Raw genomic sequence first — 143,516 nt, forward strand, 5'->3', positions numbered from 1 at the left:
ACCTGTGGGACACAGAACTCTTCTCAGCAAGAAGGCCATTGCTCGATACAGTCCCCTGGGCTACCGGAACCAGGAGGCGAAATGACCCTCTGCTCTTTCTGTAGCATTGCATCATTAGCAGAGAAAATGGGAAACAGCCCCATCCTGATCCCTTAGCAGAGGTGGCAGTCAGGGAAGCTAATGGACCACACTGGGACTTCAAGCTCCTGCCCTGTGGACTGCTCTTTGCTTCCCTCCTTTCCTAGCCAGAGAGCCAGAATGGGCAAAGAAGATCCACAGCTGGGCTTTGCAGTCCATGGTTAAAAGGGCTCTCCATGGACCACCCTTGAGTGCCATGTCAGGAAAAGCCTGTTTGGAACTGCAGAAGGATCATATATAAAGATGGGTATTTTCCCAAGAGCCCTGCCACAGCAGCCAGGAGAGTAGGGGGCAGAGGACCACACACATCTCCAGAGCTGTGGGGTGGGTATGGTGGGTCTCAGTTCACACAAGGATACCGTCTCCTGTAAGCCTTGATGGTGCCGGAATGTGCTGATGATCATAGCCAGATGCCCCAGCTCCTGTCCTGGACTTCCAGAAACACGCCACACACTTATTTGTTTGCAAACTTTAGTTGTTTACTAAAACACTGAAACCGAGAACAAACCTGGGGGCTAACAGACAAGAGCTTAGGTGGTATACCCAGCAACAGCCGTCTTCTCAGGACTGTATATGGGGGACAGAAGGACAGACACCAGGCTGTGTCAAGGCTGGGGCGAGCTCCAGAAAGTGGGGAAAAAAGCCCTGAGCGGAGAGGAGCCTCAGAGGGGTAGAGCTCGGGGTAGTGGCTCCAGACTCCAGGGGTTAGCTCACACGATGGCTTGGTGAGGCAGTCCGTACAGAACCAAGCCCAGAGCAGTGGGGTGCGACTCCAGGTGCTGAGGCTGCAGCTCAGAGAATATCTCTTCCTTGGAGGTATGGGGAGGCTCATCTGTGGAGCATAAGACATAAGCTGCCCCAGAGCTCTCTGGCAGCAGCCTGAGTCCTGCCAGGATACCCAACCTCTCACCAAGGGCATGGTACCATGGAGAGGGGAGCATCAGGGAGCAGGTTGGTGCTTCTGGCTGCAGGGGGCCATGAGTTCTCCCTGCAGCCTGACCACAGAAGCCCGGCCACCTCCTGCTCCTCAATGCTGCCGAGTTTTTAAGCTATGGCGGTCTGGCTATGGGTTGTTAATGACAGCACCAGAATGTGATCGGGCCTGACCCCAAACTTCCTGTCCATCTCCCCTGGAACACCTTAAACCTGGAGACTGGCCTCATAACTTCCTCCGTGATGCCCGAGGCACCCCTACCCTAGACAGGACGACTCACAGGTATAAGCATCAGTTGGTCCCTTCCTTCCAAACACATGCTACCTGCTTCAGGTTGGGCCCTCTGTGATGACAGGAAGGAGGGGACCAACGCTGACAGCGGTGGTCATGAGGCCTGCACAGTCTGCCCTTTCCCCATTTACGGCAAAGCGACATGCTGGCCACTCTGTAGCGCAGACGGAGTGGGCAGAGTCATGCCCAGTCCTGTTTCTGGTTTGTTAGGAAGAAGTGGCAGATTTCACCACCCTTGCCCGCCTCTCTGCTCTCTCTAACTTTACTTGACTGCTCAGGATTTACTTGTTCTCACTTATTCTCACAAATTCATTCTTTCAATCACTAACTGACAACTTCATTCATTCATTCCTCACTCACTCATTTACTCGCTCACTTATTCACCCACTTAATTCACCCCTCAACTTACTAGTGTACTCACTAATACACGCCCAAGTTCACACATTCACTCCTCATTCATTTGTTCATTTGCTCGCCCACTTATTCACTCCTCATTCATTCACCCACTCAAATACATTTACACATCCATCTCCCCTCTTTTCCCTGGCAACTACATCCCAGGCACTGGGGAGTGCAAGATTTTTCAAAAGTTAATCTCCTGCTGAGTTGTATTGAATGTATTTCAGATTTCTCAATTTTACACTCTCCCGGGATAAATCTTCGTGAGTTATGGTACATTTTCACTTTAGTGTATTGCTAAATGCAATTAGCTAGAGTTTTATCTGTTCTTTTTTTTTTTACTCTAGTATCCACATGTGAAATTTATCTGCAGATTCTTTCACTGCAGCTGGCACATCTTGGCACGAGGTTTGTTTGAAGGATGGGTGGGTGGAGTTTGTCTCATCTAAAACAGCAACATCTTGCAGCCCTCCCTGAAGCTTTACTCCCTAGGTTAGAGGCTGTTGGAGGTTTTCCTGGGTCAGGAGATGCCAGTAGGGTGATCCTCCTGGCTCTAGCAAGCCACGCCCCTAATCCGGGCCACACCCCCAGTCCGGGCCACACCCCCAGTCCGGGCCACACCCCTAGTCCGGGAGTTCCTCTTCCTGGGTATTTCCTTGGCTTGGCTTAGGAAGACCAGGTGGTTGCTTGGGGCCCACGGACAGGATAGTCTAGGTGGTCGAATCCCCAAAGTCCTCTCTCTGGGCAGAGGGAAAGTGCAGGGACCACCCAGATCTCCCCATCTTTTCATAGAGAGTACAGCTGAGCTCTTTTGCTTACTCTCCCATCCGCCCCCTCCCCCGCCCTCTCTTTCTCTATATGGTGGGCTAGAGGCTGGGCTCCTCCATGCCCCTGTTCAGCTCCAGCTCACCCGGAGGCCGAGCAGACTAGGTTGGCTTCTCCACAAGGGCAATGTGTATTGACTCAGGCACTCCCCCTCCCCCTTCTTCCCTCTCCCTTTTCTTTTCTCTCTTGAAGTGGGGAACATCTTGTCCCTGAGGGCAACGGGGTGCAATGTAACCTAGGGCGACTTACACAGACAAGCAAATGGTTGGGCAATCTCTACCTTACCTGGATTAACTGTTTCGTTGCCTATCCTCTGAATCAGACGAACAGTTTTCCCAAGTGGCTTGCCAAATGCTAACAGGTCTAAGGGGGGGAAAAAGTCCCTTCAGGTGAGCTGTGGACATCCTTGGCAGGCTTCTTGCAAAAGCCCAAGGAGACTTTGGGATAGCCAGTGTGCCCACTCACTCTCCCACAGGATGGTGGCCCTCAGCGCGTTGTCCTGCAGCAGCGTGGGCCACTGGTTAGCCACGATGCTCTCAACCCCCACCAGGCTGAGAAGGATGGCAGTCTTGATGGGCTTCTCCAAGGACCGCTGTGATGCACTGTGGGGACACATGGACTGGCACCAAGGGGCTGGTGGCCCTCCCTCTGTCCTTCCCTACACCAGCTGTCAGAACACATGTGTGGACCAGGGCTTTTATAGTTCTGAATCTTACCCACAAGAGTTACATGTCATTGAACAGAAAATAGCATTTCTGAGTATTGTCAAATCCATCTGGTGGCAGCTCCCAGCCCTAGCAAGGAGCCTGCCAGTAGAGGGAGTTGGTACCACGAGGTGGAAGGTGCTGGCCAGCCAGCTCTGGTAGCCCATCCAGGGTGAGCCATACCAACACTTCCTCATTACACCCCCTTCCCCACCCCCCATTGATGACACAAGGACACTAGGTACCTCTTGTTCTCTGTGGACTCTACCTTCCGCTTCCTGCTCTCAGGGGATCTTGTCAAGTCCAGCAGGACCATCATCTGGCATTCTGCAGGACACAGTGAGGCTCCTCAGTGGTCATCCACACCATTACCAGATCCCCATGGGAGCTGCGCTCTGACTAATCAGCCTGAGGTTTGGACTTTCAACAGGTTCTTTTCAGGTACCCAGTGTATACACTGGAAATGGGGAATAAGCCTACTCAGGGCCACCTCTAATTCTTCCTAGCATGGGTGGCTCTGCTCCCTCATCACTTATGGAAGCTTCTGACATTCCATACTGGTGCTGGAAGAGAGAGAGAGAGACAGAGACAGAGACAGAGACACAGAGAACTTTGGTGCTAACCTGGGGTGTGGTGTGGTATGAGAAGCTGGCCCCAAAGAGGGGCTGGCAAAGGTACCATGTGCACTATTAGAGGGCTCTGGGTGCTGACCAAGCTTACTACCCCTCAGTTTGTGAGGATTTCTGGGATGTGAGATGGTCATGAGTACTTGGGTGTGAGTGGGCCACCCTAGACAGGCATGCTCATTGCAACAGATGGCAGAGTGTGGCCTTGGTATGACTATCTACAGGACCAACATGGACCAGAGGTGAAGGTTGTTCTTGTCCCTGAGACCTGAGATGGGCTTTGGCAACTGCTCTCACAGGGAAAATGTCCATCTGTGAGGGGACATGGCCTCCTGGGGACAGTGGACACCAGGAAGGATGGCCACTTTTGCACATGACTCATGTGTCTCCTACTTTATGTGACATGTCACTGAGAATTAGTTCTTCTAAGAGGGCATTTTCCATCACTGGGACAAGGAACGTTCTCTGGGTGTTTCTGATGATGCAAGTTCTGCTCACTCCACTCATGTAAGACTAGTGCATGCCCAAGGCTACCAAGAGTTGGAAGTAGACCTGGTCTGCATGTGGCCATGGTGGACACGGGTGCCCTGGTGTGGAAGGAGCATCCAGGCAGTTGCTATATAACCCTGGAAGGGGCCATATGCCTCACGAGGGAGGTAGGGCCATCTCTGAGGTCCTGAAAAGGCTTACCCATTGGCTGTTCATGATGGCTGGCCCTGAGCAGCCCAACAAAAGCAGCCTCCTATGAGTGGGAAAAAGACCCTGGAGCATCTGGAAGGAATGCGGATGCACCAGAAGGGTCTATGGACATGTTGCTGAGATGGCTGTGGACCACAAAGACCGGCTCATTGCCACACATCCTCCCTATCTATGTCTGAGCATCGAGCTGCAGTCCGGCAGTGCTGTGTGTTGTCAGGGCCATGTTAGCACGAACCTCCCGGCAAGGAGCCTGTAAGCACGCTGTACTCGGCACAGTCCTGGTACTGCGTCCTCTACCTGGCCTCTGGACCCCTGCAGTTCCTGGATGTCTGGGTACAGCACTTCCCAGACTCACTGGCCTCCTGGGCCTGTTGTTAACAGACACACAGAGAGAACAAGGCCCCCAAAACACCCATGTTCAGACTGGAAGGGTTCTGGGATCTCTCAGCCCGGCCATAGGAGGTGACACTGGACAGCTGCCTCTCGTTTGTGGGGATCTGGAGATCTGGACAGGGGCCCTCTGCATGTAAGGAGGTGCTGAGGGCAAGCAAGAGGGTTAGTGGCCCTGTGGCTGCCAGACCATTGTTGTTAAGAGACAGTTTTCAGGTAGGTAGAGGACAGACTAGGGCAGGGTTCTATGCCTTCCTGAAGCATCACAAGCCTCGGACTCTGGATCAAGCAACAGCAGCCAAGCTCCTCTCCCTGTGGCTTCACCTGTGTCTACAGGCCCTGGCTGAGGCTGTTGACAGGGGAGGGGCCTTACCTTGTAGATCCATGGCTACCAGTCTTTCCACTACCAGGTGGGACAGGAAGCCCTCCATCCCGTAGAAGAAAAAGCCTCTGCAGCTGTCCAGTATCTGCTCCCAGTCAGTCTGGCTGCACGGGGTGAAAACCTCGGTGGGTGGGCTCACACACCCGGGCTAGGCACGTGCATCTGCGACCCCCTCCTCCAGATCTGTTTGTCCAGTCGGGAATGCCCTCCGCCACCCACACAAGACCCTTTATAATGCCGTGGGTCCCAAATTATTTTTGTTTTTCTAGTGTATAGCTGGCCTCAGATGGACTTCTCCACACAGAGTGGTATTCTAGGGACAAGCACACATCTCAAGCCAGTAGGGCTGGCCCTGGGAAGCATATAGTACCTCTAATATGGGAGAACGGAACTAGGTAGGGCGTTCGTCACCCTCCATGTCCTACCTCCACCAGCTCTGCTGTCTGTGCTCCACCCTAGCCCTGCACAGGCTTTCTCCTGTACCCCTATGCCAACTAGCCTGGCTCCCGCTGCCCCACTGGTATACACATTCAGGGACAGGCATGACAGAATGCCTGCCCGCCGGGGGCCAGTGACATGGAACTATGCTAGTAGCATACCTTCTTTGGGTGGTCTGGCCTGAAGGGTACCTGAGGTCACCTGGGGTAGATCATGTGTGGGCGAGTGACCCTGGGGTTATAACAGCTTCCCTTGCCTAGTGCTGTGCCTGGAGGCTCTACAGGACATACAGATCCACCCAGCAGGGGAGGTGCCACACGAGGGCACCAGCCTCTTTAGCCAGCATTTGGAGACCCAGGTCCCAACCTTGGAAAGTGGTAGCTTCCCAGATGCCCCATCCAACGCGCAGTGTATGAGTCTCGGAACTTATCCAAGATCTCCTGGGTTATGGAGACAGGAGTCAACATCTCTGCAGGAAGAATAGAGAAGGGACGGGCTGCGGCTTCCTTGTGGGAGCGTGAGGGGTGGGGCCCTGTGACACTGGGATGGGACAGAGGCTGGGGAGGAGTGAGGTTTAAGCACAGGTGGGAATTCTAGTGTCTTTCCTTTCCTCTTTAGGTGGAGGAATTGGCCGAGGAGGATAAGCATTAGGAAGAGAATGCAGGGGGAGGGAAGAGGAGGAGGAGGAGGAAGAGGAGGAGGAGGAGGAAGAGGAGGAGGAGGAGGAGGAGGAGGGAGGCAGCCCCAAAGTATTGAGAATGGCAAGGTGGTCAGCTTGTGTTCAGACCCAAGACTCCAAGGCTACTTGAGGCAATTTCCACATACCCATGAGAGCAGCTGGCACAAGGTCTGGGTGGCCTTGGCCTCTCTGCCAAGAGCCCATGTGATGTTCTCACCTTTGCTCTCGGCCTCCTCGTAAGGGTCCACGACAACTGGGTCTGAGTCAAGGGCAAACAAGAACCAAAGCAGAGTCCTGGGGGCCGTGAGCACCCACCCCTCAAAGGATACACTTGATAGTGTCCGAGTCGATGAGGATGCATTCGGGTGGGACGACCCTGATCACGGTGCTCTGCAACACAGACAGAGGTGTCAACACCTGGGGCCACCAGCTGGGCCTCGGCAGACCTGGTGAGCCTTCCCGAGCTCAAGCCGAGGGAGCAAGGGGCCCCTGGGCTCCACCCACCTACCTTCGGGCCTTTCTTTCCTGGGCCTTTCTTCTTGATATCCTTGCTTTTGACCTCTTTCTTCATACTGCCTTCTGTGGGGGACAATGACAGGTGTGACAAGTGTGACAGGTGTGACGCATCGGCGGGCACACAGCACCGTGAAGGTGCTGGGTGCTACTCCGGTCAATTTTGAGTTTTGTGAATCTGCTAGTGGTGAGAACAATGGGATTTTAAATTTTTGCCATGTCGAAACACAAAGCTTCATAGGCCCAAGAAAATCTCCAGGAATGACCAGTGCCCCAGGCTTCGAGGCACCCAGCAGAATGCCTGTAGTGTTTGGGCCCCTGATGGTCCCAGGGTCTCTGCATATAGACTTATAGCCTGTGTCTTTTCTGTGTTAGCTCTCCCCAGTGAGCAGGTCTTTTCTGGAGGGTTCGTGTGGCTGGCTCCGTACCCCACGGTGACCATCTTCTCCCTCTGCCACCCTGTTCCTGACACTCTTTTCTCTGCCTTCCAGGGTGGGACTTCCATAGGGAGTGGGGTTGAGGCATAGACATGGCTCTCTGCCACCCTCATTTTGCCAAGGATGCTTCTCAGGGACATACTAAGAGGGTACTTGGAGCTGATGGATCTTCTATCAGAGTCAGACCTGGCCTTCGCACAGGCCCTCAGATACATCTCAGTCTTGTATTTCCTGGGGCCTTTATTCTTACCAAGTAGCTACTTATTTGCTTTCTGAGTGGAAACGAATTGGCACTTTCCAGAATTTTCCAGAAATGAAGGTATCTGCTGTGTGCCCTCTTTTGAATCTTTCCCTGGGCACAATCTCCTCACTGATATGTTCCCACGTGCCATCCATCCAAGTGGGTGTTCAAATGACCGTCAAGTGGCTGCTCAGTTGTGGGGAGCAGAGGAAGACCTTAACGAATGTGTGCTGTTGACATGGGCATGGCCATGGGAAAATGGCAAATGCCCCATAACCCAAGGTAAGGCTCAGAAGGAAATGACTAATCCTTCCTCTGGTCCCATTGTGGATGTTGGTAGTGTGTTAAGAAAATGTCCACCATGGCTTTCTCCCCTCCAGGAATTCACAGTCTGAGGACTGCTCCCCTCCTCCTCCTCCTCCCGAGATTAGCTAATTTGTTTAACTCTATATAATAATTTTGCCTCCTTGTTTATCTGTAATAACCACACCTCCTCGTCCAGCTGTATGCAATTCCCCTGCTGAGCTTCCGGTATGCTCCTGTGGCTTCTCCATCAGGGAGGCCAGCCCACCCAATCTCAGCTTCTCTCTCTCTCTCTCTCTCTCTCTCTCTCTCTCTTTCTCTGCCCTCCCCCTGTGTGTGTGTGTGTGTGTGTGTGTGTGTGTGTGTGTGTGTGTGTGTGTGTGTGTGTGTGTGGTCATATCATCATTCCCTCACCGGTCCCAGCCAAATGAAATCCTTAAAACTGCAAGGACACAACACTGAGTGTTTTAGTTCAGGGGCTTCCAGGTTTGGGCTGTCACAGGGAGTTGTACAACCTAAATGTTTTTATGTCTAAGCATGCCTTCTCATCTCTTGTATAAAGACCTAGGAGAGGGTGCATGGGTCACCTGTGGGCCAGTGTGTAACCTTTTATGACCCCCGCCCTTGACCCTTTCCCAGGGTGGTTCTCCTGTGTGCCATCCCCACCAACAGCAGCATTCCCATCAATGGTGGGCAAGCATGCTCCTCTACATCTTCCCTACTATTTGGAATGGTGGATCTTTTAATTTAATTACTTATTTAAAACATTTAATTGAACCGTTCATCTTTTACTTGAATTCGCAAACACACTTGGCACTTGGCAGGCTACTCTGAAGCATGCACACGCTGTGGACCTAGCGGAGCCGCACCTGCCAAACAGTCACCACACGCTCCCATTGCTGCTGCTTGGCAAAACCACCTAAACTTCGCCACTTTCAAAAAGAAAAAAGAAAAACAAGGCCTTGCGCTGGCCACCGTCACCACGTCACTCAACCGAGCTCTCAAGCTTTTTCCTCCCACTGGGGTTCTGTGCCCTTGGCCAGCAGCAGCCCCCTGCTGCCAGCCCCTGCCTACCCTTTTCTCTCTGCTTTGGAGTTGAACCTTATAAGCTCCCGGGTGTGAGTGACACAGTGTTCAGCTTGTTGCCTGTGCCTGGCACAATGTCCTCCAGGCTTCTTCATGTTGGCTTAAAGCAAGATCTCCTTCTTTTCCGTGGCTGAATAGTGCTCTCTTGTGTAGATATGGTCCATCCTCTGTAACCATCCACCCAGTGATGGGCACTTGGGCTGCTGTGAATGGGGCTGCCACAAACATGGGAGAACAGGTGTTCCTTCACCCGGCTGATTCCATTTCCTCTGAGGGACACCCACTGCGTATAGCCATCAGCCCAAAATTGCTCATCCGTTGATCCGTGGAGGCCTCTAGTCCTCACCCATCCACACCAACCTGTTCAACGGCAGCCATGCTCCTAGCCGTAGATGGGTGTGGAGTTTCGGTGTATGCCTCCCCCAGTCAGCTTCATCTCCCCACCCTCCACCAACGCCCATCTAGAGTAAACTCTGGGGTTTGGGTTGTTCTTAGTGCTTGCTTGAGGGCTTACTTCGCATTTTATCACAGTCTCCCTCTAAGCAACACTACCCTGCATCAGCTATGGCACAGGGCCCTTGCACAGCCCGCATCATCCCCGCCCCCCCAACTCTTGCTCTGGTCTTTGTCATACATGTTACAAAATCCCACATGTATTGCTATTTTTTTTCACTTATGTGTTTGCTAAAAAATATTTTAAATAGATTTTTTGAATTAAAAAAAAGTTATCACCCCCTTGCTCCACGGCTGCTTGTTTCTTTCCCTGATCGCTGGGTTCACCATTGCTGGCCTCGCTTCTGCTGGCCTCCATGGGGTCCTCTGTAGGCCTTTTTAAGCAGTTGTTACTTCTTGCTATGTTGTCTCCAAGTTTCTCAGCTTTCCCTCCAGGCTCTAAGCTCCATGTCTTGAGTCCAGGAGCCTCCTGGGCTGTTCTTGACCGTGTTTGAGCCACAAGACTCTAAGAAGCGCCTGGGTCATGTGTAGTGGTTTGGAAGAAAATAGCCCCCAAAGGGAGTGGCACTATTAGGAGGTGTGGCCTTGTTGGAATAGGTGTGGTCTTGTTGGAGGAAGTGTGTCACTGTGGAGGGGGGCTTTGAGGTCTTATACATGCTCAAGATACCACCCAATGTCTCAGACCACTTCCTGTTGCCTACTGGTTAAGATGTAGGAATCTAAGCTTCTTCTCTAGCACCATGTCTGCCTGCACATTACCATTTTGTACCATAATAATAATGGATTAAACCTCTGGAAATGTAAGTCACCCCCATTAAATTTTTTTTCCTTTATAAGAGTTGCCATGGTCATGGTGTCTCTTCACAGCAATAGAAACCTTAACTAAGACACCATGTATCTCCCCTCTCTTGGGGGGGGGGCGTGTCCTGGGTTGACTGGTACCTTGCTTCCTCTTTTCCGGTTTCTTGTCATCTTGAATGGAAGAATATGGCTCATATTATTTTATCTGGAGTAGCAGCAGAAGTCTAATTGATTTTTAACTTAATTTGGTGTTTATCGATCACTGAATGCTTTTCTCTTTTTGCAGTCCTGGGTTTATAACCAAGGGCCTTGTTCAGGCTGGGTGAACGCTCTGTCATTGAGCTGTATTTTCAACTTCACATGGTGTGTGGATGCCCAACATGTACTACAAAGTGGCAGTGTGCCCTAAGAACAGTTTGGAGGACTTTCACAGACTAGAGTATCTTGCAATGTCACAGGCGATGGTCCCCAAATCCTTGTTTTCTGTCTTGCCCAGGCCTGACTGAGGGTCTGCCTTCCCTCCCTGCCCCTCAACATCTAGCCAAATGATTCTGGCTACCAGGTTTTTCAATCAGCAGGGTTCTTCTTTGCTGTGGTGTCAACACTCATGAAACACAGATTCAAGTATCTATTCTGGAAATGGTTTTGAATGAATAAGGGCCAAGGAAAATGTTAAAACAGTTGGTAGTTGTTTTCAGTGCTGGTTATGGAACTCAGGGCCATGGAACAAGGGTACATGCTAGCCAAGCACTGCACACTGGGCCGCATCCCTAGTGCCTTGCTCCTCACCCTTTGACAGGAGTTAACAATGTTTTCTCTGAAACATAATTTTAAAATTACCATTTTATTTATTTATTTAATTATTTATTTATTTTGGTTTTTCAAGACAGGGTTTCTCTGTGTCATTTTAGTGCCTGTCCTGGATCTCGCTCTGTAGACCAGGCTGGCCTCGAACTCACACACAGAGATCCTTCTGGCTCTGCCTCCCGAGTGCTGGGATTAAAGGCATGTGCCACAGTTGCTCGGCCTAAAAATTCCTATTTTAAAATTGAGCATTACTGTGGCTAAGGTACTACTCACCTAGCTCCTCCTTATGGAGACGATTCCACAGCATCTGGAGGGAAAACTCTCTTGACAGGGAGGTGACCTGGTCGAATGCGGAGAGCCCCTCCAGGGGCAGCTCTAGTAGCAGCCTGTCTGCGATCAGGATCATGTACTCAGGGTCAGGCTGCGCTGTGGAATGGGAATGGCAGCGGCTCAGACACAAGGAGAGACCAGCTCTGGGGACAGGACAAACCCTGGAGCCTGGGCTTTATCACTCCAAGCCCTGAGTCTGTGGCTAGGTGACTGGCCTGGGGGCAGCTGTCCCTGGCATGGAGGTAGAAGGGGAAAGTGAGGCCCCCCGCTCAGCTTGCAGAGACATCGCTACACTAATGACGTGGTAGAGTCCCCGAGGAAGATACTGGTTTTGATGGTGAGATCACACTCATGACGTGGACCTGGACAGAGACCTGGACCAATACTTACTGGTACACCTTACAGGATGCTACATCTCAAGACACCTGGCTCCCAAGGCAGGCTGTGTACTATCCAGGCTGATGAAAATGAAAACTCCCCCCCCCCAAACCAGTGGGTCCTTCAGAGAGCCCTGGGAGGAAGGCTCGCTCTCACGCCCCGACTGGTAGCCTCTCTCTGTCCATAGATGTTGGCCACTGACTGATGAGGTACTGCCATTCTGCCTGCCTGTACTGCCTGGTTGGTACCCAGAGACGAGGCTGCAGACACTGCGACTGTGTTTTCTTAATTTTCAAAACCGGAACAGGCCTGCCTGAAACCCAGCAGTGACTCTTCTTTTCTATTTTTAATCCTGAGAGTTTAACGCAGGGCGGGGACTCAGCTCAGGAGAGAGGTCTCTCTCGGGGGGGGGGGGGGGGCAGGGGGCGGGGGAGTTGGTGAGCAGCCTGACCACAGAGTGTCAGACCTGCACTCACTTCCCTAGTCTCTGCAGTAATTCTGAACAGCCTCCTCTCCCCCCAGTTTAGGCTTGACCTATCTGCAATTTGCAAGTCTTATGGTGCTGGTTATGTCTGGGTCATGGCAATATGGCCAGCTTGACTTGGGAGAAGGTTTGTGGGGTTTCGGAGGGGGGGGGGCACACAGGAAGCAGCGATCCCCTTGGCCATCTGTCAATAATTCCGTATGGGGACAGAAAAGCGGACAACACTTAAGACAAGAAATTGCATTTTAAAGGAGAGGTTAGCAAAATCAAAGAAGCAGCCAAGAGGGCACCCACCTGACCTCCCTGCCAGGAGTCATGCATCAAGAGCATCCTCCCATCCATGCCAATGGGAATAAAAGCTGCAGGCTGGTGCTAAAAGTACCCATGTACAATGCCACTAGCAGAGACCACACACGGGTACCACGTGGATGCAACGGAGTCCCTTCCTGTGGCTCCCTCTGGTGAGCTCCCTAAGGCAGGGCGACAATTGCCCATCTTGCCTAGAAACATCAGCAGACTGTCACCAGGGCCGCCTCCTCCCACCTGGCCAGGACAGTGAGAGCTGAGTACAGCACCACTGCTCTTGCTTATGGGCACTGTGTGTGTCAAGAATTGACACTTTGCCCAGAAAGGGCAGGATGGCTCTGCTGTTTGATCACGCCTTTCAGTGAGCTGTCAGTCAGTGCCCAGAACCTTCTAGGCAGGTGGTCTCAACCTGTGACTCGAAAGCCCTTTGGGCACCAAAGGATTCTTTCACAGGGGTCGCTTAAGACCACCGGAAAACACAGATATTTACATCATAATTCGTAACAGTAGCAAAATTATAGTTATGAAGTAGCAATGAAAGCAATTTTATGGTTGGGGGTCACCACAACATGAGGTCACAGCGCCAGGAAAGTTGAGATCTAGGGCCTTTCATCTAGCCTGGCGTGATTGTGTCCTGGGGACCTCAAGGGATCCTGTGCAGCACTCAGGTGTGGGACTTGTTTGGAGATGGAACCCACGAGTCCTGACCCAGGTTTTTCCCGGTGGGAGGGTGAGTCCTCGCGCAAGCTCCGGAGGTACCAGCAGTGCCCTGCGGGTCCCTTCCTGCCACTCACCTAGAGGCAGAGATGGCTTCCTTTCCTTCTCTTTGCCTTTGTGTTTCCCGGGATCAGCCACAGCCACCGGCATCTGTGTTCTGAAATCCAGAGTGAATGGTTTCAGACTGGAGGAAGCATAGGAAGACACTCGAAGACGACGAGAAGCACCACTCAGCCTGTCCCTCGGCCAATGATCGCTGCTTGGTTTTGTTTTTTAAAGACATAGTCTCATGATGTAGCTCTCGCTGGCCCACAACTCTCTATGTAAATCAGGCTGGCCTCAAACTCACAGAGATCCTCCTGCCTCTGACTCCTGAGTGCTGGGGTTAAAGACGTGTTACACCACACCCAGCAATCATTGAGGGCCATCTCTGTACCAGGGGAATTTCACAGAGTGTCAACAGATAGGGCCCTCGGGATGGCCTCATGCTGCTGGAGAAGAATGCCACCTCCACCTTCCATCTGCCCTTCTTTTCTTCCAAAACGAAAGCCAGCGGCTGAGTCCTGGGGACTTGCTAGTTCTCCCACACCACACTCAGACCGGGAGAGGGGTGTGTGTTACTGGGGCAGGGACAGCAGCAGCAGCTGCAGCAGCTGGATTCCTGACTACAAAACACACAAAATAGCCAGGCTCTTATGTTTGTCTTTAGTAGGAACAGGACACTCAGAGACCAATTTCCACGTGGAGGGAGATCAGAGAAACCAGCTCTGGCTTTCTACCCATCACAACTGGCTACCCAGCTCACATCGGTACTTATGCAGTCCAGATCTGGGCTTGGAGCTGGCCTTCAGCTACACCCAGCCGACCTTTCCTGTAGACTTCGGGAAGATTCTGGTTACTGTGGGACTTGTAGCCCATGCACAACAGTCTCTAGCTCCTTCTGCTTCAGCTAGAGACAACTGCCTGTCACCTGGCATCAGGAAGCTGGCTGCCCCTGGGGACTTTCAGAGGAAATGACCTGATGATACCTGGCTTCTGGGAAGGTGAACAGGGGGGTGATGGGCTTCATATACTCTTCCAAGTGCTCCAGGATGCTGTTGAGCCTCTGCATGCACAGGTCTCGCTCCTCATCATGCAAGGTGTCCGATTTCTGTCCCAACCCAAACCACAGCCTGTTGTCCAGGGGTGTCTAGACATGACCTCCACCCAATCAAGACTTCCCACCAAATTGAGAAGACTCCCAGGGAAAGAACTGAGTGCCAAGCCTTCCACATAGAGCATTGGCATGCTCTGGTTCTTCCCAGCACAATGTGCCCAGTGGTTTTCTGGAGGCCATTCTGACATCTCAGCCCTGTCCCTGTCCTCTGCTGACACTATGGGGTATCTTGCTGGTAGGGATAGGCCAGGACAGCTAACCCTTTGCTCTGTAGAGAAGAGGTAACCGGATACCTTTGCTGGGGCTCGACTCAACTCAAGGACTCAGGAGAGCTCCCCACCTTTCCCAGGGCTTCACCTCATCCTCTTGAGATCTGGGCCCAGAACCTGGCCCAACCCAACCTTGGAGCCCTGGCTTTCCCTGAGATAGACTGCAGTATGCAACATGGCTTGGAGCCTTAGGCCTCAAGTGCTTGGGTTCAGGGTCATATCTTGGCTGTGTACCTGGGTCTGGGTCTGCTTCCGGAACCAATGGACCCTGGTCAACAGGTCTGAGAAGGCAGTTGGACTCATAGTCACCCGCATGACCTTGCAGTGACCTGTAGAGACACACCCATGGCCTTTAGAGGGCTCAGAGCAGAGTTACTAGGAGTGTGTGACCAGGTGGTAATGTGGACATATTCATCTTTGATGTCTCAGAGGTGAGGCATGTGATGGGAAGGTCTTCACATGGAGTCCCCCATTCCTCTCTGGGCAGAACAGGGCTGGTACCCAGAAAGTTCAGGCAGAGGCAAAGCACAGCGGTGACTGACAGGGGGGCTCTTGGGAGGCATGGATCCTTTAGATCCCTTAGAAACATGGTGATAATTCTATTTTCTCTTCTAACCTGGGCTCAGCCTCCCCTCACCCTCGCATCTGGAAGTGAGAGGTCCTGCGGTATGGGTGGGATTTCTTACACCCACCGCAACCCATCTAGAGTCAATGAGAGGAACCCTGCTCATGCCCAAGCTTACCGCCCACTGGTATCATTTTCCCCTTGGGTGCGGGCATGGACTTTGGTTTCTCAAAGGCAGCGCCATACAGATAGGACCTGCAGGTAGAGTGAAGGTCACAAGCCCATTCTCAGAGGAGGTAAAACAGCAAGGCACATGGGTCTCGGGAGCCTACTGAGACTATCTGCAGCTGGCACCCAATAGGTACCTTTCCTCGTTTACTTTGCCAGGCAGAGGCCCAGGAATCAGTCTATACAACCCAAGTAAGACTTGAAATTACAAAAGACCCAGCAGTGTAGGCCTGCACAGACCTAACAGAAAGACCCTGTGTGGGTGCAGATCACAGAGTGCCTCCATCCCTATATAGTCCCCACCATCATGGAAATTCCTCCTGGCCTTTTCCAGACTTCCCACGTCTCCGGATTGAACAAGTGCCCATGCCTGTCAGTGGGCTAACTGAGTCTGTCTAGCATGCTTTCTAGATGGCCCAGTCTGCCTCAGGATAGGAGGCGAGGTGTGGTAAGCTGGCTATGCCCATGCCTTCTTGCTGGGCTTCTCCACAGGGCAGAGATTAACAAGGATGGGAGGGGGAGACCTCACCTGTCTCTCGAGTGCTGCAGAAAGAGGATCCGGAACATGGGTGGAATCTCATTCAGGAAGTTGAAATGCTGCTCTGTGACACAGAGGCTCTGCCATGCCTGTGTGTGACAGGCGGAGAAATCACTCAGGACGCAGGGCCACTGCTCTCCCTGAGGTTGTTTGGGCTGTGGGATGCATTACTACCACAAGAGGGCAGCAGAGGCACGAGACATTCACGGGCTCTTCTAAAATACCCAACTCTGCCCACTTGCTGAGACAGTTTTCAGAAACCTTAAATAGTATCTCTTCAATAAGGTCTTTACTGTAGGGTGGTACACCTTTAATCCCAGCACTGGGGATGCAGAGGCAGGGGAATCTTTGCAAGTTTGAGGCCAGCCTGGTCTACAGAGCTAGTTTCAGGACAGCCAGAGCTACACCAAGAAGCCCTGTCTCGAAAAAACGAAACAAAACAAAAATAAGGTTCTTACTGCTTCTTGCAGCCTAGCTGAGGGCTTCTGCTTAGTGCTGAGTCTTCAGGCTGCTGACCTAGGTGGGGTCTGTTTACTCCAGAACCCCAGTTCTGCCTCCTGTGAGTATTGCACACAGATAATCTGAGTAATCCTAGACACTGCACTCTTCAGGGTCTCCACTGCCCATGGCAGGCAGCCAGCATGGGCCCTGGGGAGTATCCTGGGATCTCCTGTGTGAGCTGCTAATGCTCATGGCTTCAAGATAGAACTTTGGGTTTGCAAAACTACAATCATTTCTTAGAAAACTTTTGTCAAAGATTAAGCAACAGGGAACCACGTAAACCCCACACGAGGCACCTGGGGGATTCTTCACAGCGCCTGTACCCACACAGCAGGTGAAGAGGTAGGCAGAGCTGTTACCCTGGCTTCTCCACACAGAGGCGGTGGAGAGACTTCTGTTGCTGGTGGTGTGCTTTTCTGCCTGGCTGTTGACCACCTCAGGAATGTGGGTAGCCCCATGTGGTAGCAAGCTCTCCTTGCCGCAGGGTGTTCTGCTGTGTGAGTACCCATCCACTTACAGTGCTTTGAGTAAGATTGGCCCCCACAGGCTTATGTATTTGAATGCTTGGCCCCAGTAGGTATGATTAGGAGGTGTGCCCTTGTTGGAGGAGGTCGTGTCACTGGGTGTAGGCTTTGAGGTTTCGACAGTACCCAACCTTCCCAGTGAGCTCCCAGCTACTCTTCTGTCGTATCTGCTCGCCACCACGCTCCTGCCGTGATGGTCGTGGAGTCTAACCCTCTGGAGCCGTGATCCTCAAATGCAATGCTTTCCTCTATGAGTCGCTTTGGTCATGGTGCTCTTGTCATGGCAATAGGAAAAAGTAGCTGAGACAGGCTGCTGGTGTCCGGGACCTGCTTGGCTTTCGTTACACTGACACACTTGGGCAGAACATGAAGGATGACACTCATGGAGTGGTACATCTGGATGTCAGCGGGGACGGGGCCCTCCAGGTTGTTTGTGTAGAGCTGGCTTGTATCACACTTGCTGTGTGGATGATGGAGAGAGTGCCTACCATTTCCCTTCAAGAACGATAGTTTGGCCTGCTGCCCCTTTTGTGTCTGTTGAGGGTGTGTGTGTCACTGGGCAGACAGTGACCTCTTGCTAAGCTGTCCCCTGTGCCATTATGAGGTATCCGTCCATCTCTAGTGACACCGTGTACCATGTCTGCTCATCTGACCTTTGACTTTTAACCTCTCTGTCCTCGTGTGTGAAGTGCTTCCTCTAAGTAGTTGCATCGGGAGTCTGTGGTCCTTTTTTATCTAGTCTGATTCTTAGTCTCTGGCATCGTGTCATTCAACATGCACTAACTATCATTACCAATATAGTGGATGTGTAGCTACGGCTGTACTGCTTTTTACATACAGAACCATCGGTTTTTACAGTCCACTTGCTTTCTTTTGAATTGATTTCTGCTCTTTACTGTTATGATGATACATATTGTTTTAGTGGCTCTGCTTAGGGACTATGGCAGTCACCATAGACTTGTGAATCACACCACTTCTCTGGTGGCCACAGGACCTTGGAATCTTAAATTTTCCTCCTTCCTCCTGCTCATTGCATTTCCTTTAGCACCATGATTTGACTCAAGCCAAACAGGATGGATGTAGGGTTCTGGCCTCACCTCGGCATTAGTTTTGGGTGCTATGAGATGACTTGAGATGAGACAACAAGCCATGAGTCACGGGGCAACACACAGATGAATAGAAATGGGTTAATTTAACTTATAAGAGCTAATTAGAAACAAGCCTAAGCTATCGGCCGAGCTTTCGTAATCACTAATAAGTCTCTGTGTCATTATTTGTGAGCTGGTGGTCCTGATGAAAAAAGTCTGACTACACCTTGGCTCCCCAGGGCAAGTGAGGGGAAGGAACTATAATTCTCTTAGCTTTCTTGTCTTTGTTACCTACAGCAAATGGGGCTCAGAGAGGCTGAGTGGTCTCCAGACCCACACAGCTAAAAGGGTTAAGGCATGCGTCACTTGGAAGCTGTTCTCTTAGCGGTTAATGAGTGGGCATAGAGGCCTACGGACCCCAGGAGCAGGTATGAAGGCCCCTTGGCCCATTACCCTGGAAGTGGTGGCCAGCCTCTGCTCCACACTGGCGAACAGGCTGGTGGAGGTCAAGTCCTGCTGCCTCAGTCGCTGGTGGAGCTGCAGCAGGGCTGCCAGCTGTGAGCTGCTGGTATTGGTCGTGGCGGTGAGCAAAACGTTCCGCATCATCTCTGAGGTTGAACAGCTCTGGAACAGAGCAGAGGAGGGTGGTGTGTGCAGTGTGAAAGGGCAGAGGGTGACAGAGCCTTGAGTAGGCCATCTGGGAGTCTGTGTGGGCCACCCTCTGCGGGACCTCTGTCCACCATGGAGACTTGGGGTACGGGGTGAGCACAGCATGTGTTCAGTGAGCTACAAGAACAGGTACTTGGCTGGCCTCCGTAACTTGAGGACTAGCATGACCTAAGGCTCAGAGAATGGGGGTGTGTGTGGGAGGGGAGGATCTCTTCTTTCAGCCACAGGGTCACCCTGGTCCTGTCTAATGGAGAGCAGTGTGGCCGCCTGGGACTTAGAGACAAGGTGACAGACAAGGGCCCTTTTGGAGATGGGCAGAGGAGGTCCGTACCTGCGACAGTGACAGGAACTGGCATGTGGTTGTGGGATCCAGGATGCCAATACACTCCACCATCTCCAAGCTGGCAGTGGCTGCGATGTCCAGAAGGTTGATGCTCAGGGCAGCCTGCAGACACTGCAGCAGTACCTCTGATGTCTGCGCCAGGAACCTCTGGGCCAGCACCGCCCTCTTCTGCAGACAGAGCCAAGTTCAAGCCAAGGGGGGCTCCTCAGGCAGAGGCCACCAGGAGACAGACAGGGAGTGCTGCGTACCTTCAGACCCTCTCCCTTCCGGTTTTGTTCCTTGGGGGCTTCCTTCAAGGTTGTCGAGTCCCTGGAAGAGGTCTCCACACTCTTGTCCTCTGTATCGGTCTCCAGTTCCAGCGATCTCAGGCTGCTCTGCTTAGTGCCTACCTACAGTGTACACCGTGTGGTGGGAGGGGTTTGTGGATGCCTGCTTGGTTGGCAGGGAAAACTCAGAGGCCAGGGAAGGGGAAGATGGTAGGGATCAGTAAGATGGTAGGGATCAGTAGGCCCTGGAAGTGATCAGGAGCCATGGGTTTGTGGGGTCAAAGGTGTTATCAATTTGGAGGGAAAGGGAGAGGTAATCTCTCAATGGCCCACACACAAAGTGGAAGAAGAGCCAGGCCCTGGCCCAGCTGGCGTCTGTGGGCGCCACCTCTCATACTTTACCCAAGTTGTGTCAATGCTGCCCAAATCCACCAGGCCCTGGCCACCAGCAGCCTTAACAGACCCCCAAGGACAGAGATCATCAGTGACATCAGGCTAGCAATCAGGTATAGATGCCTGTGATAGGACAGCAACCTCAAACTGAGACAAGCTACTTAGAGCCATCAAGCCGATCAAGGAAGACACCACAGTGGCATTTGGGAAACAAACTCAGAGAATGAAAGCTCTACACATCAAATTTAGGAGGAGGCTTCATGGAAACACGTTTAGAGGAAAGATCCCGCCTGGAAAACAAGAAGGAAGACTGGGAGAAGGAAGGTGGGCTTTGGTGTCAGGAAACTGGTCAGCGACAACAAGCCATACCTGAGGAGGAGGACAAGGAACAAACGCACCGAGGTGGCGCGAACTCCAGGGCCTGGGAGGAAGCAGCTGTGTTTCCCGGAGCCTTCTGAACTCCACACAGCGGCCATGGCACATTTAGAGACAGTGTTCCCCACTGTCTTACAGATGAAGACCCTGACTCAGGATAGACAGGCATGGGGCTTGGGCTTCTGCATCTCAAGGCCCTGACTTTGTGACCTGGGCAGGAGCTGTAAACACAGGCTCACCCAGCCTGGGTCTTACTGGTCTCATGCTCTCTACACCGTGAAGACTCAGGACAAGCAACCCCGGGTACTAAGTCAAGGGCTTCAGAGCTAGCTGGCTGGGAGCTTCTCTGTGTGTTGAGTCCTGGGGCACCACTTGCTACACTGGGTTGTGAGGGCTGCTACAGGAACTTGTCTGCTAAGCATTCTGTCTTGTCCATCGAGGCTGGTGCCATCTTGGGGGAGAAGTGCCTCTGTGCAGGCTCTTAGGAAGGGGACCAGGGACAGGCAGGCTTGCAAGAGCTGTTACCAGGGTTCTGAATTGGGTTCTGTCAGAGAACCTAGCCCTAAAAGAGGGTGGGCCCTGGGAGGAGCTGAGGAACAGGTGGCATCTGCCCTTCTCAGAGATTCTCAGGCTTTGTGGTATATAGAGGGTCATAGAGGCAGACCACCATCCATCCTGGTGGGTCTCAGCATGGAGGTCAACACCCAGGGCATAGGTGTACCCCAGGGAGTGCATGAACTTTCTGAAGCTCCTAGGGGCCTGTGCACAACCAGACACAAGCCACTGAGACAGAGAAATGCCAGGGCCAGACCCTTCCTAGTTGAGTTGGTGGAACACCTCTTCTACCCCAGTTCTACAGTCGATGTGAAGCCATCAGGGACTAGACTTCAGGGGGAGGAAGGGACACCTACCAAGAGGTCTTCCTCCCAGCAGAAGGAAGGGTACACAGGGTCTGTCTGCACAGACAGCAGGTGGAGGGCCTTCCCAGCCAGGACCAGAAGCTGAGCACGGATGTCCATGCAGCCCACGGACAGCGGCTGCAGACTCTCTAGCTGTGCCAGTACTGTGTGAGGCAGGGTCCGCTTCAGCATGAACCATTGCTTCAGGAAGACAAGAAGGTGCCATCACCACCAATGGCTGCTGCATTATCTCCACCTAGCCACCCAGAGAGCTCAGATAGCCGCCTTCTAGGACTGCCTAGCAGGGAACATCTGGGTACTTGATGTCTTTGCTCTGTGCAGTCCTGTGTGGTAGCATGGGGGCAGGGGAGGGGGTCTCTAGGACTTAGATATTGGAAGCACCATAAAAGACAACTATTAATATAAAGCAGAACTCATTATAGATAGAGGCTAACTGTAGGATTCATTTATGTTCACCCTAGATTAACCTGACTCATTTCATGACGTTTAAGAGAATGGGAAAGTGCTGGGGCTACAGCTGAGTTGATAGAGTGCTTGCCTAGCATGTGCAGGGTCCTGGGTTCTATTGCTAGGATGGCCTAAATAGGAAGGGAGGAAGGAAGGAATGAAAGAAGGAAGGGAGGAAGAAAGAAGGAAGGAAGGAAGGGAGGGAAGGAGGAAGGAAGGGAGGAAGGAAGGAAGGAAGGAAGGAAGGAAGGAAGGAAGGAAGGAAGGAAGGAAGGAAGGAAGGAAGAAGGAAAAGGAAGTGGAAGAAGGGTTTTCTTCCAAATTGGTATTCACTTATTCAGTGTGCTCTGTTTGCAGTGCTGGGAGGGAACGGGACAGGGTGCTAGCCCCCAGGCCTGGGAATGAAAACTGTAAGCCTACATAGGAAACCCCTTCCAATAAGCTCTTCGTTATTTGTTAAGTCCTCTTGGTGATCAGACAATGCCTTGCTGCACACCAAGGTGTGGGAGTAGTCAAGAGCCGCCATGGCAGGGGGTGGGGTGGGCAGAGCCTGGGGTCCCTTAGATTGGCAGGCCCCCAGGGGAGAACATGAGCAAAGGCTGTCTGCTGTCACCAAGTCGATGGATGAGTAGTCGCTGATGTTCAGAAGGAAGTCTGCAAGCAGCCTCTCGAAGGAGCCCTGCTCTAGCTGTAACTCCAAGGCCTCCTTGCAGATTAGCTGCTGCATGTCCAGGCACGTTTCTGCCAGGCGGAGTTTGAGGCGGGCCAGCCTTCTCATGAGCGGGGAGTTGATGTTCTGTAACTGAGACAGTTGGGAGGTGGGTCAGGCAGGGCCCTCTTCCCCAGGAGACCAATCACTGGTAAGCACTCTGACGAGCCATAGCTGATGCGTCATAGACAGCACACATTTGAAGTATAAATTGAAGTGTAAAATGGATATATTTTGACATGGCGATAGATGCTAAACTATCGCCAACCCAAGAAAAGGAACACGGTCTTCACACTCTGGGTTTCTCCATGTGCTTTCTTGAGTAACTCTAAGTTACTCCATATTGCATAAGCAGTGGTTTTTCAGGCCGGGCCTTTGCCCTGAGAGACTCCATTTCACAAGCAGCTTTGAGGGTGGAGGATAATTTGTAACACAAATAGCTAGATGGTTTTATTATAAAAATCCTGGAGTCAGGTATTGAGGTGAAAGCTGAAAGATCAGAGAGATAGAACAAGCCAGCCACAAGTTCTTACCGTTGGGAAATCCTCAGCCCAAGAGAGCTACTTCCTGTATACTCACGCCTGTATGCCTTTCTGTGCCCTGCCATCTTACTTCCTCTCCCTGCTCAGCTACATCACTTCCTCTTTCTGCCCAGCTCTATCACTTCCTGTCTGTTTGTACAGACCTCCAGACCTCTATGGTTAACTAGTGCGTGGATTAAAGTCATGCACCACCATGCCTAGCTCTGTTCCCAGTGTGGCCTTGAACTCACAAAAATCCGGATGAATTTCTGCCTCCTGAATGCTGGGATTAAAGGCATGTGCTACCACTGCCTGGCATCTATATTTAATATAGTAGCTGGCTTTTTCCTTTGATCCCCAGGCAAGCTTTATTTGTTAGAGCACAAATAAAATATCATCACAATAATTGAACTCCTGGCTGGACCCACAAACACCACCATTGATCTGACCCACCCATGCAGCATAGACTGATAAATGGAATATTCCTGGGAGAAAGAAGTCCCTCTATACAGTTACTGAGGTGAATGGAGACCGTAGGAGTATATGGGTGTATTAAAATTATATTAGGAAAACTAGGCCTAAGAACTTAACAGGACATCAAACCAGGGAAAGGACATGACTCCCTCACCTGCCCCCCATAAAGCGATGGACACCTAACTCTGTGATGGCATGGTCCAAGCCATTTTATCACCTGATACCTGGTGTGTGTGTACATCAAGGACTCACAGGCAGAGACTCTCCCACTGTCCTTGGGGCTTCTGCTCTGCTTGGGCACCCAGCTCTCTGTCTACATGCTTGCCCATTCAGACCTAAACCTGCTCTGACCTGGTTCTGCCCTGTCATCTCTACAGTTGACGAGGTTTTTGATGTCAAACCTGACTCTTCCTCAGCCCAGTCTCTATGGCAACAGCTTCGTCTTTTCTGGATTCCTTTTCAATTCAGACCTCCCTTGAATTTTTCTCAGTCCATCTCAGAAACCTCTTGACCCCTTCGGCAGCCTCGCTAACTTGTATTCATTCTGTAACCCACACATGTGCATGTATAGATGTATCTACTGTGTGCTGTGTGGTATGGGAGTTAATATTTGTAATTAAGATTGGAGAATAAGAACCCACATTTGCCACAGCCAGATTACTGGAGTAGGCAAATTTAATCTGGCAAATTGCTTCCATTAACACTCCTCAACCTTGTGAATTTATTTCTATTCAATAAATCCTCATGCTGTAAAAAGACACAGATGTGTTTGTCTCTGTTTCTGGCATAGCATGCTCAAGACAGCCTTCCCCTCTTCCAAGTGACAGCTATTCTGTGGTGCAACAAATCAGCTTTAGAGAAACGGCGTCATATAGTATGTGAGCCTTTTGTCCGCTTTGCCTCAGTATGGTTGTTTTGAGACTCATTCATATGCCACAAGGATGATGTTTATCTTTTCACGTGCTTGCTTTCCACACATTTGAGGAAATGTCTCTTCAAATAATTTGCTCGTTTTTAACATTTTAAAATTTTGAGAGCTCTTAATGCATTACTGATACGTTACTGCTATCAAGGAATAAATTTGCAAATGTTTTCTCCAAGTCTGTGTTGTTTTCACTGTTCTCTTGATAGTATATTATATTGTTTGCTTGTTTTAAAGACAGGGTTTCTCTGTGTAACAGTTCTGGCTCTCCTGGAACTCTCTCTGTACACCAGGCTGGCCTCGAACTCACAGAGATCCGCCTGCCTCTACCTCCCAAGTGCTGGGATTAAAGGCATGCGCCACCACACCTAGCAATAGTGTATTTTAAAGAGAAGACCAATTTATCAATTTTTCCTTTTATAGGAATCATGTGTTAGGTACATTTCTTTGCCAATCATGTCATTACCAATGGACTTTGCTGTGGGTTCTAGGCTTTCAGTTCAGGTTTACGACCCATTTGAAGGTATTTCCCATCATAGTCTGAGGTGTGAGTGGAAGTCCAGGTTTTTGAATGTGCATTTCCTGTTGTTCTAGCATCATCTAAAGACTGTCTTTTGTCCATGGAGTTGTGCCTCTGTTAGAGATTCTGTGTGTGTCTCTATTTCTGGATTCTTAGGTTAGTCCCATTGGTCTGTTTGTTCATGTTCCCACTGAACACACACTGTCTTGATTGCTGTAGCTCTGTAATAGGATTTAAAGTCAGGTACCATTGGCTCCTAATCTTATTCTTTTTTGAAATTGTCTTGGCTATTTTAGACTTTCCATATTTTAAATCACATTGTCAATATATATTAAAAAGTATCTGCCTGGGTGGTGGTGGCACACACCTTTAATCTCAGCACTTAGGAGGCAAAGCCAGGCAGATCTCTGTGAGTTTGAGGCCAGCCTGGCCTATAGAGTGAGTTCCAGGAAAGGTGCAAAGCTACACAGAGAAAACCCATCTCAAAAAACCAAAAAAAAAAAAAAAATATGTGTAGGAATCTTAGTTATAGTTAAGGAAGAATTGATATCTTAACAATATTGAGTCGTCTGATGTAGGAACATGATTTTTGCTATCAGTTATTTAAATCATCTTTAACTACTCTCGACAATGTTTTATTGTTTTCAGAGTATAGGCATTCACATTTTGGAGGTCAAGTTTCATTTATAAGTAGTCATAAATGATACTGCTTTAATTTTAATATACAATTAATCTTTCTTTGTATAGAAATATAACGTAACCAGGTGGTGGTGGCACACGCCTTTAATCCCAGCACTCATGAGGCAGAGCCAGGAGGATCTCTCTGAGTTCGAGGCCAGCCTGGTCTACAGAGCGAGATCCAGGACAGGCACCAAAACTACACAGAGAAACCAAAGGAAAAAAAAAAAGAAATATAATGTATATACTATATAACCCTGAAACTCAACTAAACTTGTTCATTAACTTTAATTTAGCCTACTTGTAGTTTTTAATTTTGGTATATTACATGAATTTCTATAAAATCTGTTATCTGTGAAAAAGTATTTTACTTACATGTTCCTTCTATCAGTCTGGATGGTTTTAATTCCTTTTCTGGCTGTATTGCATTGGCTAGAACCTCCACAACAATGCTGAATAAACGTGATGAGATATCATTGTCGTAGTCCTTAGCTACAGAAGAATCAGTCGTCTGTCACCAGTGAGCATGGTGTGATGTTGTGGTGTTAACCACATTCTTGTGCAACACTGCTCTGTTGTTCTTTTGTCTGTTTGTAATGTCTTTAACGTCTTTAACTCTTTAGCCTTTTTTAAAAAATTGAGACAGAGTTTCTCTGTGTAACCCTGGCTGCCTTGGAGCTCACTCTATAGACCAGGCTGGCCCAGAACTCACAGAGCTCCTTCTGCCTCTGCCTCCTGAATTCTGGGATTAAAGAAAGGTGCATTCCACTACACCCTCCCGTATCTTATTTTGGAGTTAGACTTGAAAACTTCCCATAGATTTTCTCCCTTTCAACCTTCTAAAATAATCTGCTCAGAAATGATATTTAAAAAAAATTATTTGGTAGAGTCAGCAATAGATCTGCCTGGGCTTTACATATGCTTTGTGATAAGGTTTTCAATTACAGACTCAATTCCCCTCATTCACAGAGTTGCTATACATTTATTTCTTTCTGAGTGGGTATTGCAAGTATGGGTCTATTTCACCTCAACTGTAAAATTCCCACGTCTCTTCACTATCCTTTGAATATAGGCAGTCAGGGCTAGGTCACTCATTTCTGGTATTTGGCACTTAAATCCTTTATAGACAGTCTGACTCAGTTTACCAACTGATCTATACCAAAGAACCAGCTTTGACTTAAGTGACTTTCTCCATTTTTGTTTGTTTTTTGAGACAGGGTTTCTCTGTATAACTACCCTGGCTGTCCTGGAACTCACTTTGTAGACCAGCCTGGCTTCAAACTCACAGAGATCTGTCTTCCTCTGCCTCTGCCTCCCAAGTGCTGAGAACAAAGGCATGTGCCACCGCTGCCGCCACCACCACCACTCAGCTGTGACCTTCTTTAAAAAGCTGCAGTGAGCTTGAACCTCAGCTCAGAGACTGCCATCGGATATCCAAGGTCTTGAAAATCCTTGTTTCATTGATTTGTTTTGGATGAGAGGGTGAATCTCTTTCATTGAATGTTTTACTCCATCTTTAATTCCTATTCTACTACTTGTTTTGGATTCAGTTTGCTTTTTATTTTTAAGGTAAAGGCTGAGCTCATTGACTTCTGGCCCATCACCCTTATGTTATCATTATTACTCAGGGGTTTAGTGCTCCACATTCCCCCCTAAGCACTACACTGACGACATCTTAAACTCCCTGGTGTCCTCTCCTCCCTCCATTTCAAAACACTTTATCTTTGGCTTCTTCTGTGGCCTAGAGTTGTTAGCTGTATTCTACTTACATTCCAAACATTTGGGGTTTTCCATGAACACAATGTTTTGTTTTAGTTTTAATTTGAGATAAAAGCAATCAACAGAATCAATAAATCTGAAGAATGAAGGCTGGAGAGATAACAGTGGTTAAGAGCACTGGCTGCTCTTGCAGAGGACCCGGGTTTGATTCCCAGCACCCATGTGGCAGTACACAACCATCTGTAACTGCAGTTCCAAGGATCTGATGCCCTTTGGACCTCTATGGGCATCAGGCATGCATGCAGAGCACACATATAATCACAGGAAAAACACTAAAGTACATCTAAAACTTAAAGCACATAATGATTCCACAGTTTTGTACAATCATGGCTAGTTCAGTTCCCAAACATTGCCCTCATTCTACAAGGAAACCCAAATGCTAGTAGTCACTCCTTATTCCTGTCCTTGATCCCCAGAAGTCACTAGTCCAATTTCTGTGTCTATAAATTTTCTACTCTGCTTCCTGTTTTTTTTTTTAAGATTTATTTATTTATTATGTATGCAATATTCTGTCTGCATGTATGCCTACATGTCAGAGGAGGGTGTCAGATCTCATTTTAGATGGTGATGAGCCGCCATGTGGTTGCTGGGAATTGAACTCAGAAACTCTGGAAGAGCAGTCAGCGTTATTAACCTCTGAGCCATCTCTCCAGCCCCTCCTTCCTGGTTTTGATGGTCAGTTTAGCTGCATACAATCCTTTGTATGATTCAAATTTAATGAAATTCATCTTAGGGTTCAGAGTATAGCCTATGTAGGAAGACAGTCCACATTTGTGTGAGAGTGTATCCCACTATTGTTGACTGAAACATTAAAAACATGTCTGTTGGGTCATGTTGGTTGACAACATTTTAATCTTTTCATTGTTTTCTGATTTCATGTTTACTTGTTCTACTAATAATTGAAGGACACTGAAATTTTTGGCTTTAATAGATTTAGCAATTTTTTTTTTAAAGATCAATGTTTGCTTCTTATATATTTTAAAACTCTCTTATGGTCATCGTGTTTAAGTTAACTTTCTTCTTGGTTAGTTTACACTATGAGATAAATATTCTCATTCCTGGTAATGTTCTACCTGTCTTTTGATCAGTATTGGTCTGGGAGATTCCTCCCAGCGTTTTACTTTTCTTCTATTTGTTTTTGTCTTTGTGTTCATAATGGCTTTCTTGTAGGCACCACATAGTTGGGTTCACTTACTTACTTACTGCTAAATCCTGAGGTCAGGCCCTCTGCGCTCTCTGAGGCCTTGGAACCTCTCTCACCCCATTCCCAGGACCCCCCAGTCAGCACAGGTGCACTTCCTGTAATCCTTCCAGGTGGTTCTTTCTCAGCCTCATGCACTTCATCCTGGGTGATCATTCTTTAGAGAGATATTTTGGGGTATCCCCTAGACATCTGTGAGCAGTGCTCTTCTTCCATGGGCTCTGTTCTGCCTCCTTCTCCCTAGACTCTCAGGATTTGACTCAGGTCTTCACCTAGGCTCTACCTAATTCCATCTGTAGCTGCAGTTAGCTGGGACTCAAGCACAGGGATCACTAACTGGCATGGTTGATGTATGGGGTTTGGAAAATCCTTGTTTTGTGTAGTTTGTCTGTTTTCTCTTTTTAATTGTTTTGTATGGGTGCATGAGTCTGGTTATTGTTACTCTACCTTAGTAAAAATCAGGAGCTTTGTGCTTGTATAGGTGTGCATGCTCAGTACGAATGTGTGGGCATGTGTGCAGACATTCATGTGGAGATCAGTGAACAGCCTCAGGTATTGTCCTTCAGGAACCATCTACCTGGTTTTCTGAGACCTAGTCTCTTGCTGGTTTGGACCTCACCAAGTGTATCAGGATGCCTGGCCAGGGAGTCCAGGAATCCACCATCCCCCCTCCAGTGCTGCAATTACAAACACAAGCCATCACATCTACTTTTTTGGCAATAGGGGTTCGAAGGGTCTAGGGGTAGAAGGTGAGTTTCTCTGCTATACCTATTTCCAGCTTCTAGACTGGATCTTGCAGAAGATGCTGAGGTTCAAGGTGGGGGAGGCAGAGGTCCAGAGGCCCAGAGAATATACACAACTTTCTTGACTGAACTATGGATCCATACCCTATATATGTGTTTGTGAAAATATATACTGGGGTCTCTCCCCCCATCTCTGTTTCTGTGTCTCTCTCTCTCTGTCTTTGTGTGTGTGTGTGTGTGTGTGTGTGTGTGTGTGTGTGTGTGTGTGTGTGTGTGTAGTTTTATAGGACTGGGCCTCACTGGGTAGCCTAAGTTGGAACTCCCCATTCTCCTGCCTCAGTTTCCCAAATACCAGGATTTCAGGCATGCCCCACTGCACCTGGCTGGTTTTGCTTTAAGATCAGATCTGTCAGGCAGTGCTGTCCTGTACACAGAAATGACTGGGACATGCAGGCTCCATACTTACATCTTGAAGGGACAGTATCCCCTGGATTCTGTGAAATAGTTCTTCTTCCTCATCTATAGCTTCCTGGGACAAGTTGTACACTTCCAGCCAATAGGCAGTTTTTTCTTCTCCATCTTTTTCCTTTTGAGCGCATAACCTTTATGCAATATAAGAGTGGAATTTAGAATAAAGATGTTAAAGCTAATTAATATATTATACCAGTACATGTTACACTGAGTAATATATAATATATAATTTCTACATAGTTATGGTATATAATATCAGTACCTAAAAATTTTGCAGTTAAATGTTTTACACATAAAGGTATTTTCAGTACATTTTAATTATTTATTTTCAATGTGTATGTAAATATGTTTGTTTATGTGTGCAGGTACATGTATGAGGTCAAAGATCAAGCCTGGAATTGTTCCTCAGGTGCTGTCCACCTTTCTTTGGAGACAGGGTATCACATGGGCCTAGAATTCACCAAGTAGGCTAGACTGCTAGCCAGCAATCCCCGAGGATCCCCTTGTCTCTGTCTCCCCAGAGCTGGCATTACAAAGGTCCACCGCCATTCTTGGCTTCTTTGTATGGATTCTGGGGGAATGAATTCAAGTCCTTGTGTTTGCAAGGCAAGGGGTTTGCCAACTGAGCCACCTCCCCAGCCTCTACACACATCTTAGACCAGGATGTTGAACGGTGACCCAGGGATGTGGCAACACACCAGTCTCCACCTGCTGGCTCAGCTACCCACTTTCCTGCCTTCCTGGTGGCCCACAATGGTGCCTCAGCACACCTGTGGTAATGGATGTGACGTGGGTGTTGGCTGACCGTGGCTCCTGAAGGCAGGGTCACACCTACTCAGGATCTGCTCGTGTGTAAAAGGCTTGCGGGTACCCAGGGCAGGCAGAGACACTGTGAGGAGCACTGGGGGCTGCAGTGGGAGGAGCGTACATGCCCATCAGAGTGCACAGCGGTGGCGAACAGCTGCTGGGGACCCTGCAGGACTGCAGTGGTGGGTCAGGCAGGGAGAAAACCGGGGAGGGAGCTGGCTCTAGTCACTTCTGAGGCTGGGGAGGAGCAGGGGTTGTCTGGGGGAGCTCACAGGTGGACCCTGTTCAGTAGGCAGCTCCAGTGGCATGGGTGGAGTCTGTGGCCATCGAGTGTGTGGTGACATCCTTACTTCTTTATCCTTGCATGCTCTAGTTTTAAGTCGACACATTTTTTCTTGTAGCCACTGCGTATGAAGTTTTCTTCAACTTTCAACAGGTGCTTTTCTAGGTCCATCAGCAAAAGTGGGTGCTCAAGAAGTTCTCCGTCAACAGAGTTGCAGGCAAGCTGGATTTGAAGTGTCACACACCTGCTGGTCAGAAATCTCCTCAAGATGGTGGGGACTGAAGTTTCTCCTCCATATTCAAAAGCCCAAGACATAGCAACCCTCTTTCTGTCCAGTGTCTACCCAGGGACACTGAATCAAATACCAATGAGCCTTTTCCCGCCAAGATGGACATCATGCACCCCTGGCCCTGGATCAATGTAGTTGGAATCTAATAATCCTACCTAGGCACCAGATTCACCCCTGGAAAACAGAAAACCGTGCTGATATGAGACTGCTTACAGACTCACATCAGGACCAGCTGGTGGGACACAGTGCTCACTCACAGCACTTTCCAGGGAGGAATCAGAGCAGAAACAAGGCAAGGATCCCTGCATTTGTGGTCAATGAGCTCAGAGGAGTCCTGGAAAAGGACCGGTGATGTGACTTGAAGTCTATACTGGCATGTATGGAAGAAGAGAGGTCCTCTGACAGCTCCCCACAAAGGGGCAGAGTCCAAAGGCTCCAGGAACCATAGGGAAGATACAGTGGAAATGTGGGCTGTCTGGGAGGAAGCCATGACTCCTCTGAGGCACACAGTAGAAGGCAGGCCTGCTCCTCAGAGGAACCTGAGGGCATGTGGGGCACACAGAGCAGAGCAGGCACATATAGCATGAAGGGGAATGTGTGGGGGAAGTAGCCACAGCTTTTGGTAGACTAGGCATCATTACCTGGCCTCTAGCTCCATGATGAGGTATTTCAGTAGGGATACTCGGTTTGGTCTTTCGTTCTGGAGAACCTTGAATGTATCTATGAGTTTCCGAAACAGTTTGAAAACCTAAACATGATGGTCACAGGTCACCATGTCACTCAGCAGGGCCTGGGGACAAGACCTCAGTACATACCCTCTTCCATGCACCCCACATTGTCCACTGGCCACCCCAACTCACTTTGACTTCTTTTCTATCATCTTCAGAGGATAAGATGGCCTCAGCCAGAGCCAAGGTTGAATTGTACCAGAACTCCTCAGCTCCACCGAGCTGCTGGGCCCTCTCAATCATGAGTATAGCTTGTCCATGGTTCTTTTCCTTGTTGGCCAACTGTGCTAGAAACAACAGGCACTGTGCTTCTGCGCAGATATCTCCTAGCTCCTAAAAACAGGAACAGACAATACTCGATAGACAGATGGGCAGCTCCACTCAGGTTGGCATAGCCACCAGTTGGGAGTGATAGTCCTCAGGGGTGGAAAGTGCGCCTCGGGAGCCACAGGAGCCAGCCCCTGCAGGATTTTGGTCGTACTGGCAGCGTCTTTCTGCCCTGCTGCCTGAGGTTGGCAGCCTTTTCTCTATGGAGGCTACTGTTCGAATCAGCTTTGCCATGTATGATAGTTATATGTCAACTTGACACAAGCCAAAGGCCTCTGACGGGAGGGAGCCTCAACTGAGAAAATGTCTCCATAAGATGAGGCTGTGTGCAAGCCTGTAGGACAGTTTCTTTCTCTTTCTTTCTTTTCCTTTTCTTTTTGTTTTTCGAGACAGGATTTCTCTATATAACAGCCCTAGCTGTCCTGGAATTTCCTTTGTCGTTTGGGCTGGCCTTGAACTCACTGAGATCCGCCTGCCTCTCCCTCCTGAGCGCTGGGATTAAAGATGTGCACCACCACACCTGGCTATGTATTTATTCTTAATTAGTGACTGATGTGGGAGCGCCCAGTCCATTGTGGATGGGGCCGCCCCTGGGCTGGTGGTCCCGGGTTCTATAAGAAAGCGGGCTGAGCAAGCCAGTAAGTAGCATCCCTCTGCGGCCTCTGCGGCTGTTCTTGCCTCCATGTTCCTCCCTTTTTTGAGTTCCTGTCCTGACTTCCTTTGATGAACAATGATATAGAAGTATAAGCCAAATAAACCCTTTCCTCCTCAAGCTGTTGTGGTCATGGTGTCTCATTACAGCAATAGAAACCCTAACTAAGACAGCATGCATGGACTCATCACACTGTAGTTCTGTCAGCTGGGTCAGGTAATCAACAGACAACTCGTGGTAGTTCTGCCTGAGTAAGTTCAGGCCTGAATGTGGGCCAGAGGGTGTTCTTTGGAGGAGGGTATGTGGTGACCTGTCTAGGCAATATAAGACCAGACCCTTAGGCCTCCCAGGTTCTTGCTGGAACTGATCTCTCTCTTTGCAGAGGACTTCCTGGGTCAAGCCCCAAGGGCAAATCTACACATAGATATTACTTGGTGTCCCAGCAGCTCACAGCATTCATCCTCACCTATCCTGGGCAGCCATGTAGCAAATGCCAGGGCAAATAATGCGATTTATGTTAAACACCAAAGGAAGGAGAAAACTCCCACAGCACTAGGCATCCCTTCAGATGCCCTAGAAGAGTCACCCTCAGATGAGAAGTAAGCCTCAGGTGATGAGGATGAAGGACATAACCCCACAACAGATGGAGCTGGGGTGATGGGGAGAGTCTGAGCATGCCACAAAGAAGGGAAGGTACCAGAAGAAGCAGAGCTGCACGTCCACATTAGCCCTGCCCCTGAGCTGGGACATTAGTCATGTTATCTATGCCTGGCTGCAGTGAGTTACAGGAGAGGGGAAGAGGAGGAGGAGGAAGCCAGGTACAGATGTAGGTTGCCAGGGCAACCACAGTCAATGGCAGAGTACTGAGCGAACAGAGTGCAGCCTACCTGTCAGCTCACAGGCCTACAGCTGTCAGCTCAGTCACTTCTGGGACAGGTTATCTCAGCTCTGTGTACATACCTGTCCCCTCCCTGATATGCAAACACAGCACCTGTCCACATCTCTGAAGTTTGTACACCTGTCCTGTGCGGCTAGTTTTATGTCAACTTGACATACAAACTAGAATTATCTGAAAGGAGGGAACCTCAATTGAGAAAATGCCTCCATAAGATCTGGCTGTAAGGCATTTTCTTAATTACTGACTGATGGGTGAGGTCCCAGCCCATGGTGGGTGGTGTCATCCTTGGGCTGGTGGTCCTGAGTTCTATAAGAAAGCAGGCTGAGCAAGTAATGGGGGGAGCAAGCCAGTAAGCAGCACCCCACTATGGCCTCTGCATCAGCTTCTGCCTCCAGGTTCCTGCTAGGCGTGAGCTCCTGTCTTAACTTCCTTCTACGATGAACAGCAATATGGAAGTGTAAGTCAAATAAAGCTTTTCCTCCCCGACTTGCATTTTGGTCATGGTGTTTTGGTCATGGTGTTTCACTGAAGCAGTAGAAACCCTGACTAGGACAGTCCTTCCCTGGTACTTGAACATCTGCCTGCTCACTATAACCGTATACTCACTCCCTCCTTACTCATCTACATCTTTTCCTTCCCTGATGTCCCCTTGCCTGTCCCTTCTTTGATACCTGCACACCTCTTCCCTTTCCAATACCTTCACACTTGTCCTCTTCTCTATACATCTGCCTCATCTCTGGCACCTGCACATCTGTCTTACTCCTGACATCTGCACAGCTGTTCCTCTACCCCAGCACCTGCACATCTGTCCTAACCCTGCTATTCTCATGCCTGTTCCCTCTCTGGTATCTGCACCCCTGCTCTCACTGTATGGACCAAGGCCTGAGCTTACAGCTTTCTGGTGACACTGCATTTTCCCATCATTGTTGAATCTTCATCTTTTCCTTGAATTCTTCAGAACAAGCCACAGGCTGGTTGTGTCAGATTCTTGGCCTCATCCCCCAACTGAAAGCAATTCTAAGTCTGTCCATAGGGGTTTGGAGGAGTTATGGGGATTGTAACTTGGGAGAATGGCATCATTAGAGCAGAGAACGCAAACAGCTTCTTCAATCCAGACTGGTCAAGGTCAGCTGTTCACCGGGGACAGAGTCCAGAATAGAAAAGCCCTGCCAAGGGTAGTTTGGGACTTGAGACCCAAAAGGCCAATCTAGGGAGTGAGTAGGCACTGGTCTGGACACAAGTTCCTCTAGTAGGCAGCTCCTCAGAGAACAGCCAATGCTCCCAAGCCAGTGCTCTGTGGAAGGATGCTAACTCGAGCCTTTTTGGGGACTCAGTGGAGACTCTGAGAAGCCAGGTGTCCCTGAAGTCCTTAGATGAGGAGTAAGAATACATCAGAAGAGTTCAGGCCCCGGTGAAGATGGCAACAGTGGAGATGGGTAAGGAGTATTACCTGGAAAGTCTGCTGGGCCTCTGACAAGAGCAGCCGTGCTGGTTGGTACAGCTCCAACTCCAGGAGGACCTCCCCTTTGAGCATCCACAGCTGGGGGTAGGATGTCCCATCCAGGCCCTTGCCAGTCTCTCCATTTATCTTCAAAATCTGCGAGACACCATGGCCCTAAGACATCCCCCCACCCCACCCCCAACCCCCCAGTCTGTGTCCCGTGATGTGCTCTGCCTTAGAAGCAGAAACACTCTGTGAAGGCAGTGTGTCGCAGGATGCACTGCCACAGGGACATCCCCAGCGCGCCCTACTCAGAACCTCAGGCCTTTGGCTTCTGCTTGTCTAGCTTCTGATACACCTCAGGGATCATCAGCTGTGAGGCGGGAGGGAGCAGAAGCCAGTGAGCAGGGTCGGAAGGCTTGTGGATCCATGGAGAGAGCTCTCTGGGAGGCAGCTTTAGTGAGTCAGCTCAGTTTTATTCCAGAGTATAGGAAATATATAGGATTGGGGATGGTAGCTAAGGAATCACCTAATTTGCATTAAACAGCATGTTCCTATCGTAACGCTCCTAGAACAAGCCTTAGTTATCATCCGTGGAAGCACGGTCCTCTTGTAAAGCCCCTAGCACGATGTCTAATTACCACATGGGGAGAGTCTAGCAGGGAACTTTGCCAAAGGTCACACTAGAGACCAATTAGGCATCCAAGCTTAGGGACAGCTTTCATATAAGGTCAGGCTTCTGGACCAAGAGACCTTCTCCAAATAAGAGCAGGTAGAGAGCAGGAAGTCTCGCTGGGGGATGGGGGGAGTCTTCCATGCTTCTGAGCTTGAAGAGAGCTACCAGGCCATGAGAGACTGTAACCTCTGACCAGTAAGGCTCCCCAACACCCCAGGCCTTGGGGACCCTGGTCTCTCGGTATTTACTCCGTCTGCTCTCCCACTAGTGATTATAGCCGCTGCTGAGCTGCCTGGCTTGGCAGGCTCGCTTCCCGCTCTGAGAGCCCAGCTGGGAAGCAGTTGAGGCCCTCAGGGCTGCCTGGTCCGTAGCTGTTGCTTTTCTCTCTTTTTCCTGTGTACCCGCCAGCATCCCCGAGCCCCGCTGTGGATGGGTTACTGAGTCCCTGACGCTGAATTTTCTGAGTTCAGGTTCCCAAACAAACCCCAAGTGTTGGGCACTTTCCACCATGCCCCAAGTGCTGACTTTAACAGGCTTACAGAGTTGGCACTCTGAGGAACCAAGCTTCTTTGGGATGGCTTTTTCTCCTGTACACGGACTGAAGGGGACAGCCAGTCGGTGACAGGACAGCAGGAGCTTCAAAGAGTCTAACCAAGACCCCCTTAGATGTACTCGGCTCCACAGGGAACCTCCCTCATTTTACTTCCCCTTGCCTGAGCCCAGGGCCTTAAACATGTTAGATAAGCAACTACACTATCTCTCTAGCCTGCTGACGATTTAAGTTGCTGCTCAGGCCCCAGATGATCTGTTTTACATATAATTTTTGCCTTCCCTGAGGAAATTTGGGGTCCCAGGGTAGGACAAACTTGGTCAGGTCTTTCCAAGTTTCCCATGAAACCATGCCTAGGAGCGTATTCAGTAGGCACTCCAGAAATCAGCAGCGGCTTGCTGACTCTTAAGGCAGCCCTACACGACAACCAAGTCAATGTCATCTCTGGGCTTCAGACTCCACTGTGGCAAAGCCAGGCTAAGTCAGTGTTGCCCCTGGGTTCTGGATCCCACCATGGCAGTGCCAGCCTACCTTGTCTTGAGCTCTCAGCGGCTTCACCTCCATAGAGCGGGATGGAGCCAGCTGCTCGTGCAGCGTCAGCGGGCTGTCTTCTATCACCGGCTCCTTGTTCTTCTCTTTTTTAAATGTGATCTCTTTTCTGCAGCTAATTGAAGCGAGATAGCACCATGCATCAGAAGAACTGCAATGGCTGGTGACAACGGTCAGTTTCATTTACAGTCAAAGGAACACAAGCTAACACAGCCAGGAGAAGCCGCGATCCACCGATGCAGTAGTTTGAAAGAAAATGGCCCCCAAAGGGAGTGGCACTATTCGGAGGTGTGGCCTTGTTGGAAGAAGTGTGCCACTGTGGGGGTGTCCCTCAGTGTGACTGTAGTTGACTTCTTGTTGCCTGCAAGATGTAGGACACTCGGCTATTTCTCCAGCACCACGTCTGCCTGCACGCCACCATGCTCCTGCCATGATTTTTATGGACTGAACTTCTGAAACGGTAAGCTGCCGTCTCAATTAAATGTTTTCTTTATAAGAGTTGCCATGGTCATGGTGTCTCTTCACAGCAATAGAAACCCTAACTAAGACAACACATGTCTACGAAAGCCTCAACAGTCTCCAGTTGGGCGGCTGTCTGGTTTCCAGAACCACACCAGCCACCTGTTCTCTCTGCAACTGTCTGACAAGCTGATGTGTGGTTTAATGAGCATCTCAAGCTTAATGTATGTAGAGCAGACCTGCCTCTGGAACCCCTCCAAAAAGACAAAAACCACTTAGTGCTCAGGGTTTCCTATAGAGCAGCAGGGTGGCCCCTTCTCCCTTGCCACTTACCCGAGACAGGAGTCGCCCACCACACTACATCCAGAGTTGTCCACTGGGAGGTAGGCCAGTGCATCACAGCATTCAACCCCGTCTGGCCAAATTCTCCGTCACACATGGGTTCTTCCCACCAGGGCATCCAACACTTCCACCCCAATGATGCCACTTCACAGATCCCCAGAAGTCTGGCTCATCCAACTGTCCTGGACTCCCCAACTGCATGCATTTGGAACCGAGGCCTCTCTGTATCCCTAGCCCTGGTATCACCATGGGCACCAGCCCGTGCCGTCAGTCTCAGTCCCTCTGCCTTCCTCTGCAGCCCACCTGCTGCGCCTCCCACACTGCACAGTGAGTGCTCCAGTGAACCCAAGAGCAGGGAGAGGCAGGCATCTCTCCCAGGATTGACAACTGCATTTCTGGACCCCATCTGAGGGCAGAGAGGACTCAGCAAACACTCTCCCAGCCAGTCCAGGGATGGACAGATAAATGACTGTGCTAACAGCATGGGCATGATTTTGTAGACAGACATTTGTTGCCCAAGGCTGCAGGGTGAAAAAGTGTATGCAGCAGAATTACATTTTCATAACTGATCTGCTGTACAACGGCAAAACCCCAGAGGGGATTACCACCAAGGGATGGAGCCCATAGTGAAGTTTATTCTCTTCCTGTTTTCTAAAATTTGAACAATGATCATATAATTTATATGGGGGAGGGGAAGCCATGTTGCAACAATTAACAATAATATGACTATGTATACCTTCTTACATATTCTTAGGTGGTCTCTAAGTCTGAAAAGGATTGCCACAGAATCTGTAATTGGCTAATTTAACTGTTGGACAGCCTACTATTAGCCAGTCACAAGCGCTGCAGAGTAACCCAAAGAACCAGAGCCATCACTTAGCGCCATTACTCCTGGCACGCCCTGGGAGGAGACTGGGACTGGTGAAGGACAGTTTTTCCCCACCTGTCCTGCCGACCCTTCTTCCCTTTCCTCTGCTGAGCACCCACAGCTCATCTGTTCCCAAAACCTGTCATGAAAGCCATGGAGGAGACTCACACATTTCTCTATGCACTGCCCTCCCAGATACAGCTACCTAGAAATTGCCCCCAGGGCCTCCAAGTCCAGATTGAGGATCCAGTAGCCATAATGGGCTTGGTACTGAGAGGAGCCACAGCCCAGGGCTAGGGTTTCCTCAGCACTGTCCTTAACAGACTGGATTGCATATGGCTAGAAAGAGGAGACCCACACCCAGGAGCAAGCCCTGTACACACCTGGCCTGCTCCATGTCCCCAATGTACGCCTGTCCAATCACCTCTTCATGATAAGCTGCTGCGTGGTGCAGCCTCAGGTCGGAACACACCTGTAAAAGTCTGAGGGGAAAGGCAGGGGGAAGAGCCATCATCACACAGGGTGCTGTCACCTCCAAAGGAAGTCATGCTGGATCTGGGGTACTTAATCAGAGCTGATAAACCAAAACAAAAAAAATGCACTTTGGTTCAAAAATTTATTTAAAGCTAAATGTGTTAGGTGATTCTATGAAACCTCAGGTGGCAATTTTCTCTGTCCTTCACTCACTCATTTTACTCACTATGTCTGCATTTGGGGGCAGAGCCAGAGGTTAACAGTCAGGTGCCCAGATGGGCTCTGCCAAACCCTGCCTTTGCCTCCAGCAGGAAATTCAACTGACGTTTTGTTTAAAGCAAACATACTCGAGCATTGCGTGTGTCCCTCCTCCCTGAGTGAGCCGGTCACCATGACCTCCTCACCATTCTCTCCCCATTTCTCCTTCTAGACCCTTGGTGGGAAGTATAATACCCCTCGATCCTTAAATACCTCAGTATGCATCTCCTGGAAACAAGGCATTCTCTAAGGATCAGGCAAAATTCTTCAATAAAGATACCATTCCATTATCTGGCTGTCTTAGGGATTTATTATTCACACAGCCAGCTACAGAATGAATATCTAGGGCGCTGTTTGTTTTTATGTTGTTTTGGACAACCCCGTCACTCTCAGCACTTCAGGTAAGGGAGAGGTACCAACCGCAGGTGGTAGAGGTCCGCAAGGCTCTTGCTCTCCACCACCACATCTGCAATCAGTACAGCCAGCTGCAGGATCGGGATGCTGAGCTCATGAAGGTACATCTTTTGCAAGGCTTTGGCCAAGTGGTCTATGTAGTACAAACTGTACGTCTGCATAAACACAGCAAACAGGGGTGGTCAGAGGCAGGGGTAGCACACTAGTCCCCTAGAGTGACAGTTAACACTGATTGTCAACTTTACATGATTAGAATCACCTAGGAGACAAGTCTTGGCATGCCTGTAAGAGATTGGCTGGAGCAGGTTAGAGTCTCTTTTGTAGAGGGTTATCTTGATTAGGTTAATTGAGGTGAGGAGACCCACACTAAGTGTGGGCAGGGCCATTCCATGGACTAGGACCCTGGACTACAGAACCAAGAGGAGGCTAGCTTGGCATGACCAACCATTGCTCTTTGCTTCCTGAATGCTGATGGACTGTGATGAACTGCCTCAAGTTCCTGCTGCTGGGACTCCCCACCAGGATAGACTGTACCCTCAAACCGTGGGCCAAAATAAATGCTTTCTCCTTCAAGTTGCTTTGGTATTTTGATCACAACAGCAAGAAATGTTAGCTAATGCACCCAGCTTTGCCTGGCATAGTGCCCAGCACTCAGTGAGTGTTTAACAGGTTTGTGGGGTTCCTTCTTCCCTGTCTGTTATTACAGGTTTTGCTTTGTCATATGCAATGCTTTGGTTGTTAGCACCAGAGTATTGTTAAAGAGCCACACAAGAGACACATCCATTAATTCATTAATTTCATATTCCATTTAGTTTTTTTCTAATTAAAACTAATGATCCACCAAACGCAGAATTCCTTGGTGTATGTATACAACTGTGTATCTAGAAAAAAAAAGAGCTAGTTGGTGTTGGGCTTGGTATATGGGGTGCTGGAGACATTAGATGAGATATTGAACATGATTTTCTGGTAACTGGATAGAGGACAGGACATAGGAAAGCACAGGACTAAGACCAGGAGGGAGATGGGTGTCAGAGACGTGGCCTGGCCCACTGCCCAGGATTAGTGTCAAGGCTGGCTGGTTCCTGGCCCCTGTACACACAGATCATGTAAGGTAGACTAGATCCAAATCTGACACGAGGCTATACAAGTGAAGAATACCTGTGCCTTGGGGGAGAATACTGGAGGATGCTATCTCTGACCTCAGAAAAGGAAACAGTGTTGTTGTTTTTTTAAAAAGGACTGAGGGAAGCACCAGTCATGGAGGAAAAGATTCCTAATTTTCACAACACTAAGGTTAAGATTTCTACACGGAAGACCCTATCATGGGAAGAAAGGCAAGTCACTTGTGACTTGCCATGTACAGGACTGGCAGAGTGTCCCTCTCAGAAAAGGCCTGTGCTTTTTTTCAATTCTATAGGAAAAAAGAAAATTTGCTAAATTATGGCGGTATGCTGGCCAGACATATCACAGAAGAGGAAGGGCTAGGACAGGCTGACAGGGCAGCCAGCCTCACCGTAGCCATGGGAGATGCCATCGCATGCACACTAGCACAGGCTGGCAAGGATGTGGGCAGCAGGAACTCCGCCCACAGGGACAGGAGTGGAAGTCAGCACAGCATCCCTGGGATGAAATTTGCCAACTAGCAATGTTCATCATCATTGGAAAACTTCCCATACTGTGGTCCAGCAATGTGGGCACCGGTGTTCACAGATGCTTCATTTGTAAGAGCCGTGAACACAATGTCCATTAGCAGAGGAGTGGGCAGACACACCAAGGCCTGTTCACTGCAGTACGCACGGTGGCATTGAAAGGAACTAAAATAGTCATCCCCAAATAGCATGGGCAAACCCCACCAACCTATTGACCCAGAGGAATATGCTGAATAATTCCATCCCTGTGAAGCCCCAACCAGGCAGAAGGTGGCTGGACCATGAACCCCCAAGAGCATGGACTCTTAATACATGGAACGTCTGAGTGTGACTTTACATCTAAAGGGATTGTGCTCTCTGACTAGGGTGAGGCTCTGTCCAAGGTATAGCCCTGAGTGTAGAAGCTTTAAATGAGAGAGGCTGGGTTTGTCAGGCCCGTGGCAAAGCTCTGGCTGGCTGCTCAGATCCACTCACCGGCTTCTGGAAACTGGATGCGTTAACAGTGGTGTCGCTCCTGTCTTGCTTGAACACAGACAACAGATCCTCAGGGCAGGAGTAGGAGGCCCAGTCTTCTATGCTGGTGGGGATGTAATCAGGTGGCTTGTTGGAAGCCGGGGTTGAAATCTGTGAATGGGAGAAAGCAAGGTTTATTGTAAAACATGGAGTTCTGAAATGGATGCTCCTGTGGCACAATATGGAGAGGACAGGCTGCTAGCCTCTGGCACGGTGTTTGGAAGCTGTGGCCCAGAGTGGGGACAGCATGTCTTCCAGAAGGGGAAACTGAGGCATGGGATGATCATAAGACCCCCAACAGTGGAGCTGGGGTTCAGGCTCCATGACTGTTACCTTCCACCTCCCGCCTCAGGTGAGGATACACCATGTGGACCACTCACCTGTTTCATGTCCTTGATCTTCTCTTTTTCCTTCTCCTTCTCTTTCCCCTTCTCCTTTTCCTTCTCCTTTTCTTTCTCTTTCTTCTTCTCCTTCTCCTTTTCCTTCTCCTTCTTCTCCTTTTCCTTCTCCTTCTCTTTCTCCTTGTCCTTTTCCTTGTCCTTCTTCTTCTCCTTCTTCTTCTCCTTGTCCTTCTCTTTGTCCTTGTCCTTGTCTTTCTCCTTTTCCTTCTCCTTTTTTGTCAGTAACAATTGTGAACTAACTACTTGTAAAGTTTTTTCTATAATTAGTTCTCCTCCTGATACCAAGGAAATCTGGGGTGGGGGAGGAAATACGAGTTGGGAGCATGAAAAGTAAGGCCTGTATCTCCCATTTCTGCACCTGGCTGGGGGTAGCTGTTAGGTCTGAGGGTGTTGTTCTCAGCCATGGTCAAACCCGGGAGCCTCCACAGCACAGAGCAAGTCTGATCAGTGACCCAGACCTACAAGTTTTTGTGGTGAATGGACAGCAGAGCTGGGGTGGGTGTGGGAAGCATCCTCTTCAAGGATCCTCAAAAAACACGAGTGTGGCAGGGCCAAGAGAGATGCTGATGCATCTTTCTGCACAGAAGAAGAGGTGGACGGTGCAGAAAAAAAAAAAGTCTGTGTGCTTCTCTAAGGCCTTTACGGAGGGGCGAATCAGCAGCAACAAGCCCTTCAGAGTCTCCTCCCAGGGGGGGTGTGGGGGTGGAGGACGGGGTTAGTGGAGACCTCCACTGTTTGGCACCATATCTCCAGCCTGCCTTTACCTGCCAGATGCGCCTGAGGAAGCTGTAGGCCATGAAGCAGTCATCTTCATAGGAAGAAGAGCTTGGGGACACCATCAAGGCCCGAAGGATGTGCACACGGGCCAGGGCCTCCAACTGCCTCACACTTCGAAACTGGTCCAAGCAGACGGTCTCCAGATTCAAGGACACTGCACTCTTGGCAGGAGACTGAGCAGGAGAGGCCTGCCCTGCACATCATGGTGGGAATGAGCCTGGGGCCATGACCAGGTTTAGGCTCCTGCAGGCCCTGGGTTATCTCCCCTCCTGACCTGTGATAGTGACCTAACAACCTGTCTGTCCCCAGGTACCTAGCAGTGTGCAGCTACCTGCCCTAGACTGGAGTTTCTCCAGCAGGGACACCTTCTACTTAGCCTTTCCTGTGACCCAGACTTCTCTCTCTGAGTCTGGGAGTCATTTTCTGGGAGACCCATTTACTGGGAAGCCAAGAGCTGCTGGCCTTGGGCTTGGTACCTGTACAGGTGGCCAGCTGGTGTCCTGAAACCTTTATACCAGTCAGAATAGGCCATGGGCTGGCCTGCTCTGTTTGTTCCTAGCTGGTTTGACCTGCTGTGTTCAGCTGTATGGGTTAAATGCTGAGTGGACAGGGTTTTGTCTATTCCTTCACACAAGTTCTGGGACCTTCCCTCTCTGTATCTTTCCCCCACTCCTACCTGCTGTAAGCCAAAAATGAAGGCCTGTCTATCCCAGAGGGCATGGCAGCCCAGCAACAGTCCCACTATGTCCTGCTGTCGTGGGCCCAGATGGGGCCTACAGTGTGTGGGTCAGGACAAGCCAGCATGATCATCCTCACCTTCCTTGGGCTCTTGCTCAGGGACGTCTTCAGTGGGTTTCATGGACAGCAGAATCTCGATTGCCCACTCAAGTTGGGCAACCACCTCTTCCATAGGGAACTGCTTGTAATACAGCCATTCACTGAATTCCACGATGTAATCTACCTTCTGCCAGTTGCTCTCTGGCTTCTTTGGGACAAGACAGAAAAGAACCAATCAGGTCAATGTGCCATTAGTTAGCATGGGGAAGCCACCTTTAGCAGCAAAAGACTTGATGATTCATGTCACTCTAGAATTACCATGGAGTCCCCCTCCAGAAAGATGGGACTGGCCACCAAGGTTCCCTGAGGGCTCCAGCTGTGGTCAGAAGTATGGTAGAAAAACAAGAATTTGGTAAAGTCCCCCAGGTCTTCTGCATCCTTTGCAAGTGTGCCCTACCTGTCCCACTGGGCCTTGTATTTCCTCACACTACTCCAAGTCTCCATCACAACACCGAGGATGCTGAGCAGGGCTCACTGCAAGGCGGTCTGGCTAATCTGAAGCCTTGAATGTGTGGTTCTTGGGTTAGGTCCTCTATTGAGGGCCCCATACCTTCTTCCCCATGCATGCACAGCTTTTTCCTAAACTGTCAACAGCTTCCATGGCCCGTTGTGGGCCTGGGGGAGGGTGTGTCAGGGAAACTACAGCCAAAGATGCGGCACTGCACACACTTGGCCCATGTACCGCCCAGAGCTTTAGTGTGCTGACCTGCTGCACACTCCCTTCCTTTCCAGGCCTCTTCCTTGGCCCAGCCTTCAAGGCATCACCCCCACACTTTTCAGGACCTAGAGTCATGGACTTCTCGCCTCTAGGGCTGACTCTGTAGCTTTCCTGAGTGCTTGCCTGTACTTTCTCATTCACTGTGAAAAGAATGCCCATGAAAGGCTAGTCTGTGCTCACCCCTGCATGAGGCTGAAAGCAAGAAAATCAAACATAAAAAAGTGCCCAAGGGATGGTCTCAGGTGAGGCATAGCAATCCGGACAGGGATGCTGTCGGCAGCGGGAACAGGCCTCATGAGGAAGGGGGAGCAAAGGTTCTGGGGGGAGAAAGTGCTACAGCATCCTGAGGGACAGGTGGGATGTGAACCCCTGGCAGGGTGCAGGGCCTAAGGTGGCCCAGTGGAACCTGAATCCCAGTGGAGGAGGGAGAAGGCATCTTCCGGAGGTAAGAGGGAGTCCGAATGTGCCATGGGAGCCATGACTTAGACAGAAGCTGTGCAAGCCTGGGGAAGCATGGGTGTCTCATAGAGGGGCTAAGGAGGAAAGGATAATCCTCTCATCACACCGTGTAAGGCTGAGTAGAGAGTCTACAGCTAAAGAATGAGGCTGGTCCTGCCTCCCATACACTAACTAAGAATGGACAGGCCCCCTGGATAGAGGGTCTGTAATCACAGAGTTCTCTGAAGAAAACAAAGAATGCACCTTCTGGACCTTGGAGGAAAATGGCCTCTCTGATATAATATCATACATATAAGTGACAAAAGATGAAATAGACATCGACCTCATCACAATTAAAAACTTTGTACTACGAGAAATACTAAGAAAAAAGTTTAGTCCACGAGGGCACAGCCGGGTGGCTCTTCTTTAGCTAGACACAGAGTCATCGTGTGACTCATCAGTTCCACTCCTAGATACATTCTCAAGGGAACCAAGAACATAGGTTCAAAAAACACGGTGCATGCAAGTTCACGGAAGCCCGACTCACTGGAGACTAATGACATGAGAAACAATATAAGAGCCTGACAGACAGCTAACAAGCCAAGTGCATGTCTATCTAAGGAGTGTTGCTTAGTCACAAGAAAGAGTTAGGACAGTCATACAATACAGTGTGACTGTAACATGATGAGATCATGATATGACAGCCGCATGGTGTGCCCGATTTCATTCTGTGAACAGTCCGGAGCAGCACCCTGGGTCAGCCATGTCTGGCTGCAGGAGGGGCTGGAGAGGAGAGTGGGTACTAACAGACACCATGTGGGGGTGGGGCAGGGCGATGGAATAGTCCACAACAGACCGTGGTGACGGCCTTGAGAACCAACTACAGGCTGTATTGTGCCAAAAGAAGGAAGGAGGGAGGGAGGGAGGGAGGGAGGGAGGGAAAGAGAGAGAATTCAAGGGGTTGAGGAATGGCTCAGTGGATAAAGCGCTTGTTGTGCGCACGTAAAGACCAGAGTCTGAGTGCCCAGAACCCACACATGACAGTGTGCATCTATAATACCAGCCTGCCTACAGCAAGATGGGAGGCCAAGACAGGAGAAGGCCCAGAAGCTTGTGGGTCAGCGACCTTAGTACACACGGCAGAGCACAGATCCTGCCTCAAATAAGGTACAGGGTGAGGACTGGCACATGAGGTTGTCCTCTGACCCCCACAGACATGCCATGGTGTGTGCATGCTCACATTTGCACACATGAGCATGCATACACATATACACACACCACACACATATTTTATGCACAAGTACATTTAAATAATAAGTACATACAAACAAATTTCAGAGATGAGACTCAAGGTCAGGGAAGACAGCTATCCCTTCAGTGTCCAGCTGAACGTGTTGAGCTCTCTGCTCTTCCTCGAGGCCAGCCTGACGGCTTCCCCTTCTCAGGGGGGCTGCCCTTTCAGTGCCCTCATCGAGATGCCCACATATTGCCTGACTCTGAAACCCAGCAGGGAAACTTGAGGATGACCAGTTACTTGGTCTCCAGGCAGGAGCTAAGTGCATTCATTAGTGTCAGGCCTCTGCAGCCACAGCCCATGCCCTGAGACGGACCTCGGTCCCTTGTTGAGAGCTGGTCTTTGCAGGGCCCAGGACCTCACCACAGGAATATGCTAGGGCCTGGGTGTAGTGGGTAGCCATTCCAGCTTGGATCTGGAAGTTCCAACCCCCATTGAGACTCTGGCAACTGTCACGCCTATGAGGCGGGGCGGGGGGAGGTGCCTGGAGACCTGAGAGCTGAATGGGCCAGCGCTCTCTCTGTGCGCTCTCTCTGTGCCGGGACCCTGAACATTGGAGGTGGACCGAGCAGAGCTCCAGAGAACACCGCTGGACTGCGATACACCTTCCCCAGACCCTGCGACCTACCTATCCCTTAATTTGTGAGTTACGCCATTAAATAAATATCCTTTTAACTACGTGGAGTGGCCAAAATAATTTTACCAATACCTGGGAAACAGACCAGCCTTCCAAGGTGGTTCCTCACAGTTCAGACTTTTCAATTCTGAGGCCCAGGACACCATTGGTCCCACACTCAGGGCTCCAGGGCACCCTGTGTGGGCCTCAGTCGTGAGAACCACTGTCATCGACTCAGAAATTAGAGCGCCCTCCCACTAAAGTGCTCGGAATGGGATGTCTGTTTTGGCAATTTGGTAGTGGGGACAAGACCTGCCTGTCCCAGCCTGCTGCATGCAGAGCCCTGCTCGCTAGCAATCCAGGGAGCCCAGGCGTTTGCCTCAGGGCTCTCCCCACTCTCTCCTTTCCAAGATGGGTGACTAAGGGACAAATCGGCAGAAGGTAGTCTCCAGCCTCAGCCAGGGCTTACTACGCAGTGGCTTCCTCTGAGCTGACCCAGTGAGTCCCTAATTCTGAAGCTGTTCATATGATTATCTCTGTAACCAAGAGACAGATCCACCCCACCATCGCCAGCCAACATGAACACCATACACACCTGCAGCGCCTGGATAGCATTTTGATAACAGGTGAGCTCCCCACAGATGTTCCTCGAGTTCTGGGCCAGACGGTACCACATGTGTGCCAAATAATCTTCGCTCTCATCCTTGAACTTCTGGATTTCCATGGTAAAGTTCTGGCCAAGTTTGGCCTTCACAATGACCATATGTTTGAAAATCAAGCTAAAGAATAGGGAAGGACGGGTCCGCTGAGATACTAAAACGTTAAGCATACACAAGGCGCACAGAACTACTGCTGCCCACGTTCCTGTTGGCAGGGATGGGGCCAGACAGGGACGTAGCTGGGGTTTTTGTGCCATGTATTTGGTTCCTCCTGGGGAGCTGAAGCCCTTTAGTGGGAAGGGACCACGGGGAAGCCCAGCTGAGAGGCGCAGGGGGTATCCCGGGGCGCTCAGGGTAAGGGCCCTCACAGGCGGTGGGCTGTTCTCGGCAGCACTTGGACGGCCTCGTCCAGCACCTTGAGGCCCATCTCCCAGTCGTTCTGGTCAGCGTGGCTGTGGAAGAGCAGGCTGTAGAGTGCAGCGCGGAGTGTGAGGTCATCCTCAGACCCTGGGGTAAAGAAGAGAGGGAGTCATCTCAAGGGGACCTCTGACTCCACACCCCTGCTCCCTCACACCCCATGTCACAGTCTGCCGTTCACATGCAGTTATGCATCAGAAGGCTGGAAGGTGCCCTGTAGTGCTGTGGGTAGATCAGGGTGGCCCCTGCCTACAGCTCCACCCCTCATCCCCCAAACCCCGCTGGCCGAAGCTCAGGTACTCCTCTGTCTGAAGGAACCAGCTCCAAGTGCCCGCTCTGGTCTCCACTTATGTCCTGTACTGGCTTTCCCCCTAACTCTCATGGAGTCTCTTGGTTGCCCAGCTCAGGGTCTGAGGGCCAGGGTCCCGGGTTTTTCTGAGTCCCCATGACCTCTCTCTTCTCAGAAAGCCTGCTATTTCTCTTTTGATCTAAAAGTAAACAACATGACCACGAGGAAATGGAAATCTTGTCTTCCCTCTGTATGTTACATGTTCCCAGTAACATTCAGGGAAGGCTGCGGGCCTTGCCACCAAATCTGTCCCACATCCTCAGGGCCAACCCTGGCTCTGAGCGTGAAGGCAGGTCTTGCTGGCCGTGGTCATCAGGGTCCTCCTTCTCCTTTTGTCATGGTTCTCACGCTGAGTGTTCTAGCATAGGGATGCTGCGTGGAGGATTGAACACACCCATGTTCGTGCCACATGCTGGCTGAGAGACGACACCATTGAGGCACTGCTCGGGTGGGTGGCTTTGCTAGCTTTCCCCTAACCCAAAGTAGGCTGGAAAACCTGGCTAACCTCGGGTACTTGGAGACCCCATAGTTCCTTTATTATCTGAGCTTGTTCGCTGAACCTGCCAGCTGCACTGGAACGGAAGGGATGCTTATGTGCATGCTCATTCCTCATCCTACATAGCCCAGACTCCACATCTTGGTTCCTTGTTGAGTGTATTGAAGGGTACCATGTACATACCCCTGTCCACCTGATGCTTCACCAACCGATGGGTAAAAGACTTGGGGCAGAGACCCTGCTTGCCAAAGCTCCCAGCCAACCAGCAGCAGGGACAGGGGACTTCCTTTCAGTACTGTCCTTACATGGAGACTCGGTTACAAGCTCAGAGTGCATGCTGGGGAATGCTGGGGAAAGGCAGCAAGGCTTGGGAGAGCCGAGCCCTGAGCCAAAGCACCATCTGACTAGCACTAATAGCTGATGGGTCTTTGACCTCCCACAGCTGACACACTGGATATGAGGATTTCCCACATCGTTATTCCTTGATTTTCTGCCGTTCTTACCAGATGTAAATTTTTTTTGTCTGTTTGAAAATGTGCCCCTTTCTACAGAATTTCTGTTTGCCTGATTCTGCCTTCTGGTGTTGTGTATCTGGAGTAGAAGGTGGTTTTGTTGTTGTTTGTTTGAAAGTTTTACTATGTAGCTTTGGCTGGCCTAGAACTCACTGTGGAGACCAGGCTGGCTTCTAACTCACAGCAATTTGCCTGCTTCTACCCTCCAAGTGCTGGGATTAAAGGTGTATGATACCACACCTGGCCCAGAATGAGAGGGTTGGTTTTTTGTTGTTGTTGTTGGTGGTGGTGGTATTTTGTTTTGTTTATGTGTATGGGTTTTTCACATGTATGACCATGCCCATGGAGGCCAGAAAAGGGTATCAGATGCCCTGGAGTTACAGATGGTTGTGAACCACTGTGTGGGTACTGGGGATCAAACCTGGGTCCTCTGGAAGAACATCAAGTGTTCTTGACAGCTGAGCTATCCATCCCTCCAGCAACAGAATGGAAAATTTTAAAGCCATGGAATTCCTGACCTAGCTTACAATGGTTTCCTGGGTGATAGTAGTTGGACTTCCAGCTTCTGTCTGGCACCATAGTTAACAAACTGCCTCAACTAGTCCCCACATCGCCCTGGAGTCTGAGGCAGCCCTGCTTCGCAGACTACGATATCTGTATTGTTTTTCTTGAAATGTTTGTCAATAGTCTAAACTCTGGGGGTTCAGCGTGCTATGTTTGTTTACACATGGCCATACTTTTGTTAATTTTAAATAAATTTTACCTGTGAGTAGACTCTAACATGCTCAAGGCAGGGGCCACTATTCTATCTCACAGCGCTGAAGAGCTGCCAGATACACACAGGGCTCTTGATTTTTGTTTGTTTTATTTGTTTCCAGCCAGGGTTTCTCTGTGTCGCCCTGGCTGTTCTGGAACTTGCTCTGTAGACCAGGCTGGCCTCAAACTCAGATCTACCTGCCTCTGCCTCTTAAGGGCTTGGATTAAAGGCGTGCACCACCGCCCAGTGACAGAGAATCTTATCATGAGAAGAAAATTATCCTTTTCGAAAACTTGAAATGGTACTGAACATAGTTCTGCTGGTCTGTGGTTAGAGTGTTTCTTTTCATCATTCTGCCGAGGAGTGCATCTCTAAATGTTTATGGTGGAACGTATGATTAAGATGACATGAAGCTGGGTGTTGGTGACGCACACTTTTAATCTTGGCACTTGGGAGGCAGAGGCAGACAGATCTCTGTGAGTTTGAGGACAGTCTGGTCTACGAAGAGAGGTCCAAGAGAGGCAGGGCTAGACAGAAAAACTGAGAAGAGGAGGAGGAAGAGGAGGAGGAGGAGGAGGAGACTCATTTATCAGCACACCAAGGGTAGGCTATGAAGGCTCTCCACACAGGCAGGATGGAGGACCCTGGGTGCTCTCTCTGCAGAGCAGGCTTCCGTAGGCTCTTAAGGGAAAACATCCAGCGGGAAGCAAATGGACATAGCCATGACGGTGGTGCCTCGTGTAAGGACACAGCATGTAAAACATGGAGTATACTAATTTCCAGAACCCTCTTTCCCACTGGCCCACAGCTACCCACCTGGAAGGAACTGGCCTTCAGATAATGTCCCCCCACCCTGGAAATCAGCTGTTGGCCACTGGTGCAGAAGCAGTGTTTTCTCTGTCTCCTTAAGTGAAACAAACAAAAGGCACATGTTGGAGGGGACTGATTGTTCCTCCATCGTGTTTCTTGTTAGTATCATAAAAACAAACAAATGAAAGACAGAAATCACAGCAACATTTCAGAACTATCAAGTCACAAAATGTTAAGCACATACACCATACATGCCACATGCACACAATACCACACATGCATAACACACTGTGTCATATTATACACACACCATACCACACATAGACCATATCACGCATATACTATACACACCAAAACCTTCCATACCATACATACATAATTCCACAGCACAGTACAGCACACCATACCACACACTCTCATACTATACACAAGACACCACATTCCATACACACCACAGTACAATACTACATAACCATACACATATGATATCACACATATACCACACCACAATACCAAATTGTAACCAACAAACCACGCGCGCGCTCACGCACACACACACACATGTATTATACCTAACACATGCCACACCATATGTATACATCAAACACTATGCCATACATACAAACACACCCCACCATGCCACCCACGCTTCATACAATACACAGTACATGCCATACAACATACCACAACATAGCACAACACACACACACACACATACACACACACATCACATATCCCACACAGCCCACATTATACACACATATACAGCACTACTTCCTCAATATAATCTAGTTTTTTCAATGACGTTCAATCAGTGGAATAAAAATATAGAAATAAACATTGGGACATAGCAAAAGCAATGCCCAGAGGCCAGCTAACAGCTATGAACACTGCCAAAACAGAAGAAAGATCTCAAATCAGTAATCTGCCTTTCATTCTCCAGACAACAGAAAAAGAACAAACAAAACTCTAAACTGGAGAGGGAAGAGATTAACTGAGAACAGGGTAAATCTTCTGTTTCAAAGTTGTTTAAAATGAAGAGGGAATGGGAGAGGATTCTGGACTGGGAGATGGGAGGTTAGAGGCCACCACTGAGGTTGGCCAGAAACCTCCCTCCGACCTCTCTGGGATCTGGAGAAGGCTGTGCTGCCCAGCAGGATAAGTTGTGAAGATGCTGTCTGGTAGAGGTCATGCCCAATGTGGGTCATGTCTTGTTGGGGGTCATATTCTATGGAAGCCATGTCCCATGGGGATGGTGTTCAGTGAAAGTCGCGTCCCACAGGGGCCACATCCCAATCAAGGCAGCCCCTAAGGCAGTCAAACTCTGTGGGAGCCCTGTGAGGCTCTCTTTTCCTGTAGGTCTGGCCGGGCCTGAGGGTAAGGGCTCCTAGGACCCTAGCCTGTGTCCCCCTGGCACCTGCTTCTTGGTCTCTGTCTTGTTGATGATGTTGATGATTCTCTGGAGGGATCCCTTGGCCTTTTTCCTGTTGCTTGGTGAGGACAGAAGCGGGAGCCATGTGTTCCAGTAGTGACGGGCAGCCGTCATCACCAGGGAACTGTTGTCTGCCAGGCCCCCAAACCTGAAATGACATGCCTCGTCCAAAGTTATGTAGGCTGTTCAGGTACCTTTCCCCAGGTACATCCAATCCAGAAGTTTCTGGACTTCGTAGGGAAGGCGTGCAATCAGGGTGGTACAGCTTTGGTACTGTATGGCAGGCACCGTGGGAGAGTAAGCCTGCCATACCTCCTCCTTGGCAAACTGTTTGGGCCAGGTGCTGCCCATATCACAGGGCAATGATCGGCACTTCTGGCCCGGCCCTTGCTGTGTCTACCTGCCCCCTGCTACTTAGGCCCCTGTATGCTTAGGGACCCTCCAGACAGCCTCGGCATCCACTTAGCTCACAGCTCCAGTACTGCCCTTGGATGCCCTGGCGTCTGTGAGCTTGGCTGCATGGCAGGATGTAGCCGGGGGCTTACTGGTACCACCCAGTTCCTTCCCTGAGACTTGGGAATGCCCCCACCAGCATCACTGTGGCACCACCCCAGTTTCTCCCCCTAGATACACACATTGCCAGCGCATCCCCCAGTTGCATACCTGGCACTCTCTATAAAGGCCTTGGCTGCTGCTAGCCGTAGCTGCTTCCTGCCCTTCAAGTTTTCCATGATGCTGCGGCCCTGGATGCAGGACACAGTACACAGCATTTCTGCTGCCAGCTTGACATCGGTCCTGGAGAGGGCACAGAGTGGTTTAAGGGAGAGGTGGGAAGCGGTGCGAATGCTGTCTCTTCAGCCACGGCCCTGCAAGTGCTTCCGAAGACGGAGGTGCGTTACCGCCCCACCCTGTGCCCTAGGGACCTGCCCAGCTGACAGATGATACAGGGCAAGTGATTCCACCTTCTGAGGCCTTCTTTGCCAGTGAGCTAAGATGCCCACATCTGGCCTGGGCATCTTGGACATTCATTGAGGGGATGGTCTCTCAGTGCTTGCAATGGCAGTTCCTGGAGATGGAGATACCCACCCACAGAGAATTTGAGGGGATGTGGGAACCAGTTCTGCGGGTGCCTGACTGATGGGCACTCTAGTACGCTTGTGAGAGACCCCAAACCAGAACTAATTGTCAGAGTCCAGTGGACCCACAGAACCATGAGACAGACTCCTTAACTGGCTCTTAGCCACTTGTTTGGGGTGGGTTTCCATCCATCCACGGGCCAGTAGAACTATCTGTTGGGTTCTGTCTTCAGCTGGACTCTGTTTCCTGGGCAGAAAGTCTTGTCCCAGGCCCTCTGCCCTCTTCACTCAGAGGGGCACACCGGCCTGCAGCACCATATCAGAGCGGCACCGTCGCTCCCCGGACACGCCCCTGGTTCCCAAACCTGGTGCAGCTGTGGTCTGGGCACATGCAGAGTGGGGGTGGGGTGGGGTGGGGAGAGAGGGGGTGGGAGGGGGAGGGCGTGTTCCAGCTGCTCATCTCAGCAGCACAGATTTTATTCTGTGAGTGACCTACTTGTTCTGGGAACATTTCCTTTGGGACCCGGGGCTCTAGAAGACAAGCACCACCTGCTTGCTGGAGCCAACAGCCAAGTGTGTTCCAAGGAACCAGTGGAAGAAGGTACATCTGACCCTTAGCCTCGGGACCTGCTGTATGATGGGAATCTGTGGTCTGAAGGTAAATGGAGGCTGGGTGGTAATTAAACCCCTCTTCATAGGTGGTAGGCTGGTGTAAAAAAGGATGTGACCCTAGCGTGGGGAGTGACAGTTGGAAATTTTGACCCTTGCAGCCAGCAGGGTGCAGTGACAGCAGTCACCAGGAGGGGGCAACATCGGTCTGCCAAAGATCTTCAGAGGACCTAGTGAGGAACATTACAGCCGCTAGGTTTCCTATTGCTGTTTGTATGCACGGGCATCTCTGCACGGGCATTCCAGGGCTTTCCTTTATAAACTGGGTTTGATTTAGGATCACAGATGGAAGAGTATGCTAGTCTGGCCTGGTCCTATTGCTCTTTGTATGCATGGGCATCTTCGCTTTATTTATTCCAGGGCTTTCCTTTATAAACTGGGTTTGATTTAGGATCACAGATGGAAGTGTATGATGGTCCGGCCTGGTGCTGTGCACAGCTCTCTTCTTGTGCCCCAGCAGGGAGTGGTGTGTACAGTAGCACAAACAGCATACAGCAACCCTTTCTGCAAAGATGCCCAATTTGTTTATTTCTTCTAAGGATAACGTTTGAGTGATTGACAGGGATCTTGCACGGGGTTGAATATGACCACCTCTGCCAGCTCTTGCCTGAAGAGCCTATGGTAAGTGGACTTCAGCTACTCCGCCCTCCGACCTCCCCTTCCAACTCACTGTTGGATCTAAGTAAGAGCGAGATTAGTGTGGGTGAGACGGTTCAGTGGTAAAGGTCCTGCCCGCTGAGGCCAGGGCACCGGAAGACATTGGTTTAGTCGCGTTTCTTGTGGCTGTAACCAAACTGCTGATAAGAAGAATTTAAGGAGGGAAGGGCTTATTTTGTTTACAGTTGAGGGAATATAGTCCATCATGGTGTGTGGCAAACGCAGACTTATGAACATATCTCTTCTATTCTAAGAGACTGCAACTTTTGCGGGACCTCACAGGCAGCCTTAACCACTGTGAGGTCACTTAAGATTTAAGACTGCTGTCCCACTGTGTACTTAAGCTTTTTTTTTTAAAACCTGCTTTTAAGAGAACAATGTAACAATCAACCTTACTTGCCTTGGATTTTTCATGAAGTCAACTTTTCCAACCTAAGTTAATGCATAACTGTATTCTTGAGTTATGTACTCTTCCATGTCCCTGACCCAGACAATGCATGTGTATCATTTGCTGAAAGTAGCAAATACAGAGGTTGAAAGCCACTCCTAAAATCTATGATAAAGGTCGAAAGCCACCATTTGTGGATATTAATTGATAAACAATGATGTCTGTTGTCTGGGCCAGTTGGAACCAGAGCCCTGATTGTGATGATATATTGTGTACCCTAATAAAATTTGCCTGAAGATCAGAGAATAGTCCAAGCCACCAGATTAAACATAGAGGCCAGGCATTGGTGGCACACACCTCCCTAGCACTTGCGAGGCAAAGATCCATCTGGAGCTCTGTGAGTTCAAAGCCACCCTGGACTACATGAGATTGATTCAGTCTAGGAGAGAAAACAGAGCCAGGCAGTGGTGGCACACACCTTTCATCCTAGTACTGGGAAGCATACACGCCATTAATCCCAGGAAGTGATTGATGCCTGGGTGGAGAAAAGTATATAAGGTGCGAGGAGACAGGAACTAAAGGCTTTTCGGCAGAAGCCTCCCTTTCAGTTAGAGGCTTTTCAGGCTGAGGAGTCCTAGAGGTAAGAGGTGGCTTGTTCCTTTGTTTTCTCTGATCTCTCAGTGTTTACCCCAATATCTGGCTCCGGATTTTTATTAAAAGACCCTTTAACATTCAAGTAACACCTCATCCCTTGTAAAATTCTATTAAAGATTTCTGTAAAGCATCCTATTCTTTCCCCAGGTGGCGCTCTCTGTGCTGTTCAATAAAGACAGAGGGAAGCCAGACAGAACATATGGATACCGGGGGACAGGCAGTCTTCACGCAGGCACAGATTCAGACTCGTGCACCAGACAGACAGAGGGCAGAAGACACAGGGAGCATGAAGCAGAGAACTCAAATCTGGATTTGCTCTTGGTTAAATGACCCCAAGGGGAGGTGCTTCTCTTTCTTCCTTTAATGTGATACTGATGCCTCAGAGTTGGTGACTCAGTTTATCACTAATGTGTATAATCCGTGCAATGGCGGGGGAGGCAGGAGGAGGAGGCCGCTGGCCACACGGATCTGACCCCAACCAGAAAACTGAGAGAGATGAACACTGGTGAGCCACTGGCTTCCTCCCCCGCCCTCCGTTGTAGTTCTGTCTATGTCCCCAGCCCATGGAGTGATGCCACCCACATTCAAAATGAGTCTTCCTCTCCTGTTAAACCTGTTTGAGAATACCCTCAAGGACATCCCCGGAGGTCTGCCTCATTAATGCCTTAGGTGCCTCTTAATACAATCAAGCTGGCAATTGAAGTAAATTAACCATGACAATCCTACCTATTGTTACCTTGACACCCAAACACATCACTTTAAGCTATAATATCCCACCTGTGAACTGAAGTTTCAAGGGGGGAAAAATGTTAAAGATTCTATAGGACTGACTGGTTAGAACATCATGCTTGTAGAGACTTGGAATGCTGCAGATCCAAAGTCAAAATCATCCTGGGCTATCTTTAGTCCTCTTAATAGCCATTCATTTGCCATCTCGGTACTTGACTTAGCATGCTCCAACTATAGGTGAACCTTTGAAATGTACTAATATAAAAGACACTGGATTCTGCCCACCCAAACGTGAAGAGTGTCTTCAGAGAGCAGAGTTCCTTGCTTTGCTGTAACCTGCTTTCCTGATGTCCCCACCAGGGTGTTCAGTCTATACATTGATTTAGGATTTGCTTTTGTTCTGTGACTAGCACAATGCAAGTGCTTTCAAGGAAGAACATATTCAGAGCGATTTGACCTGGAGCCTCTTCCCAGGCCATGGCCACTCACATGGGGCTCAGAATAAAGCTATCTCCTATTCCCCTTGAGTTCACACATCACGGACCCCCCAGTCTCATGGCCATCTCATGATGGAAAATGAAGCCATTCTAACTTCCAAAGTCCTCATAGTTTTAACCAGATCAATGCTTCAAAAGCCCCAAATCTCTTCTGAGACTCCGGCAATCTCTCACTTACAAGTCCCTATAAAATACAATCTAAAAGTTACAAACTTCCGATAGACAATGAGACAGAGCAAACATTCCCAAAGAAACACAGTCAGAGAGAGAGACAGACTCAGCGGAGCACCACCAAATCCTGCAGCTCACACTCAGCATCTGGAATTATCATCATAATGGAGTCATATGGGCTCAGCAGTGCCAAGGGGCCCAAACCTCCAATTCTGCCACCTGCACTACATGTAGTTTCTCTCTCAGGCTAGCTCCACTCTATACTACAGCGTTCCTCAGTAGGTTCCTGTGATCCTGGCAACTCCAACATCCCAGGGTCCCTACCGCAACTGAAGCAACACTTCCACATCCCATGGGATGGCCTCTCAGCATTTCCCTTCAGGAGACACGACTCTGTCACACATTGTGTGGCCCTAATGGCGTCCCAGAACTTGGATGTCAGCCTCTCTAAATCTCTCACTCTTGCATTTTGCCTGCCTACAAAACCAGTATCATGTGGACATCGCCAAGTTCTGATGTTAGCCTGAGATGTAGTTAGGTCCCCTTCTACCATAGCTGTGGTGGTCTCTGTACCCTGGCTGAGTCTGGGAAAAGATTTCCCTAGGCAGCTGTTTTTGAGCAGAGAAAACTTTGTGTGTCACATTCTTTCTCTTTTCAAATGAATTTGCATTTCCAGAGGCACCTGTCCTGCGATCTCAGTGCAGAACTTCAGGCTTCTCTTCATGGCACCAATCTCATTGAGAACACGTCGCTTTGCTCTGACCGCCATATCTACGAGTTCAGAACCTGCCGCCCGCCTCTCCTTTCCTCACCAACTGCACACTTTTCTTACCTTGTTGCTCCTTCTCACTGAAAATCTGGCGAAGAACAGCGACCAGTAACCATGCCACAGCTTGGCCATTGTGCTATCATGGACTTTCCGCTACTTTTGAATTCAGCCTTACTAAAACGATCAGGACACAGGGGAAAAGCAGCCAGATTCTCTGCCGGAATAGGACAGGAATGCGGCCAGGTCCCCCAGAGCCCTTCTTCATCTTGAAAAGCTCATGAGCTGGGGCCCCCCTGCCCATCCCTCTCAGCATCCATTCTTCTACACTCTGACCAAAACGGCCCGTTAAGTTCTGCTTAGAGCATTTCTAGGCATTCTCAGTCCTACAGCTATGAACTCTTCCACACTCCTCCTACAAACAGGTCTAAAAGCCCCTGAAACACATGGTCAGGCTTGTCATAGGAACAGCACCCTACTCCTCAATACTAATTCTCTGTCCTTGCCCCTGCATGTGCAGGGGGGGGGGGTCTGGACATGTGAATGCTTCGGTTACAGACATTGCAGATCATGGGGCTCTGCTGACTCTCAGACTCTCGGTAGTTGTGTGAACATAGCCTTGGAGCTGTCACTGTGAACAAGACACATGCTTGGCCTATGTTACATGCCCCATAAATACTGTCAACACACCAGGAGTGCATCAAGAGCTCATAAAGCAAGGCTGGTATACACAGCCCAAGACTGGAGACATTGGCATGGGGAAGAACTCTATGGATTTGGTAACCATTGACCAAACTGGCCACTGGGCAAAGGAGGCAACTTTCATAACCCTGGGTTATGACTTTATCTTTCAGGATAACTGAACTCAGGAAAGAAGCCAAAAAGAAAAGCCCTGAGGAAAATATTGGCTGCATAGCCATTTGTTACAATATTTCCTTTTACAACAGCCCCATATTCAGGGAGAAGGAAAGAGTTAACTTTTCTGATCATGGATCAACATAGTGGAACATTGTAGAAACCATGAAGGAAGACGGGGTGTTCTGGTGCTTCACTGGTGTTGTAGGTAGAACAAGAAATGTCCCTCACTGACTCATGTGTTTGAACACTGGTTTCTAGCTGGAGGCACTGTTGTGGGAGGTTGTGGGACCTTTAAGAGGTGGTACTTCCTTGCTAGAGGAAGCCAGTCATTGAGGACAGGCCATGAGGTTTTTGTGGCCTGGCCTTACTCCCTGTCTGCTCCCTGCTTCCTGTTCTGCCAAACAAAACACATGGTGTTTTTGGGATCCCAGCCGCACACTTCAGCTGCCTTCCAGCAGCGTGCTGCCATGCCTTCCCTTCCTAATGGACTGTACCCGGAAACCGTGAACCAGAATAAGCCTTTCCTCCCGTGGACTGCTTCTCATCAGTTCACGGCAACGAGAAAAGCGACTAATGCAGCTAGTGACTGGCAATCTCCAGCAGTTGCCATGGGAGACCTGACAGAGGAGCTGTCTCCCATCCAACAAGCCAGGTGATGGCCTGTCCAGGGGCATCGAGATTATAGTTCATGCATCTTGTTTCTCCCTAAATCACTTAGACAAAGCTGTCTGCATCAGGATTGGAACATGGTTGATCTGAGAACCACGTATGTTCCCTAAAGTCACATGCTGACATGTGATTCCCTGGGTGATGGCGTTTGTAGAAAGGCTGTTGGAAGATGAGGGCAGTGAAGTGTAGGGGTTGGAGCCTCAGGATGGAATCCTGCTCCGCAAAGGAAGATAAAGGTGCGTCTTTCCTCTTCCACCTGTGAAGTGGCCATCTTTGAACTAGGCAGTGACAATTCACCAGACACCACCTGCCATGCCCTGAACTTGACATCCAGCTTCTGTTTCATGAACAACAAATCCCCACTTCTTAGGCCTCCCCAGCTGTGGTATTTTATCACGGCTGCCTCACCTAAGAGAGCCATCAGCTCCTATCTATCTGTCTATCAGTCTGTCTGTCTGTCTGTCTATCACACACAGATAGCTGCTGCACAGACCTCCTAACAGGCTCGTGTGTCTTCTGTGTCCCCATTAATACCCAGCTTCGCGGGCTGTTCGCTGTGCCGCCCGGCAGCACACGCAGCCAGCAGATGAAGGGTCATGGCAGTCCGATTCCGGCCGACTATCCCTTGCACAGCAGGGCTGCATCTCCGGCCCCTGCCCTGTGGCACGGGGCACACGCTCCCCACTCTGCTTATGCTACTGGGTGCCTCTAGCACACACGCCATCGTGGAGGTCACTTACCTGCCAAATGACCTCAGGTACTTGAGGCCCATCTGTGTGGCGTTCTGAGAACATGCCATGGTGATCTCATGGTCATGGGCCACGTAGGCAAAGTGGGTGAGGCGCGTCAGGGTCTGCAGCTCCACCAGGGGTTCCGGCCAGTTGCACTCAGAAACCATTTTCATCACCTTCCCAGCACGTGAAGAAGGGGAGAAGGATGTCACATTGGTGACAGTGGCCCTCAACGATGGCCATGCTGCCAGCTTGCTGAGCTTGACCCATCCTGCAATGTACGCAGCCATGGATTTCGATGCAGATGCGGTTCCAGACAGACCACCAATCTGGGAGGCCTGGCCGCAGCGTAAACATTGTCACTTATCTCATGGCTTAGCCACCACACATGGCACGCTTGTCCTCTTCCATGCCTCTGCCTGTGCTGAGGTCTTGGGATGAAGCAGGACAGAGGAAGGCCACCCAGGGAAGCTGCAGTGTGGGTGTGGTTTGAGTTCTGACTGCCTCGGGCAGGAGGACCCTAGGCCTTGGCTTCCTCGTCTTTCCCGGATGGGGGCTGTTGACTTACCTCTCGGGATACCTGGGGAAACCAACCTGGGCTAGCGGGGGAAGAGTGAAGTCCATGAGGCCCAGTCCGTTGCACGAGTACATCTCAAGGGCAACAAGGACTCTGGTGATGGCGTTGATGTCCTCATTGGTACTCTGGAGGGAGAGAAGGGCTGAGTGTCCAGCTGCCCAGGAGACAGGGAAGGAAAGCTGTGGCTGTCTGAACCATTTTTTGAGATAACCAATGTGCAGCATTAGTGTCGGGGACAGGCAGAGCACAGTACGTGGAGTGTTGATATCTTAGGCTATTTTGGTAAGAATCAACACTACCTGCACCATCTTCTTAGGCAACAAGGTATGAAGTCTGTAAATTCCTGAGCCTTGAAGACAGTATTGTCTGACCTCTAAGGAGGGCTTTCTAGAGGGAGAAGGCTGCTGAGCCCCGGTAAGGAGGTTACTGGTATGGGAATGTCCCATCAACCCCTTCTGTCTGGCCCGGTATAAACATCCCTGCCTGGGCCCTCCCCTGCTCCCTCCCTCTAGCTCTGCGCAGTGACGGACTTGCTGCAGGGTCAGGGTCATGGCAGGGGTTCTTGAGTTCCTGCTGTTCCTGTCTCCTTCCCAGACTCTGTTCCGGTAGGTTTTGTGCTGAGGGTGGACTGGTGACCTGTCAAAGCGACGGCTCTGTCAATGAGTGGCAGTGAGAACCGGCAGCACCCCCAGAGGTCCAGAGCTCAGACCTAGTGGAGACCTTTTGCCTTGGCTCTCAAAAACGGCAGTCTTGGTAACGGTAGAGAACAACCTCAGGCTTTACTCGGTGGAAACACCCTCCATTCCAGCAACTGTGGCCACATTTAAGACCATAATGAGAACACCAGGGAAAGGCAGTCTGTGCGTCCTAACCTCCCAGGGTACCCTCAGCACCCACCTGTTCATCAGTGCCCAGTCGCTGCCCAATCTGCTGCTGCAGTAGCTGCTTGGCCTTCACCCAGGTGGAGATGAGATGCTGCCGCACACTGGTGGGGACGACATCCTCCGGCACGTTCCCGTTAGTGAGGTTCAGTGCGAACTCACAGACCTAAAACAAGGGTGTCTTCGCCATGAGGCAAATCTAAGAGGGGTCCCTGAGCCCTCCTTCCTCTGCCCTTCCCCATGGCTCTCCATTCCCGGGCATCAAGTCCACCCATGGCCCACCCGATGGCCCATCCCTGGACTGCAGGGTGGAGTACCTCCAGTGCCGCTCGGATCTCAGGTGAGGCCGATGACTCGAGCGGAACATGAACTAAGTTAGGGCGCACGTTCCTTTTCGACTTTTCGGGTGTCTGGATGGGAATCCAGCTGATGATCAGGCCCCGAGCCAGGGCGTCACAGAGCATGACGAGCATAACGGAGTCCCTGGAGGGTGCGACATGAGAACTGTGACAGCCAGGGCAGGACGGAACTTAGCCCCATGCGGAACCTCACAGCACCACACCAGCTCCTTCCGCCTCCCAGTCAAGGTGAGAGGATGGCTGAGGTTTACATAGACCGCGGGTGAGTGCCCCGGAGCAGTAGCTCATTTCCCCTCCCTCCCTCCCTCCCTCCCTTTCTTTCTTTTTTTCTTTCCTTCTTGACAGGTTCTCACTATGTTGCCCTGGTTGGCCTGGAACTCACTGTGTAGACCAGGCGAGCCTCAAACCCAACCTAACCTGATGCTTTCAGACTTCTAATGTCTGCTGGGGAAACATTAATCTAAGTTCTTGTTCACCTGGATAAGAAACACGTAGTCATGGAGTCCCCACCCTCTTCCCATCCCCAGTCCAAGGTGGGATGACCACTGAGCTCCTTCACAGACTGCCTGGGCCTCCGCTGACCTCTGACCTTTGATGGCTTGGAGCAGAGGCATCAAGAGTAGTGTTGGAGCGGAGCCGGCAGAGGGCAGTGAAGCTGCTGTGGGTATCGTGGGTCATGGAGGCCCTGTCATCCAAGTGCAGGCTGGGTGCCTCCTCCACGTACAGGTCTTACCCATGCCTACTAGCCTCTCAACTCACTGCCCCCACAACGGTCATGCCTGAGCCCACAGCTATGACTCCCAAACAGAAACAGGTGTGGTGCCCACACCCACCCTTTGTAGTCAGTGGCCTTGAGGGTGTTGAGGAGGTGACACAGGGAATCCACCAGCTCCTTCTGCCTCCCGGCCAAGATGAGATGACGGTTGTGGTTCAAAACATAGACCACGGCGTTCTGCACGATCCAGGATTCCCCTATCTCCTGTCCAATCTCTGCAGCGCGCAGCCAGTTGCTCATGGCGTACTGTGACAGGCTTTCTATCCAGGTTCTGAAACAACACACACACACACACATGGGGCAGCAGTCAGCTCCACATCTGGCCTCCGCCTTCCCCATCCCAAACGCCACTGCAGAAGTGGGTGTGGGCTCTCTGGGTCATCTCCACCGAGGTCTGGAGGGTGTTTCCGGCTGTCTGCATAGGCCAGGGACCCAGGATCCAGAGAGACTAACTTGGTGCTGCTCCCCTCATGCGGCATCTTCTATTTTGTTTTACAGTTGTTGGATTTGTCCAAGCCACTCTTAGCCATGGATTACAAACAGCCTAGGCTCTAACATGTATATCCTGCTTCATCCACAACTGGGTCTGGGCAAATGTAGCAGTTCTTCAACCCTTGGTCCAGAGCAGTGGTCCTCAACCTTCCAAATGCCATGAACCTTTCACACAGTTCCTCATGTTGTGGTGAACCCCCAACCATAAAATTATTTCATTGCTACTTCATAACTGATTTTGCTACTGTTGTGGACTGTAGTATAAAAACAACTGATATGCAGGATATCTGATACGTGACCCCAAAGGGGTTTCGACCTACAGGTTGAGAACCGCTGGTCTACAGGGTGGCTGGGACTCTGACCCACCTGTATGTGATCCACTCTGGATTGCTATCTGGTGGTTCAGGCACATAGCCAGCTGGGTGTTGGCTCAAGTCCTCAGGCGGGATGGCCCGGTCGTTCAGTTCCACACCTTCCAAGCGCAGCAAGTGGACAGTGGCCTGTGAGGAAATTACAGTCATAGAAGTCACAGCAAGGCAGACCACCACACTGGGGGGAACACACAGAACATTCTTCTTTTGAAAAAGTCAAACACGAATAAAGAGTCCATGATGAACCTCCACACCCCATCTGCCTCAACAGCCTGCCAATTCGTGCATCCCGAGAAGAGAGGGCTTCCTTCAGAAGCACAGCCTACACCCATCATCACACTCTGGCAGGTAGGCAGAATAGTCTTCCGTGTTCTCCCATGGCAGCTGGCTGACTGTTCCTTTCTCTGAAGCCTCCCAAACTTGCTCTGCAACATCAAAGGCTTTTGCAGAGCCCAGCCGGCAGGTAGGTGGGGTGGGAGGACATGGGTCAGGCCAGCCTCTAGCTGGCAGACCAGTTAGTCACTCCCAGCCACTGGTCTCCTTGCACGTCTGCTCTCAGCACGTCCGCCTGGCAGTTTGCTGCCTGAGCACGGGGGCTGTCCTGGGTCACGCCGTGTCACCAGACTCTGATGGAATAAACCGCTGAGTGACCCCAGCCTCTGCTTTGTGCACACCGAGTGAAACCAAAGGAAAGGCTGTACCAGTGTGAGGGTGAAACAGACGCCTAAGGTTGCCTCTGACACGGGCACAGGTGTGGGGAGCTGAGAGCTCGCATTGAGGGCTTTGGATAGAGCTAGGTCACAATACATGTGGCTAGCTTTGGGCAGGTCCAGCCCTGGGTCTCGGTACCCCGTCTGTAAAGGAGCAGGCCTGTTGGTTCTGGGGAACCAAGATCCAGCCCAAGCCTCGGCTGAACCTGCAGAGTCATATGGCAGAGATCACACCTCCTTCAAGAGCTTCCTAAATCAACTCCAAGTTCAATCCCCAAATACAACTTCACACCCAGAATTCAGAAATTACTTCCCACAAAAAAAAAAAAAAATGACACCAACACACACCACAATGCATCTCAGTTCATACTTTTCTCATGCAATCTTCCAAGAACTGAATTAATTTTGCCTCCCTAATGTACAGTTTTGTTTAGGGATGTGTGTGCCAAGGGGAGCCCAGCCCGTAGGACAAGTCTCTCTGGTGCGTTAATGGCCACATCACCACCAGCAGCTACAATGGCCAAGACCTTCATGATGCACCTCAGCACTGAGGAATGACACCTCCGCAATCTTCCTCAGCAGGTCAGGGGACATACGATTTTGCAGGACCACCTCAGATGTCCCCCCTTCATGCATGGAGCTGTCGATGCCTTTTTTCTTCTTCCCTGAGGGAAGAGCAGCAGGGAAAGATAGGCTCTTTCTGAACAAGCAAAAACTTAGCAGTTCCTTCCCCACCAACCTGTTGCCCAAATCTCTGCCCAGCTCTTTGTGGGATGAGTCCTTCAAGAAGGACAGCATGGATTGCTATAACCCTGTAACCCTCACTGTTACTATCGGTCAGTTTTAAGTACAGCTGCCACTCAGTATTGCTGGGACCCCCAGGGGTACTGAGGCACAGTCTTTTTTATGAAATGGTGTCATGTACACATAGAACCTATACAATCCTCCTTTGAACGATATATCAGCTGTAGTGGACGGTGACACTGTTTGCAATGTACGCACTGTATGGATCGCTGTTAAAGGGCAATGGTGAAGGTTAATGGCCAGGAACCAGCATGTGTACGCTCAGCATAGATGTTTGTTTTGTTGCCAATATTTTCAAGCCTCTGTGGTTGACCTTGTGGATATAAAGCCAGGAAGTAGCCAACTGGCTCTGGGTTGTATCCTTTGCTTGGTGCCCCTTGGTGGGATCGACTGGTTCGGAGGTGCTGTGGCTGCCACAGGCACCAGAGGTGGATGCAGTCCTAAAGCCCAGCCCACCCACATGCCAAGGGGACACACCTCGTTTTAGCCTTGAGGTCTTCTTTGACTTGATATTGTCATACAGAAGGCAGAAGCGGGTTGCTGTACGACAGACATCGCATACGTCTTGCTTCCAGGCAACCTTGGCCAGCTCGGCCCAAATCGCAATCCTGCTCACCAGGATCCGGGTGGTAAAAAGGAAGCACGGGTGAGATTAGGAATACCCGGAGAGACTGTTCCGGGGGAGAGCCACCCTAAAGCATTACAGCATCCAGGTGCCGAGTACTGGCTTGGGACACAGACGTGCAACGGAACTGAGCGTGTGAACATAAAGACAGGCCTGGATCGTGGGGTCATAATTCAGGGGTCATAGCTGGAGCAATTCATAGGGTCAAGGCCCAGAAGTCAGAGCTAGGGCTGTCCTCAAGGTCATGTGCAGCTCTCTGGCTGTCCTCTCCCCAGGGTCAGTGACTCTTCTGGTCATTTAACAATGAGAAATGCTCCCCCCCACCCCCGAATTCATTTCCCTACATGCGGTGTGGATGGGTCTCCCTGGGTTGGGAACTCCTGTGGTAGCCGTGGTCAGCACGCCCTAATAAGTAGCTCAGTTGTTGCACAGGAAAAAGCCATACCCTCAGCACAGAGGCTGCACACGGAATGTCCATGGCTTGCCATCTCTCACAGGGTCCCAGGTAGCCATGAACTTGGTGCCTGGAGGCAGGTCTCAGCGGACAGACCCTCCTGGACAGCACCGCTGTGTGTGCGCGCCTCTGTCCCTCCTTCCTGGCTCACCTCTCCTTGTCGTTCTCATTTCCCAGACGCCGCAGGTGTCCAGCAGCTTTATCCACACTGAGGATGTGATGTCGAGCTTTGGCGCAGAGATAGGTGAAGCGACCCCTGGTTTTCCCAGTGGAAACTGAAAGCAGGAAACATCCAAGCTGAGGAGGTGGGCCAGGGTTGGGCGTGGGATAGTGCCACTGACCCAGGCAAATGGGACCAAGGTCTGCAATGAGGTTTTGACAGCTGAGCTCATTCTAGGGGTATGAAGAGGTCCCAACACCAGGGCATCTTTGGTGCTTTTGGACCAGCAATGACATTGAGCTATTATGGAGTGTGTGCAGCTTCCAGCCCTCAGAGACAGCCTACATTAGCTCAGAAACACCAGGCCTCTGACCTGTCCCCCACATCCTGACCTCTCAGGCAGCACCCACTATTCATTTCCAAGCTCAACAGTCATGTCTGCTTGGTGTAAAGGTTCTGAACCACTGCCCTTCTTCCAGATCTAAGATGAGCGCCCACCCAGAGCTCAACTTCACAGTGAGAACCAGCTGTCCAGTGCATCGCCAGGCTCAGGAGACACCAGATAGGAAACTGGGGCTTTGGCGGGGGGGGGGGGGGGGGAGCATCTCCTCTCAGGTGACCTCCTGCATCCTCTGTGCTGCCATCTATAACACAGATATTGATTTGTTGGGGTACCTTCCCCCTGAGTCCCCCGCCTTGCTAAGTCCTCGGCATCCCCTCCAGGTGCCAGCTTAGCACTATGTCCTCCCCACCCCCCGTGAAAATGCAGACTCCAGGGCAGCTGTGTATGGCTCTCTAATGAAATGAACCAACCAAGCGGGACAGGCCCAGCCATGTCATGTCAACAGACCTACAGCTGCTCAGACAGAGAGGGTCACAACAAACCAGAGCCACAACAAGGCCCAAGGAGACAGTGGAGCCAGAAAGATAGCTCCTGGGCCAGAAGGGCTTTATTTTCAGAGACTTCAGTCATCCCAGCACAGGGCCGTGATCCCACCCTCCCTTTCTCACCCCTTGTCTTGGGCCCACAACATGGACCACAGCCAACTCAACCGTCATCTCCAAGGCTCACAGCCCTCTAACACTTTGTCAGAGCTGTGCTGGAGGGAGCTCCAGGAGAGTGCCCCCACCGACTAAGACCTGTCTGTGGCTCCAGCGACAATGGCGCTGCCAATCTAGCCAGAGTTGCTGGTTGTCCCTGAGAGCTGGGCTCAGCAGCCACGACTAGGGTATAGCACAACCCTGTTTCTACCCTGGGGACAAAGTAGGTGGCCCAGGTAAAGGAAATATACTCGGCTTTGATACCAAGAGCACCCAGAGCTGACATCTTTGTTCCTCAGATGGTACTGTGGGCTGAATTGTGTCCCCGAATGGGCTGCTTCCAAGCTCTGTCCTTAGGACTCCAAAAGAAAGCCTTGTTTTCAAGAGATGGGGATCTGAATAGGTGATAAGGTTGAAGAGACCATCAGAGGTCCTATGTTCACTCTATGGCTGAGTCCTTGTACAAAGAGGGTATTGGGGTAGACGTATACGACAGCCAGTGAAGACGGAAAGCAAAGATGACTATCTACAAGCCATGGGAGAAGGCACCAAGAAAGACCAGCCCATCACATCCCCGTCACAGATGTCCAGCATCTAGAACAGTGATGTTAAGTTCTGGCTGTGGTACACTGCTACTAATAGCCACCTGTAGACACAATCCTTCTCTAGTACTTCCAGAGACTAATATGGTGTGTCACAAGGTCAAGGGCAGTGAGGTCAAGGGCAGCACTTAACCTTTGGCCTCATTTTCGCTGTCCAGCACGATCTGGAAGGTGTCCGGGGCAAGGGCCAGGCCTGCATTCACCAGGAGTGCACGCTTCTTCCGGGCACTGTCTTTCAGGGTGGCTTTCTTTGCCTGCGGACAGTATGATATGCACGATGTCTGAGGTAGCCCCTCCCCTGGGACAGCGGAGACTCTCAAGGTATCCCATGGTTCCACCCTCAGGCAACAGAGCTCCCACAGGCCTTCTGGATGCCAGGCAGACCTTGGGTAGCTAAGCTTGGGCCTCATGCTTGGGTCTGCATGGTCCCTAAGGCTCTCTCTCTCCCAGGGTTCCCCCTTAGCCTCTTGATTTGAAGGCTGGCCCCACAACGGGTTGGGTCTGTACCTGTTCAATGGCCATGGTGGCCTTGTCCTCGGGGCGGTCGGGGGACTGGTACAGCATGGTACATAACTGCAGCCGGTTGTAAGCTATCTTCATCTTGTCCTGGTAGAGGCCTAGGCTGTCCAGGCGCATGGCCTTCTGCAGGTGCTCCATGGCGGGCTCCAGCCGGTCCTCATCCTGCTCAATATACGCCAACTCCATGTGGACTTGGCAGCGCATCAGGGTCATGAGGCTAGAACATGAGAACAGCACGTGTGAGGAAGCCATGGTGGGCTGCTAGTGTGCCTGTGTGGGGCTTTTGTCCAGCCACCAGCAAGAGGCATGGCAGGACACGGCTGCCCAGAGCCCTGCTCTCCAGCCCCCTTCCTGTCTTGTCTAGGAGCCTCACAAAGGGAAAGAAAATCTGCAGTGGTTGCTCTAGGCCACTGGAGACATGCTCACTGAGCCCCGGGTCCAGGCTGAGAAGCAGCAGACCGAGACAAGTTTAGTGCTGTGCTTCCTGCTGTGACATGAGCACAGGGGCAAACACATGGCCTTCCCATGTCCACCCAGCTATCGCTGCCACCCTGCCCTCTACTGTGATGCTCCTCTGTCCCCTGGAATATATTTGGTGTCAATGCTGCGGTCCATTGTCTTTGCTCTGATGGATACACTGGACGTTTGCCCAGGAGGCTTAGCCACATTCTGGCTGGAGCTCAGCCAGGCTTGGAGAAGCCCCTGCATCCGAGTAAAAGCTTTATGCAGTAGTGATGGGGTGGGGGGGCACCCCAAGCAGCGCCACAGGACACAGAGCTAACAACCTACGGACTGCTGGATGGAGATGCTCTAGGACCCATAGGTTCATTGACTTTCTGCCAAGATGGAGAAAGAAAAGTGATAGCAACATTGTCCTGACCACCGGGGTAATAGAAATACTATGAGGCTGTGCAGACAAGTGGAGAGAGCCTGTGGTAACGGGTGTTAGTGCTCTGCTACCCAAAGGAGCAGGGATCTGGGGCACCATGGCGCGTACTGTGGATGGAATAAGAGAGGCCCATGTGAAACTTGGCAGGAACTTACATCAGGAGTCATTCGTAAAGAGAAGCCCACAGGGGACCAGAAGTGAAAACCACAATCAGCAGATGTAAAACCGGAGTTCACAGCCTCAAAACAAGCCAGATAGCTGGCCCAAGGCTCCAGTTGCTTCTGCTTCCAACTATGATAAAGTCACTCAGTCACCCATAGCATCTAAAAAATGATCTAATAAGAGGGCAGCTGTTTCTAGGTACTGGATAGCATAAAATCAGGGTCCCTTGGAAGGAGACTCACGAAGGAAGTAGCCATGGGCTCCTGAGAGGCAGAGCAGGTGGCCACCGACTGAGCAGGCAGCAGTTAGAGCATGGACTTGCTGAACAGCAGGGATCTCTGTACCTCTTCCTCCAGCCAAAACACAAAGCTTAGCCTGAAGAAAGCCTGTGTCACAGGTAAATTCTCTCTGGGATGGGTGTAGGAAACACCTGGACCCCCAGAGGTACATTAGAGCAAGGTGGACCAGCCAATGTGATTTTAAGACCATCAGCCAACATTAAACTGCCCATAAAAACTAAAACAACATTTTTTTAAAAACAGCAGTAATCATGGTGGTACATTCATAGTACTTGGGAAGCAGAGGCAGGAGCATCATTGTAAGCTGGAGTTCAACCTGATTTATATAACAAATTGAAGGCTAGTCAGGGCCACATTGTCTACAAGCTATATAGGAGCCTGTGTTAAACAAAAAATGCAAAGACTCCATAGGATACCACCTGCAATGTTTAACATAGAATCACTAGTCGTTAGTAATGCCAGGAGATGGAAGGGTCAGGACACAGGGTCAAGACACAGATAGGCTGGCTGTTGGATTTTGCAGATAAATCTTTTAAAGTAGATATCACAACATACATGTCATGAATCTGCTCACAAAAAGTGAAAACAGTGGTAACAAGTAAATACGAGACCCAAAAGCTGTGGTAAGGGAAAAAAGAACCATTCTAGACAAGTATGGTCGCAGAGTGAACAGCCAGGAAGACCGTGAGCCTGGAAACAGGAATGGCCTGATCAGAAGAATGGAGATCAAAAGAATTCAGAAACCAAGCAGTGTCCAGGAACTGTGAGGGACACCCCACATTCTGCATGTGTATAGCTAGCATCCCATTTCTGGAATGTACTCAAAGAAACAATAGCTCATAACTCTCCAAATCTTATAAAAGTGTCATTTAACATACTTGAATTATTTTAAAGTTGTAAAGGGCTCCTAGGGATATTCTAATCAACATGCTGAAAGATTAAAGAGACAGGATTAAAAACAGGAGGGGAAACAGGGCACACAGAGAACAACACTGAACTGGACCTTCCATCGGAGATGATGGAGATGGGAAGAAAAACCCTCTGCAAGGTGTTTAAAGAACAGTGTGTCAGCCAACCCTGCATCCAGTAACAAGCAAGTTTCTGAAACTGAGGGTGTGGGATCCGTTCAGATCAGCAGGGCTGAGGGTGTCCACCAGTCATGCCCTGCGCTCCAGGATGAGTGCCCCCTCCCCCAGCTGGAGAAATCTGCTCTGTGGAAGAAGGAGATGATCCTGGAATTTGCAATGATGAGGTGAACGTAAGAGGCCACGTTTTCCCGGAATGAAAAGAGCACCAGCAATAGGCACAGACTAGCTGTGGAGTGGCCCCATGGTTTGCACGAGGCTGGCATCTCCATGGGTGGAGAGAGGGATGGTGGGAACCGAGTGCCTTATACAGGCTGTGCTAGGTAAAGGGAGCCCAGTCATGACCTTGGAGGAGCCTATCTCCTAAGAGATACATAAAAGCAAGGAAGCCAACAGAAGGAAGAAGGAATTCTAGAACATTCAGGGAGCTCCTGGGGATAGAGCAGTGGCGGGATGAGGAGAGGAAAGGCATACTGATGAGCGCATGAGGAGGTTGTGCACCTCAAAGCAACGCCTGGCAGACAAGCTGGGCAACAATGGGCATGGGGAGCCGCATGTTGGAGTCCGCCTCAAACAGCACAGAATGCCAGGCTAGGCAGGCACACAGCTTTAATGGAGAGTGCAGCTTCCAGAGCGGAGGGAAGGCAGTGGCTTCACACCCTGGCTAGGATATGCCATGGCCCCCTCCCTGGGATCTTTACAGGTAACAAAAGCCAGGATGCAGAGCATGAGCCATGTGACCACGCATGCATGGTGACGCAGTGCTCTGGGGAAGGGCTCACTCATTTCAGTCCAGACGTAGGGACTGTCTGTAAGGTGAGCCTTGAATGGTCTTAATAATAATAATAATAATAATAATAATAATAATAATAATAATAATAATAATAATAATAATAACTCAGTGCCAGCTATTGGGATAAATTCTGAAAGATCAGAGAGACAGAACAAGCCACAGCTAACCTCACCTCGCCAATCATCAGCTGATCCTGTTTCCTCAGACTGGAAGCCTCTGAGTCCTCATTTGAATGGATCTCAGCTGAACTGCTGCTAAAAGCCTAAAAGCCCCAAAGCCTCTAGTTCCTGGTCCTCACACCTTATATGCTTTTATGCTTCCTGCCATCATTTCCTGGGATTAAAGGCATGTGTCTTTCCCAAGCAAGACATGAGATCTCAAGTCTGGGATTAAAGATGTGTGCCACCATGCCTGGCTCTGTTTCCAGTGTGGCCTTGAAGTCACAGGGCTCCAGATGGATCTCTGTCTCCCGAGTGATAGGATTAAAGGCGTGTGTGCCGCCATTTTCTGGCCTCTATGTCTGTCTAGTGACTGTTCTGTTCTCTAACACCAGATAAGTTTATTAGGGTGCACAATATATTGGGGGACACAATAAACTGTCTCAGACTGAAGACTTTCCTAGGATATAGACAGCCAGACAAGCACACCCTGGGCCTGGATGATTTCACTGTTGATTACGGGAAACATGACAAGAGATTTTAGAATGGCACCTCACAAGTCATCATATAAAGCCAGCATGACCTTGTATGGCAGAGACATAGGTCTGTGCAGGCAGGTCACCAAAACAGACAGTTGAATGTCAACAACACAGGAAAGACACTTGTTCACACAGGGGAATAAAAAGCATCTACTGCTGAATACAAGTACACATCCACAGTACAGCTGAAGTCAAGGGATACATAAAACTGTTTGTGAGGACGTGAGATGACAGGGACCCTGCAGTATGGTGTGAGCAAAGCGAGGTGCATTTAGAAGGAGTCTTTGGGTTATGATGATAGCCTGTCCACAACATGCCCATAATGGCTATTGAGGATACACTTACAAGTCTCTCTCCAGATAATCACCACCACCATACACTGACAGGCAGATAGCTCGAGGACTGTTTATGCCATGAGGAGTCTTGATCTAGGTTGCCTGGGTGACTGAAAAGCATCAGCTGAACAAGTGAAGCTGGGCTCTTGTACCTGTGCACCCCACAGAGGATGCTGAGAACAGGGTGCATACACCCTGGACTCTGTCTGTAATATGAAAAATCCCTATCCCGGTTCTCCCACACTAAGAGCCCCTGGGGGTACCACAGGAGAAATGGTGCCCACCTATCAACCTTTTCCAGAATCTCGGCGATGGTGGTCAGTGGCTTTCGGAGGTAGCACCTCAGGTTGCGCTGCAGGAGGGGCAGGCAGATGTTCCACTGGGCAGTGCACAGCACATGGATGGTCTTGGGGTCACCCAAACGGATGGCCCGCTGCAGCGTGATGTCCAGTCTCTTAATGATGTCCAGCTGGTTCTGTGGGGGCAGGTTGAGGGTTGTGAGACTAGGATGGGAAACTAGTTATGGTCACCATCTGGAAAAGCCAGTGCTGGGGATGGCAACTGGGGTAGATGGCAGATTAAGGGATCAGGCATAAGATATCTCCAGGTCATCAGACCAGGGCCCCAATCCCTCTGAGAATGCCACAGACCTATTCTGTGGTGGGCACTTTATGAGACATTCAGCCAAAAGGCTTAGATACAGCTCTGGTTCATTGTGTTTCTTGCCCAAGTGGGGTGAGAGTTTTTTTCTTACTGGAGTGTACTCATCAGGACCTGCATCTTTCATTCACTACCCAAGAAGATTCACTCTGGTTTATGTTGTGTGTCATTTCAAGAATGCTCCAGGTTGGAATTTCAGAATCCATGGAACACACTCACCATGCTCTGAGCCTTCATCAAAACCCGCACCCATTCTATTCTCAGCTGCATTCCCCATGGCCTCTGGCTTCCTGCCCCCAGGCACCTCACGGCCATGTACCAGTGCTCTCAAAGCTAGCCTGACCCCCGCGATCCTGGGTCCAGGGGAACTCTGACTTGGGCTTAAAGCTTTACCTCCACAGCTCCTCGAAGGTATATTTTAAGTTTGCTCTCCAGTCTCAAAGCTTCTAATTCACACTCCAGGCCTTCAATTTCCAGCAGCATGCCAGGATCCTGCGGATGCAGATTGGAACTTTGAGCACAAAGACATAAATGACAGCAATCATGCACATTCATCAGCCTTAAAGACCTTGAAATGCCTTGAATTCCCAGAAGAAACAGAAACCAGAAAATGGACAATCAGAGAACAGTGCCAAGTCACGGGAGAAAAATGGAACGTGTTTCAAAAGATACAAAGGGAGAGAGACTTTCTGAAACCTTTTAACAGGAGGAATAAAAAACCTCACTGATTTTAGAGGACCTTGCATTTTTCTTTACTTTTTCATTTCTCTCTTTTTTTAAAAAAATGCAGGGCCTCACATTTTATAACCAAGACTTTCCTGGAACTCACTCTATAGCTCAGGAAGGCTTTGAACTCACACCAGAGTCCTGCCTCAGTTTCCTGAGTGTTGGGATTATAGAAATAAACCACCACGCCTGACCTAAATTTAAAAAAAATCATGTAAATATATGTGTTTAAATATGGAAATCAGAGGGCAAATTGCAAGAATATTAGCTCTCTCCTTTCAAAATGTAGATTCTAAGGATCAAACTCAGGTCCTTAGGTTTGGGGGCAAGCACCTCTACACACTGAGTCATCTCATCAGCCTCTGGTTTAAATTCTTCTCTTTTTTATTGAGAATTACATATGTGCATATCATGTGTTTTGATCAAAATCACTCCCACTCACTCCCATCTAGCTCTAATCTATTACCACCTATATTCCCTCCAAATTTCATGTGTTGACTTAAAAAAACCTACAGAGTCCACCTATTGCTGTCAGCATGTGCATTGGTCCAGAGCCATCATCAGAGTATGGGCAGCCTCCCCGGGGTGACATCCCTGAACAAAACGGCCCTCCTTCTCTGAACAGCCATCAGCTGCCAATAGTCTCTCAGCTAGGGATGGGACTTTCTGACTTCACCGCATGCTCAGATCTGTGTGTGACTTTATCTTGTCACAGACACAGTCAGTCCCAGGAGACACTGTTTCCCGGTTGTCATTCACGTGTCTGGCTCTTACACTCTTCCCACCTCACTTCTGCAATAATTCTGAGCTTTGGGAGGTGGGGTATGATACAGATGTCCCATTTAGGGCTGAGCACTCTGCAGTTTCCAATTCTCTGCGTGTTGACAAGTTGTGGAACTCTGTGTTGATCTTCTCCTATAAGAAACTTCTCTCACAAGATTGAGTGAAGCACTTATCTGTGACTATGATAGGACTTTAGGAGTCAGTCTATTGGTATATCTATTCAGCAGAATAATAACAGTAGGTCCTCCCCTAGAGCCTACAGCCTGCCTGGCCTTGGATTCTTGGCCACATTAACAGTGCCAGGCATGAGTTCTACCATGTGGAGTGGCCTTAAAGCTGATCAGAAAGTGGTTGGTTTCTCCCCTAACATTTGCGCCACTATTGTACCAGTGGGCATATCATGTTAGGCCTTTTGTTACTGTAGGTCACGTGACTCACAACTAGTAAGACTAATGACAACTTTTCTCCCTTGGTAGTGTGTTTAGAACCAGTACTCTGAAAGCTAGATGGTAGGGATGAAGCTTCCACATACCAGCTTCATTTCTCTACATTCTGTGACTAAAGTATGTGGTGTTTTCAGCAATAGAATTTTTTTTTTCAAGACAAGGTTTCTCTGTAGCTTTGGAGCCTGTCCTGGACTAGCTCTGTAGACCAGGATGGCCTCGAACTCACAGGGATCCACCTGCCTCTGCCTCCTGAGTGCTGGGATTACAGGCGTGCGCCGCCACCACCGCCTGGCAATAGAATCTTACCATCAAGTTTTGGAAGCTCAATGGCAATATTCTGTGAGGTTGGGGTGGGGTGGTTTGTTTAAGACCCTGGCTTAAATTTTAAAATAATGAAACTAGCTTCCAACCGCTATGAAATTTAGCAACTGTGTTTTATTGCATTCCTGCCTGGGGTCCTGGCATCAAGCAGCAAAAGCTCCTGGTTTTGGTAAGAGGTACCCTGCCCTTGTGGGAGGGTGTACAAAAGCCCTGTCCCTGCCATCACTATGGGTGGTGCAGGGCTCTTTGAGTGAACCTTGTTCAAGGACCTCATCAGGGTCTTGAAATCCCACAGCTGGAAGTCTGAGGTTTAAAGAGGCAGTTTATGGGGAGGGGCACAGCCGGAATTTCTGAGTTTTTCAGAGTTACACAGTTGCACTGTTCGAGTCTTGATGACAAAGTATTTTCAGAGAACACATGATCCCTGTGCCCAAGGCCCAGGCTTCTGGAGATGGAGGAGCCTTCTACATGGATGAAACTCATCTCTGTGTTCCAACAGCAATTTTAATTTACTGATTTTCCTGTTAGTCTCTTTTTAAAAAGCTTTCTTAGAACATAAATGGCATATAGTCAGCTGCAGATATTTGAGGTGTACAATTTGGTAAGCTTTGACTCATGCCTATACAAACCCAGGAAAGCCTCCCCAGCTGAAGACACAACAACACTGACCCGCCCATTTCCTGTGCCTGTGCCCCTGCCCACTGGGCACCCAAGCATCTCATTTACTTTCCAAACATCTCCACTTTCTTAGAACAAGTGAAGAAATCACATGGTGTCCCCTGACTGTTGCTCCAAGTCCCACAATAATTTAGAGTTTCATCCACCCGGCCTCATCTTTACCAACAGCTTGGCTCTGTTCCTTCTCCCTCAGAACATCACAACTCGTTCATCTGCCTGTTAATGCCCACTTTGGCTCCTACCCATTTTCTGCTATTACAAAGCTGAATGTTGTGTGCGAGTCTTCTCAATGGATGCAAGCCTCATTAACTTGGCAAAATGCAGTCTCTCTGCTTTAAGAAACATCCCAGAGGGCTTAGCTGGCCAGTGGGGAAAGTGTCTGTGTTGCAAGCACAAGGACCCGAGTTCGGATCCCCAGCACCCATGTCAAAGGCCATCACAGCAGCGCTTGCATGTAACCCCTGATCGGGCAGGGCAGACAGGCAGGTACTGCGTCTCCTTAGCCAGCCAGTCCAGCCAAAACAGGCAGCTCCAGATTCAGTGAGAGGTTCTGTCTCAAAAAATAAGGCGGAGAATGATAGAAAAGGATACCCAACATCAACCTCTGGTCTCCACATGCATGCACACATGCCACATATTTAAAAAAAAAATGACCTCTTTACAACTCACAAACTTTGATAGGTTTTTTTTTCACTCAGCTCAAAATACCTTCTAATTCCATTTTGAAATTCTATTGTACTTATGAGTTATGTAGAAACATGACTCCAAATGTAATTCCATACTAGTCAGTCAATACTTAAGAACTGAACACCTTTAAATTTTATGTCTTTTTAAGTCTAGAATAAAATCTATTGTGGTAAATGCTTTGTGACCCAAGAAGACAGTGTATTCTGCTGCTTGGAGGGTGCAGCAGGGTAGGGTGGGGTATGCTTTATAGCCGTCACAAAACAAATAGGTTGCCTTATCTTAGCCTTTTATATTTTTACAGACAATTTAAAAATTTTTAAATTTATTTTCATTTCATGTGTATGAATGTTTTGCCTGAATGTACATCTGCACTCCATGCGCATGCCTGGTAGACAAGTCAGAAGAGTTATAGCTGGTTGGGAGCCAGCATGTGAGTGTTGGGAATGGGACCTGGCCACCTCTCCAGCCCCAGTCTTTATATCTCCCGTCCTACCCATCACTCAGAGTATCACCTCAAAATGTCTGGCTTTGCTTTTGGACTTTGTTTGTCCCCAGTTATAATGACTCAATTCCTTCATTTTAAAGTGCTGTGGTAGGTGCCCATGACAGCTGGCATCCTTTCCCTACTGGCTGAGCCCATTCACCTTGTGAAATGACCTCTCTACAACTAGCAATGTTAAAACCAGACACTGAGCAGCAGAAATGCAGCCCCCAGCTTCTTCCCCACAAGTGTCAGCAGCTGCCATCTGTCAGTGTGAGCACGGCTGCATGCTTCACCACCCTGTAGCTTTAGGTCTCAAACATTTCACGCTGAATGTGGGTTTCTCACAGGCAGTATGAGTTTAAGACCTGGCCTTTTCTCATGAAGACAGCATGTCTTTTAATTGTGATAACTAGGCCATTTACATTTATTGTGATTACAGCATAATAGATCAGATTAATTACATCATTTCGCCATTTGTTTCTATCTGTCCCATATTTTCCTTATTCTATTGTTTCTTCAGTTTTCTCTCCTCCTCCTCCATTCCCTTCTCCCTCTCCCTCTCCCTCTCCCTCAGTACTAGGGATGGAATCTAGGGTTCATATCTAATAGGTAAGCACTCTACCAGCTGGGCTATATCCTCAGCCCCTCTGTCTACTTTGAGAGTTCACTAGCTCCATATCCTACTACTACTACTTTGGAGCTACTCTCATGGGACATATGGCCTGTGTCATCTGTTTATCAGACTGTGCCTCCTCCAGTCTTCTCACTGTGGTAACTTCACATTAGCCACTTCACACCAGCACACACATCACATCTTTCCTACCATTCTGCTGTGGAGTCTCACCTCTCGTTCTACTTATCAACATCCCCACAGTATGCCCTGGTTATCTTTGCCACAATTACTCTCCTGTGCAGATCTAGTTCTCCATCAAGCACCATTTTCTTCTCCCCCCAGAGTTTCCTTTACACTCATGGAAAGAGGAGGAGGTCAAAGAAAACCTTTTTGTTTTAAAAGATATGGTCTCAGGATGTAGAATTTAGGCCAACTAGACTTTAGGATCTCAGTGACCATCCTTATCTTTTGCTTTTATTGTCTCCAGCAAGCAGTCTGCTGCCACTCCTAACTACTTTCTAACATCCCTTGCTCCTCCTTCTCCAAGGTTGTTAACCGTAGCATTTGGGTCATTATGTCTTCCGGTATCCTTCTCTTCTCTGCTGTCCTCAGAGATTCTTAGCATTTCTGTTGGTCCACTGGAAGCTGCCTCAGGCTTGCAGACACTCTGAATTTCCTCACAGTGCTTCTTCTCTGCATTTCATCTGGTGTCTAACCTGCTCTGGAGTCTGTCCAGTGTTGATACATTGGAGCCAGTATGGTTTTCAACTCTACAAGTTCAAATTAAGCTTGGGTGTTTCGTGCATTTTGTTTCTATTTTACATGAATGTTCAAACCTTTTTCAACCTTCTTAATAGTCTGGAATGAATTATAATAGAGTTAATAGCACTTGTGTCAACCAATACTGTTATTTATATAATTTATTGGTTGATTTTGATTGTTTTTCTCTTTCATTTTTTTTCATGGATCATTTTTTTTCTCTCCACGTCTGGTAATTTTTCAACAGGTACTATAAATTGTCCATTCCACTTTGTTGGAAAATGTAGATTCCTTTAATGTTTGAGAACTTCACAATGTGTATAATGTATTTTGATCTGCCTCCAAACCTTTCCATATCCCTCTCACTAATATTCCCTCCCAACTTCTTGTTCTCTCTTTTTTAACAGTGAGTCTAGTTAGTTCTCTAGACTGTGCATGGGTGCAAGGTAATCTACTGGAGAATGAGTTAACCCCTTAGGGACTGCATCCCTGAAGAAAACTGACTCTCTTCCCAACAGATATCAACTGACAATAATTCCCCAGCTAGGGTGGGACTTTGAGACCCCCTCCATCATCTACATGGGGACTTTTGGCTGGTTTGATCTTGTGCAGTCATAGCCATTGTGAGTTCACACCTCCATTCGTTCCCTCATAGTTCGATTCTTTATTCCTGTTCTTAAGCTTTGTTATACACAATCAGAGCAGAGTAAACTGGGGATGGCTTTTCCCTATACTCCTGAGCACTCAGCTTGAGAATCCAGAGTTTGGTTCTCTGGCTGAAGAGGTCAGGAGCTACCCCCAGGTTGTCTGCAGAGCTCCGCTGTCTTACTTCTCCAGGTAAACTGCTTCCCCAACCTGAATGTTGCCCTAGTGTGAACGGGCTCATCAGCCTTCAGCTAAGGGGTCAAGGGCAGCTTTCCTGTGTGCCCGTCACTCCTGCTCCTGTGACCCCACCACCAACAGGCCGATGCCATAGGCTTCTCCTGAGGTCCCTTACAGGTGGTTAAATGGTATAGGACTTTCCCCCATTATCTGCTGTCCGGTGCCTTGAAGGTTGTGTTTTCTTGCATGTTGTTTGGTTTTTAGGTAACTTCTGACTTGAGGACAATGTCCCTATGTCTCTGCTGTTTGGACCGCAAGGTAAACTCCATCACTGTCTCCCTGCACCACTTTACACAGCAAAAGTCCCACTTGTTTCTGGACAGTCACACAGAATTGTGTTTTTGCTTTTGTTTTGGAAAAGTGCCAGATGTGTGGGCTCCATGCTTCTTCCTCCTGGGGTGTGTCTCCATACTGACCTTGACAGTGGCCTGGTTCTTCGACTCAACCGCTTTCTCCTCACCCCATTGGCCAGTCCTATACAAGCGACACCTGGTGGCCATGGTCCCGATGGAGTCTTATTTCCATTTAAAGCAGTCCTATATTGCCACCCCATGCGCATCCCCGTTTCAGCCATAGGCTCCCGTAGGTCATACAAGGAGCTCCAGGCCTGAAAGCTTGCCGTCTTCAGCAGGATGGAGACATTTCCTGAGTACCTCTTAGGCACCAGCTTCTATACCGGAAGGTAGGGGTGTAGCAGGGAGTAAGCCAGATGTGCCCCATTCTCAAGAAGGCCGCATCCCAGCAGAGAAGATGGACAATGAACACACAATGAAGCATACTTCTCAGGAAGACCCAGGAGACTTCACTGGTGAGGAACGTCTGGTCTTCCCTGAACTCGTACCAAGGAACATAACAAATGACAGATGTTCTTTGCCAGATTGAGACATCCTTTCTCGTAGATAAAGAACAGAAGTGTTTTTCACAGGAAATAAAAACATCAAACAGAAAACAGGATATAAAAAGTTGGAACCGATGTGCTCTTACTGACACTGATGGACTGTTGCCTACCTACAGAATCCTTAACTAAAAATATAAATTTATCTCTCTCGAGTATGCATGAATAAGAATGACCCACCTTGGACACATTGAGATGGAGGCCTGGAACAGACCAGTGAGGAGAAGGGAGGGTGTGTGTGGAATCAGAGGCACAGAACCCTCAATTCTCCCCTGCCCCTGAATTAAAGATACCCAGAGCAAGTGGCCAAGGTCTTCTACCACACAGACCACAGCTTCAGTTAGGAAAGGCAGAGCCGGGAAGCCCAATGGCCTCCTTGGAATGTTAGTTGCGGGGCGGCGGGGGGTGGGTGGGGGGGGGTAGTAGAGAGGCTTGTGGATGGGCAGCAGCTGTGGCAGAGCAGAAGAGAGGCCTGCACCTGGGCACTGCTCCGGGGGTGGAGTTGAACGCTCTTTGGTCTTGGGAAAGTCTCCCTTGCAGGCCTACCTGGCAAGGTGCGGCTCTCCCCACACCTCTCCGCTCACCAAGAACAGATGCCATTTTGAGATGTGTCTGTTAGCATTGCTATCTTAGAGAAAACCCAGGATTCAGGGAGAGAAGGAAGCTATTGTTTGGTGAAGAGGGAGCAGGGCCGGGTTTGGGTGCCGGTGCCAAAGACACCTAGAAGAGGAAAATGGACCTCAAAAGAATTTGGTTAAGTGCTGTAATGTAATCCTATCATATGCTACTCCCACACTGCATGTGTCCCCAGCCTCAGCCGCTTTCTCCTCACCCCACTGGCCAGTCCTATACAAGTGACACCTGGTGGCCATGGTCCCGATGGAGTCTTATTTCCATTTAAAGCAGTCCTATATTGCCACCCCATGCGCACCCCCGTTTCACCTTTGGCTGTGTGAACTGCTCCTGCTTGTCTGCTCTGGCCCTGTGACTCCAGTTAACCAACACCAGAAAGCCACAGAGGCTCACCCTTACAGGCAACCAAGACCGAACAGACAGCAAGTGTTCAACTAAGACAGCAGGAGGCGGTGGTCAGGACAGGGACCAGGCTGTCCAGCACAACCATCATCTAGCCTCATTCTGAATGCAGCAGCACTCCTGGGAAGAGCACTCTCCACTCTGGAAATGCCTCGTGCGGCTTCGGAAGATAAGAGGGTCACCATCCCAAAGCATGTTTCCACCACTGTGTGTACTCCTAAACGTCCCCTGGATGGCAATATGGTCATCAGCATAAAAAAATCACAGTAACAGCTCTTGGCAATCCATGTCACTGAGGAATCCCTAATTGCTAAAGCATTGGCTTAGGTGGAGAGTTTCTATTGTGGTCCTTTGAGAAATAAGCAAAAAGTCAAGTATGATTTAAATGTCCAGGGGTCATTACTGGAGTGAGCATTACGCAGCCCTTGCCTGAACAGTGGTGGCGACACAGGCCAGAGCCAGCGATAAAAGTGAAAGGAAAGACGTGGGACGCGAGTGCCGACCGACCGGCAGACACTGCCAGCACACTCCTGCAGGGGACGTGCCGAGGACAGAAGGCCTTCCCACCAACCCTTTTATTTTTTTCAGGCCTGGGGCCACCGTCCTCTGAGCTACCCTCTGTAGCCACCACCCAGCGCTAACCTTACGTCACTTACTTTGGTTTGAATTTTCTTCAGATCTGACAGGCAGTCGCAGGCAATGGGCTCATTTTTCAAGGTCAAGGACAGGCGGCCCAACTCAAAAAGCAGAAGCATTCTGGAAATAAAGAAACCAACAGGCCCTGGCTCAGCTCAGGGCAGAAGCTCACGGGTGTGGCGGTGACGACGCCAGTCTTGCTGCACTGTGACCGTGGTGTGGCAGGGGCAGGAGCTACGAGTGAAGTAAGACAGGAAAAGTGACAGACCTGCTGGGCTGGCCCCGCCTCCCTGCTGCTGCAGGGCTGACCCAGAGCTCTCCACCGCGCTGCATCTGTCCCGACTGGACACATTGTCCCCTGGAGTGCAGTCCTAATTAGTCTTATTAAATAAAAACTGGGGGTCAGATACGGAGGGTGAAAGCTGAAAGATCAGAGAAGCAGAGCAGCCAGCCACTGGAGACTCTTATCTCTACGAAACCTCCGACAGAATGGGGGAGATTCTGTCTCTATGAATCCTCAGACTGAATGGGGGACAAAATCCTGTCTCCACCTCCCTAGTGCTGGGATTAAAGGCATGATCCTCCCAAGAGCTGGATTAAAGGTGTGCACCACCACCACCACCACCACCACCACCACCACCACCACCACCACCACCACCACCACCGCCTGGCTCTGTTTCTCTTTTAGACTGGTTCAATCTTGAGTAGCCCAGGGTGGCCTTGAACTCCCGATCTTCCTGCTTCCTTTCTCCCGAGTGCTGGGATTAAAGGTGTGTGCCACCACTGCCTGGCCTCCCCACTCTTATCTCCAGGCAAACTTTGTCAGAACACAAACAAAACATCATACAGCAGTCCCCATCCAGGATTCCAGGCTATGGCCCAGGTGCCACGAGGCCAGGGAAACACTGGATCATCACAAACTCCTTGTGCAGTTGTCCAGTGAGGGTCTGTCGAGGCCCATCTTGTGAACACGGTTTAGAAGAAGGTCATGTGGGGAGAGACACAGCCCAGGTTCTTCCTCCCCGTGACAGGCACATGGGATGTCATCAGTACAGCCCCCATTGCCAATCTAAGTCTCAGTGGGTGGCACTTACATGTATGTGAAAGTACAGGGACCTGTGATGCACAAACAGCTTTGAAAAAGAACAAATTGGTGGAGGAAATCGCCCATTTTTGAGACTTAGGCTAGCCTATGGTCCTTTAGGAGACTGGCCAGCGCTTCCTGGCCTCAAACTTGGGCCTTCTGCATCTCCTCATCCCCTGCCCTGCCGCTGTATTCCTGCTTTCCTCCCACTGGACTCCAGCAACATCCCCAGCGGTGACCACTAAGTAGCCCCCGAGCCTGGCAGCCATTCTGGGGGAACAGACGCAGTTTCTCTCTGCCTCTGTAATGTCAGCGACACACCCAGACAGAGTTACGACGATGACTGCATGAGGTGGCACCATCTTCTGTTTCTTTGGTCTTGAGCTGTTCCAGGCGGGAGGCGGCTTTAGGAAGGGAGGATCTTTCTGCTGCCCACCCTTCTCTCCTCAGGCCCTGCATATCCAAGGCATGGGCCTAGGACTTCTGCTTCCATGCTTCCCCTGAGCTCTGGGCCTGCTAGGCAGGTCAAAAAGGAGGAACTAAGAGAAGGGTAAATAGCTGGTTCCTAGATCATTTTGGTTTTAAACAAATATTACATTTTTTTCCCTAGTCCGAATTCTAGACACAGAAGCCCAAATGAAGATACTGCAGTCTGGCCCTGGAGTGCCAGGGAGCTCCAAGGCTCTCTGGATTGTGGGGGAAGGGTCCTACCTCCTTTAAAGGGCAGCTCGGGCTGCTCATCATGTATCCTGGGCAAGTCGGGAGCTACACAGCTGCTCCCCCAGGAGTAGAGTGCGGATTGCACAAAGAGCTGTGAACCTGAAACAGTTCTGGGGTCCTTCTAGACACAATGGGTTCTGGGGGTTCCTGTGCACTTCAGCTGGAGGTTCACACACAAGTGGGGAGCCTCGGAGAGTAGCTCCCCAGCGGCTCGCTGTAGGGGATGCTATCTGAGGAGGCTGGGGGCCAGTGAGTTCCTCGGAGTATCCTCACGTCCACTCCCAGGGTCCACTAAGCAGCTGAGTTCACACATGTAAAGGACCAAAGATGGCGTCTGGTCCAGGATTGGTGGGGGATAAATGTTAGCTCACATTATTGTTATATTAAGTACAACATTTCTGTATATCAAAACTTAAAAAAAAAAAGTTTAACTGGTCACCTGGATAACTTGTAACCACAACAAAGCTGAAGATCTCAATACAGGAAAGCTCTTACAGCTAACTGTGCAATGGGTACATACACCGTATTTTTAAAGTCAGGTAAAAGAAAGGAATGTAGAGGCAACAAAGAAAACAGTACTCATACATGTATGAGTAAATGTCTGGCTTCCTCATAGTCAAGCAATGGAACTTCTACCTTACAGCCTCAGAGAAGTCACCATAAGAGATTAGAAAGCAAGCTGCCTGTGTGCATGCCCTGTGCAGCACCCTACAACCCCATGTCCAGAAATTTACCCTAGAGAGCAATGAGCATGTTCGCACGAAGGAATCTCACCATCACCAAGCCCCTGGTAGAATACCCTGCCATGGACAGGACTGCTGGGGTCTGACTTCGGTTAAAATAACTTAGAGAATCTGATGACGGATGCGGCCTTCCTTCCAGGAGCAAGCACATGTCCAAATGCATATGAGCACTCATTCCTCTCAGAGAGCTGCTGTTAACCTGACAAGAGTTCTGAAAGCCGGTGTGGAGAGCCCCTGGTTCTCACTTAGACTTTGGGGCCCTCGGGACCCCAAGTGTGGCCCTCTGCATGCTCCTTCCCCTGAGGAGTATGTGTCAAGCACTACACAGCCCCTGTGTGCAAGCAGAGTCCACCCCAGCCCTGAACCACACATAGCCCTGCCTGTAGACAGTGGGTGCTTTCCCTGGCTGTTCTGATAAGGCAGGCCATCCCCTCTGGAGTTACCCTATGGGCCATAAGAATTAATGGTGCCAGCAGCCATGTGAGCGGGGACATTCTCTCCCTGCTTAGCTGCCAGAGAGACCCGAGGGAGGCAGCTACCATCTGGCTGGTAAATGAACCCTGCCCACAGACACAACCAGACAGATACAAATGTGCCCTGTGTTAGGCTTCAGCTTGGGACACAGATAACGCATGCTCTCATTCAGTTTTCTGGGCTCCCACAGCACAGCACTATAGACCAAGTAGCAGAAAACAACAGACATGATTGTCGCACAGTCCTCAGGGCAGACTTCACATCAAGGTGTTCCCCCAAGCTACATTCCATTTGAAGATTCAGTAGAGGATCCCTCCTCGCTTCCCCAGGTTGTGGCCGGTAATTGTTGGTACCTTCTGTTCCATGTGTGTCTCTGTGCCTGAATTTCCCTTTTCTTAAAAGGACGTCTGTCCTGGGAGTCAGAGGCCACCTTTATTTGGTATGACACATCTGGTATGACTTGCAGCTACAAAGGCCCCGCTTCCACATCACATTTGCAGTCTGATGCTGACACCACTCCCATCAATGGTATAGCCTCTTGTATACAAAATCTACACACTTCAGCCCAAGTCAGTGGCCAAATGATCCTTGAGACCAGGCGGTGCTCTGCCTCTGGTAACAGTGGCTATCGTATGGAGAGGCCCTGTGGCTAAAATAACTACCATAGCCAAGGTTTCTTACGTTAGAAGTGAACAGAAGTTAGTGAGACAATCATTGAGAATTCAGAAGATAAATTCCCAGGGGAGGTAGTTCGAAAGCCCCGAACATAGGTGAATATGGCACCCCACTAGTGATCAGAGACTTGGAAATCAAAAGCCAACACATGGGAGCAATTACGATCTCATCATCTCAAATCAATGCAAAGTGCTCACGAGGGTGTGATAGGCAGCCACTGAGGCGAGGAGCCATCCCAGAACTCCTCCCAACTCCACCAGAATTCAGAAATGCCAGAAACCTCAGAATTAAGATGAGCTCCTGGGAAGGCTCCGCTCAATGCATTCTTCTGTGTAGCTGCTAAGAAGTTTCAAGGCACTGTGGCGAGCTGAAAGTGATTGTGCTTAGAAGTGAAATTTGATGTTCTGAGGTAGGACATGAAGGTCCGCACCCCATTTGTGGTACACAGACAGTGTAAACGTCAGGATAATATCGTGCCAGGGAGGTAGTGCCATATCCTCCTCTGGTGTGGGGCTGGTACTTGCATGGTCCTAGTTCATGTTTTTGTACCTTTTCTGGTACTTTCTGAATACTGTGCGGTGGCCATGTAGGTATATGTGTATGCACACAAAGGAAGGTTCACACTTACTTTTCTTCTCTGATGGCAGGGAAGCGATGGTGATTGTAATGACTTAAATGTTTATAGGCCTTTTTCAGAATTTGGTTGATGTCTTCTGGCAAATTATTTTTATCCAATTTCCTAGAATTGATTTAAACACTATGTTGTCAAATCATCCCATCATATTGTTAAAAAATTATTCTCGGGGAAACTCTTAAATCAATGAACCCGTGCTTCTCACAGAATGGAGGTCTTAAAACATTCCTTCTTCCCTCTTCGTGCCTAATTTCCCAGGCAAATTGTCATGCCTCCTTATCTTTCTCTTTGCAGGTAATATTATCCCTTTCCTTATATCCCCGCAAGAAAACTCCAGGAAAGTGTGCAAGGGCCTGTCTGTGGAGCCAGCACTGTGCCTCAGACTCCCTGCCCTGGGGCACTTGGGCCCTTAGAAGTCTCTTTGTAGCTCTGCATTATTGCCAGGAGGTCAAAACCACTCTGAAATAAGCGGTCTCCCTCAGCTTCAAACAAGCTCTGGTCTCTGCACTCTCCTCAGGACCAAGCCTACTGTCATCTCCTCACTCTCCTCAGGACCAAGCCTACTGTCATCTCCTCACTCTCCTCAGGACCAAGCCTACTGTCATCTCCTCACTCTCCTCAGGACCAAGCATACTGTAATCTCACTCTCCTCAGGACCAAGCCTACTGTAATCTCACTCTCCTCAGCCTCAAACACACACGGTCTCCTCATGGTCTACCTCAAGCCTCATCTGGCAGGACTTGTGAGAAGCATCTGACTCGGCCGGGGACTTTCTTTACTTGCTGGGACTCCGCTTACTTTGTTGGTGACTTCACGACCCCTTGCTTCTCAGTAATGTACATAGTAAATGGGGGTTACTTTAGGTCCTCCCCACAAACCCTAGCACCACCTCCTCTAGGGTAGCTCCTACAGCCAGCCCTAAGCCCTAAAACTTCCTGTGACTGACAAAGGGTGTCCCAAGGGAGGGGACAGTGTCCTGATCTCAGCCTGAGAAGGTCACCCTTCCCAAACTACTTACGCTTTTAGTGAATTGATGTGGTAAGTGATGGAGAGACTTGTGGAATGCTTTTTCTCTTCCCTTAACTGATGGTCATCCATTAGTTCATGACGAACCTGTCCAGGAATGCAACTGAATGTTACTTTGCATTCAAATGATGAATTAGAGATTCATTCGGATTTTGTGTCTAGATATTATTTTATTCCTCCTATAAAATTAATATTTGTAATTAAGACAAATTATCACTAATTAAGTTTTATACATTTTATATATAATTTAAGCTGATTCTTTTTTTTTTCAGAGTTGAGGACTGAACCCAGGGCCTTGTGCTTGCTAGGCAAGCACTCTACCACTGAGCTAAATCCCCAGCCCCTTAAGCTGATTCTTATACATCAAAATTAACAGGTTGTCGACACTTTAGGGGACATGGTGCTATGGTAATTACTTATATTTCACAAATTTTCTGTTAATCTTTTAAAAATTTGATGCTGTTACAAAAGAAATATTTAAACAATAGTAATGAAAGGACTTTGCATTTTGATGAACTGCCTGTTCTTTTCATTATTTTTCTTATTGTTTTGTTCACATGTGTGTGTTTTTATGTTCTTCAACAAATAGGCTTATTGTGGTTTTGTGCATAGTCTCTGCACAATGACCGTGAACACCACCACCTCTTGCCTTGCCTTGTGAGGTCTCCTCTTACCATGACTGAGAACATGTGCCGGTACTTGTGCGGCACATTGGCTTTGATGAATGGTACGGCCGTCATGCAGAACTTGGCAGCATCCTCATCCCTTCCGGCTTGCAGGTAACATTCAAGAAGTTCCCTGGACAACAGAAAACAGCACACATTAGCCTGCTTGACTGTCTTCGGCTGCAAATCTCTAGGAGCCAGATTCTCAGGCTTTTGCAAACTCCGTGTTTCACAAACTTTCAAAGGTTTCCCAGGGAAGCACCTGACACTCGCCAGGATCCATGGCAAGGTCAGGATTGGAAGAAGCTACTGCAGACAGCATGCGAACTATTGCCAGTTTAATTATCAAGATCATTTCCAGATGACACTTTGAAGGAAGATCTCATTTGCATCAACTTTCTCTTAGAGGTTCCCAAATGGCCACAAACAGGTACCCCAAGCCTGCAGACTGGTCTAGACTTGAGCTGACATCTTTGATGCTGGAACCTACATTGTCAAAATCAGTTGGTCCCTTGCTTGTGGCAAGATCTAACAAAACCTGTGAAAGATCCCTTCTCTGTCTAGCTGGCACAGTTACCAGGCGTTTGCTGATAGCCTGTGGCTTCAGAGCAGCGACCTCAGATCTCCCACGCACAGGCACCTGGGAACCCAGATGTGATGTTCATATTGGCAAAGCTATTTGCCAAAGTGCTTACCAACACCAAAACCAAAACAACAGCAGCAACAACAAAACCCCACTGCACTGAGGCTTTAAAAGTGTGGGCCAGGACTGTGCCACATTTCCTTTGCTTTGAATCCTGATGCATCTCTACGGCCTGTTGCAATATCCATCGATTGCTAGAAAGAACATCCTGACAGTTCAGGAACCCAGCCCCTCCCTTGGAAGAGAAAGAGAGGTACATATGGCCTGAGTCATAATAAGCTTAGGACTAGCCTCAGGCTATTAAGGACTATGGCCCCCACTCACATCATCAGCTCTGCCTGCCATTCCTTGTCCTCTTCTTCTGTCTGATTTAATACGTTGACAATTTGGGAGAGGCTGGGGATCACATATTGGTGATATCCAGGCTTGAGGAATGGTCGCACCATGTGCCAGTAGAGAACAGAAGCATTGAACACCAAGAAGTAATACCTAGACAGGGAGTGGAAGTCAGAATGCTAGAGTCACAGGGCTGGGGGATCCTGATTTCTGGACCAATTCAGAAGGGAAGTGGAGGTGTGTCCCATCACCATCAGATACAGGCACCTCTGCATCAGCACCAGGATGCAGAGCCATGCCCTGACAGCTCTGTTCCACATGAGCAGTGGCTGTCTCACTGTGGTGATGACATGGTACCTGTCTAGAGTAGGTTCCTATCATTCAGTCATTCCATAAACTAACCATGCCCTATGAAAATACAGTCATAAGCAAGGAAGGAAAGAGCATGGAAAGCTTCCTGGAGAAGGTGACATCCTACTGTAACCAGGAAGAAGTCCAAGAACCAGCCAGGAGCCGAGTGGACAAAAGATGGCCAGACAGAGTGTGTTGCAGGTGGAAGTGTGGGGCTAAAGGACAAACTCCATGTCTGGACATAAACCCTTGAGGAGATATTAAAGGTGTGTGAAGAGGCTCTTCTCAGGCATCTCCCTCTGAGTGGCAGGGCATCATCTGAGAGAGTCACATAGGGGAGCTGCAGGACTTTCTTACTGTGAAGCCACTGTCTGGAGTGGGCAGCCCTGACGTTCTACCACTGACTGGTCATCAGACAGGCCATTGTTTGTAGCTGGAAGTTTTCCTAGGTCCTGGCCTGCCGGTGGTCAGGACAAATCTCTCCCACACACACATCCCCCACATAAACACACAAAGGCTTATATTAATTATGAACTGTATAGCCATGGCCTATGGCTCCAGCTTTTTGCTAGCTAGCTGTTGTACCTTAAATTAGCCCATAATTTTCTATTGATCTATGTATCGCCACATGGTCTGTGGCTTTACCTGTGTCCCATTACATGTTGTTCTCTGGGCCGCTCGCTCCTCTCTCCCCTCCTTCTTCCTGTCTCTCTCTTTGAATTTCCCGCCTGCCTCTAAGCTGCCTTGCCATAGGTCAAACTGCTTTATTTATCAACCAATCAGAGCAACACATATGCACAGCATACAGGAAGACATTCCCCTATCAACTGTTGCTCATTACCCAGGAAGGAGGAAGGGAAACCAAGTGGCCAGCAACCAGACCAGCGAGTCCCAGTCACCCCTCAGCCCATCTATAGTTGTTTCCAAGACTCTTGCAGTGGAGCATGGCCAGGAGCTGAAGGCTGTATTTGGAAACATTCACTCTGCTAAGTTCTATGGGGCTGGACCCTGGACCCTTATACCTATGCAGTGTGTGGCCTGAGAAGACCTTCAACAGATGAGCAGCAGGCATGGGCAGAATGAATGGAAGCCCCTTCTAACGTTGGGTCCTACCGCGTGTGTGCCAATGCCGGTGTATGCCAACTTAACTTTTCTTTTTTTTTTTTTTTTTTTTTGGTTTTTCGAGACAGGGTTTCTCTGTGTAGCTTTGCGCCTTTTCCTGGAACTCACTTGGTAGCCCAGGCTGGCCTCGAACTCACAGAGATCCGCCTGCCTCTGCCTCCCAAGTGCTGGGATTAAAGGCGTGCGCCACCACCGCCCGGCTGCCAACTTAACTTTTCAATAATTGAATCTGAGTTTGGAGTGGACAAAAAGACAAGCACTAGATAGAAAGCTGGGCTAGAGTTTCACAGAGTCACAGCTGCAGAGACAGGAAGAGGTGCACGGGACAGGAAAGGGTGCAGGGGCAGAGGACCACAGTCCAGTTGGAGGAACCCTAGAGTGTGCCCTTCTCCCTTCAGAGAGACTGACCCCCAAAAGCCAGGAACAAGGGGGTTTGGGGGATGGGTTGGGAAGGAGGTCGTAGAGAAAATACGTAGGTAGAAAATACAGCTATCTACAAATCTCAAGTCCTGAGCACAGCAAAGGATGCTGCTTCTGGGAAGTCTGCATGAACATGGCTGATTCTCCCAGGTAACAAGACAAGCCTGTGTCCTAACTCCAAACACAAAACAAAATGGGGAAGGGATGGACAACAGTATAAATCAATAGCATCACCTGGTACCTTTGGGTACCAAAGTCTTATGCAATCAAGTAGAAGCAGAGAACTTGGCATGCCTACCTCGGTTCTCCTTTTGCGAAGTTTATAGCCTTCATGTACTGAGTCACACAGTTTTCAAATTCCTCCTGAAACAGCACAGTGCACGCACAGGTAAGGCACCTTTGCCGCCCAAGCAACCATCACCACTCATGTCAGCTTCTGTCACCAAATGCAAACTGCTTGGCACCCCAGCTTATACACAGTTGGGGTACAGTGGGAGACTCTTGAGAAACCAACCACAGTTGGCTGTGCCCATGGGTGCCAGACTCTCCCAGCTCCCCCTCTGCTCAGCTCAGGGAGGGCTGTGGTAGAGAAAAGACAGACAGGCCATAGCACTGCCACGCAGAGGTGGGAGGTCCGATGGATTCATCTCAGGCATTGGCAAGTGCTGAGTGAAGAGAAAAGCACAAACAGGAACTGTAAACATTCTGCATCACTGTGGAGGACATGTCCGTCTGGCTCCTCAACACCATCTTGCTTGAAAGCCACTCTTAAGACCTGCCTTACTGCCATCCCTAGGGGTAGGGTAAAAAAAAAAAAAAAAGGGGGGGCATGTTCTCACCAGGTTTTCCTCTGATTGTGGGGCACAAAGCTGGGCCCTGCACAAGTGTGCTCGACCCAGAAACTGAGTGACTGGCCCCTTCACTTTGAAGTACATCTGGATGCAGTCATCACTCATTTCAGGCTCGCCCATCTGTAGGAGATTGAAGCCAGGAAAAGTAGGGAAGATGCCCCGAATAAAGGGGCTTCAGGTCACTGGTGAGACTAGCTTGGTCCTTCCCATTCCCACAACACTCGTCAGTGTCCCACCCTCCCTCCTCTGTGCCATTTATATACAAAAATGTGAGGGGGGGGCAGATTCATTGTGTCCCAGTGCCAGCCAGGCTTGGGGTTCCACCTTGAGTGCCTGCTCTGCACACAGCACGAACAGGTCCGGGCTGAAGCTCTCTGAGGGGTCGAACTCCGACTTGCCCAGGTTTGCTGACTTGATCAGCTCATAAGCTCGTTGCAGGGCAGCTGCGTCTATGGGGCAGAGGATCAGCAGAGGGGCCCGGCATGGGTGCGTCAGAGAGACACAGTCCCCAGGAGAGCCTTCCTCTGGCACAGAAACAGGAGTCTGAATTCCTGGCCAGGCTGCCCGCAGCCCTCCCCACTCAACAGTTAGGCCAGGCTCAACAACTGTAGCCACCGCATCACGAGAGGCCTTCTGTGCCTCTCTACTGGGGCGAAGGGGTTCCCATCAGCAGAGCTAGGATGAGACCCACCTTGTTGATTCTGGGCACGGGCCAGTTCCTGCGTGATGACCAGGTCCATGGCGCCTGAGGCCCACAGTCAGACAGCGGCTTCGCTGCTGTACCGGTAAGCGGTTGCCTAGAGACGGACCCAGACTGAGGACGCAGGAGCTCGGGGCGGGGCTACACTTAGGGGCTGCGTGACGCCAGAGGGGAAGGGAGCAGAAAAGGAGGCAAGAAGGGGGCGGGGCGGGGCGGGACTGGCGGACACCAAGCGAAGCCAGGTCAAGAACTCTTGAGTGTCGAATTGGTACCAACGCCGGGCTTTCCTCAGTTTCCTCGCCAGGCCGCGCTCACCTCTCATCCATCCATCCATTCTTCAGTGTCCCCGCTTTGCTGAGTCAGGGAAAAGACAAGAGCTTTGGGCGAGCGCAGGCTGGACGCATGTCCGCAAATATCTAACAGAGGATGTCTCGAGGAGCAGGAAGGAGGGCTGTTGGGTACCAGAGGACAAGGAAACCACCAGCCTGGGAAAGAATCCCCCTTTCTAACTTCAGGTACCACCTGTGGCAGGTCTACATGGGACATTTGGGGATCTGAGGAGTGAAGACTGGGCAGATCTGCCTGTAGCTGCGGTCTGGGCCAGAAGCTCCAATTCCAAGGAATTGGAGCAGTCGTGGGGTCATGGAGGGTGGAAAGAGGCCTTCTAGGGTGCTTGGGCGAGGACGACGACTCTCGGAGAGATCTCCCACTAAGACACAATAGTCTTGGAGGTCCTAGCTGGGGCTGAGCTCCAGGCTGCAGATGGGGCTGCACTTCGGAAGCTGAGAAGCCATTGTGGGTGGGCAGCGATGGAGATCCCTGGAGCATTAGGTGAGCAGGCACATAGACAAAGACAAACCTGGCTCTAAAAGCCCAAATGAGCATTTAGAACGGAATGCAGTGCAGAAGGACCAATGTACCCAAGAGCTAAGTAAGGAGCCACAGTCCCCAAAGCCACGCCTCCAGTGACCTACTTCCTCTAGCCAAGCGCCACCTCTTAAAATAGCGCCACCTGCTGGGGCTATGAGTCAGCACATGAGCCCGTGAGACCTTAGTAGGCATAAACAGAAAAATCACAAAGGGAGAAACAGATAAATTTGTCCTCAAAAGTAAAGACTTCTGATCTTTGAAAGAGGTTGTTAGGAAAATGAAAAGGTAGAGTACAGGTTGGGAGAAAACATTCACAATAAAATCTCTGATGCAAGACCAAGAGTTCAACAGAAAAATCATAGACAAGTTTAAGATGCTAAAGGCTTGGACAGACACGTGACAATGTGAGCTATGAGACTATCCAGCAAGCACTGAATGAGTGCTGACTTTGTCAGTAATCAATCAAACAAACAAACAAAAAACCAACCAAGAGATGTCTCCTGCATTCAAACCCATCAGTGCAGCTAAAATCAAGAAGCCTGATGAGATGGAAGCCTGGTGAGGACAAACAGCTGCATATGCCACACAGTTGATGGGAATGTAAACTCTGGAAAACAGCTCCAAGTAAACTGAGGCATGTACTTGCCTCATGACCCAGAAATTCTCCTCATAGGTGCTTGCCCCAAGGGATGGATGCATCTATCCTTTGAAGTCCTGTAGAGAGTGTTTGTGGCTGCTTTATTCATGATCGCCTGAGGGTGGAAATGACCCAAATAGCCAACAAAAGCCTCGCTAAGGATGGTCAGTTACACAATGGGCTGCTGCATTAGCAATAAGGGAAACAGAGGAGGAGTTGATCTGGGGGAGAAGGGGGGAGGGAGACCGGGAGGAGAGGGGGGAGGGATGTAGTGTATGAGAGAAGAATAAAAGTTAAAAATAAAAATGAACCTTGGCAGGCAGCAATACCATAGTGAGTTCTGGCAATGTGGAACAGTGGGCCCAACCCTGCAGGATCTGGTGTGTGTGTGTGTGTGTGTGTGTGTGTGTGTGTGTGTGTGTGTGTGTGGGTCGGTGAGCTGTGAAGGTTTCTCATTGAGAGGCTGGGGTGTTACATTCAGACTTACTGTCAGCTAGGATTGGTGCTGATGTTCTTGGTGGTGGACACAGCAGGACATGGTCACTAGACCTCAGAGGTTGGTCTTGTAGCTGGGGGGATCTTGGTTTATATTCATTTTCTCTCCATGAAGGAACCAAAAGAAGCCCAGAGCCTGAGAGCTCCAGTCAGGAACCCCACCTGGGAGGAGGTACAATGGACCTGGAGCTCCCCCTGGGCCCTGGGCAGGTCAAGGAGCAAGATGTCTACCACAGGGGTTTTGCATCTCTGAGGTACTTTCTTACTTTCTAGAACTTGAGGATGCTGAGGTGAAGGTCTGTTTGGGGGTGGCCACTGAAGAGTGGAGGATACATACATGATTATGGGGGGGCTCCAGCTACTGCCCTCTGTCATTGGAGCTTGTATTTCATATAGGCAGCCAGGAAGGAGATTGGAATTCAATACTGAAGTGTGAGTTCTATGGAATATGGTTCTCTTTTGCACCTTCATGAGGTGGGAAAACCTCATGGACCATCTGTGTGTGGGTGTATAATAAAGTTGTTTTTGCCTGATATAATTTTGAAACTTAAATGTCACATTTTTCCAAGGGTCCCAGAGCAATGTTCCACCCTAGGGGTGAAGCCTCAAGTCCCTTTAGGTTAACCATCTCTCCATTCCTAAGACAGCACTGTTGTGGGTCTTCGTTGATTCATAAAGAGTCTCTCTCCATAGTGTGTATACAGCAGTAAATACAAAGATATTTACTCCCACCAAGGAAGCATTGCTCAAACTTTATGTAGTAAGATCTTGGTGTTCAAATCCAAGCACATCAAATATTAAAACTCATTTTTCTGGTTACATAGTAGCTATAAATAAGAATGGGACACAAAATCTTTTTTCTCTCCAGACATGTTTCATTTTTCCATGGACCACTCAGGTCAGCCATTGACTCCAAGAGTGTGAGATTGTGGGGTTTCTTTATGTTATCCTTGAAACTCACTTCCCCGTCTTACAGATGCCACCCACTGTCCTTTGTCTGCAGAAGAGCTGGAGACAGAGAGGGACTCCTGGCTCCAGCAGAGACCCTGGTGTCAGGCTCTTCTGAGGCAGGGCCACTTGGGATTGGGGTCTGTAGGCTTTCATTCAAGTTGTTCCTCACACTCCTCTCTGGCTCTCAGATGCCCAGGTGCCACTGGCACGCTCCCACAGCAGGAACTCTTTAATGCCCTCCCAGGCAGTGCTGAGGTCAGTATCTAACAGGAAGACAGTCGCCAGCATTCCTGATGTGAAATGTGAGTTTTCCTCCACTGAGGGGACATTCCCACCCTCTCCTAGACACCACTGGGTATCCCATAAACTAGCACACCTTGGGCAGTATTGAGTTGGCATGGGGACCATGGGCTATGGCAGTGTCGCAAGGCACTCTACTTTGAGCACCAGTTATAAGGAGTGAGCCCCAGGAGCCCCTACATATCCATCTAACATAGTTATGGCTCCCTGACTCCTTGAAGATTCAGTATTTTGCCAGACATAAAAACACTCCTGCCCATGCCAGCTGGTGAGCAAAACTCCAGAAGGTGGACACCCAAAGCACACCTGGAATCCTAGCCATGGCAAGAAAGAGCAGGACGTGACACTGGCCACTCTCAGAAGAATGTGTTGCCACTGTCACCTAAGGGGTTTCCAAAGTTGGGGAGGGAGGGTCTACAGAGACAAGTGGCTCCTCCAGGGGGACACAAGATGGCACCCTGATCCAAAGCATTGGCTCTTTTCATCCTGACATAGCCCAGCCAAACTGCCTAAGGTTTACCTCGCTTACCACCTCCTGCATATGCCTCTGCTGGTGGGCTGGAGCCCATCACTGGCTGGATGTCCCCTGGAAGAAGTCAGTGGGCTGCTGGTCTGCATCTCCCACACTAGGAAGGAACAGCTGTGGGGAGTGTGCCCTCTATTCACTGCGATCAGCAGCCCATGGCAGCTTTTCATGGCTGTGTATTCGCTTTGAGAAACATGGAGTCTGCTTTGATGATGATGTGAGAATTCAAACATGAAGTATGGGCAGAACATTGGGCTGCAGGGACCATCAGTGGGGACAGTCTGATCAGAGGCTGTCAGGAGATGTGGAGGTAGGATCCATGGCCTGCATCAGAGGAGGTCTTATGGAGGTCAGGATGGGCACGGAGGAGATGCTCAGCCAGTCAGACTTGGGTCCTCCAAGTCTTCTCCTGTGTGTGCTGAGTGGACATGTATATGTGAGTGTGTGAGTTCAAGGTGCATGTGTGAGTGTGGGAACATGACTGCAAGTTATATGTGTGCATGAATGTGAGTGTGTTGATATGTGTGACTGTAGATATGTGAGTTGTATATGAATGTTGATCAAATAATGTGTATGAACACAAGTATGTGAATGTATGCAGCATACGATGTAAGTATTCACGAGCATGACTATGAGAGTATGCACATGACCTTCTGCTGGCCCAGGAAGCCAAGGTATAGTCCCTCTACCCTCAGGTACTACCAGAGCATGTGTGTGGGACCAGGCCCTGGGTGCTGGCCAGAGAACAGGTTCAGAAAGGCCTGGCCCTCCCCTCAGACCAAGGCTCTACTGCCTGGTTCCTCACCAGGAGGAGGAACCTGATGACTTTAGGAAGTGCCAGGGGAACACAGAGCAGGAGGAGATGACAACTTAGCCTCCATCTTCACCTTTCTCAAGGAACAACCCCAGAACAGAAAGGACATTGCTTCCCTGGGCAGAGGGTTCCTGCACTTCCCTAGTGGGCCATGGGAGGGCTCTGTACCCCCACCTTGCAAACAGAGAGTGAAGCCTCACAACATCCTAGCAAACCAACACCCCAGCTTCCCTGAAACCCTAACACCTAAACTTCTTCAGCATGCCAAATATCCCTAGCATCCCAACATCCCCAGGACCTCACTTTCTAACTTTTCAACATCTCCAGCATCTCAGTGTCTCCAGTATCCACCATTTCAGCACACAACATCCCTGATATTCGGTTTCTCCAGCCCCCCAACACCTGGCATCCCAGTATCCTGAATACCTGGGTTGTCTCTAGCACTGCAAACTCCTCAGAATCCCCAGGAAATGCTCCTATGGCTTCTGCCACCTCCTGCATTTCCACACGGGTCTTTCTTCGTTCATCAAACTTGTCCCTTTCGTCTCTGACTTGACTGTACACCTTCACAAAGGAACATGCTCAAACAGGCCACAGAAACCTTCCTCTCTCCTCCATTCCAGTGGGGCCCACCACCTTTCCTAGGTCAGCCAGGTGACACACGGGGCACCAGTTAAACATGGTCTCCCATAACGGATGGTATTTTAGTACTGTGCAAGCAGATGCAAAGATTTTACGGAAATGCTAAAAAGCTTCTTCATTATTTAGCTGACATTTAGACTTTTCTTGGCTTCCTGTGTTTTTATTTGATAGTGTGCAACTGTCATTCGGTGCTTCTTGCTTCATCTCTACATCCCACAGTCGCAGGATGGCTCAGGTGACATGCGCACATCTATTCTGTTCTTGGTCACGGAAATGGCAATGCACCACAGCCTGTTTTCCACACTTTCTTCCTCTAAGTGCCATCTGTTTCCTCACCATCTTTTACCCAGGATCCATGGAGCAGCTACAACCACTGCAGCCATGGTCACTTCGGATCAGGGCTCCTTAGCTTCAGCACGGAGACACTCTGGGCCACATAGCTCTTTGGGGAATTGCCATGCGCATAACAGGACGTTAAATGGAATTAGCAGTCAGGAGCACTGTCCTCCCACCTGGGTTACAGCAACCCAAAATGTTTGCAAACATGCATCCCGTGGGGGCAGAATTGCAACAGAGACCCTCAGGTTGTCTCCATATCTCTCTTCTATTTTTGTTTGTTTTTTTCTAAACCATTTTTAATTTTTAACTTCTCCTATTTTTAAAAATTATAATTACACCATTTCCCCCTTCCCTTCCTTACCTCCAGACCCTCCCACTTACCCCTCCTTGCTCTTATCACATTCATGGCCTCCCCCCACCAGCAATTATTGTTACACACATATATATTCATAAATACAACCTGCTCAGTTTGTATGATGTTACTTATATGTTTTCAGGGCTGACCACTTGGTATTGGATACCCAGTTGGTAGACTCTCCCTGGAGGAGACTAGTTCTCCTGTTCTCAGCATTCCTTAATTGCCTGTAGTTCTTTGTGCACAGTTGAGGCTTGATGAGTTACCCCACCCCACTGTTGTCCAGGTACTGTGTCTATTGATGTTGTCCTTGCTCAGCTCCTGTTTATGCAGTCACGTTTGTGAGACCATGGGTGTAGCTTCCAACACTACTGGAAGACACAATCCAACAAGCTCCCCATATGACTCTTAGGATCTGACCCCTCTTCCACAATGTCCCCTGAGCCTTAGCTGTGGGAGTTAGTCTGCAGATATATCTCCTGGGAGTCTGCATTTCAACTGGCTGTGGTTTCCTGTAGTGCTCTCTGTTATAAAGAGAAGTCTCCCTGATGACAGGTAAGGACTCCACTTATCTGTGGGAATAAGAACAAATATTTAGAAAGTAGTTAGTAAAGTAGTAGTTAGAGGTTCTTGTCTAAGATCCATGACTTTCCTAGCCCCGGGTAATTAACTAGGTTTCCGGTACCAGGCATGATTTCCCTCCTGTTGATCAGGTCCTAAGTCCAATCAGAACACCATCGGTTAGCATCAAGGTGTGCATGCCACTACTGTGCCTTAGGGTTATCATGGTGGGCTGGTCATTGTGGTTCCTAGGCATCACAGCTGGGTAGGACTGTTAGTTGCTTCCCTCCTTTGGAAGCTTGCATGGTGCCTTATAAGAGGTAGTCCTCATGGAGGAGGCATTGAGTTCAGTTCCAGCTCAGGGGTCTCCAGGGTCTGTGCCTGAAGTGCCTATTGTCTTCAGCAACAGGGACTTACCTTCCACCTCTGGTCTCCATCTATTTTGAGGGAGTAAGAACTTTTCCCCTTACGTTTAACATCTGGGGCCCTAAAAATAAAACCAACAAACAACAGAGTAACGGGATACAAATTTTATTTGATGTTAATATTTTCTTTTTTGTGAGTATTTAAGGGTCTCCAGAGAAGGAAAAGGAGCACAAGGCAGCAACTGGGGAGGCCCTAGTACCTGCAGGCATCTCAACAGAGGTGTAAAGTGTGGAAACAGGAGACTAAGGAAAGGGGCCCTGAGGAGTAAGCCCATGAGGGGCGGGGCTTATTTAAGACAGTCTGCTGTCCGCTGTGCATCAGGGTGAGAGGAGTGGGCGGGGCTTTCCTTGCACCCATTTCCTGGTTTCCTTTCGTGCCCCTTAATCCTCTAGTTATCTTGTCTGTCTGTCAGTCTGTCTGTCAGAGTTTGCACCAGAGTTGTAGGTCACAGGCCCCCCTGTGCATCTAAAACTTTGTCAACAAGGCTTAACTGCTTCCCCTCCCCCGCCCCGCCACCATGATGAATCGATTTCTGTTTCCTCCGACAAGGAACAATGTGGCTGTTTCCTCACACCCAGTCTACACAGGCTGCTGTCACATTCACTGAGTGTCACCAGTGTGATGGGGAACACGTTTTCTGCCCGAGTTCCAACTTGCATCTGTTTGCACTAATCGCAGCATCTTTCTGTATGTGTCGCGTGTCGTCTTTTCTGTCAGCTGGGCACTGTAGTCCACGGGCTATTTCTTTTAGGCTCCTGGCAAGTTTAGACAACTGTCAGGAACTTCAAAGGCTGAGGAAATCCCCACTTAGTGATGCTAATTCAAAGTATGTTTCCTGCCTTGTTGTCATTGTCTTTGATTTTGCTTACTTTGATTTTTGTCAGCCAGAATTTTAAAAATTAAATGTAGCTGAGTTAATCTGGCTGTTTCTGTCTCCCCAAGAAGACATGCCTGGTTTCAACCTTCCAAGAAACTCCCGCTGCCCTCCCTCCTGTAGTTCAGGGGTTCTTAGGTCTTTGACAAACCAGTTGATTTGGGAGTGAGGGGTAAGCCAGGAGCCCCTCTTCCACACACTGTCCTGGTGCGTTCTGCTCTGGTTTCTTCCCAAGTCTCTGTGTAAGACACACTATCGTGCTGTAGTGAGCCCTGATTTCTTCTCAGGTCTCTGAACGGGGCTCACACGTGCTGTCTTGATGTATTGTGGTCTCATTTCTTCCTGGGTCTCTGTGTAGGTTCATCCACACTGTCTTGTGTATCCTGGTCTCGTTTCTTCCTTGCTCTCTGTGCAGGGCTTATACACGCTGGTTTGATTCCTTCCTGCATCTCTGTGAGGGGCTCACACACTCTGTCTTGTGTATTCTGGTCTGATTTCTTCCTGCATCTCTGTGCGGGGCTCACACACACTGCTTTGTTGTTCCCATCTCCAATATGTTTCTGCATCTGCTTTGCCAGGCTGAGCCTGTCCTGTCTCTGTTCTTAGCATCTTTCAAGCCCATATTTGCATGTTTATGTAAATGCTGAGTCATCTGGTCTAGTTAAAATATATCTATAGAAAACACAAAACTGAAAACACTCCGTGACATTTCCTTTAGGATGCTAGCTACTCAAGTATGAATTGACTGACACCCCTTAGGTGGGGACTCCTGCTCCAGGACCCAGTGTGGTGTTCCATTTGCCTGCTGTCCATGCAGTTTGCCGATCTTCCATGGACTCCGAGGCTTGATCTCATACATAGGCTCATTCCCCCGCTTCCCCTCAAGCACCGCTTTTGAAGCGTGCTGTTTCTGTGCTGCTGTGCTGCTGTGCTGGGTCCAGAGGCCATGACTGTGTTCCCTAGAGGTTTCCTGGATTCTCCTAGGTAGGGCTGCTGCTTTTCAGTCTCCTGTGACACAAGTGTGTGTATGTGTGAATGCTTGGGTGTGTATGCATAAAGGTGTATGCATATCTATGTGTGTATGCACAAGTGTGTATCTAGATCATCTTCAGGGTAGCAGCCCTTTCACCCTGGGGAAGCAGCCAGGTGAGAGAGCTAGTCAGTGTCTGTGCAGGGAACTTAAGACTGCACCCAACTCTCATCATGGGGGATGGGGGTAATGCCAGTGGGGCCCTGTTTCCCATTCCCTGTGCTCCTCTCTGGCTCCTGGCCCCTACTGTAGCCTGCTTCCTGCAGGGAACATACATAAGTGTGCTCATAACCTGACGGTTTGACTCCACTATCGAAAGTGACTGAAAGCTACAGGAAAAGAGTGGGGTCCAGCTGTGGCCCAGGGGGACTTTTCTGAGATAATAGCAAGGGGGCGCCTTCCATTAGAGCAGGGAGCTGGATCATCCCTTCGGGGTCATTTTAGCATTGGAAACATTTTTGTTGGGTTTATGAGGCATGTGCAGCGTCTCAGTGAGTGGGAGATGGGGGTTAATGCCAAATGATGCTTAGATAATGGACCCCAGTGACTTAGGGTATTTTGGGGCCTCTGGCCTTGCCTCTAGAGCTTCTGACTACAGAGGCTCCATGGGTTGCCTCCAGGCTCAGGGTGTTCTTGGTGACTAACCTTCAGGAAGAAAGAACCCTGACCAGCTACCATCCACCTCTGAAAGGCCATTCAGGGAGGCATGGGCTCTATGCCATTCTTGGCTACCTGGCACAGGACCCCTTCCCTTACTCACAGCCTAGGAACTGAGGGCACCTCCTTTTCTCCTGGCATCTGGACGCAGCAGGCAGCTGTTTAAATGCAGGCCCAGTTGGCTGTGACAGGAGGCACTGATCTGAGAGGAAGATGTCACAATTCTACTCCCCAAACTGGAAGAGACTAAAGTGGGATATGGATCATAACCTCAGTGTCTGGGGACAGGCAAGCAAAGGCCAAGCTGAGCCTTTGTGCTTGGGGCAGTGGATCTTAGACACCTAGCTGCCATCAGGCTCAGCAGGACCGCTTGGAGAGTGATGGGGAGAATTCTGTGGCGCTCATGCCCCTTAAGCCCAGAGAATATGTAAGGGGTCTCAGGGGCTTCTTTTGAGGAGGCGCCCTCAATTGGGCATAGGGGGAGGATGGCAAGATGCCAAGCTGTCCCTGTAGGACTGGCCCAGAGTGCTACTTGAATACATAGCCTGGAGGAGGCACAGGCAAGGCTGCCTTTGGAGCTTACATGTCCTAGGCTAAGGGATGCCCGGGCCATGCCTCTAACATCCTGGGGCTAGGACTGGCAATGCACAGCTGTTCCAACAGCAGTGGGCAATTAAATCCTTCAGTGAAGCACCTTGTGCAGCTTGGTTAGCTGCGCCATTTGCCTGCTTGTTTCTTCAGAGGAGAGTCACCTTCTTTGTGTGCCCTGGATCCTCAGCCCTCAGTGAAATCTTGCCCCTCTGAATCTTCTAATTTGGCAAAGGTATGCTGGCATCATCCAATCCTCCATATACAAGTATCTCACCATCATATTATCTCCGAGGTCTGCTCAAACTTAAGTGGTGAGATCAGGGGTCACCTACCTCGTGGAGAGGGGGCTTCCTATGGAACTAAGGGTGATCCTCCAAAGAATCATGGTCAAGTGTGTGGCGGCAACCATGAAGACTTAGAACACCCTGTGGGGATCGATCATGCCTCCTTTGGGACTCTAGAGTGTGGAGGGTGCACCTGGGCATGGCAGGGTGGACAGGTGACTCTTGGGTTGGCCTTGGGGCCATTGCTGGATCCCCTGCAGGCTGAAATGGATAAGCAGGCAGCTGCTGGGAGGGGCTGTGCAACCTTAGGAGCAGCGATGCCAGGATGGGCAAGGACTGCAGCACTGATGTGCAGGAGGCCTCAGGAGGTGGTAGCCAGGCTGCCGGGACCCTCTGAGAACACCTTTGTCAACACTGGTCACTGGGGCTCCCAGCTAAGCCAGCCTAGGCTCTGGGGCCTTGGTGCTGCCTCCTCAACCCCCGGGTGCTCCTTTCACCCCCCCCTTAACGTGTCCTGATGTGGGTGGATACTATGGACATGGCCTGGGTCTCTATGACAACATGCCCACAGCGGGCATGCAGCATGCTCTTGCTGCCCAGTCAGATGAAGCTCTCTGTGGGGCTCGCTTCTGGAAAGATGCTTCTCACTAGACTCACAGAGACACAGGTCCCTTTCCCAGGGGATGATCTCATCAGTGGCCCCAGGCTCTCATCTTAGGTAAGACCTGGATTAGTTAGGTTCCTTGGAAGAGTAAATCAGGGTGACTCCCTTCCTGAAAGGGCCGGTGTCCTCTCCAGGCCAGGACAAGTGAAACAGTTATTTCTTACGTTACAGTGTGAACAGTCTGAGTCAGAACCTCCCTGTTTAGTGATCATGTGGTCAGGTGATGCCATGTCCTAACCCAGACCCAGGAGGGACTGGTTAATGCACAGTCTGACTGTAGCCGTGATGCCCATGTGTGTCCTAAGGGAATAGTTATACAGCCCATCTAGTCCTCCCACAGGGCTGCTATGTGGGATGAAGAGGGTGTGGGTAGAATGTAACTGGAGGTTAGCGGTGGAGGGAGGTGGGGTGTTGTTATTTTACTCTTTTTGGGGGGCCCACTACCCAGCTCCCAAATAAATCACACATGGAGGCTTATTCTTACGAATGCCCAGCCTTAGCTTGGCTTATTTCTTGCCAGCTTTCCTGAACTTAACTTTTATCCTGTCTACCTTTTGCCTCTGGGCTTTTCTCGTTCTCTTCTTCTGTAAATCTTACTCTTATTCTGTGGCTTGCTGTGTAGCCAGGTGGTGCATACAAGTGTATGAAAGTACATACGTGAGGGTTAGACTGGATACTAGTGTGCACAAGCATGTGTATGAGTGTATGTAAGTGTGTGGACGTGACTCATGCATGGGTAAGTGTATGTGCATTGGGGTACATGAATATGAGTGTATAAACATAGGTAGGTTTAGGGGGTATGAGTGTGAAGTACATGTGAGCATGTAGTATTTAATATGAGTGAGGGGGTGTGTTTGTGTGCACATGTGTGTTCCAGTACATGTGAGGCTTCCACTTCTTTATATATGCATACCGAGGCAGATACTCTGTGCTCACACCTCCTTAGTTAATGTAACTTGAGTTGGCCCTGTCACAGACACGTGCCTGGCACATCACCTCCGAGCCAGGAAAGGGCCTTCTGAGGAGCTGACAGCAGTCCTCTGGAAAGTACCTGGGGCAGTCCTGGAGGTGTGCTGTGAATATGAATCTTCTCTCCAATGAGCTGGAAAATGGAAGTGGTTCCTGTGTTCATTTTAAACAATGACATCAAGAGGGTCTCGGGAAGAAAGTGTCTCCCTGGCAGCCTTATTATCGCAATCCGGGAGAACCTTTCCCTATTTGCTAAAATATTCATAGAAGTATGAAAATTTAAGCATTAGTAATTTGTTCAGTATTCATTATTTATTAAGCTTATTTTTCCTTTTGGCAAGGCGATCCTGATCTTTTCCAAGAAAACAATGGGCAAGATGAACAGTGGTGGTATCTCAAGCCACTGAAATTAAAATGTAAATGATCTCCCTGTCCACCGTGAAAACAAAATAAAGATGTTTACAAATGCAGACGGGTTGGAAGCGGAAGGCAGGAGAGTGCCTGGCTGCTCATTTCGTGAAGGTAAATTCCATTCCCATTAACACCCAGGATTGAGTCTGGAGCTGGTTTACTTCTGGGATTTTATCTTCACTTCCCAGGGGACACCCAAAGCTTGCTTATTGTATATCCCTTTCTGCTGGTCTGGTGGGGTGCATGTAGGGAGAGACAGCTCTGTCACCTTCAGAGGACCCAAGGAAGGCTCTCACAGATGAATGGACATGGCCCCGCGGTGGCTGACCGAGGAGCTCACTGCACCAACTGAACCAGCTGCTCTGGACAGCTCCCATAGCTCCTTGTATAGACTCTACAGTGTCAGGAGGAAGCGGCCATGGGAATCTCTGGGCTCTGGTTTCCTGGGCTGCAGCAGCAAAGGCAGAGTTGGGGGCTGAAAGCAGCACACATTTATTCCCCCCAGCCCAGGTGCCTAAAGCCGAAATCACAGGTCAGCAGAGCTGCACCACTGGAGTGCTCCAGGAAAGGTGGCCCCTCCCTTGATGCCTCAGTCCATCTTTCCAGCATGTCTGTTGGGGCTTCACATGCCTCTTACAAAGACACCAGCCATTCCGCCGAGGACCAACCCTCAATGCAAGCTGCTCTTACCTGAGCTCCTTTCTGAGTAAGTCATAACACATGGCGGGGGGGGGGGGGGTCTAGAACTTCAGACCCCCCTCCTGCAGCATAGAACAATTCACCGGTCCAGTGATCTCATACTTAGAACTGCCAAGGGCTTAATCTGGACTTCATTTCAAGATTTTGATGAAAAGGGGATGACTGGAAGAGGACAGAAATATAAACCAGACGCTGGTAGGAACAGGTTCCCAATGATGCTAAAAATTTAGGCTTGAAGCCGCAGGTGGGAGACGGCGGGGGATTTTAGCCTCTTCCAGCCTTTGGACCTTACAGCCTCAGGAACCAACCCTCCATGAGTATTCCACTCTCTGAGTCTGTGTTGAGGGGACTCCTCACAACAGAGTCAGCGAGAGTCCTAGCTTCAGGTTCTGCAAGCAACACCTCTACGCCGTATTTATAATAGTCTTCCTGCACTCTCCTCCTATCTACCCTAAGCTGTAACCCAGCTCCACAAGCATGGCATCAGGGCTGGACCAGCTGTTCCTAGTTTCTACAACTGTAGAGAGACAATTTGACAAGAAGTAAGAAAGGGACATGAAACATTAGAAGTAGTTGCTAACTGCGATCACATGTGAGACTACCCCCTAAAGAGCCTAGACCCAACCCTGGCATGAGACCTAGTGTAGCCAAGGCTCAGAGGGTGTAGCCCACTTTCCCATTCTGCAGTGGCTGGGATGAGGCAGATGCTGTTTACACAGGCCAGGGGCTGGGATTCTGGATTCACAGTGCACTCACATGAGAGATCAGGCTGGTAACTGAACACACTATGCCAATCTGTTGCTAAATACTTCATTGCCACATATTCAAACAAGGAACAATTTTTTCATAACCAAAGTACAGTTATCAGAATTGTTGAGTTCTAGTCTTACTTCCAGGGATTCCTTAATTCTGCTCATTTGTCTAAATGTACTCCTAGGAGGTTATGACCGTGGCTGTGATGTGACACAGACAGCTAGAACGCACAGGATTCCTTGAATGTCTGTGAGGGTACTTCTGGGAGAGAGCAGCAATTGAATGAGTGAGCCGAGTGAACCCGCTCTCGCCCACACCACAGAGCACCTGAACTGGACAGAAGGGCAGAGGAGCTGCATCCTTCTCTGAGCTGGAAAATCCGTTTCCTGAGACATTAACCCTTGTGGTCCTCAGCCCCTTGAACTTGAACTGAATTACCATCTGCTCTACTTATCTTTTATCCATCACCTCTCTATTATTTAATCTATCATCTAACATCTGTCGGTCACCTATCTTTCACCTATACCTACTATCTACCTGTTGGTATGTCTCACCTATCTCTATCATCTATCTACCTACCTATCATCGATCTATCTATCATCTATTTATCTATCTATCTACCTACCTATCTATCATCTCTAACTATCTACCTCTCATCTCTAACCATCTATCATCTATCTATCTGCCTATCTATCTGTCTGTCTGCCTGCCTATCTATCATATATTTATTTGTCCATCTATCTATTTATCTATCTATCATCTATCTACTTATCTATCTATCTATCTATCTATCTATCATCAGTTACCTGTATATCTGCATATCTATTTTCTATCTATACATCTATCTGTCCAATGGTCAGGGTTCTCTGGAGCACCTTGCCCCAAATAATTGGTTTTGAATTTTTATTCTTTAAAACCATCCAAGTAAGATGACACATAAGAGGATTTTGAATGTTCACTATCAATTTGAAATACTTAGAACTTCTATTTTATTTTATTTGACCCACAGGCTATTCTGAGGTGTGTCACCTAATTGCCAAATGTCTTGCAGGCAGAAGATTTTCCTAGATATCTTCCTGGCACCAATTTTTGATTGAATTTTACTGTGATTAGAGAACATTCAATATAATTTCAATGTCTTGAAATTTATTAAAATTTTATTTTGGCGGAACATACCAACTGTGTGAGCAAAGTCAGCGTGCACCTAAGATGACACAGTCTGAAAGAACCACAAGTGTCCTGTGGGAGCCATGGGTCCATGTGGATGGGAGTGTCAATTCCCTGCTCCTGTTTCGGATAGCTGTTCTATCCATCGGTAAAAAGGCTTGTCAGAATATCCCATCATGATTGCAAATTCCTGTATTTCTTTTGAACTCTCAGTTATTGCTTTATTTTTTGTAACTAGAAACTATTTGGACTTACGTTTTAAATGTTTCTGTTAGGGGCATACACATTTATGGTTTGTATGTCTTATTGATGAACTGACCTTTTACCTCTATAATATCGTCTTATATTATATATATGTCTTAATCTGTCTAATATTGAGTAATTAATATTAATTTACTGTAGATTACTTTTTTGTTCATTATGGGCATTTTTTTCTTTTTTCTCCAAACTGTTTGTATTTAAAATATAACCTGGGGGTCAAAAAAATAGCTCAGCTGTAAAGAGCCTGGACTGCTCTTATGGAAGACCCAAGTTTGTTCCCAGCGCTCATACTGGGGGGCTTACAACCACCTACAATTCCAATTCCAGGAGAGGGGATCTAATGCCCTCCCTCATCTGGCCTTTGAGGACACCTACACACCTACACACACCATACACAGCATGACCCCCCACATAAATGAAAATAATGGGAAGAAATCTTTAAAATATAGCCTCTTATACTATAAAATAGCATTTCCCTTCTAACTTCTATCTGTTTGTTTATTATTTTGGCACCTCTGGGGATTGAGTCTAGATTCTTATGAATGCCAGACAAGCGCCCGATCTGACCGCATCCTGAGCCCTCCAGCCTGACAGCCCAGCCTTTAGTAGGGGGAGGGGGTCCGTCCCTACAGCTGCTGCAACTGCTGCCTTGTCTGCTCCGAGCCTACTGCCTGCCTCCTTTTTCTTGTTACTTTTCTTTCTTTCCTTTTTTCTCCCTTTCTTCCTTCCTTCCTTTCCTTCCTTCCTTCCTTCCTTCCTTTCTTCCTTCCTTCCTTCCTTCATTCTTTCTTTCTTTCTTTTTGCCTCTTTCTTTTTTGCTCCTTCCATCTTTTTAAAAGTCAGTTAATACATTTTAACTCTCCGGATGATGTTTTTCCTCTGCCTCTTATCACAGTTATTTTAATGCCTGCTTGCAGAGTTAGGGAGCACATTTTCGACTTTCCTCAGTCTACTCAGAAGAAATACTGATCCAATTCCCCCAAGGCAGTGCAGCCCCAGCACTGCCTCCTTGTCACGCCACTATCTCGTATTTTAAATCTGTGTATTTAACTCCAAAGCAATGCTATCCTCTTTATATTAAATAGTCACGTCATTTTTTACAATACAGTCCTTCACATTTAATTACATACATGTTGCCTCTGGAATGTTCCCTGGTTGACTTTGTAGATCCATTGTCCATTTTTAAAAGCATTTTCTTATCCAAAGATGTACTTAATATTTGCAAGTAAAAATCACACGTGCGGCAGACAGAACTCTGGGTTTACAGCGTTCTTTCTGCGCTCCGTTTCCCCGAAGTCCACCAGCACCGGGGTCACCATTCCCCAACCAGTATCCTTGTTCCTCTGGCTGCTGTAAGGATGCTCCCCTGGTCTGGGGTTTTCAGCTGATGGTGCTGTGTTTTGGGGTGATTTCATTGCTGATTCTGCTTTAGGCTTGCTGGACTTCTCTAGTCTGTAAGCATGCTTTCATCTCGGCCACATGTAAGTTTTTTTCTACTGTCTTTCTCCTGTCCCTCTGGGACTCCCATATGCACGTGCATTAGGACCCTTGCTCCCCTCCATTACTCTCTGTCTCTTTCAGTGTGGATGGTTTGTACCAGTGTAGAGATTTAAGCCTGCTGATGAAGTCACTAGGGCTGCTGGCGTGGATGGGGCTGAGCTGGAGCTGGGGCTCTGTGTTCATAGAGATGACCTAGGGCCACATTCTAGACAGGCTCATTCATGGGAACTAGGGTAAGGCCATTTCACCTTCCTCTTGAGGCCAGGCCTCTCTGCTGCAGAAGCACAGACTGTGACCTGCTAGTTCTCCTAGAATCCCGAGGAGCAGGGGCGGGAGCCTTGAACCATTCTGCACGCTGTGCGGGACTTCAAGCATACACTGTCCCTGGCTTCAGCCGAAGATGTCGGACACCTTTATCAAAGGGAGGTGGCTCACCCAGCCTGTGAGACGGGGTCTGGGCATCCTCAGATCAGGACCCTGGTAGCTGACAGCATGCTCTGGGGCCTCCCTATGGCAGGATGGTATCATGGTGCTCCCTGCTTCCTGACAGCTTCCCCTACTCAGATGGAGACGATTAATTCCATCTTATACAAAGCTTCATGCTCAGGATACACACCACCTCTAACTGCGCTGAGCCCTGGGAGCCTCAGGCTCAGTCCTCGGCCTAGACTGGGCAAGCCTCTCCCTTGTGCCCACTTAAGTGGGTCTCACTTGTCCCCTGGTTACTCCTGGGTTCTGGCGCTGTGGGTGGCCTCTCAACTGTAATGGACACTGATAACCACCAGGTGGCGACAAAGGGGAGCGGCAACTGGTCTGTGCTGATCTGGCATCTGCAGACCATCCTTCCTTTCCTCCTTCTGTTTCTTTCGTTCTCTGCATCCACCCTCCTTCCATTTCTGTTTATCTGCTTTTGTCTTCCTCTTTTCCTCCCTCCTTCCCTTCCTCTCTCTCTCCCTCCCTCCTTCCTTTCCTTCCTCTCTCCCGCCCTCCCACCCATTCTCCCTTCCTATTTTTGAGGGCTTACTTAGACTTAGCAAATATCCTGCTTTTAGTTACATAACCCCCCGCCCCAGCAGCTGGACAGATCTGTGTAAAAATAACACTTGTCAGGCGTGATTACCTTCCTGTCCTCTGCGCTGAGTTGCCTCACCTCCCTGCAGAGCTATTTAAAGCCAGGCAAGAGGCGGCCCTTCACCCATAGGCTTTGAGGCTACAGAAGGCCTTGGGCAGGGGGGCGCAGGGACACCTTTACCTGGCCACCTGGCCTTGGCTGTCATGCAGGAGGAAGTCCCTGGGGGAAAAGGGATGTTTAGACTCAGTCAGAAGAAGACACAAAAGACGCTTGCATGCTTTCCAGGCCAGTGAGTCTGGGAGACAAAGAGAACCGAGCCTGGTGGAGGTGCCAAGGGCGGGACTGAGAACTGAGGGTAGGTATGGATGCCAGCTACTGGGGGCACAAGAGCATGGCAAAGGCACCTCTGCTCTGCTGTAAAGAGCTGGGAACTCAAGCAGAAACGAGCAGGCCTAGGGGTGGACCAGCACAGGGGCACATCGCTAGTGTGGTGGGCAGCTGGATCTAAGCAGGCTGTCAAGTGCCCTGAAGTCCAGCGTGCAGCTGCAGGCTGCAGCCTGCAGCCTGCTTACTGCTCTGGGAAGAGCACAGTTGCCCTAGAAAGGACCCTAGAGCATTTGAGGAACCAGGAGAGGTTGTTGAGCCTAAGGGGGGGTTGCTGATTGCTTGTCCACAAGCCCCTCACTCATATTGTGACATCCCAGGGTAGTAGCCCAAGAGCTAATAGGAGTCCAGAGGTTGCCCTTACTTCCTGTAGTCCCTGACCTTATGGCCTCAGAATCTGCCTTTCAAAGGAAGGCAGGGGTTAGCTGGGGCTCCAAATGTCTACTGGGGACAGAACTGGGCCCTGGAAGAGAAAAGACCACACTGCAGAAGCTGTGGTCTCCCTCAGTGGGGCCCTATTTGTGAGCTGATTGGCCCCTTTCATGGCCAGCCTGGTAGGGTGTCAGAGCCATGGCTTGCAAGCAAATCCCAGTGAGATAGTTTCATATTTTACTGCTGTTGCTAAGATAAGGGAGAGTTACCATCCCAGGAACGGGCACACTTTTTCTCAGGTCATTACAGAGCATCGGTCCCCAACACCCTTCTCATCCACAGCATCATGGCATTTCCCAGACCCCAGCATCCTCTCCCTGGCTCTTCTCCTCCTTGGCTGGCAGATTGTTCTCCCCCAAAGACCTGCTGTCTTGAGATGAGAGGCCATGGTAAAGCTGCCCTTCCAGCTTCTTCCAGACGTAGGGAAGTCCGAGGCTGTCTGACCATCTACCTAGGCTGTGCCTGCCATCAGCACCCTTAGAGTCCCTGGGTTTCACTCTTATCTCGTTCTCAGGCAGCAGGCTTGTGCATCCTGGGACCACAATGAGCTGTTTTCCAAACTGCCCCCAGATGGTACAGAATTTCTGGGAAGCCAGGCTCTTGGAATATCTTGGGTCAGGCATTCCCTCTATGGAGAAGCAGGAGAAGCCCAAAGAGGAGTCCCAAGGAAAACAGGTCATCTAAGATTGTCTAGGGACTCTAGCCACTGAAATCACCTGGTCTGGGAGAGAAAGTGATCAGATGACCAAGATGATCCAAGCAACACACACACACACACACACACACACACACACACACACACACACACACAGAGAGAGAGAGAGAGAGAGAGAGAGAGAGAGAGAGAGATGCATATGCATAGCACACAAACACACAAATGTACATACTTATGCACATGCACAAATGTACTTGTGTGTATACATAGATATGTAATGCAGCCTCACGCATACCTGCGTGTACATGTCTATATGCACACATACCATGCATGCAGGTACACACAGCAAACAGGCATCTCGATACCAACTCTGGGATAAAGATGGTGAAAGTACAAGGTGAATGCAGGATGCCTTCTTGTCCGCTTGGAAGAATGTGCTATGGTATCTGAACTGGCCATCTCCTGTAACCAGGCAAGACTTCAAATAAAGGAATTGGTACACCAACCCAACCACATAACCTTCGACCTACAGTCTGTCCTGCCAATGGGATGTACTGGAGAAGTAAGGGTGGCCTAGAGATTGAGGTAGTAACCAACCAATGACTGGTATAGCCTAAAACCCATGCCAGGATAATAAGCCCACCCCTGACACTGTCTGGAGCACCAGGACCCAGAGGCTGGATGACCCAGAGACCTAGGATAGAACCAAACATGACTAGAGAAAAAAAAAAAAAACATGTCATTGTACTGATGCCTAATGACATTCTGCTATACTCATAGATTGGTGCCTAGCCCAATTGTCATCAGAGAGGCTTCATCCAGCAATTGATGGAAACAGAGACAAAGACACAGCCAAACATTAGGCAAAATTTGGGGAATTCTGCAAAAGAGGGTGAGAAAGGATTGTAGAAGCCAGAGGAGTCAAGGACACGATAAGAAAACCCACAGAAACAACTAACGTGGGCTCATAGGGGCTCAGAGAGATTGAACTGACAACCAGGGAGCCTGCAAGAGACTGACCTAGGCCCTCTGCATATATGTGACAGTTGTGTAGCTTGGTCCTCTTACGAGACTCCTAACAGTGGGAGCAGGAGCTGTCTCCGACTCTTTTACTGGCTTTTGGGACCCCACTGCTCATACTGGGTCACCTTGCCCAGCCTTAACACATGGGGAGATGCCTAGTCTTACTGCAACTTGATATGGTATGTTTTGTTGATAATCATGGGAGGCCTGCCCTTTTCTGAACAGGAATGGGGGAGGAGTGGGTTGGGGGGAGGGGAGAGGAAGGAATAGGGGGAGGGACTATGAGGAGAGGAGGGAGGGGAAACTGCATGGGCAGCAGGGACCTCTACCCCAGAGCACTGTGAACAGAGGCATGGCGGCTGGAAGTGCTCTGCCTTACAAAAAATCTTCCACTGAGCGTGGCTCAGGCGATTGCCGCTAGCAGCATGTCAGCAGCCATTCATTTAGGCAGGAGCCCTCCAAGGACGCCAGCTTGGCAGGCAGGTTTCTGATGCACAGGAAACTCAACTGGTCTCCAAGCATCTCCCCAGAAAATAAGAATTAATTGCTTTTTAATTAATGTATGCCACATGTATTCATTTTCAGTGGATGCAAAGAGAAAAAAATTGGCACAAACCTGGTGGCTCTAAACAACCTAAACATAATTGTCCTCTGTTATGAGGTCCTTGTCCCACACAGGCCTTCCGGAGCGCTACATTCTTAGATGTATGAGTGATGGCATTCCTGTATCGAGGACAGTCTTCACCTTCAAAGTTATGGTGTGTTTTTAGCTCTCTCCCTAGCCCTGCATGCTCTGTCTGTCTCCTCTTTGGATCTGTGTCTGTGGAAGCCACAAGAGGAGTCCAGAGTGAGTCTTGTCTCTAGGACAGCTGTCTGCCACCTGTTCTTAATCTGTAGTCTGGAAGCCTTCTGCCCTATAGGTTCCGAATTCTGGGCATCAGGCCATGGGCATCACTGCAGACCTTTGCCTTGCCAGCCACATCATGCTTGCTAAGTTGCTTTAACAACAGCAGACATCCTGTTAGCCAGGTGACCTGCAGGGACAAATGAGCGACACTGATGTGCTTCCCTGAAAACAACCAGGTAGAGCATCGTGCTCTGGAAAAAACAAGCCATTCTGCTGGACAAGTGGAAGGATGTAGCACCTGACAGCTGGTCTGTGGGAGCTCTAAATTCAAGGGCAGTCGAGGAATTGCTTCATCCCCCAGACCTTGGTGACTGAAGTCCTAATTCAGCCCTGGACTTTGAAAGGGACCCTTGGCTGAATGGGGCCTCGGGCTGGAGGGCAGTACTGGTGCTGTACCACAGCAATATGACAGACACTACGTGCTCTTGGAGAATTCACTGAGATGTAGCATAGCAGAAACCAAGTGTCTGCAGTCAGTTCCCACGAGGGTCAGTGATGAAGGTCTCCAGGGAACAGATAGGATCTGTCTATTATTTCTGCAACTTCCATATAAGTTTAATTGATTTAAATAAGAAGCTGAAGACGTCATGCATGAGGGAATCAGAGGCCAAGGGAAAGGTGTGTACATGCCTGCCTCGGGGCAGAGCTCTGCCAACCCATCCATCCCTTCATCTACACACACACACACACACACACACACACACACACACACACACACACACACACACACACACATCTACCTACCCACTCTCCCATCCATCCATCCATCCATCCATCCATCCATTCATCCATCCATCCATCTATCCATCCCTGTCCACCCGTCTTTCCCTCCATCTACCCCTCCCTCCCTCCCTCTGCCTGTAGAAACAGTCCTCTGATAAAGTGTTTAAAGACAGTCAGTCCCCCTCCCCAGAGAAATATAAGCAGATGTCACCTATATCCTGATGGAGGTTTTTCTGAGCAGAACCAAAGAACCTGTGTGTGATTGTGTCTCATTCTTACTGTCTCACTAATGGGGTACTTAGAAAGGTGGGGTGTGGGCTGCAGCTCAGGGACTGAGGACCATCACAAAAAGGCAGAAATGGGGGAACTGTGGAGCCGAAGAGGCGTAACAGGCAAGTCTTCATGTCAGGTATTTTGAGTCTTAAGGCAATATCCTGAGACAAGAGAGCAAAGCCACACAGTTGCAGTGTGACAGCCCCCACTGGGCATGTGACGGTTCAGAAGGCTGGCTGCCACTCATTTTAAATGTGAAATGGTGTTGAAGTTATTTATCTAATGGGTCCATGCTCCCTGTGAAATACACTGAAATATTAATACATAAAATGCTACTGTTGAGATTTGCTTAAGAACAGAGCAGTCGGGGTGGGTAGCACCACCTCCAGATCGCCTCCGTACATGATGTGGAGTTCTTGGAGTCCACAGGTTCATCACACAAGCAGGTTTGCTGTGTGTCTAGGATTCCCTTCACCACCACCGCAGGAAGAAATCAGGAGGACATTTGAGGCAGGGCGATAGCAGAGGGGTCTCAACTCACGGGGTCTGCTGCTTTATTTTAGCACCATATTCACCCACAGGTGGAAACATTTATGCCCCTCTTGCCTCTGGCAGACACACTGGTGTCACGGGATACATTTGCAAACCTGCCTCTCCCAAGAGGATGCTGCATGGTGAAGTCTGTGCGTGCAGAAGGGGCTCACACATGCTCAAGGAAGAAGAGCGGTCCCCGTCTGCAGTTAGCAGATCAACAGCAGCCTAGTCAGCCCCTCAGAGTTTGTAGTTCATAGTCACGGCCTGATGACCCGATGCCGATACAAACCTGAAAAGAAGGTGAACCCACTACAGCAGGAGGATTCCTTTATATATATATAATCTTCATACAATGCATTGTGACCACAGTTTCTCCTCGCCCAACTCACCCCAGTTCCCTTACACCTCCCACCCACCCAATTCCCTTCTTTCTCTCTCTTTAGAAAACAGGCGCGCGCACACACACACACACACACACACACACACACAAAGAATTTTTAAAAGAAAAGATATACGAAACACATACACAAACATACATGCACATACACACAAATATAAATATTTATACAGGAACAATCACACACACACACACACACACACACACACACACACACACACACACACACACACTGAGACCCATGAAACACAAAATGGAAAAAAAATGCCCAAACAAAGTCATATGAGACAAAAGTCTACAAAAATACCATTGAGTTCATTTTGTGTTGGTCATCTACTGCTGGACATGGGACTTGCCCTTAAATGTGGCTTATATTCCCAATGAGATTCCATCAGGGAGAACTAATTTTTCCTTTGCAAGTGGGTGTTAATTACAGATAGTTTCTTGGCTAGAGATGAGAACCTGTGTTCATTTCCCCATCTCAAAGCTGGGACCCCATCTGGCTTGAACCTATGAAGGTCCTGTGCATGTCGCCACAGTCTCTGTGAATTCATATGGATGCCAATCCTGCTGCATCTGGAAAACACTTTCCTTGGTGTCATCCATCCGGCTCTTATAATCTTCCCACCTTCTCTTCTGCATAGCTCCCTGAGCCCCGAGGAGGGGAGTTTGATGAAGATATTCCATTTATGACTAAGTGCCCTAAAACTGTGTGGTGGTTTGAATGAGAATCCCCTCACCCCCCACAGGCTCATGTGTTTGAATACTTGGTCACCAGTGAGTGAAACTGTTTGGGAAGGATTAGGAGGTGTGGCCTGGGATTGGAGGTGTGTCACTAGGGGAGTTGGGCTTTTAGGTTTCAAAAACTCATGTCAGACCCAGTCACTCTCTCTTTCTCTCTCTTCCCCTCTCCCCCCTCTGTCTCTCTCCCCCTATTTCTCTATCTCTTCGCCTACTGTCTACAGATCAGAAGCTCTCAGCTACTACTCCTGGTCATGAACTAGCCTTCTAAAACTGAGTGCAAACCACCAATTAAATGTTTTCTTTTATCAGTGTTGCTTGGTCGCTGACTAAGACAATGGCTTTGTTTCTAACTTCCCTAGTATCAAGAATATTAACTGCAGTAGGATGATGCATTATTATTCCTTTCATAACGGTGCTAACCCAAAACTCATTGAAAGTTGTTCATCAGCCCAATGTGGCTGCAGGTGACTATTATCTGTGGCAAGATGGTCAGTGTCCTGTGCTCTCAGTGTGGAGAGTCTCAAGTGTGCTAGAGGCATCTCACCGTTGTCCTCCTCTGACACCTTCGAATGTCAAGCAAGAGGGGAGTGTTGTTGTTTTTTTTTTTTTTAAAATAAGATCCCAAGAAAGCTGTTATTTTGGTGTATTTTTAAATGTTAAGTTTGTCGGGGCACAGGTGTGACCTCTCTTTGTTTATTAATTTCTTGTTCTGATTAGTTTACCTTCCATAGGTGAGTAGCAATTCAATTTGACATTTTGACATTTAACATGGTGGGAAACTGGCAAGGTTTCCCTCTACATCTAATTCTAAAGGTTGAAGCAATTTCAGAGAATATGCTCAGCATAATCTTCATCAGCTGAATGGAATGCTGGTTCTACAAACTAGAGACTTGAGGCTTGGGCCAGAGGGGTAGCTGGGGCTAAATCCTGGGCCCTAATCCTCCGTGAGCTCCCTTGGAGGTGGGGGCTCTGGTTCCTGCACCTGAGGCAGGTTCTCCTAATGACCTATCTGTTGTGCCCCAGATTTTTTTTTTTTACAAAGCCCCATTTCCTTCCTTCCTGTCCTGCCTTGATTTTCCTCAGACAAAGGTATCCCCATGGGTCCCTCACCTCTTCTTGTGCCTACACTTCTTGCCATTTTCCATCTCCACTAGGATAACAGAGTCACCAGCCTCAGGAGTCCCAGTCTCCTAAATGGCAGATACAAAGGATGGCGTTGATCTGTGGAGGCCAGGGTCCAGGGCAGGAGGTCATGCTGGCCTGGGGAGGCTGAGCCCAGGGCGTAGTGGACAGTGCTCTGTGGCCTCAGCCCCAGAGTGCGGTTCTGGGGACCTTTAGCCCTGCACTCCCTAACACGGGCTTCTGGGCATCAGGCCTAACAGCTGCATGTCCTGTGGCTCCTTCACATATTCCTGACACCACACGAGGACCCAAGGGGTTGGAACTCTGCCATCAAGGCCTCGGGAGACAAAGGAAGCACGGTGGGAAATGAACACAACTGGCAGGAGAATGTGGTCTGAAAACTTCAGGGGTTCTGCTTCTGATGTGGAGGATCCAGGATCTAGCACACGGGACTCCTAGCTCCCAGACTGTGGAAGCCCAGGTCAAATGCTAAGGTGGCCACCCAAGGGCCCCATGAACAAATGAAGGCAGACTTCAGAGGAAAGCCTAAGTTGGGGCAGCAATGGCTGCCTGTGAGTGTCAGGGTATCATCAACAGCCACGCTGATGGGTAGAAGAAATGACAGGAAATCTCTGCCTTGGGAGAAGTGATAGGCAAGGGCCCTGGACACGCAGGCTGCCTAAGTGTGTGTAAGAGAGTGGAGGGACAGGATCTTGGAAGGGGGAGAGCCAGGAGGAAGAGACAGTGTTTAGATTGGCATAGTCTCTGGGTTCATCCCAACTTTCCAGGAACAGAAGAACCAACAGTTCTGAACTGACCCAAACCACTGCCTAGGGGAGGCATGATCCACAGTGTAAGTATGGACCGAGAAGTTGTATCAAAGGAAAGCATTAGCACTCTTTGGGGAATGTGATTGAATCCAGAGGGTACGCAACGTAAGACTCAGTGTTGCAAATACAATCCCTATCACTCGCTATAGAGTCAGGAAACTCCTCCAAGATGCTAGAGAGAGGCTAGAGGACCCCAAGATGGCAGTCAGAAAAGGGTTTAGATACAGTTCAAAGGAAGCGGTAAGTTTGCCCATAGTGACTGCAACAAGGGGAGCTAGCAGTCAGGAAACCGATGACAGACAAGCCGAAGCTGGAGAAGTAACACTTCATGATCGCATTAAGACTATCATGCTCCAGAGAAGCTAGGAAACAAGGGGGACTCTAAGAGGATCGCATGGATTGCCCTGGGAAGGGGAAATAGATGAGCTCTCCAGAGTAAAGGGGAGCAATAGAGGGGAGAAGGGGGGGATGAGGACATGAGGGAATGGAATGGTCGAGCTGGAGGAGGGATGAAGTGGGAGAGCAATAAAAGAGATATCTTGATAGAGGGAGACATTATAGGGTTAGGGAGAAACCTGGTCCCAGAAATCCAAAAGGATGACCCCAGCTTAGACTCCTAGCAATAGTGGTGAGGGTACCTGAACTGGCCTACCCTGGTAATCAGATTGGTGACTACCCTAACTGTCATCATAGAGCCTTCATCTAGTAACTGATGGAAGCAGATGCAGAGATTCACAGCCAAGTGCCAGGCTGGACTCCAGGAGTTCATCGAAGAGAGGGGAGAGGAATTGTTTGAGCAAAGAGGGGTGGGGGTGGGTCAAGATAATGATGGGGAAATCTAGAGACAACAGAACCAAGTTCGTAGGAACTCAAGAAATTTGGACTGGCAGCTGTGGAGCCTGCATGGGACTGGACTAGACCCTCTGCATACAGAAGACAGTTGTGTAGCTTGGTCTGTTTGAGAACCTCCTGGCAGTGGGATCAGGATCTATCCCTGGTGCATGAGCTGGCTTTTTGGAGCCCATTACCTATGGTGGGACACCTTGCTCAGCTTTGATGCAGGGGGAGGGGCTTGGTCCTGCCTCAACTAAATGTACCAGGCTTTGCTGACTCCCCATGGGAGGACTTATCCTTTTGGAAGAGGGGATGAGGCGGTTAAGTCTGGGAGGGGAGAAGGCTGGGGGGGGGAGTGGGAGGAGGGATAAGAGGGAGATCTGTGGTTGGTATGTAAAATGAATTTAAAAATTTCTTAAAAAAAATAAAAGACTATTGTGACCTGCAAGTCAGTAGAAAAAACATCTAATCCAAAGACAAGATAAGAAAAATGACAGAGAAGAGGAGAAAGGAGCAGCATTTCAGGGAACCATGAGACAAGATTGACAGCCTGACATGGGTAACTGGATTCCCCAAAAAAGTGAGATATAATCTGGAGAGAAAAAAATATTTAGTCTCGAATTCTGTATGTGACAAGAATCTCCATCAGCAACGAAGTTGCAATGAAGACGCCTGGAAATAAAAGCGAAAAGCAGGGAGAATTACACACACACACACACACACACACACACACACACACACACACGCAGACACACACATATAAATGTAATTTAAAATTGTAAAAAAATATAATTGTGTAAACAAAAAATTACCATGTTAAAAAAAAGTTACAGGGCATGAAAGCAAACAGCAAACAGTGAGGGTGGAAACATACCTCACACATGGCTACAAAGTTTCCACACTTTACGAAAGGTGTTACAAGATGTCTTTTAAGTTGGCCAAGTGGTGAAGCAGGAACATTGCAATCCTGAAACAAGAGCTAAAATAACAAAGGAGATGCAGAGATTTTATCAAAAAGCCAATAGAAATTCGAAAATAACACAAGACAGATATGATGGAGACTGAATTCAACCATATCAATTGTTATATTAAATATTAATGGAGTAAGTATGGCAATAAAAAAGGCAGAGATTATAAAATGGATAAAAGAGTAAACAAACAAAATCAGCTTAGGTATATGTTATCTCTAAGAGATTGGTGTGATTTTTTCTCTATTTTTCAGAAAGAAGGCTACAAACCACAGAAACGACCCCACTGAAGTCCATCTTGGTGAACCAGAGAGTCAAGGTAAAAAGTATGGATGACCGGGTCAGTGTCACTGTAAAGTCCCACCCCAGCATGGATGACAATTCGTGAGAACTATGCAGATAAATTTCCTGGTCATCTGACCTCCCACCTTCTACATGGTCTAGCACCTCAGGGGAGGGTGACCTGGGGAAGGGGAACACACAGCTTGGGGAGGGCACAGGGGCAAGTGAGGGCTTCGAGCTCTGGTGGGGTTCTGGCCACTCTCCCCAACTCCATCGGGCAGTGTTCATAGGCTCCATCCTGTGAGATCTACTGCTCCCAGCTACTTTGATCAAGACAGCAGCATCCATGTCATGCCTGGAGCAGGAAAGAGCTCGACCACAGAGAAAAATTCTGTTCTCACGTAGAAGCTATGGGACAAGATTCCCAGATGGCAGTTAAGTACGAAGGGTGTGGGGAGAACCATATTTTGTACCATCACAAAAATAAATTATGTCTCATCACAAAGAATGTTACTGCGGTAAGAAAGGACATTACAAAATCATCCATTTTGGTTAATTCATCTAAAAGACACAACTGTTATAAATATTTATAGTCATAAAAACAGGGTTTCGAAATGCGTGAAGCCAAAATTGACAGAATCAAAGAGAAAAGCATTATTCTACATCCTTGTAAAATCTGAAAACTTCTCTTTCAGCAATGACAGAACCAGACAAAAAGCAGCCAGCATGGTTTGTCCTTCACAGTCACTGCCTTGGACCAGTTGGCACTTGAAAATACCATAGCCAACACTGGCAGACCTGAGCTCCTGCAGACATACACGGTCTCTGCACTGAACTGGACCTTATGTTCTTGGCAGTCAACGATTCCCAGTGTTAAATGGACTGATCCAGGTAGGGAGCCTGTAATCCCAGTGCTTGGGAGGTTAAAGCCAGCCTGGACTATGTAGCAAGTTCCTGTTTCAAAAACCCAACAACAAAGTTTAAAAAACTAAAATCATGTAGAAGATGCCCTCTGAACACAGTAAAATTAACTGGGAGATTGTGACGCCTAGCCAGTTATGCACCATGAGGAAGGAGAGAGACAACACTTATGAGTTCCAAAGATTTTAATAATTCACCACATAAGCGGGTCACTGATGGGTCAGGGCTGCAGGACAGGGACTCGGGAGCCTTGTGTCTCTGGATAGCCTTGTGTAGTGGGTAGCCATTCCAGGTTTGATAGCCCTGAGCAGGGGTTTATAAGCATACAATTCACAAACATTTTTTGCCAAGTTATAGTTACAATTTTCGCCAATCAGGATTTAGAAAGCAGGGGCTTCCTTGAATGTTCCATCCTTGTCAACCAGTATACAAATACAAGCCTTCAGTCCAACCAATCAGAGGCATTTGTTCCTTCCGTTGTTAGGAACAGCCATAATGTTTCTAGAGAACTAAAGATACGTGACTGCTATTCTATGGTTTAGGGAGGAAGATGGCCAGCCAGTGGAAAGTTCTCAGCTCCCCTAGGGCTTGGGAACCTGGATTTTATTTCACCCTGCAAGTAAAATGGAGTCTGAAGTCAAAATGGCAGTACTCAGGCCAAGGTGTTTTTGCCTGCTGCCTTTCAGAGACCAACAAGGAAAATCACAAATGTTTGCAATAAACAGCACACTTACATTACTCCCAACAATTAAATATGAAGTCAAAAAGGAAATTAGGAAATATTCAATAGTAGTAAGTAGTGTTAAATAGCACCGAAGACAGCATCCTAACATGAAAAGAAATCACAGCTAAAATAATGCTAAGCGGATGCTTTCGAGGAAGTTTTTGTTAGAAAATATCCGACATGTATGATCAGTGACAACATCAGGAGGACAAGGAAAACAAGCCTGAAGAAAGTAGTTAAGAAAGGCACAAAACTCAGCAAAACGGAAGACCCTGCATAATAACAAAAGCCTTAAAAACCAAGTGCCAATTCCTTAAACAAATGAGTTGCTTGGGGACAGGAAGGGCTGTCCTTCCTACAGGAGAAAACACCGACTCCCTAACAGGGGTCTAGTGTGATTTCTGCTGCTGTGACATACACCACAGTCCAAAGGAAAGGGTTTATTTCGGCTTCCTTGCCACAGTCCACCGTTAAGGAAAGCCAGGCAGGAACTAAAGCAGAGACTGGGAAGATGCCGCTCACTCTTGCCCCTCCCCCTTATTCAGCTACTTGGCTTACACAGCCAGGCCCACCTGCCTATGGGCGGCACCACCCACAGCTGACTAGGCAGTCAAGAAAATTACCCACAGACATGGCCAAGAGGCCAAACCGATGGTGGCAATTTCTCCACGGAGAGTCCCTCTTTCAGGTAGGTCTAGGGTCGTGTCAAGTTGACAAAAACTAACAATGACATATGTGTGGTAAGTGACCATCACAACTGAAGATCCAGGTGGTAATCCAAGTAGTCGGGAGGAGGTCAGAGGTGGGAGGGTCTCTCTGAGTTTTAGACCAGCTGTGGCTGCAGAGTGAGACCTTGTCACAATCAAAAGCTATAGGTGTGCAGATGGTAAGTACTCTGGAATACTTCATGCAAAACCAGCTTCAGTGGAGCGTGAGGGGGGACCACTACAAAGAAATACATGGCAGGTATAAGCTGGGCACTAACCTGCTGCCTGTTAAAAGTAACACGCATCTTCTTCTTCCTCTGTCCTTGTGCCTTCTCAATAGCTTTGTCATGAAGGCCAAGGTCCCCAAGTCAGATCGCAAAGTGAGAACGCTTACATGTAGGAGACCCTGTGACTAACCAAGTTAATGGGTGTCCCTGATGGAATCACAAGTGACAAACATGGGGTGGGGGGGCAGGGGGGTTACAGAAGAAGAAAAAAATAAGCCTTCACGCTTCGCTTGCTCCCGTTAACTTAAAAATAACGAACTGCAGAAGTCATATAGCTGAGCTATATGTAATTGGCTTCCCACTAAACTTGCTGCAGGGTGTCCCCTCTGGTGTATGGATAGCAAGGACTGTGGCCCAGGTCACTGCAGAAGTTTGCAGTGTGCTTTTAGTAAAAACATTGGCTCTTTACCCATGCCTCTAGCCCCTGGTGGGTGCCTGAACAGAGTAAGAGGCCCATGTCTCTGTCTACACATCAGGCTTGCCCTCCTGCTGCCTTAACCGTAGAGCCTGACTCTCCTGAGCTCCACAGTAGACGTGTCAACTATTTGAGTAATGTTTTACCTCAGACTATCACACTGGGTGAATTCGGTCTGTTGACGGTCGGATCAGTGTGTGTTCCGTCTACATCACCGATGAGCTTCAGTCATCTCAAATGCTGAAAGTTCTTCAGCCCCCTCCAGAGGCCGAGGGTCCTCCCGTGAGCCTTCCAAATGTGAAGCTGGGATTCTTTCACACAGTAGGAAGGCATTTTTTGAAACTGCACCCACAGACAATTACCAAATGAGCCCACTCCATAAAAATCAATCAAAGCTTGCTGCTCCCTGAGGTGAGCTGTAAGCATGGTCACCTTCGATCAGTGCTCACCCAACCCAATCAGGCTCAATTCAACCAGCTCAAGCTGATGTTCCAATAAATAAAACTTGGTCATCATATTTGTCGTGTGTGGCTTGTTCATGGTTCTGCTCTTTTCAGATCCATCTTTCCAGAACCAGAATGGACAAACTCCCTGAATGTTCAAATGTCTGACTACATTGATCCAAAATGAAATAGAAAACATTAATAGCTCCATCCCTTCAAAGATGTTCCTTACCAAAACCTTCACCCAATTGTTCATCCCTAAAGGTTTGGCTGGTGAGTTTTAATAAGCAGGGGCACTCGAGTACAAAAGCTTCCAGACAGTTCACAGCCCAGGAACAATTCTTCCCTCATGCTATGAGTTCAGCACAGCCTAAAACCCAAAATGTAGCAAAGGCATTATTAAAAGGGGGAGATTGGAGAGGTGGCTCAGAGGTTAGCTGCACTTGCTCTTCCAGAAGACTCTGTTGGTCTCAAACTCCAGTTCCAGGGGATCTGATGCCTTCTTATGGCCTCCGAAGGCACCAAACATACATGCAGGCAAAAGATTCACAGTATGTGAAATAAAAATAAATACATATTTTTAAAAGAAAAGTAGAAAATAGGAAGAAAATTTCATTATCATTTTTCATGAATATAAATGCAAAAATTCCTGACAAAATATCAGCCAGACTTCCCACCAAGCCTGATGACTTGAGTTCAGTCTCCAGCACCTACATGGTATGAGGAGACAACCAGTTCCAACAACCTCCGTAAGGTTGTTCTCTAGCCTCCACAAGCACACCATGGCAACTTTGTACCCACACAACACACACTCACAATAAATAAATAAAATGTAATATTTTTTAATAGCCAGTAACACAGTGAGGTCCAGTGGGCAGGACCCCAGGAATGTAGGCTTTGTTTAACATTTTTGAAAGTCAGTATATTTAGCCACATTAAAAAAATGAAAGGAAAAAATTTAATAGATGACAAGCATTTGATAAAACTTGTAATAATGACTCAGCAAAATCTCTCAGCAAACTAGGAGTAAAAGGGATTTTTTATATCTGAAGAGACATCTCAGATGAACAATCCTCAGCCTTCCTGCTGATGGTGAGAACAAAACAGGAATGCTCAGCTTCATCATCCCCATTCAGCTTTGTCATGGAGATGCTAGCCATTGCAATAAAGCAGGAAAAGAAACAAACATATAAGATCTGGAAGAAAGAAGTAAGGCTGGCTCTATTTACAGGTAACATGATTTATTGCTTATGAAAAATAGCCATCAAGATTAATAAGTAAGTTCAGCAGAGGTGCAGAGCATTTTAAAAATAAAGTGTATTTTAGTATGATCCAAACCAACATTTGGAAATTGAAATGCCATGAAAACAAGTCCATGGTAAATTCATAAATGTAATATAAGCAGACAAACACACAAAAAATACAAGACAGAAAAATACAAAATAAAGACATGGGAAATGTAGAAATCAACTTAACAGGTATTGTACAAAGCCTCTTTATTGAAACTGCAGAACATTTCATGAACATGAGAGCTATTAAATAGGCCTCAGCCATTTTCAATCTACATCAAATTTTCAGCTGAAATGACTTTAAATCTAGTAGGACATTAGTTTTCTCATCTTGGTCTATAGACACAAAATAACATCTAAAGAAAAATCTCAGTGGAATTATTTTTGGTAGAAATTGACAGGATGACTTCAAATGCATATGGAAGTATGAAAATGCAAACCAGAATATCCAGGTGATTATTAAAAACAAGAACAAAACTACCAGAATTGCAGTCTTGATTTCAAGGCTGGCTGTGAAGCTTTGTGACCCCCATTCACGGAGAAAAGTCGAACATACTGATCAGCGCAATGGAGCACAGTAGTACATCCAGCTCCCACACATCTAGTGAGAGAACTGTTTGACAAAGATGCTGAAATTATTCCCCAGAGAAAGAATCTTCTCAAAAAAAAAATCAGTACACCTAAATATCCATGCAGAAGAAAAGAACATTTACCCTTACCTAACCCACAGAGAACTAACTCACAGTGGGCCACAGGCTATAATGTAAATGCTAAGTCAAAGTAAAACTCCCAGAAAAATGCATGGGAGAAAAATCTTCACAATTCTAGGCTATACAAAGAATTCTTATCTGGAGCACGTCATTTACACAGAAGAAAAATGTGGCAAAATGCAATTTATCAAAACTTTAAAGCTTTTCCTTAAAAGATACCACTGAGAAAATAAAAAGGCAGTTCATGAAAAGGAACAAGAGCCTCAGATGTAAATCAAGCATGCATACTGTCTCCATACTAGGGAAGAGCAGCACACCAAAGAAAGGAAGATGTAAAAACAGCTCCCAAGCACACAGAAGTGCTCCCCACATCGAGGTCACTGTGGAGGGTAACTTAAACCATGACGTCACCTTTACACATGCATCATCACTAGAGCCAATTGGCTGGCTGTTCCAGGAGGTGGATAGAGAGGAATGGTGTGAACATGGCTGGAATGCCACACAGCATGGCCACTTTTGGAAGCACTTGCTGTTGCAATTTCACCCCTTCAGCTCAATCTGCCACCACAGGCAGGACTCAAAGCCCTGTCAAGCCATGCCTCTACTCTTTCAGCTAATTGAAAACTGAGACTGGCCAGGTGCTGGTGGCACACGCCTTTAATCCCAGCACTCGGGAGGCAGAGCCAGGAGGATCTCTGTGAGTTCGAGGCCAGCCTGGTCTACAGAGCGAGATCCAGGAAAGGCACAAAGCTACACAGAGAAACCCTGTCTCGAAAAAAAAAGAAAGAAAGACAGGAAGGAAGGAAGGAAGGAAGGAAGGAAGGAAGGAAGGAAGGAAGGAAGGAAAGAAAGAAAGAAAGAAAGAAAGAAAGAAAGAAAGAAAGAAAGAAAGAAAGAAAGAAAGAAAGAAAGAAAGAAAGAAAGAAGAAAGCTGAGACTGTCTCCCCACACTTGGCTCACAGCACTCCAGAGTCCACCCCTACTCCAGTGGGTCCACTAAAACAGGAAACATGCTGGTATGTCAAATGCATGGAGCATTTCATGCAGAAAACTGGCTCTCCAGCTTGTAGGAGGTATTGTAATCAAAAGGGATCTTGATGCAACTCTAGACTGATGGTGACAGGAAGGTCTGTGGGTCCTGGAGAATGTCCAGGATGAAAAGACAGATACTCCAGGGATAGGGAATTCCCAGGCTGTGGGGATGTCAGTTAGAGGCCAGAGCCACTGAGCCCACGTGGGACATCAGGGCCCATGGGGGTGAGCTGGGATTGTCCTGTAGCTTGGGATGCTGGTTCCAAGTTAGGAGGATGCTCCTTATCAACACCTCTGTTCTCACCCCAAACCAGACCTCTACTGGAGGCAGCTGTGTAAGAGTTCAGAGCTCCATAAGAGCCAGAACTTTTTTTTTAAAATAATCAATCAGTACTGTTATTATTGATGAGCAGTTTCTACCCTATAGTATGACAAGACACTTAGAATCTTGACAAGGGCCAGTCACCTGAGATCAGAGTCAGACCAGCTGGCTAGTCTCACCTTGTATCCCAGATGACCCTGTGATACCAACAGAGATAAAAGTCCCTTTTTCTTAAGGCTAGACCCAGAACTTCTTAACGGACCTTTTGTGTCCCAGTGACCCAGCTCAGCAGGTGAGACAAATGACCATTCTCAAGGTTCTAGATTTGCTATGCTGTTCAAAAGAGCAAGAACCACTTCTCTGGTGGGGTCATGAGATTGTGGCCTTCAAACCCCTGTTTTGTGGGAATACATGATAGTCTCGGCAGCAATGCTTCCAGCTGGTCTGCAGGCCTTAGCTTCTGGGCCCCCATCACTACTTTGACAGAGCTCATTTCTGAGACCCCACGTTCTAAAACACATGTGAGGTCTCACTTCCTCTCCCTCATGCTGTCCTTAGGCATATTTTTATTCTTCAACTCACTGGTTCATGACCTAGTAAAAAGCTTCACATGAATATTTTATCCTGATCATAATTCAAGAAGGAAAATTAGGAAAAGGCAAAGTTCCCTGTGTGAATGTCACCCTGAAGTTTGAGTGGAAAAGGTCACTGGTCTCCCATGCCCTTGTATAGATGGAATCCAGATACTGTAAATTGGAAATTAACAGGATGAACCATTGGATTTTACTAAATCTTTTCAACTTCCAAATGGGATGTGATGACTGGTGTGGCAGACATATGTGGCTGTATCCCTGGACCATTTTATCTCTGCCTCCCTTCCCACCTCTGTGTCTGGTGCTGTGTAACTTTTCTTGAGATGATGCGAGCTAACTTCTACTCATCCAAGAGGTAACAGAACAATGAAGCAATTCACCTGAGTCTTATCTTGGTGAACCAATGAGTCTATTGTGGTAACTTCCACAGAGACGATGACTCAAAGACACTATTGCATCACTGAAAAGTCCACTCTGCATGGGTGATGACTCATGAACCCTGCATTCCTGGACTTCTTTGGAAGGCCTGTTTGCCAGCCAGAGAACCTCTCACCAGCCATTGCTGTACATATATCGCTTGGGGGAAGAGCCATGTGAATCTTATCAGTTTCTTTTTTTTATTATTCTTTAAGAATTTCATACATGCATATTTTGATCAAATTCAGCCCCATGAGTCTTGTCAGTTTCATGAGATCCTGAGACGTTTTATCTACTTTCTGGGTCCTAATGACCCTCTCCTGGCTCTAGGAAGGAAGGTTTCCATTAGGGAAAAATTTCAAAAAGAAACATCAGGGCAGATTTTGATCCTGCTCGAAATCCTGGGGACACGAGCCGGAACAGTCCTCTGAAGGGCTTGGTTTTTGACCGTCAGTGCTGAGTGGGTCAGGGCTGTAGCATCACTGCCACTGCTGTCTTGAGACCAAGTCAGCAGAAAGGAGGCTAGGAGGAGGCCAGACCTAACCAGGGGAAGGCCCAGCTCTCAGAGAACCTACCATAGCCTGGCAGCTTTCTCTAAGCTTGGCAATATGGAGAATTCCCTCCCTCCCCAAGAGACTTCCTGCTCTCTACCTGCCTTTATCTGGAGTATGTCTCTAGGCCCAGAGGACTGACCTTATCTGAAAGCTGTCTCTAAGCCTGGATGCCTGATTTATCTCTAGCATGATCCTTGGCACAGTTTCCTGCTAGAAGTCTTTCCCCTACTGCACATGTGGGAACCAAGACTTGTACTAGAAACTTTGCTATAGGACTCTGATGCCACATATGATACCTTATGATAGGAGAGTGCCATTTAATGCAAATTAGGGTTTGTCCCCAGGCTTCCCGATCCTATATGTTCCCTATAGTATGGAATAAAGTTGAGCTGGTTCACCGAAGTCATCTCCCAGAGGGCTATCTCCATTGAATCCACAGCTGTCTGAACCCCTGTTCCCTGCTTCTCCTCCCTCCTCCCTCACGGGAGGAAGAGGCAAAACCACAAGGGTAGGATGCTGCACCTGCTTTCACAAAGGTAGCCCCAGACCCACGTGCTCTGGAAAGGCCCTGAGTGTCTGAGTTTGGCTCTGTGGAAGGCCCATGACAGAGGCCACAAGGTAGATGGTGGTCTTCAGGTTAGGACAGTAGGAGGTCACTATGCTGTCTGAGCATCACCAGAGAGTGGCAGCTAGCTGGAAATCCCTGTAGACAGGTTTTGAGGAAAGAAATAAGGAGAGAGAGAGAAGGAAGAGGGACAATGCAATGAGAGGGAGAGAAGGAGGGGATAAACAACCATTTAGATCGTCAAACTCAGCTGTACTTAAGAGCTTGGGCCCCTGGCAGGTCAAGCAAGATGAGATTAACTAGCCAGGAGGTGTGTCTTAGATCTTAAATTACAGTGACTCCCACAGGTACAGAAAACCATACTCTGGAGCTTCCCTGCACACACAGGCAGGCCTCCCGGCAGATCCCATGGCCAGCCTCACCTCACACTCCTCTCTCCTGATGCCTGGGACTCTCTGTCCTGCACTGGCCAGAGAGGATGCAGGCTCTGTCTCCACCTCACCCTGTGATGAAGATGTCTTGACAGAGCTCCTCTACAAACCAGGAAAAGAAGCTGACCTGTCAGCCCCTGACAGGCATCGGGCTCAGAAGCGCATAAATATTAATCTAGCACAGTTTAGGACCGCTTTTTATTGAGCCTTTTTCTAGATCTTTGAAGACAGATTTTGCCATTAGTGGCAGCAGCTGTCCGACAGGAAGAAAAGAAACAGCTTGTCCCTCCTATAAAAGTCCCGGGGATCTGGGTAAGAATAGCCGAGCACACCTCCGGGTGAGCTGGAAATCTCAGCCCACCTTTTCTGTTAGGATGGTTCCTACCCTGTGGCTGCCGTTCCCTCTCACCTCCGCCAGCAGCAGCTCTGAGGTAGCGGCTTGATCTGAGGAGGGCCCACAGGGCAGGCTCTGCCGAATGCCCCTGGAACATCGGTGGGATCTCAGCTCTTTACAGCTCCGTGGGGGCCAAATCCACCCTTGGTAGGTGCAAGTGGACACAAAGCCAGCAAGAGGCATGTCTATCGCCTCTTTTTCTGTCCCATTCGGAAGTCCCCACCATAGAGGCAGATGTGGGGTGTGTCCTTCTTGTAGGTGGCCCCTTGGAGACACAGTGCCCCATGATTATGAGGACAGGGTTTGTCCATCCCCAGTACCATCTCCTGCACTTCCACCTATAATGTGTGCCCCACACTATACCAAGGAGGGCCATTTCCACAGGCATTTAGAGCTCAAAACAGCTAACTGTCGTGGAAAGTACCTGTGTCCAGCCTGGCTTCCCTTTGTGATGAATTCGAACCCACCCCTCCACATTAGCTCCTGGGGCCTGTCAAGTCCCCTAGCTGTGACAATACAGCTTGGCATGCCCCACTCACTCCCTGCATGGTGGCTTAGATGTCTCTGATGCTCAAACCTCCTCTTTTCCTTTTTTATTATTAAGACTCTGAACCTTTCCACACTGACTCCAAGAAGTCTTTCGAATGCTGCTGCCAATTATGGGCAAACCCTGTGGTGACTTGTGAGGAGCTGGAGGAGGGATGGCACACATCTTTGCTCTCTAGGGAGCACCTAACTCTGTACAAGGAAAGGGGTGGTGTGTAAGATCTATGTCTCTGACTGTGGGTGGCTCACAGAGCTCTGAAGAAAGCTGGGGGCTCCAGCTGATAGGGTACTGACTGGGTGGGACCAGGCTGCTGCCTCAGTGGCAAGTGGCCACGAGCTGGCCTGTCTGCTCCACAAAGGGGCAGCCCTGGTGGCCTCATTGGCCTCAGTGGTAGAAACCAGTCTTCTATCAGCCTCCCAGAAGGTACTGGGCTACTTCTGGGCTATCTGCAGACTGGGAAAGAATGAGCACCGGTTTCTCTCTGCCTGAGTCTTAGGACTCAGCACTTACATCTCCAGGGTCTAAGGTAGTCAGTGGCTGTGGAAAGAAAGTGGGGGGGGGTGTGAAGGAGAGAGGAGGGTAGGACAGCAAGAAACCACCACCAACCACCTGAACAGAATCCCTGAACGCACTGCTGGCAATGACTGTCTGGGGACAACACTTCCTCCTTTTCCTGTTGGTAAGGCATATGCTCTTCACGCCTGACAGACCCTTCCTCACTAATTGCTGGTGGGAATAGACAGCATGCGTGCAAACAAAGATGGAAAGCGAGGCAAAGCAACGCAGTGCCTGGGAATCGCTTCCAGCCAGCTGGGCCTTGTGACACAGGATGGCGTGTGTCAACACCTCCTGTCTTAGGACCAATGTTTTATTCTGGAAAAGAGACACAAAGCCGGGTGGCCTCTGGTGCAGCCTGGGACCTCAGCTATCTCTTAAGTCTTTGTGAGGACACCTCTTATATGGAGCCACACCTAAACTGAGAACCAGGGAACTGTAAACAACTCAGGGGGCTGATGGGAGTCTTGCCCCTGCCCTGCAGGCTCACACTGTTTGTGGCCACAGCTCTTTGTATTCTCTCTCCATAATGGTGAAGACCAGATGTGTTTCCTAAGAATAGAGTGATAATTTGATGCTGAAAACATACTGGAAATAAAAGGAAAAGATAACATTTTTACTGTTTAAAGAAAGAAAGAAAGAAAACAAACTTCGTTTTTTGCAAGAATTTGAGAACCACAGATCCATGAAATTGCATCTCCATTGCCCCAAGCACCCTTTTTAAATCCCATCCACTCCTTTGCCTCGAGTAGGTGTAGACATCTTGCTTTGTTGACCTCAGAGCAGCCCTTGTCCTCAGGGCCTCTGACTGAGCTCCATGAGCAACTGTGGTCCTGGGCTCCCCATGCTCATTCTAGGTTGCCCCTGAGGCAGAGGAGGGGGAAGCTTCGGGTTCTCAGAGCCTCAGGCCCTGTATAGCCGAGGGGCTCAGTTGTTGACATTGTGCATCCTGGTTTTCAGGTAGAGTTTGGCTCATGGATATCAAGGAACATCTACTTCAGAGATCTGGAACCTATAGGCTCAAAGTACATTTTCCTCTTTAGTTGTCAGAAAGATCTGGGTAGAAGGGACTTTGCAGGTCCCTTTGTGTGCCATTACATGTGGGTTCTCCCCTTTAAACACACCAACAGACATGAAGAACAGGTTTGGAAAAGTCGTGGGTTTGAAGCCATACACTGCATCTCAGAGAATGTCTGTCTAGTTTTCCTTCACAACATAAGTCATGTTTCTCTGTTCCACCTCTTACTGACTGTAGCATTTTTTTCAGTTCATGGTCATTCAGTTAGGAAGTCACCAATCAGTGAAGTTGGTGGTGATGATGGCAACAGCAGCATGGTGATGGTTATGATAATATTGATGATGATGATGATGGTGATGTATAATGGTGTTGTAATGATGATGGTAATGGTGCTAGTGGTGGTGATGCATGATGGTGGTTATGGTGATGTGGTAAAAAGGTCTTTTTTGTCAAATGAGTCTGCAGGTATGCCTATTTCCTCCTATGCTGGCCAGCTTTGCGTCAACTTACAATCTAGAGTCATTTGGGAAGAGAGAAGGAGAAGATGCCTCTATAAGATTTGTCTATAGACAAGTCTGTAGAACATTTTTAAGTTAGTGGGAGGGCCTGCACATTGTGGGTGGTGCCATCCCTGGGCTGGTGGTTGTGGGTTCTGTGAGAAAGCAGGCTGAGCAAGCCAGGAGGGAGCAAGCCAGTAAGCAGCATCCTTCCATGGCCTCTGCGTCAGCTCCTGCCTCCAAGATCCTGTCCTGTTTGAGTTCCTGCCCTGACTTTCTTTAATGATGAACTATGACCTGAGAGTTGTAAATTGGAACAAACCCTTTGCTTCCCAAGTTGGTTTTGATAATGGTATTTTATCACAGAAACAGAAACCCTAATTACAACATCTCCACGCTACCCTGACATTCTTTCTTTCTCCATGATTCCCTTGTAGCTAGAGTTTTCCTGCCTGGCCCACAGTCAGGACAAATCTCTGTCACCCGCCAGTCCCACAGCCGCTCAGACCCAACCAAGTAAACACAGAGACTTATATTGCTTACAAACTGTTTGGCTGTGGCAAGTTTCTTGCTAACTGTTCTTATATCTTAAATTAATCCATTTCTATAAATCTATATCTTGCCACGTGGCTTGTAGCTTACTGGCATCTTCACATGCTGCTTGTCATGGTGGCGGCAGCTGGCAGTGTCTCCCTCAGCCTTCCTGTTCTCTCAATTCTTCTCTCTGTTAGACCCACTTTTACTTCCTGCCTGGCCACTGGCCAATCAGTGTTTTATTTATTGACCAATCAGAGCAATTTGACATACAGACCATCCCACAACACTTCCCTGGTATACTTGCCAATATGTCTCACTCCCTAGATACCAAACACACTCTCTCAAGGCCACACTTTCCCCCTATAAGCTATCTAGTTGAATATGGATTGTAAGGTTGACCATCAACAAATGAGGGACAGCTAATTTCCCTTTGTGTTAGGGATGAAAGATGAAACACATTTAAGTAGGTGTGCTTGCTTTCCTGCTTTGGATACCCAAGTCCCTTCTGTGTGTGAGTAAATTGCCTTGTTGAGATTTCTTGAGTAATGGTATTGTGGTCTATCTTATCCTATTTCCAGCAGCGATAGCTGTGGTAGTGTTGATGGTGATGGTGGTGATGGTGATGGTGATGATGGTGATGGTAGTGATGACTGGGTAGTGATGATGATAGTGGTGGTGGTGGTGGTGATGGTGGTAATGGCTGTGTGGTGGTAATAATGATGATGGTGGTGGTGGTGACGGTGGTGGTGGTGACGGTGGTGGTGGTGATAGAGTGGTAATGATGATAGCAATCACTCGTATTTATGATGACAGTGGTGGTGACAGCAGTGGCAGTGGAGACCACAGTGCTCAGTACTTATTCAGAACTGCCTGCATTCCAAATTCTGCTAACAAGCCCTAATAGCTACAGTGCCTAGATGTGGCCTCCATTTTCCTCCACTCAGTTCCTAGGCATTAGAGATGTACCTCTGAACTTTCAGAGCTAAGACCAGCATGGCCATGGGCAAGCTACTCCAGGGCCACTTATGACTGTGTCCCACCTGATACAAAAACCAGCTTGCTTTCTGACCTGAAAAGAACCCAGGCTGGGGAACACACTGCCCAAGGGCTGCAGTGTTCTCATGCTGGAAGCATCTGATTCTCAGAAAGCATGCTCTCTGCAAACCACAGGGCCATTCTGTATGCAATCTCCAGAGAGACACCACAGCAGAGGGGCAGCTCCTATAGATGGCACTTCAAGTAAAGGCAGCCTCCAGCCTTAAAGCTACACAGGGAGAAACAAGGTGGGAAATGGATGAGAGCTGGGTGGGCTGGAGGAGTCGGTGAGAAGAGCTGCTCCACCAATGCTGCCTGGGAGAGGCCAGCTCAGCTACACAAGCATGTCTTCAGAAGCATCGAGGAGGGCTCAGCTAGACAAGCATGTCTTCAGAAGCATCGAGGAGGGCTCAGCTAGACAAGCACGCATTTGGAAGCAGCCGGAGGGTTCCATGCAAGGTCTTACCTCCTGGCTCAGGGCGGCTTGGGATGGAGGAGTCTGAGAAGGCAATTGGGACAGCACCAGGATACCCTACCCCCAGGGCCTAGGGTCTGTCATCGCCTATGTGTACTGCCACCCACCCCCTCCACCTGATGCTGGTCCCCAACCTGAAGTATGCAAAATTTGAGATGTGCACCAACATCTTGAAGCTACTGTCTAGTGTTAATCTAGTGTTAATCTGTGGGATGCTGGGGTCAGTAGGGCATGGGAAGGATACTGGCAAGAGCAGTTAAAAAGCCATCCATCAGTATACTCCTTGGACAGTGCAAACCTCAGTTATGATCTAGAATGTGTGCATAGGCACGTATTCCTGGGTCTAGTCCTGCCAGGCAGGTCTCACTCACTCAGTGTTTCTGGGCACTCTGGTCTCAGGAACAGACTTGCATGGCACCTGTCTTTACAGCCAGAAGACTACTGTATTGTGCTGGAGTTCATGCACCGAGAAACACGGTCTCAGGTGACCTACCCAGGACCATGTTTTTTTAGCTCTGAAATCTCTGGGATCTAACTTAATGCCTAGGTACTTGACAACACAGGGCAAGCTGTAATTGGCCAGCTGAGTGGCAGAGAAAGATGAACTTACAGGGCTGGCAGCCAGAGCTGTGTGCCTGCTTTGCTGTCCTGCCTGGCTGCCCTGTTTGAAGAAGAGATCTTTGGGGTCAATTGGGTCTTTTATTGATGGCTTTAAGTTATAACAGGCTTATCAGCTTTCATTGCAAATTCTGAAATCATTTCATTACACCATGACTGTGTACTAATAAAGTATGATCTCTCCTAACCTTCAAGAAACTACGATTCCCTGGCAGATGTTATTGCAGTTGGTGCCAAGAGATAGGAGGGAGCAGGTGTCTTAATGAGTTGGGCAGGGTATTGTGAGCCTGCAGGGTGTGACCTCTCCTGGGGGCCAGCACTACCCATGTGGCTTCATCAGCATCCTGGACTGGGACCCCAGGGGAGCAGCTCACAGGTGCAGTCCTGTGAGTGGAAGATGAGCCACTTCACAGGGTGAGCACACCAAATCGAAAGGGGGCGTTTACATGATTACCCTAACAGACGTAGGCACGGTATCACCTACAACTCGGCCTCCTAAACAGAGCTTGGCATTCATTCTCCTCCAAGGGCTCATTTCGGAGAGTGTCAGGATTCTTGGGCCACATGAGATCTGCCCCATCTTCCCAGCCGTATATAATGGTTGCACACCAGCCAGGAGTGACCCCACACAAACCTGCGTGTCCTTGGAGTGGCAATGTCTGCCACTGCCTAGTCCTCAGCAGTGCCCAGTGTGGCTACTGCCAGGTAGCTTACTTAGTATACTGTATTACTTACTCAGTATACCGTATTACTTAGTATACCGTATTACTTACTCAGTATACCATGTTACTTAGTATACCGTATTACTCAGTATACCGTATTACTTACTCAGTATACCTGTCTGTATACTCCCCCACAGAGCTCACCTTTCTTGATCAGCCCACCCTCCCCACCCAGGAGTGGAGAATGCTATGATCCCCAACTATCCCTGCTGCCCACTGGATCCTGAACAGTGGTACCCTCTGTTGGTCCAGAATCCCTGCTGTTACAGTATTTTCTCAGAAGCACCTTCATCCTAACAATGGTGCCTGTGGTTCTGGGCCTTTTCTATCTGAGCCTATGGTCAGGGTTGGTCACTGTCCCGCCCAGCTCCCCACACTGTCCCCACCAGGTCATCTCAAGGTCATCCCCACCATAATTCAGCCATCATAAAGTTCCATTAGAGCTGTTGAGTCCATCTGACTTTGTGTGGCTTTGAAGGGACATGTCCCGGGAGAGGGGATGCTCCTGGGGAAGGTCTGCCTGAGTCAGAGGGAAGCACAGATTCCTCTCTGATCCAGGGTCTGGCCTCTCTTCCACGCAATGCTGTTTAGGATTCTCCTCCCCATTGTCTCTGAACTCTGTCTTCGGCTATTTGGTTGGCAGATACTAACACCTGCAGCCCCCCACCCCCCACCCCCCCACCCCCACCCCCCCCACCCCGCAGCCTCTGGTCTTTGCTTCTACCATAGTTCCAGGACCTGTGGAGCTAGGAGTCTTTAAAAACTCTGTGTCTCTTTATTATCATTCAGGGAAACTGACTGCTGTCTTTGGCTCTGTGGATTTTAGCCCATGTGTGGATTCTAGCACATATGTGGATTCTTACACTACAACATCCCCAGGACACACAGAAGCTGCCAGGAGGATCTGACCTGGACGGACACCCTTGTCACACCTCTTCCGGGTCTGCCATTGTCTTTCATCCTCTGCTGTGGCTCCTGCGGGGGAAATGGCCAACATCCGGGCTCTGATCTTCCTCAGACTGGCAGTTCTGTTTGGCAGGGCTTGATGTTGGTGCCGCTTTGGTTTCTTTCAACCACAACATGCAAAGATGAAATGGTTCCTGGGTTCTACTGTCTCCCTGGCTGGGCTGCTCCACGTTCATCCTAACATTCTTCACCATGCAGTGTCTCCAGGCCTGGGCAGCACAGTCACATAGGATCAGACAGACAAGCAGGGCAGCCTGGGGTGGAATGGGAGTCGCTCGAGGCTATGGACCAGCAGGAAAGCAAAGGGACACTGTTAGTTGATCTTGCTACTGGGACCCGACTGCCTGCTTTGTGGTCTGAATCTCCCTGGGCCTCACATCCTGGCATGGGTCATGCTCACCACAGTGGCAGCCCTCAGTTCTGAACACCTGCCTCAGATCCAGGTCTGAATCCACGGGTTGGATGAATCTGTCCAGGCTGGGGCCTGAGGTGGGTGAAGAGCAGGGAGACGGGAGGAAGGTGAGGTTCTATTGGCCGGCCCGTTTTTATGGCCAAGCAGGAACAGACACGCTGAACTGATGTCTGTTCTTCTGGCTATGCTAATGAGGCAGATGGGTGAGGAGAGGGGGATTAAGTGGAACGTGCCCTGGTCGTGGGGGGCTGAGAGGCAGCACGCTTAGCTCTTCAGATGGAAGCCAAAGAGCAGTCAAGCAGAAATGAGACAAGAAGGGGCCTCGCTCATTCTGTCTTGTTTATGTAAAGAGGGACAAGGCTTAGGGAGATGCTTCCACCCTCGGGGACTGCTTTTCACGGTGCAAGGCTGCTGTGCTGGTGTCTGAGGGAAGCCAGCCAGGGGAGGGGGAAGCTGTGGAAGTCATCTGCTGCTGGTGACAATCCGCCCCCACCCCCACCCCAGGGAGCTTCCTATAGTGTGGGTCCAGCTGCAGCCTGCTGGCCCAGCTTCACTCAGCTCATCAAGGGGTCCCTACTTTTGCAGCCATCTGACACTGGCAAACACTGGGTGACCTCATGTGGCCTTGCCTACTTAGTCGTGGGTGTGGGCTGATGGGAGAGGCCTTCACTTCCTATGAGGGGGTAAGGGGACTTCTCTATGTGAAAGCTGGCAGAGGATGGCAGTGGCAGCCCACAGGTCCTCAGTCCACCAAGGAAAGCCAGCCAGGCCAGTCAAGGACGGTAGGTAGAACCATTACATCCCAGATGGACAGGAAGGGAGAAGACCACTCTCTGCTGGGTGGTGGAGAGGGCACAGCTGGCTGACCAAGTTGAACCCAGGTCTCTACACCCTTGGGGTAATTACCTTGTTCCCTTTTCTTTTTCCCCAAAGCACTCACCACATTTCCTAGTTCCCAGCCTCCATCCTGCCTGGAGTCTTCTGTAGACAGAAGCCAAGAGCTCACTTGCCTCATCTGGATTTCACAACTGTGTTCAGCATAGATCTGTACCCTGATGAGACCCCGATCATGGATGCAAGTCTGTATGTGCATGTACACACCCCAGGCCTCTCCCTGTGAGCCCTGAAGGTGGGTTAGTTAGCCTCAAGGTCCGGGGATTCCTGACCATATAGCTGGTGAGCCTGCTTCCTCTCAGCTCCACCATTCTCTTCCTCTTGAGTTTCAGACTTCTGTATGCCAACCTCAGAGAATCCCACACTCGGCACTTCAAAGGGGAAAAGGCGTGGTCTGAGAGCCACGTGATCTGAATCCACCTTGCTCAAGCCTCTTGTTTTTCTTCTCCTCTGCCATTCCCTCTCTCCGGTTCCTTTGCATACACCATTCCACGCTGAGTCTAGGCACAGCCATCCCATAACCTCTGCACCAGTCACATTTCCCCGCAGCTCCGACAAAACTATGCCTCCCAGCCAGCTATGGGACTATTAAACTGCTCCTTTCAAATAGATTATGTAGAGAGAGGATCTCTCCAGAGTGGAGGATGGCACTGGAGAGGACAGCATCTGCCTGGGAACCATCCGTATACTCGAGGCCTTTCCTCACTCAGGGTGACAGGGTCCTTGGCCTCAGCTTGTATGCTGTGGCCTTCCAGTGACAGCCTTCCTGCCCCCAACTAATATGAGTCTCTGGGTACAAAGCAGAGGAAGAGCTGCCTCTGGGTTGGGTCACAGGCAAACTCTGCATTAAGGTAAGAGTCCAGGGTTCAGGTAGAGAGGAGGGGGCTGGGGCTGTGAAGGGGCTCTGATGCGCCCCACTCCCACCCCCCATGTGCATGCCGCTGCCGCTGCCTCCCAGAGCCACACTGATTTCATTTCTTACATCTGGCCTTTTGCATCTTTGAGATCCGGATGCTGGATTCCTTTAAAACACAGCCCCTGACATTAAATATTTGAGCTTTGCAATTACGGGGGGGATGATTTTGGGTGCTCATAATGTAGTTTGTCTGAGTGAGGTTTAAATGTGACGAGTTAATCACACCCTTCCATATGGCCTAATGGAAGAGTGGCATTTTCTTTGTGCCAATGAATGACTAGAATATTCTTTCTGCAGTCGGCAACACTGAAGGCACAGGCCTTCCCCACCAGGGGGCTCTGCGCCACTGTCTCTCCCTCGGATGGGGATGTGGTTCTGCTAGGAGGCCGCAGAGATGGGCCGGTCCTGACCACTGTCCTGATCCTCACTCAGCCAGGACCCTCGGCAGCCCCCTCTCGGCTAGAGTCACATCAGCACACGCACAGGCTGTGTGTTCTCTCACCCACTGTCGCCCCGGCACCTCCATCCAGCGCCTCCTCAGCCTTCCTGAATCACCTCTTCCAAGACCTTCCTGTCAGTTTTAAGGTCGTTTCTGAGGCCTCCCCCATCCTCTCTCTCTTTCTTGTTTTGTGTGTGTATGTATGTGTGGTATGTGTGTGCATGTATATATGCACATGCATGTGTAGATCTGAAGATATCAGTGTCTTTCTTGATCATTCTCCACTTTTTCTTTACTGAGTCAGGGTCTCTTGCTGAACCCGGGGCTCACTCGTCAGCCAGACAGCTCTCCTGGGGATCCCTAGCTCGGCTTTTGGAGTGCTGTGACTACACGCAGCTGCCATGCCTGCTCAGTTTTTCCATGGGTTCTGGGAACCTGAGCTCAGGTCCCCGTGCGTGCAGAGCAAGTGCTTTATTAACTGAGCCATCTTCCCAGCTGACCCTCCTACCTTTGAGTCAGTTCCCCATGCCGAGCCCCAGGTCTACATTCAGACAGGAGCTTTTTCTCAGTACTCCTTAGGCACGGAGTCGGTGTCTCTCTTGGATTGGTCCCTGTGACACTTGTCCAGCACTGCCTCATGGGGCAGCTGTGCCCCCTCCTCACAGGTCCTGAGGCCAAAGCCCCTCACTAAACTTCCCCTTCGACTACTTGGGGGAGGACAAGGGTGACCAGCAGTCTTGTCCTGTTCATTCCTTCAGGCCATATTCTCAGCCTCGTTGGAACCCAAGGCTGATGGCATGCCTCAGCTCGGTGCCCCATAGTCACGCCTGTAGGTCGGAGGTTAAACCTCAGTGAAGATTCTCTTTGCTGTGGGAAGTTTTTTTGGGTTTTTTGTTTGTTTGTTTGTTTTGTTTTAGTTTTTTGTTGTTGTTGTTTTTGTTATTGTTCAGTAAATCTGATTTTTACTTCTGATTTGCTGCATTCAGCCTTTCAAAACTGATGCATTTCCCTGAATCCAGCCTTGCAAGTCCCAGCTTCTCAGTAAGGTCATTCTGTAAACAAAGGGGTGCCAACAGGCAGAGGCTGGAAATTTACGGAATTGCACAGGAAGGAGAGGTTCCGTCAGTCTACCATAGTGAAGCATTGGCTCTCCTCACTCTTGAGTGGTGTTTTGCAACCTGGAGGGCCAGGGTGAAGCTCTCAAGACGGCCAGCGCTCTGCTCCTTCAGAGCCTTGTGGAATAAGCCCATGTACAAACAAGGGAGCCACAGCAGGAGGGACAGTGCCTCTCAGCCTCTGCTCTTCCTGTGGTTTTATTCTTCCTTCCCTAGCTAGTGGTTCCCTGGAGAAGACAGCATGTGGCTGCACCCACCGGGAATGATACTCTGGCAGGGATCTGAGGTAGGGCTAGAGATCCAAGACGCACAGAGAGCCACAATTTTGTCATCAGGTAAGGCAAGTCTCTGATTCTTGTCAGAAAAGACTACATCCAAGGGTATGGCTGACCTCTAGCTTGCTGTGTCCCGGGACATGGCTGTCACATCACTGGCTAATTGGGCATGTGACTGTCCCCAGTCTCCCACCTCATCCTCCAGCCTGTGTCTTCTGAGCTCAGAGGTTTGCCAGTACTGCTGTGGACCCCACTGCCTTGATGTCCCAGCCATTCTTTAACCGGCCACACACACAGTAGATATCTTGTCCAATAGTGAATTCGGTTGGATTTGGGGGCAACCCAGCAGGGAAATGTGACACAGTTATCCCCTGGCATTGTTATTCAGGTGAAGTTTGCTATAGGTATCTAAAGTGTCCTGGGACTTTAGCACAGGTATGATCCTGTGAGCTGTCACTACTCTCTAGATCCAGAATAAGTCACCACAAAAAAACAAAAACAAACAAACAAAACAAAAAAACAACAACAACAACAACAAAAACTCCTGCCCATTAGCAGCAACTGCTCCTTAGCAGTGACCCCTCCTTGGTCCCAGCACCCGAAGACCCCTCTCTACTCACTGTCACTCTGAATATTCCACATGGAATCAGATGGCATGCGACCCCATGACCAGCACTCTCCAATGGGGACAATTTCAAGATCTAGTTTCAAGGTCCCCCATGTCTGGTCCCTGGTTCATGTCTATTCCTCTTATTTGTAGAACAGCACCCCCAGCCTGGACCCACTCTCTTTGATTGATGGACGTAGGGGTGGAATCTTCTCTGCCGTCTTGAGCACCTGCCTGCAGGGTGCAGGGATTTCTGCCGAGCGCCTGGGTTGAGCTTCACTGTGTGGCAGGAAGCCGAGATGCTAGCCACACAGCAGCTCGCTCACCTCTTGGGCAGTCTCCCTGAGCCAGTGGCCACAGTCTGTGGGTCTCACTGGCTTGACGAGCATTCGGTGCTGACATGCTGCAGCCCAGCACTGTTTATATCCAATGCTCAGCCTCGCAGCCGCCGGTGGCATCTGTTTCTTAACTGTCCTTTCATGTGAGAATTCACACCATCTGAGAAGGTTCTCGGCTGTGCTGAATATGAGGCAGATCAAGGAGGATGCTTCTTTTTAATTAAATACTTCCTGAGCTTGAGTGGTTTTTGTATTTATAAAGTCAATGACTCGCATGTTTTTGCTTTTTTTTTAAGTAAAACCTTAGCAAATGTTATTCCTGAGATGAACAGGTGGGATCTTCAAAATAAAATGCCTGCCTTGGGCACTCGAAGGCATTATGGGGATGGTGCCATCTCTGTGGCAGACAGTTCCAGGGGATGTTGGCAAGTCCCAGGAGATGGCAGTGCTGGGGCTCTGGTCCCCTCTGAGCCTGATTTGGCCTCTGATTCCACACTGTAAAAACATTGCTCAGCCTGAAGGCTGTCTGTTCAGTCCATTCTCAGTCCCACGGGCTGGGCAGGCCTTTTCTGTCCTTACTCCAAGGAACAAAGAAGTAAAGCCATGGGGGGTGGGGGGTTGAGGGGGTGCTTTTCCTGGGTTATGGCTGTGGATGTCCCTACAGCATAGCACTTACCTGTAATTGGGGCTAATGGCATAGCTCCCTGTACTGATGTGTATCCCCTCCCTTCATTTGCCAACCCCTCTATTGGGTCGAAGAGAAACCGGGGAACTGACTACTGGTGATCCCAGGAGAATCTCCTGCAACCTTGGCCCCAAATTCAACTCAGATAGTAGAGGGGCCTGTGACTTTCCATGATGGTGATTCATCCAACAAGGGACCTGGTGGGACCTG

At 49.2% G+C, this 143,516-nt stretch overlaps 1 protein-coding gene across 5 annotated transcripts; it reads right to left on the minus strand.

Annotated features, from left to right (window-relative positions):
- Positions 1-592: 592 nt before the first annotated feature.
- On the minus strand, positions 593-93,011 carry Cfap46 (cilia and flagella associated protein 46). 5 transcript variants are annotated; one of them, XR_013045885.1, is made up of 59 exons: positions 92,887-93,010; positions 92,520-92,644; positions 92,184-92,315; positions 91,643-91,707; positions 89,440-89,604; positions 88,482-88,605; positions 87,800-87,894; positions 86,776-86,886; positions 82,472-82,571; positions 73,900-73,998; positions 73,131-73,321; positions 68,575-68,803; positions 68,201-68,321; positions 66,416-66,539; positions 65,663-65,793; positions 64,922-65,046; positions 63,667-63,800; positions 62,867-63,079; positions 61,992-62,157; positions 61,691-61,840; positions 60,811-60,918; positions 60,226-60,392; positions 53,015-53,146; positions 52,337-52,499; positions 50,926-51,013; positions 47,947-48,085; positions 47,515-47,698; positions 43,833-44,001; positions 43,004-43,209; positions 42,219-42,530; positions 41,800-41,949; positions 39,683-39,831; positions 38,914-39,012; positions 36,844-36,976; positions 35,096-35,242; positions 31,901-32,101; positions 31,682-31,788; positions 30,819-30,995; positions 29,657-29,792; positions 22,257-22,445; positions 21,184-21,376; positions 19,491-19,627; positions 19,231-19,410; positions 18,684-18,854; positions 16,109-16,206; positions 15,530-15,606; positions 15,021-15,115; positions 14,390-14,511; positions 13,439-13,518; positions 11,420-11,567; positions 7,014-7,084; positions 6,835-6,895; positions 6,723-6,758; positions 6,193-6,295; positions 5,380-5,492; positions 3,537-3,618; positions 3,053-3,189; positions 2,873-2,950; positions 593-970 (listed from the first exon to the last, which is right to left on the minus strand). XR_013045885.1 is itself a non-coding variant. In XM_076554685.1 (59 exons), the coding sequence occupies exons 1-59, from the start codon at positions 92,933-92,935 to the stop codon at positions 849-851; spliced, it is 7,914 nt and encodes a 2,637-aa protein (XP_076410800.1). In that variant the 5' UTR covers positions 92,936-93,011; the 3' UTR covers positions 593-848. The 5 variants fall into 5 exon arrangements, 2 of the variants coding, with proteins under 2 accessions (XP_076410800.1, XP_076410802.1); XR_013045886.1 differs by having other exon boundaries at positions 3,053-3,254; XR_013045884.1 differs by having other exon boundaries at positions 3,053-3,254; positions 11,420-11,572.
- Between the last annotated feature and the right edge of the window lie 50,505 nt (positions 93,012-143,516).

This window comes from Peromyscus maniculatus, chromosome 1 (genome assembly GCF_049852395.1).
Source record: "Peromyscus maniculatus bairdii isolate BWxNUB_F1_BW_parent chromosome 1, HU_Pman_BW_mat_3.1, whole genome shotgun sequence".
Lineage (NCBI taxonomy): Eukaryota > Metazoa > Chordata > Mammalia > Rodentia > Cricetidae > Peromyscus > Peromyscus maniculatus.

Coding starts and splice junctions, on each gene's coding strand:
- Cfap46 (XM_076554685.1), bottom strand. CDS start 92,935: ATGGACCTGGTCATCACGCAGGAACTGGCCCGTGCCCAGAATCAACAA. Junction 91,708..92,183: donor CACAATCAGAGGAAAACCTG/GTGAGAACATGC, acceptor GTGCTGTTTCAG/GAGGAATTTGAAAACTGTGT. Junction 88,606..89,439: donor TGGCAGGCAGAGCTGATGAT/GTGAGTGGGGGC, acceptor TCTGTTGTCCAG/GGAACTTCTTGAATGTTACC.